The sequence below is a fragment of the Miscanthus floridulus genome, chromosome 19 (assembly GCF_019320115.1).
Source record: "Miscanthus floridulus cultivar M001 chromosome 19, ASM1932011v1, whole genome shotgun sequence".
In the NCBI taxonomy this organism is placed as follows: domain Eukaryota; kingdom Viridiplantae; phylum Streptophyta; class Magnoliopsida; order Poales; family Poaceae; genus Miscanthus; species Miscanthus floridulus.
The window spans coordinates 40,045,551-40,189,729 of record NC_089598.1 but is presented as its reverse complement, the minus strand read 5'-3'; the positions used below and the strand labels follow the sequence as shown (position 1 = coordinate 40,189,729).

General features: G+C 46.1%; 3 protein-coding genes, 2 long non-coding RNA genes and 2 pseudogenes across 5 annotated transcripts; 2 read left to right on the top strand and 5 right to left on the bottom strand.

Moving 5' to 3' along the window:
* Positions 1–6,500: 6,500 nt before the first annotated feature.
* Positions 6,501–7,887, bottom strand: LOC136527330 (metacaspase-9-like). Its single transcript, XM_066520020.1, has 2 exons — positions 7,432–7,887; positions 6,501–7,334 (listed from the first exon to the last, which is right to left on the bottom strand). The coding sequence occupies exons 1-2, from the start codon at positions 7,808–7,810 to the stop codon at positions 6,712–6,714; spliced, it is 1,002 nt and encodes a 333-aa protein (XP_066376117.1). The 5' UTR covers positions 7,811–7,887; the 3' UTR covers positions 6,501–6,711.
* A 1,032-nt stretch (positions 7,888–8,919) lies between these two features.
* On the bottom strand, positions 8,920–12,766 carry LOC136527332 (uncharacterized). The gene is made up of 6 exons (XR_010776744.1): positions 12,291–12,766; positions 10,825–10,922; positions 10,546–10,719; positions 10,063–10,143; positions 9,618–9,687; positions 8,920–9,198 (listed from the first exon to the last, which is right to left on the bottom strand). It is a non-coding gene; the product is annotated as an uncharacterized lncRNA (long non-coding RNA).
* A 249-nt stretch (positions 12,767–13,015) lies between these two features.
* LOC136527329 (protein ZINC INDUCED FACILITATOR-LIKE 1-like) lies at positions 13,016–27,725 on the bottom strand (annotated as a pseudogene).
* A 432-nt stretch (positions 27,726–28,157) lies between these two features.
* On the bottom strand, positions 28,158–31,597 carry LOC136527331 (protein Rf1, mitochondrial-like; annotated as a pseudogene).
* Positions 31,598–35,559: 3,962 nt separating this feature from the next.
* On the bottom strand, positions 35,560–38,316 carry LOC136525922 (uncharacterized). The gene is made up of 3 exons (XM_066518748.1): positions 36,768–38,316; positions 35,639–36,686; positions 35,560–35,597 (listed from the first exon to the last, which is right to left on the bottom strand). The coding sequence occupies exons 1-3, from the start codon at positions 38,289–38,291 to the stop codon at positions 35,560–35,562; spliced, it is 2,610 nt and encodes an 869-aa protein (XP_066374845.1). The 5' UTR covers positions 38,292–38,316.
* A 39,409-nt stretch (positions 38,317–77,725) lies between these two features.
* On the top strand, positions 77,726–82,899 carry LOC136529049 (uncharacterized). Its single transcript, XM_066522104.1, has 16 exons — positions 77,726–77,979; positions 78,083–78,158; positions 78,660–78,791; positions 78,909–79,275; positions 79,346–79,441; positions 79,533–79,612; positions 79,708–79,783; positions 79,854–80,027; positions 80,395–80,499; positions 80,585–80,680; positions 80,768–80,860; positions 81,118–81,159; positions 81,248–81,285; positions 81,791–81,925; positions 82,012–82,138; positions 82,306–82,899. Exons 1-16 carry the CDS (start codon positions 77,889–77,891, stop codon positions 82,456–82,458), a joined length of 1,881 nt encoding a protein of 626 aa, XP_066378201.1. The 5' UTR covers positions 77,726–77,888; the 3' UTR covers positions 82,459–82,899.
* A 25,119-nt stretch (positions 82,900–108,018) lies between these two features.
* LOC136526820 (uncharacterized) lies at positions 108,019–130,069 on the top strand. The gene is made up of 4 exons (XR_010776598.1): positions 108,019–108,433; positions 108,541–108,652; positions 108,938–109,000; positions 129,939–130,069. It is a non-coding gene; the product is annotated as an uncharacterized lncRNA (long non-coding RNA).
* Positions 130,070–144,179: the final 14,110 nt, after the last annotated feature.

Here is a 144,179-nt window from a genome sequence, read left to right as displayed (position 1 = left end):
AAGCAGGACTAACCCACCACTCTCATATCCCGGGTGTCTAGGTCCCCGTCCAAACTTGGACTCCAAGCCCCCACTCCTGAGTCCTGGACTTAGTGTGATGCAAGGACCTCCACCACCTCCTCTTCCCATCAGTCAGTCTAGAAAGAGCTGGATCTATGACAAGAGAGCAGCAAGCCTTCCCTGCGCCCATACCCAAGTATGCGCTCGGGACAATAATCTGTGACTTGCCTAGAGTCATATGCAACGACCGGTCCTTAATCGACACGGACAGGGAAAAAATATAACCAAGTCATGCCCTGTTGGCCGTAGGACACAACCCCTTACACCCACCAGTACCCAATCCATATCCCTGCCTGGTCACCATTTTCCTTTCCACCATTATACCATGATTGTTCATATTTTATTACCTATTTGTGAGTAACGGCAGGTTACTCATGCTACCGATATCCTGATCATAGCAGCTACTCGACCTGTACTAGTATGACTCATGGGTAGGTATGTTTATGCATGTAGTTTCCATAAAATGCCTATAACTTAAATGCACATTTTATATATATATATATATATATATATTCAGTGATCATAAAATATGGGTTATGCACCGGGGCTTTCCTTAGGCAGGCACCGGGTCAGCACCAACAGGCTCCTGGGCTTCCTCCTGTGTGAAGATCTCCTCCTCGTACTCCTCGATCACCTCGTTGTACTCCGGCTCGCCGATGGGCACGAAGTCTACCAGTTCATGATCTACATGAAATGATGATGCAATGGCGGTGGCCGCGACCAGCGCGTGGTGGTAGGCGGTCATGGCCCGTAGCATAGGTGCCGTGCGCGCGCGTACACGCCCCGGCGCATTAGTGGAGCGTGGCCGGCGTGGCAGTGGGACGCGGCCGGCGTGACAGTGCGCTGGCAAGCCAGCAGCATGCCCGGCCAAGTGGTGACCATGCCCACAGCTTAGGCCATGTGCCTTGCATGTTTTTTAAAGCAGTTAGAACACTAGTACACAGTGCTCCAAACACCAAACTAATTGTTTGATGCGCAAGAGGGTACATCAAGCTATCACTCAAAGTCATGACATCGCGCTACTGCCTAAGCCGATCGTTCTACAAAACTTGCCAATGGTAGCTTCGTTGACCTTCTTTCAAACCCACGCGAACTGACGTCGTTTCGAACGATTTTGCATCGAACCCCAATTCTGACCTACTTGATGTACTAACTAGCTATCCTTGTCCTCGACCGCACATATTTCATCGTCGTTCGCAAAAACATTCTATAGCATTTTCGTTCGACAAAATTTCGATTAAGTGACACGAAACATAACATTGATTCATGTTTCATATAAAAGTTTCAAGGACCAAACATTGCCTTATAGTTCATGTTATACACATATGCACATAACCATGATGCTCATGCGATGCTTTAGCAAAACAGTGCAATGTAACACCGAGGGTGTTACAGAAGCCGCCCCTTCTCAGGCAAAGAGGGCCAGCACCGCCTCGAGCAGCCTCTAGCTCGACATCGTGCCTCGGATTCACAAAAGGATCTGTAAGTCCCCCCCTCGCTTACCCTCTCTCTCACTTAGGAACCGTCGCGACATACAGGCACTCTCGGTAAGGGGAAAGAAGGAGGAGAGGCAATAATTGGAGAACAGGCAAAGGACTATGACGAAAAGCCCTCTCCCCCCTATTTAAAGAGGAAACGTGATAGCTAAACAAGGGCAAAGGATCAGAGCAAAAAACTCTCTCCCTTCCCCCATTCAATGTGGATGGGAAACGATGGGACGCACCCTGACTGATGGGATGCATACTGACTGACAGAACGACACCTGGTCAGACAGGACATGGCCTGGGTATGGCCCACCACTACTGCACGCCGGGCACAAACACCAAAGCGCCACCACTCACAGGCGGCCCTCCGCCTTCCCAGGCTGTACTTGAAAAAACCCAAACAATGGGATCTCTGCTAGGAGAGACCATCTCACTTCCTAAGTCGATCGAATGGCTTAGGAAAACACCGAGAGACAGGTAAGGAGCAAAAGGACGCCCCATGAAGGTCATGCTGGCTCCGTCATGAATGATGAGCACAGGTCCTGATCGGACATCTTCGATTGGAGCTCTTCAAACCCCGTCACTCGAGTCATAAAGGTAACCTTACCAAACCCCACTATTTCTTTATAATCATTCATACATCCATACATGCATTCATTCCATACGCCCGTGCCCCCCGGACGATTCGGGCCCTGAATCGCCCAGGGGCTCAGGAACTAAGGCATTGCACATGCGGCGAAATGCATCACAATGCTCCATGTTGCATCACGAAGTGGCAGTTGCCTCATTCAAACATGAGCAACGACCGACCGATGTTCGAAGGCTAGCCCACAAAGGGCTCGAGGCCGCCTCGCATTAAACAGAGCCAGGGGAGAAAATGCAGATGAGCCCCGTGCGGCCCTAGCCCAGTCTGCCCCAAAGCGGACAGGGTCATCTCAACCTTCTTGTTCGATCTTAAACCTCTGCCAAACCCATAGAATCTCCATCGAAGGGGAGGCCAGCGGGCCACCCGGGTCGGTCTCCGAAACGACCCAGGCATCTGTCGGGTTGCAGGTAAAGGGGCAGTGGAATGTCACAAGAGGGCTATGCCGACCCCATCACGAATGATGCACCCAGACTCCACTCGATCATACCCGTTAGCGAGCTCACCAAGCGCGTCACTCGAGCCCGAGCGATCGAGGCAAGCGACAAAGCTTAGCCCCTTCGGTTGTGAGAAACCAAGGACGGGGTAACGCACAAAACTCAAACCAACCCCTACCAAGGCCCACCAGGGCTCAGGGGCTCAAGACACCAAAACACCTAGGTCTGCGACCCCGAACTTGCCCCATCCCTCGGCTATGCTTCGACTACACACCAAACGCCTGGGTCTGTGACCCCAAACTCTCCCCATCCCTCTGCTACGCTTTGACTGCACACCAAACGCCTGGGTCTGTAACCCCAAACTCGCCCCAGCCCTCGGCTATGCCTCGACTACACACCAAAACGGCTAGGTCTGCGACCCCGAACTCGCCCCATCAGGATCCACGAGCTCTATCTCGCCCGATCCCTAAACTAATTGCCTCGATCCCACGGCGTGCACCGATGTAGGGATCCATGACTCCAACTCGCTCGATCCCACGGCGCGCACCGACTCTAGGATCCATGACTCCAACTCACCCGATCCCACGGCACACACCAACGCCGGGATCCATGACTCCAACTCGTCCGATCCCACGGCGCGCACCGACACCTTGGTTGATGACTTCGTATTAACTAAAAAACACGCACACACACGCCCGCTGACAAAACCCCCTAGACGATTCTTCTCGAATCGCCTGGGGGCTCGGGGGCTACACCCGCGGGTACGCTCGCGCACACCCACTGATAAAACAAAAAACTTTCCCCACTGGCAACACAAAAAATCCCCCAGACGATTCTGCCCGAATCGCCCGGGGGCTCGGGGGCTACACCCGTTGTCAAGACAAAAATCTCCCAGACGATTCTATCCGAATCACCCAGGGGCTCGGGGACTCCTGTCGGGTTCATAAACCCAGGGTCCCTCTCGGATCGGCTTCCCAACAAAGGCTCAACCCAAGCAGACAACGCACAACTCATGGGCCAGCACAAGTACCTAAACGACAGGCCAGAGGGGCGATGCAATCTCCGACTGAAAGGCCTGGCTGAGGAGGAATGGCATCCGCTTCCGACTTTGACCTGCCTCTCTGATCGGAGTGCTCGCTTTGGTCTCCAGCCCACATCTGGATGGCCTCTCCGACCGAAAGGCCTGGCCAGACACCGCTTCCAACTCCGACCCATGTCACCGACCGAGGATACGCCGAACCCCTACTCATTGCTCTTCTTCGACTAGTGCGATCAAAGCCGATTGGGACCAACCGACCAGGGACGCTCGCTCGGTAAGGACCAGGAAACAGACGGAGAAAGTAAGGCAGCGTGCCCAAAGTCAAACCAAAATATCAGGGACCGTACCTTGTACACCTGTAGAAACAGTACTCTGCGACCTACCTGGAACGACAGAACCCAAGCAGCGTTGTAGGCGCCGATATTTTTCCCTACAGTATTGTGGGCACCATTAACTCCCATACGGTAAGTCTCCCCCACATGCCTCTGGGCATCGACAGTGTTGTGGGCGCCGGTATTTACCGTACCAGACGAACATGGTAAAACCCCTTGCATACCTCTAGGTATCAACGGTATGGCAGGCACCGACGTCTGCCATACCCGAAGAAGACAACACAACCTCCCATGTGCATCTGACATTCAACAGTATTGTGGGCAACAAGGCTCGGTAGCATACGTACTCTCTCTCTCTCACTTGTAAAAGCCATCCCCTTCATCTATAAAAGGAGATGCGCTCTCTCCCAATAGGTAGATTCATTAGATCGATCAAGTTCACTAGTCCACAACAACAACAGAACCTCCAGGTTCAAACCATAAGTACACGCTCAAACGCTTAGCGCATAGTGGGGCTCCCGTCACTCTCGGCTCCTCTGACCAGAGTTCGACCGGACCTCTTGTACCCCCCATCTTTCTCCTACTCATTTATAACCCCACTGCAAACTTCGAACACATGGGCTCAGGAATAAAGTCATCGACCGACTCAAACTGGACATAGGGCACGTTGCCTGAACCAGTATAAACCCTGTGTCATTGAGTGCTAAGTCACCTCCGATCACAACGTACGGCAAAACTATAAATATTTACGTGTTGGTCACTTTCTGCACCGACATGTATACTGCGTGAATACCACAAAACACATTATAGAACATCACATGTATACTACGTGAACATCACATGTATATTACATGAACATCACAAAATAAATCAAAGAACATTACAAGTATACTACGTGAACATCTCAACATAGAACATCACATGTATATACTACGCGAGCATCACAAAATACATTATAGAACATCATTGTATACTACGTGAACATAAAAAATACATCATAGAACATTATTATATACTATGTAAACATCATAGTATCTTATATAGTACTAAGATTTAAAAAGTAAGCATGAATAATAAAATAATTAATTAGAGTAAAAGAGAAAATAAAAAACCTATAGAGAACATAAAGACAAAAGGAAAAAGAAAAAAGGAAAAAGAAACAAAACAAAAAAGAGTAAAAACATTAAACAAAAAATAAAATAAAAAACAAATTAATCAATTGCAACAAAAATAAAAAATACATAAAAGAAAGGTAAAAAAATAAAAAAATAATAACAATTCACATAAAACAAAAATAAAAGATAAATTGATGCACGGAAAATACAAAGGATAGGAAAAAAAAGAAAGAAAAATAACAAGAAAAAGAAATAAGGATAAAAAAGAAAAAAAAAGAAAGATTAAAAATGAAAAACATGAATCAAAAGAAAAACATAATTAGAAAATAAACAAGAAGTAAAAAAATAGAAAAAATGAAAAAGTGAAAGTAAAACCACATGAACAAAAAAGAAAAAAAAAAGGAAACACGTACTGCCTACCTGCTCGCATCAGAGAATCCTGCATCTAGCCAGTTTGCGTGCAGTCAGTTTGCGTCCAGCAGAATCATTCGATCTGGGCCGCATGCTAATGGGCCGTCGCGTTCGAGCGAGCGGCGGAAGCGCGGACGAAGCGGGATCGGCGCAGGAATCCTCTGCGCGGGCCATTGGCACGCGGTTCCGGACCGGAAGAGTTCCGGCGTCGTGGGGGCGCACTGGGCGCTCGGGCTCTGTTTCATTTTTTTCCCCCATCACATTCACATGACACGTACGGAGAACGTGCTCATGTTTTAATCAATGTAAATGGATTTTAAAAACTTTTTCTGAGAAGCAAGTTCAAAAGCTAGGTAGCATTTGCTTAAAAAGCAAACATTTTTTTGAAAAAATAGTTTCTTAAAAACGAACCTATTTTTGTTTAAGCTTCTCACTAAACTCAAACAAACACAGCCAAAATGAAGAAATGTTATTTCTTTGCATGCAGATAGATGTACTGCTCCCTTTCAAATTCGCGAAATATTTGGGAACCGATAACGCTAGCGCACCACCGGTCGACGCCACTAAAATTAGGGACGGAGGTCGCCGCCGGCCGGGGTGGTAGCGGAGGGGTTAGGAATTTAGGGTGGGGGCAGGCCTGGGATTCAGGGTTCTTAGGGTACCTCCATTGCCAGCAGCCTTAGAAGGCAAAGGGGGCCTCGGGAAGATGGTGGCAAGTTGAGGGGCGACGAGTGAGGCGGCAAGGGCACTGCCGAGCAGGCGGTGGAAGAAAACTGGTTATGGAGAGCTCGCGACGAGGGTGACAGGCCGTTTCTTCCTCCTTCAATTGAGATTAGTGGGGGGCAGGGATGGGTGGTGGGCGGTGGGCGGCGTGGCTGACGACGACAGGGGCAGAGCTGGCTAGGACGGTGAGCGAGGAAGGCGGGGTTAAGGTGGGCAGGCGCAACGAAAACGACGGGGTCACACGCTTATGTAAGTTGCGACTCATCGCACATTAACCTCCTCCTTATTTCAAATTGTAAGATCGAGTTACAGGCAGAATTGCGGATAGACAATATAATTAAGGAGTTATGATCATGCTTGCTGGTATGATCATGCTAGTGCACGCACACGCGTAATTATTTACTATGAAATAATAATAAACACACGAACAAATCACAGTGGCTGCCTCCTTCTCCAGTTCCCCTTGCTCAGTTGCTCTTGGCCTTGGTGTCCTGCTGCCCCAGGAAGGCCGCGTCAGCGTTGGCGTCGCTGCAGTAGAGGCAGGGGTGCTGCTGGAACCCCTGCTCACCGAGCACCTCCCTGGCGCGGCGCACCACCTCCCGGTTGCTCATCGGCGCCGGGTGTGCCGCCAGCACGGCCTGCAGCGCGGCGCTGAACGCCCCGCACGCCCTGCTGTCGATCGCTGCGTCGTCGTCCCCCGCCACGTCCACCGACGTCTCGTCCGTCTGGCACCCGCTCAGCAGGATCCCGGCGTCGTCAGGGCGCGCGGCGCCGCTGCTGTTGCCGTCGTGGTTGCGGCGGTGGAGGAACTTGGCGCTTGCGTCGGCGCCGAAGAGCGCGAGCAGGTGGTCGGCGACGTGGTGCGACGCGCCCACACCAGACGCGCCGGACAGGTGGCCGAGCACCGCGGCGTACGGGAGGAACCGGCCGGCGTGGATGGCGTGGCCGTGGAGGTCGGGGTCAGCGGAGGCGGTGGGGCCGATCTGCTCCTTCTCCAGGTCGATGAGGCCGCCGCTGTGGCACGAGTCGGACACCATGGTGAAGGTGGCGCCCCGCGGCACGCGGTCCACCAGCTCCCGGAAGTCCACGTCTGCGTGGCGTGCGTGTGCATGCAAGCATGTCAGTCAGCTCAGAGGTCAGGTCAACGACGACGTACGCGCCATGCGAGTGGCCTCGTAGACACGGACCTGTGATGAGGTTGAAGTCGCAGGGCACGATGGCCTCGTCGTCGCGGCCACCATGGCCGCTGCGTGGCCTGCCGCTGACCGGCGGGACGAGCGTGCCGTGGCCGCTGAAGTGGAAGAAGAGCACGTCCCCGGGCGCCGCGCGCGCCACCATGTCTGACAGCGCGCGCCTGACGCCGGCGCCGGTCGGGAGCACGCCGCCGCCGCGGTCGTCGTCGGTGAGCACGGTGACGTCGCCCGGCGCGAAGCCGAAGCGGTCGAGGAGGACGGCGCGCATGGCTTGGACGTCGTTGATGCAGCCCTGCAGCTCGTACTCTGTGCCGGCGTAGTTGCAGCCCACCAGGGTGGCCAGCATCTTCTTCTTCGCCCCGGCTGCCTCCATTGTTGCCCTCTTCTTCTAGCTCTAGCTAGCTCTAGCTCGACCTCTGGTGTGTTTCAGTTCAGTGAGAGACCGATGTCTGCCTCCATGCATTATATATAAATAGGCTTGGTGATCACCGGTGTTGAGTAGTTGTAGTTGAGTGCCCGCGTTGTCTTCGTTCGTTCATCTGTTGCTTGCCTTGTGGATGCAAGCTAATAAGGAAGATTTGCCTTTGGACTTTGGAGTAAAGCAAGCAGCTGGACTGGACTGAGGCTGGCTTGCTTTCATGCACGCACTTGCAGGGAGATGAGATGGATGACCCATCACGCACAAATTCATCTGAACAAGGCAAAGACGTACCGACGTACGTAGCTAGGTGTGTGATGTATGTCTCTCTGATCTCATATATATATATATATATATATATATATATATATATATATATATATATATATATATATATATATATATATATATATATATATATATATATATATATATATATATATATATATATAGAGAGAGAGAGAGAGAGAGAACTACTACTCTGTAGCTGGCTACAAAATAATTTATTCTGTAGCCACTTTGAGTTACGATAATTACTATGTTAATTTATGAGATTATAATAACTCCTTAATAAGTGGTTTACTATAACGTTATGGTAAATATTCCTATATGTTATAGTAACCCAACTATCGTAAATATATCGTAAATAGAGGTGACTACAGAATAACTTATTTTGTAGCTGGCTACTAAATATACTTATTTTGTAGCTAACTATATATAGCACGAATGGTTAGGCGAGAAAGATTTCATAAGGACGATCGACGACTCGTCGTAACGATCGAGAATGTACGGGCAGAAGATAACGAACGAACATCTGTCGTCCATTCATCATCTTGCTGAGACGTCCACAGTTTAGGTCTGTCGATCGGTCGTCAAGAACAATCCTTTGAAAGCCGGGACCTTGCGTGCAAGAAATGAATTTGCAGTCCCGGCCGGCCCCTTCAAGTGTACTATATACATCTGTCTTATTAATTAGTATAACCTTATTATTACGTATAGATCAATAAATTAATAAATATGATTCAACAGTAGCCAGTTTACATTGACTTCCGAATTAAGATCACTAAGACATTGCTTTTTTTTTGGTCTGTCTAGACAACTGTTGATAGTTTTTCAACCTCAAATCTGTCAGATTTTGGCCCAATAAAAAATAGATAGCTCAGCAGAAAAAAAACTGACAGATACTAGACAAATAAATCTGTCAAATTCAATATAAACAGAAAAACAACCCATAACGGGTTTTCCAAACCCAAGATCCACTAACAGAACATAAACCTACATGTAATTTCCAATTCATGATGGCAGCTGCAAAGTCATTCTAGGTAATTCCCAAGGCCTTCAACCTGTAACATTTGCTGAGAATTAACAAACCAAGGCACGAGAACGATCACATAAATACAACTGTATGACTTGTCATATGAAATGGACAGATCTACATGTATATATGGGCAAGCCTTTGTCATACTGAGCATTATGGTTTCTTCCAAGTAGGAAGAACTACTAAACATTATGTCCATACAACTTGAGAAACAACTACAGAACTACATGTGACAAGTTTAGAGGTGATCAAATAAAAGGGTTGCAGTCTGAAATGAGGGGAGTAACACTTGATCAAATAAAAATCTCTAAGTAGCATACAAGCTACGATATAGCTCAAGCAACTAAGTAGGATGGCAAATATTAAACAAAGCCAATTAATGTAGCATGAAAGGGGCACTTAACAAATGAGATAGCAGTGCAAATCACTGTTGTCTCTGCTCACCTGACAAACTGAAACCGACTTGATCAGTACATGATGTTGAACAGGCGGAATAGGAGCAGCAGGAACACACCTGCATGCATCGACATAACACATCATGTGATTCTCAATATATACTCTAGAGGACATAAGGAAAAATTAAAACTTGGTTCCAGTAAAAATCTTGTTAATCTATAGAGCACATGTAAGTTACAGTTCTACTTAGAAATATATATATTGTTCGATTGTGACTTGACAGGACTGAAGCAATTCTTTAATACTCCGTTATGTATCCTCTAAGATAATAGTGCTGCCATCAGAGTAACTTATCTAGCTAACTGGACAAAATCTGCTCTCACTTTGTGAAAGTGCTACTCTAACCGATTACTACAGCAGTGAAGTAATGTCAAAGGCAAGACGAACCAAATAACATTCAATCAATTCCAATACTCATAAAATATTGATATACCAATAACTAGAGTCTGAAATTTTCCTTTCTGCTCAAGTCCCAAATCCCAGGTGGGCGACTTCATCTGGAGCAAGCAGCACTCTGCACGCAGGAACACATGTGACAGGTCAAAAACAGAAACCAAAGCCGTGGATGGCCGGACACGAAGACGACGGCACCTATAGTAAAATCAACCTTTTCCTCAAGTACTTGGCAATCATAAGGTAACAAAGCTAACTACGCACATAAAGATTAATAACAACCATAAGATAACAAAGTTAAACCAGCAATCAGTAATGGCAGCGTCCCCCAATCAGTAATGGAAACAAAAAATAATAGCTTTATCCCCCAATCACACAATCAGTAATGGCAACCATAAAGAAAACAACTTTACTATTTACTTCAAAATAAATAAACTGAACAACGCCTTTTGAACTGTACAAAGAACTCAAACAGAGGCCTTGACAAATGAAGATAAGTTACTGAGGAACTAGAAGTACTCACGAAGTTCTGCTTCATTGTTGTAACGGCCAGCAATGATGATGGAAATGGTGGGCGCGACGATGCTGTAGGATCCACCCATCACTGCAGGGGGATGAGTCCCAAAAGAATGACTGGCACAGGTTCTTGATGCCCGGCAATGAACAGCAACATCTGAATCACCCGGGCCGTATCTTCCTAAACAGTCAGACAGAAACAGAAAGTTTGAGCCCTTTTGACATTACAATTCACAAACTAGTTGGCTCCCAAAATCTTGGATTCAGAACAGATTGGTTTACTCACGTTTCCACCTCCCATCTGGGGAACAAGAGCACTTGGTATGATGACAGACGTGCTCAGCGTCACAATGTAGTGCTGGAATCCAAGGATGACGGCATCAGCTGCATGTTTCAGATTATAGGTCAGGTGACAGGCAACAAGTCAAAATCAGGACCACTACCGGTATGAACAACATCAACATCAGTACACAAAATACATAACAAAAAACCCACAGAGAGAGAAAAGACAGAAAAATCTGACAATAATAGCTAAAAAAACTAAACTCAACTACACCTTCTAATGCTCCCTCACAAATCAAATAATCGCCACATCTAAAACTGAACAAATCAATTGTAAACATCACAAATATAAATAAGAAACATCAGTTTGGGTCCCTAAAAAGGAAAAAAAACACCTACAACTTAATCAGCAGCAGGAGCAAGCAACTGCAAAAACAGCAATACCAACTCAATCAGCAGGCTTTGGGGCCCTCAAAGTAGCAGTAGACGCCCACATGCACAGAAAAAAAAACAAACACACACACACACAAAGAGAGAGAGAGAGAGTAACAAACACACACCAGCAGCAAAAAAAAAAAAAAAAAAAGACATCAATACAAATCTGAACAAAGTCAACTCTAAACATAAGTGGAGATAAAAAAAACAAATTTGGTTTGGGACACTCAAAAGGCCAAAAAAAGAAGCTTAATCAGCATTGAGCAGCAAAAAGAATCAACTGCAACAACAACAGTAGCACATCAAATTAGGTAGTGTTTAGTTTCCAAAATTTTGCAAAATTTTTCAAGATTTCCCGTCACATCGAATCTTTGAAGGCATGCATGAAGCATTAAATATAAATAAAAAATAAAACTAATTACACAGTTTAGACGAAATTCGCAAGACGAATCTTTTAAGCCTAATTAGACTATGATTAGACACTAATTATCAAATAACAACGAAAGTGCTACGGTACCATTTTCTAAAAAAAATCGCCAACTAAGCAAGGCCTAGCAGGCTTTGAGGCCTTCAAAAGGCAAAAAGACAAATAACAAGGCCAAAAAGCTTATTCAGTAGCAGCAGGCATCAACAGCTGTCAGAGAAAGACAGAGAGACATACAAGAGAGATAGACATAACTCAACTCCGAAAATACAACTAATGCCAAAAGAAAAATAAAAATAAAAAAGTAAAAAAAACAAAGCAAAAACACACGCGCACACAAACAGAGGGAGAGAGAGGCACACGGAAAGACACACATGCATCCACACACACACAGAACATAGACATACTCAGAAGGCAAAGGACAAAAACGAACTACAGCTAAAAAAAAACCACCTTCAAAGACACACATGCACCCAAACACACAAAGAAAACCCAAACACCCAAAAACACCTTCAGCAGCAACAATAAAATTGAAGCAAAAAAAAAGCACAAAAAAAAGTCCACACAAAAAAAAAACAGCAGCAACTACAAAAGCAGAAAAAAAAACCTACAAGAGCAGAAATGCAGATCTCCTATCCTAAATCCGGGCGAGAGGGCGCCCCGCTGAGGAAGGGAGCCGCCAAGGAGGAGGGCCAGATCACCAAATCCCAAATCCGGGCGAGGGCGCCACGCTGGGGAAGGTAGCTATCGTGAAGGACAGCTAGATCTAGGCGAGCCGTGGAGGAGGGAGGCGTCGCCGCGTGAGGAAGCCGTCACCGAGGAAGGGAGCCACCGAAGAGGGCAGCCAGATTGGGTGAGGGAAACGCCACCGGGAAGGGAGCTGCCGAAGAGGGCGGCCAGACGAGCCAGGGGCACGCTGGCAGGGGAGAAGCTGCTAGGAGGAGAGAGCATGCCGAAGGAGCTGCACTGGCGAAGGGTCTTGCCGGAGACCTGTTGGAGTTTGATTTTTTTTTCTCTGACCTTTATATTTGGTTTTTGAGGGCTCAAATAGAGACATACTTGAGATGCTCTAACAGCCAACGACAGAGTGAAATCAAAGCAGTAATCCATTTACCGAACGAGTCAAATAACTTTTTTTTTGTCGGCTACAGTCAACAAACGGCATGAAAACGTTAGACTCCACACAGTTTCGTTGCACGCCTGGCTCTGTTTTTTCAGTCTTGATGCACTGACAACATGCAATGCACGCATGCTACGGCATACTTCTACTTCATGTTCATCACCCTCGTCTCGCCGACACACTAGCGCTATACCTCTATATGCATGCATCATGCTTTCATTGTTTGTACTGCTGGGGAACCGCAAGGAAAGGCTTGAAGGTGAGCACGAGCCCCATGACCTCTGTCAGATTCAGGAGCAGAAACACCATCCGGTGGCCTGCATGCATATATATGAAAAATGTGTGCATTAATCGAAATCCCTTTCTAACATTTCATTCAAATCTGCATCCTCTATATGGTTTTATTGCAGTAACTACTTATAAGATCATATTGAAACATTTGGGAAGGTATTTAGTAGTGCAAAACTGCATATATATACAAATTTACCTGGAAAGAACGCGGCATGCTGGCGCTTCTGTGCCCATGAGAACCTACACAACCAAGAGGCGTTCCAGCAGTGAGCCTCTTGTTGAAAAAACATGTACATACACATTCTCTAAGCTAGTCCTGCCTGGCTTATGCTTTCATGCTTATCACACAACAAGCAACTACTAATAATAAGCTACGAATGATCAGGCTGAACTAAACTTGAAACGTTTTCAAGGCCGTGATGAACATCGTATGAATAACAGGACGGTCAGGCAGCACTGCTAGCTTGTACATACAAGATGCCTGCTCCAGCTGGAGCAAAAGCCTTGGACAGAGACATTGCCGTTGTAGCTATTCCGTTTGCAGCGCCCCTTTGTTCTTGTGGCTGCAGATAACATCCAGTTCAGATGTTAGGTTTATCTGACATATTGACATCAATACCGATAACAATTGATCACTTCTTGGCAGGGAGTCGGATGATAATTGATAGAACTGGCATAAGTTGGGCATGTACCACAGCATTGTTTTGCAGGAGCGAAGTGACGTAGATAAGGTCTGATCTTCCGAAAGGTATGATAGCGTCGATCGGTGGAAACTCGACGTTCATGATCTAGGCTTCGAACCAAGACTGATTCGGACCCCCGCAACCGTTACACCATTGCTCCGTTGGTTATCAACCACGCGAACGCGATTGACCTCGCCGAGAAGGCTTTCCTGCAAGCGAATCGAGAACACAAGCAAGAATGGGATGAACACAATCTGAAATTGCAAATAAATATGAGGCTTATGATAACGAGAAGGAGTTCAAATCTTTATTCGAAAGGACTAATCGTCACAGGCGAACAAGATCAAGAACCGGGGCCCTGGTTCACAGCAAGCAGCCTTGGCGGCAAAGTTGCAGCAAAACGACGTCTTTTTCACGAGGAAATCAAGAACTAAACAAAACTCCAAACCCTAAGGAGAACGACGGCTGCTAATTATAGAGTCTTGGGCGTCACCCCCTGGACGCGCCCCTAATGGGTCCAAACACGATACACAGTCCAACGGACCAAAAGACGGTATCGCAGCATCCTGGCAGATTCTGGACGCTAACTTGTTTCGACGATTCCCATTGATTCTAAAGGGATTTTGACGTGAGACCACTTGCATTGACTTCCTTATCTAATTAGATTTCCATCCATATATGGATCGTCGAAAACAGAGCCCGAACGCGCCCGTGTGACCAGTTTTATGACAGACTGGTCCTGGAACTCGAGATGGCTCCAACTTCAGTTGGACTACCTCCACCATGAGAAAGATGAATTGGACGCCCATGCTGGACCTCCTCCTCTTTTTGGCTTGTATGTGACGGAGTGATGTCCTCATCATCCTCCCTTTCTTGAATTGAAGTCGTCCTCGACTGAAGTAGATCGTCTCCTCCATTGGATGACAGCAACGATGGCTCCGGAAGAAGACGTTCATCTTGGTGCCCAATCCTTCGCAAAGGCGGCTACCATGGTGGCCTCCCTGGTGGGAATTCATTCTCCTCCACAAAAGGTTAGTACCAACAAGAGGCAAAGCACTAGAAGCAGGACCAAGTGGACATATAGGCGATGTACAAGTTAAACCATAACATGACTCATCATGATCAGCAAGAGCAGATTTAAGAGCAAATAAAATTTCTTTCTTGTTACTTGATGGTTCATTTGCTAGTTTGCTAGAGTCTTTATCATGGCCTATCTTTTTCTTTTCAACAAGTTTCTTTTCATATTGCACAATTTCAGCAGGAGTTAAAGGAAGTAAAGCAATGGTCTTTTCTTTAAACATAAAAGTATATCTATTTTTCCTACCATGATATACAACATTATTATCATATTGTCAAGGGCGGCCTAACAAAAGTGAACAAGCTTGCATAGGCACAACATCAAAATCAGCACAATCATGGTATGATCCGATAGAAAAATGCACACGAGCAGATTGTGTTACCTTTGCCTTACCACTATTGTTGAACCACTAAATATGGTATGAATGTGGAAGAGCACGTGTAGATAAACCAAGGGTCTTGACAAGCTCAGAACTTACCGAGTTATTGCTGCTCCCTCCATCAATTATAGCACAAACACGGAAATTATTGACAATAAGAAACATTTGAAACAAATTATGGCGTTGTAGCTTATCTACTGGCTCAACTTGTGTACTCAAAACATGCTGAATAAGTATTGATTTGTAGTTTGCAGTGTATGCCACACTATCAATTACCTCATCAGGATCTTTAGCACTATCCACAAATTTATCTGTATAAAGATCAGTTGCAAGTGCAAATCATTTTCTTCTTCACTAGCACTAACATACCCACCATCATCAGTAGCAATATATGCGCATTTGCTAGGGCATTCTTTAGCTACATGTCCTATGTCCTTGCAGCGGTGGCAAACAACTTTAGAAGAGCTGCTAGAGGAAGGTGTAGCAGATCCACTAGAAGAAGGTGTGATAGGAGAACTCTTCTTTGCAGGCGTTGGTGGTGTCTGCACATTAGAAAATTTACTCACCTCGTTTGGACGTGAAGGAGTGGATGGAGTCATGGAACGCATAGGTTGCCGTCCCTGTACTTCCCTTTCAGCTTTCAGAGCATAATGATATAATTGAGAAAATCTAGTCCATTCTTTATAGTTAAGAACATTCTGTATTTCATGACGTAAACCTCCAAAAAATCTAGAACACTTATCTATTTCATCCTCTTGTATGTTACTACGTGCTAGACCAATTAAAAGCTCCTGATAATATTCCTCAACACTCTTACTACCTTGATTTAAACGTTGCAGTTTTAATCGCAGATCACGCTGATAGTATGGAGGAACAAATCTCAATTTCATTCGTCGTTTAAGTACAGTCCAAGTTTGAGGTATTTGAGCATTAGCATTAACATTATTGCAAATATCATTCCACCAAAAAAGAGCAAAACTAGTTGAAGGGGATCGTGACGCCTAAGAGGGAGGAGGGTGAATTAGGCAACTTAAAATTCTAACTCTAAACTATGGTCTCCTTTTCTAACCTTAGCAAAACCTATGCAAAAGACAAACTGTATAAATGTGCAACTATGGTTTTACTAATGTGTTGCTATCTCTGCTGCAAAAGGAATAATGCAATTAATGTAAATACGGAAGCTAAAGAGCAAGGTAGAGATATACAAACTCCTGTCGATGACTCCGGTATTTTTACCGAGGTATCGGGAAGCGAGCAAGCTTCTCCCTAGTCCTCGTTGGAGCCCCTCGCAAGGAATCCCTCGCAAGGGCCAAGCTCCCAGTCGGGTAACTCCGTGGATAGCCTCGGGCCTTCCCCACGCGCAAGTGGGTCTCCGACGTGCCTTCCAGCAAGCCTCTCCCGGATGCTCCCCGCCGTCTTCACTATCAAGCTTCTGGCCAAAACGCTGCGGGCCTTGTTCCCTCCGGAACATAGTGGCGGCCACACCATAAACGCGGTTGGTGTGATCTCGCAAGACTACAAGCCCTCTGATGTACAACAATGATGCGCGCAAGCACCGAGTGATAAAGAGGTATGCAAACCTCACTAAACACTAGGCCTAAACCTAGAGCAAGCGCATAAGTGGTGGTCTAATCAACCTAAGCACTTCACAAAAGCACCTACGCTAATCACCTAATAAAACACTAAGCACTATACAAGTGAAGATCACTAAATGGTGTATCAACACCCTTGGTATGTTTCCTCAGCTCCACACTTCTCATTTGGCTGGTTGGGGGTTGTATTTATAAGCCCCACTGAGAAAGTAGCCATTGGGGATGAAATCCCGCTTTTCACGTCCTGACCGGACGCTGATCACGTCCTGACAGGACGCGTCCGATCATCTCGACCGTTGGAGCCGCGATCAAGTGATCGGATGCTGCCAGCGTCCGGTCACATGCCACCGGACGCGTCCGGTCGTATTTTCACTGCTCTGGAATCTCTCTGTACTCAATCGAACTCTACTATCCTACGTCCGGTTGATCTGCCGCCAGCGTCCGGTCCAGCGTCCGGTCACTGCTGCTGCTGGGCCTCTTGATTGGGCGTCCGGTCACTGAGCTACCAACGTCCGGTCCAGCATCCGGTCACTTCTATGAGCTCGTTTCTTCGCGATCTTGCGTACGGCTTGGTTACTATCTTCATGCTTGGACTTTGCTTGATATCTTGAGTCTTCTCTTGTGCTTCTAAGGTCTTGCTTATGGTGTTGATCATCGGATCATCACGTTGCCTTCGTCCAAGTCACGTCTTGCATCCTATTGAACTACAAAACAATCACTTGCAAATTCATTAGTCCAATTTGGTTGTGTTGATCATCAAACACCAAAATCCAAAGTAAATGGGCCAAGTGTCCATTTTCCTTACAATCTCCCCCTTTTTAGTGATTGATGACAACACGACCAAAGCAAGCAAATAATAAAAATTTTAAAATTTGAAAACTACCTACTTGCTAAGATGCAATGCAAGGGGCAAGATTATATGATGCTAAAAGATACTACTTGTAAAACTAAAGGATACCACATAAAAACTTATCTTGCCCTTGCAAATGTCCCCATGTGGCATTATGGATTTAAGTCTTGCTTCCTACAAATTCTCTCCATTACATAGGCAATCCATAATCCACTATCCTCCCTTTCTCAGACTATTACCACTTGTAAATTATTAATGCTTGCTTTTGGTCCTCTAAATTCTCCCCCTTTGGAATCAAACGCCGAAAATGAAGACATTAGTAGCACAAGGAAGAGTCAAACTTTGTGTGTAGAGTGGAATATGTCACAAAATTTGACTCTCACATTATATAGATTAAGCTCCTCCTAAATATATGCATACATATGGTAGAAGGCAAAGCATATGCATAATTGGGAAAATTTTGCTCAAGGGAATTTAATCTATATAATGCATGGAGAAAGCATATAAATATCAAAATAAAATCAACATGATGATATCGATTTAGAAATACCACATGTGGAAACCAATTTGATTTCTACCACTTGCAATAGGTGGTGGATAGTTGAAATATGGTGCTTAACTCCTGGAGACTCCATTTTCCTTGCAATGAGACTACTACACACATGATAAGCTTAAAAAGGTGTTAGTCTTCCTAAATTTGTAGAGTATCCTCTCCCTAAATTTGTGCACACAAGTGTGGAATACTTGTAGAAGTCATGCACATTGATTTTAGAATTAATAATACCACTTGAAAGATGACATCTCATGAAGGTAAGAATCATTTTCGAAGATGATATTCAGGAGAAATTATCTATAATTTGGACTTTGGCACATATTAGATGAACAATCAAAAGACAAGCTATGTGCCGTGCTCGTAAACAATTTTAAACCATGTAGGTTTGCTCCAAAGGTTAAGAATGAAACCGAGCAAATCTACCATAAGATATGCCTAATGTATGCATGACAAAAGATATAAGCATGCAAATGCAAACATAGGCATAAAAAGTGACTAGATGCTATAAGATGCCAATTTGTAAGAAATACCACTTGAAGAAAGTACCAATTGAAAGTAATAACATCTAGTTACCTAACATGGGAAGGAGATTTTGAGTCCATAGTATTGACTAACCCACTTGGCAATAATTTTGTCCATCATGATGCACCCCATGAAATGCACCCATACTTTGCCAAGTCTCTAAATTCCCCAAAGTCCATTGGACTTCTCACTTCCCTTTCAGGATCTAAACCTTCTTGGTGCTCTTCATGTTGGAAATAATTTCCTTTGGCACCCAAAAGCGTTTGACCCCATTGTTGGCTTGCTTGTTCACCTTGATGGCCACCACCTTGTCATTTTTCTTCTTCTTCAAAAGATAAGGTGTGGAGGCCTTCTTGTCCACCTTATTGGTGTAGGTGTTGGAGAGCTTGCTTGTTTGCTTCTTCTCTTTCTTATTTGCTCCTCCCCCATTCTTCACCTTGCACTCATAGGACTTGTGACCTTCCTTGTGGCACACGTAGCAAACCACGATTTGTCCTTTATCAAGCTTCTTCACTCCCTTGATGGTGTTATCTTGATGAAGTTGGACTTGTTTCGCCTTGCCTTTCACTTGAGTCAAGTCCTTGGTGAGGCGAGCTACTTCTTGCTTGAGTTGCTCATTCTCCTTTGCAACCTCTTGTGTGCATGTATCTACAACAACTTTCTCAACACAAACTTGGTTGCACAAAGATGAGTCTAAACATAAATCATTACAAGAAGTAAAGACATCCTTTTTAGACATGTTAAAGATAGAGCTTTTCTTTTTAGATGCCTTGATGGGTGTTCTACTGACGGCTTCAAGCTTAGCAACTTTATTAGTTAGCTCATCACAATGTTTGCACATGGTTTTCACTTTAGCAAGCAAACTTTTATAAGCATCTTGTGAGCTAGCTAACTTTTCTTTTAATCTTTTATTTTTCTTTATAAGTTGCTCATCATTGATTGTGCATGCATTTGTTGTTGCACTAGCCTTAAGTTGCTTAATTTTAGTAGATAGTTCAACATTGAGATTAGCAAAGTTCTCATATTGTTCAAGCAAAGTTTTGTATGCTTCTTGTGAACTATCTAGCTTCCCTTTTAATTTTTCGAGCTTCTTTTGTTGACTAGTGCAAACTTTAGCATAATTAAGATTTTGTTGCACAATTTCATCATAAGAAGGCATTTCATCATCACTATCACTCTCACTAGAGGATGAGCTTTCGTTACCTCATTTCATAAGGCACATACGAGAAGAGCTTGATGATGAGTGCTTGCGGCCTCGCCTCTTGTGATGGTGTTCTTCTTCACTTAAAGAATCATCCCATGACTTTATTGATGTGAGGGCTTGGTTCTTGCATGCCTTCTTCTTTGTCTTGGGTGTGGGCTTATTTGGACAAACTTCCACAAAGTGCCCCAACTCGCCGCATCCATAGCATTCTCTCTTTCTTTGCTTATTTCTTTGATTGGTGAAAATGAGATCTTGAATTTGGATGGGCACACCCTTGACATTGAGCCTTTGGATCATCTTCTCCACCTTGTTGATAAGTTTGATTGATTCTTCATCAAGGTTGGAGGTGGAGGAGGAAGATTGATCATCATCACTTGAATCTTCATCATCATCATTATCATCCTCATCTTCTTCTTCATCTTCACTTGAGGAGCTTGAGCTTGAGCTTGTCTCAACTTGCTTGCCCTTTATCTTCGCTACATGCGAGAGCTTTGCCTTTGCTTGATGAAGAGGCTTCTTCTTGACCCATCTTGCATGACATTTCAAATGCCACTATTTTGCCAATGACTATTCCCGGGGTCATGGTGCTCAAGTCCTCCATATTATGAAGGATGGTGATGATGCTTGCATATTTCTTTTGTGGTAACACGGAGATGATCTTCCTCACGATGTCCGCATCATCTAGCTTTGTTTATCCTATTGAATGGAGCTCATTGATAATTAGATTCAAACGAGAATACATATCACGAACAAGCTCATTATCATTCATTGTAAAGGAATCATAATTTTATTTAGCTAGATAATGTTTTTGCTCATGGACATTAGATGTGCCGTCATGGAGCTCTTGAAGTTTTAACCAAATTTCATGTGCCGTATTTAAAGTGAATACTTGGTTAAACACATCCATGCTAAATGATTCAAATAAACAATTCTTAGCTCTAGCATTGAAATGCATTTCTTTTTTATCACTCTTTGTGGGTTTTTTGGAATTCTTAATGGGTTTCATCCCATCACGAGCGACTCTCCAAACTCCCAAATCAACCGCCTCAAGATAGCAAGCCATTCTAGCTTTATAATAGAGGAAGTTAGTGCCGTCAAAGTGTGAAGGCCTAAAGGTATTTATCCCAACCACTCTAAATAGCGTCGGCTCAACGGCAGTTAAGCCAAAGGTCTAATTTGAGCCAACCCGCTCTGATACCAATTGAAGGGGATCGTGACGCCTAAGAGGGGGGGGGTGAATTAGTCAACTTAAAATTCTAACTCTAAACTATGGCCTCTTTTTCTAACCTTAGCAAAACCTATATAAAAGACAAACTATCTAAATGTGCAACTACGGTTTTGCTAATATGTTGTTATCTCTACCGTAAAAGGAGTAATGTAATTAATGTAAATACGGAAGTTAAAGAGCAAGGTAGAGATATGCAAACTCCCGTCGATGACTCTGGTATTTTTACCGATGTATCGGGAAACGAGCAAGATTCTCCCTAGTCCTCGTTGGAGCCCCTCGCAAGGAATCTCTCGCAAGGGCCAAACTCCCGGTCGGGTAATTCCGTGGATAGCCTCGGGCCTTCCCCATGCGCAAGTGGGTCTCCGACGTGCCTTCCAGCAAGCCTCTCCCGGATGCTCCCCGCCGTCTTCACTATCAAGCTTCCGACCGAAATGGCACGGGCCTTGTTTCCTCCGGAACACGGTGGCGGTCACACCACAAACGTGGTTGGTGTGATCTCGCAAGACTACAAGCCCCTCTAATGTACAACAATGGTGCGCTCAAACACCGAGTGGTAAGAGGTATGCAAACCTCACTAAACATTAGGCCTCAACCTAGAGCAAGCACATAAGTAGTGGTCTAATCAACCTAAGCACTTCGTAAAGCACCTACGCTAATCACCTAATAAAACACTAAGCACTATACAAGTGGAGATCACTAAAATGATGTATCAACACCCTTGGTATGTTTCTTCAGCTCCACACTTCTCATTTGACTGGTTGGGGGTTGTATTTATAAGCCCCACTGAAAAAGTAGCCATTGGGGACGAAATCCCGCTTTTTTGCTACTGATCGAACACTGATCACGTCCTGACCGGACGTGTCCGGTCATCCTGACTGTTGGAGCCGCGATCAAGTGATCAGACGCTACCAGCGTCCGGTCACATACCACCGAACACGTCTGGTCGTATTTTCACCGCTCTGAAACCTCTCTATACTCGACCGAACTCTACTGTCCTACGTCCAGTCGATCTGCCGCCAGCGTCCGGTCCAGCGTCCGGTCACTTCTGTGAGCTCATTTCTTCGCAATCTTACGTACGGCTTGGTTCCTATCTTCATGCTTGGACTTTGCTTGATATTTTGAGTCTTCTCTTGTGCTTTTAAGGTCTTGCTTATGATGTTGATCATCGAATCATCATGTTGCCTTCGTCCAAGTCACGTCTTGCATCCTATTGAACTACAAAACAATCACTTATAAATTTATTAGTCCAATTTGGTTGTGTTGATCATCAAACACCAAAATCCAAAGTAAATGGGCCAAGGGTCCATTTTCCTTACACTAGTAAGCTCACTAGTAACAAGTCTAACTCTATATTCTTCAGGTACTTGATAGGAGCTAAATTTTTTATCTACAACCATCTCCCAATTTAAATATGCTTTAGGATCAGCAGAACCAGAAAAAGGAGGTATCTTAAACTTGGTTTTAGAGAAATGATCATTGTTACCTTGGTTATTACCTCCCATACCGCGTCGGTTAAAGTTCAACCGATTACGGTTACGTGCATCCCCAGCACGTCGTCGAGCTTCGGCTTCAGCTTTAGCCTCCGTGTCGCCATCCTCCTCCTCAACATCCTCGCCTTCGAGATCATCATCATCAGCATCTTCAGGACGTGGTTCAGGATGTCGTTGTTCAACATCTTCAATTCTCTTGGCCAAGTTGGTGATTTGTTGAAGGATCTCATTAAATTTGTCATCAAGAACGGCACGAAGCTCATTCTTGAAAACATAGTCATTGAAATATGTAGGTGTGTCCCCGTTTCCTTTGTCGCTGCCTCTGGCTTTTCCTGACATGGTTAGTAGAAAGGAGAAGATAACACAAATAGTATTATCCCTACCAACTACTTAGGCTGTGGACAAGAAAAAACAAGGCACTCAACTCTCAAGCGTCTTACCACGGTCTTACAAATGTTCTTACCAAAGCAACAGGCGGTGCAATCGGTCGGTGACTGTGATACCGTTGTAGCTTGAATGTAACAGTTGCAAGACGAACCTGTACTTGGTTAGAAGAAAGTGGAGCTTGGACAGACACAATATAGTAGCAAGGAATAGCAATATTCAGAACTGAATAGCAAAGCTGAATAACTATCCCGAGTACTTGTCTTAGTTGCTGGTCTATTCACGTTCCAAGTAACAGATGTATCAAGTGATGTGAACAGCAGAAATATAATTAGGAACAAGGCGGAAATCGGCACACGCAAACACAGCTCAAATGACGCTCTATATGCTCCTTTAGATATTGTTCCATTTTTGTCCCTCTTTTTTCTCTATTTTTAGGCTATCGTTGTTTTTTTGGGAAACTTTGACTTTTTTTTATTTTTTTGATATTTTTTCTTCACTAAGGAGCACAAAAGAAGTAACCATAGAAAATATGAGCTTAAACAAGTGAAAGACGTGGCCTGTGGAAAATTCAGAAGACGTGCTCAAAATTGACAAAAAGATTGCGACCACGAAAAGAGAATCTTGTGACCAGTTTTTTGCCAAAATAAAATTTTCTGACCCCGACAGAGCAAGGGACGAGCAGATTCGAATTTTTTTTCTGATCGATTTTGATATATGGAACGTCGAAATTCGAGTTCGTATGTGAAAACTATATCAATTTTGAGAACTGACTCCGAATTAGAGGACAAAACGGGAACAATGCGTGCAAAAGTTGTTGCGGCGGCTATGAATAGATACAAACAGTGAAGATAAGTGTAACAAATTAGATGGCGTGGACTAGGGTTTGATGGATACAAAGGAAACATATCAAGACTTGAAGGTGTTCACGGATTATGATGAAAAACAAAGGAAAAGACACAAACTGGATAAAAAAACGATATAAAACCAGCAACCAGAAGTTGCCCTAGGACACAAACTCAACAACGCGAAACAGAACGACGAAAATGCATGGCACAATGAGGCTATAGGAAAGGGAATATGATGCGATGTATATTTTTTTGGCTTTTTGTGGATTATAGGTAAAACAAAAATAGTAACAATTTAAAGAGAAAAACACAGAGATATACCTAACGGATAACTAGGTCTCTGATACCACTTGATGTACACAAGGCCTAATCTTCCGAAAGGTATGATAACGTCGATTGGTGGAGACTCGACGTTCACGATCTAGGCTTCGAACCAAGACTGATTCAGACCCCCGCAACCGTTACACCACTGCTCCGTTGGTTATCAACCACGCGAACACGATTGACCTCGCCGAGAAGGCTTTCCTACAAGCGAATCGAGAACACAAGTAAGAACGGGATAAACGCAATCTGAAATTGCAAATAAATATGAGGCTTATGATAACGAAAAGGAGTTTAAGTCTTTATTCAAAAGGACTAATCGTCACAGGCGAACAAGATAAGAACCGGAGCCCTGATTCACAGTAAGCAGCCTTGGCGGCAAAGTTGCAGCAAAACAACGTCTGTTTCACGAGAAAATCAAGAACTAAACAAAACCCCAAAACCTAAGGAGAGCGACGGCTGCTAATTATAGAGTCTTGGACGTCACACCCATTAGACGCGCCTCTAATGGGCACAAACACGATACACGGTCCAACGGATCAAAAGACGGTGTCGCAGCACCCTGGCAGATTCTGAACGCTAACTTGTTTCGACGATTCCCGTTGATTCCGAAGGGCTTTTGATGTGAGACCACTTGCATTGGCTTCCTTATCTAATTAACTTTCCATCCATATGTGGATCGTCGAAAACGGAGCCCGGACACGCCTGTGTGACCAGTTTTATGATAGACTGGTCCTAAAACCCAAGATGGGCTCCAACTTCAGTTAGACTGGGCCTCCACCATGAGAAAGATAAATTGGACGCCCATACTGGACCTCCTCCTCTCCTTGGCTTGTATGTGACAGAGTAATGTCCTCATCACGAAGTGCCGGTAACTCTAGTGATCTGATCAACATACTTGACATTAGTATCCCAAAGCTGAACATTTGAATGAAGCACAAAGGCAGCATAGTAATTAAAGCAAAATACATAGCCAGCATCTTTTGTCCTGATTTTCTAATTCTACACAGCAGTGTATGTATTTAACAATTTAGTGGTTGGTAATGTGTTTTATGTGTTGAATCTCAGAGCTTAATCATAGTGAAGTACTTACTGCAAAAACGCTTTTGAGCATTGCTGCGAAGTAGAGAGGCACATCAAGTCTTATTCCTGACAAGTGTGTCATGAAGGGATAAACAGCAATTATTTGGTAGAAATAGTGCCTGCGATGCTTATTGTTTTTTTTTAACTTTAAATGCAGCAGGGGAGACCCCCACTGTAAGGATTTTATTATTAGAAAGAACAACACCACTGTACAAAGGAAACCAGGAAGCTACAACTAAGAGAACTGCACAGGCTGTACAAGCAGAAACAAGACTAACAAAGTTAAGCTAGGTTAGAAAGAAGGGAGAGGAAAATAGGTCTTTTAGAGTGGCAGAAGCGAAAAGACTGCAACTGGGCTTCTTCCAGGAAAAAATGCTTCCAATTGTTAAAGGAAGGACGACCACAATCAAAGATGAAGTTATTCCTTTGCTTCCAAATCTGCCAGGCTCCTATGATGAAAATCTCCATGAAGAAAGGCCTTTGAAATTGTTGTTCAGCATTGACCCATCTGGAAGAATTATAAACAATTTTGAAAATTGGAAGCAATAATAGCGATGCTTACTGGTCAATTGATAAGAATTATAAACAATTTTGAAAAGAAAAAAATAGGGAAACATCAGTATGGATACACTGCAAGACGTCAAACAATAATAGCGAGTGATAACTCACCGATGAAACTCGGGTTGAATTGATTGGATCGAGGATTTTATTGATCCAACGGTAAGCAAAGATATACTAGAAGACTGGCACCTACAGTTGAGCAGAGGATAAGTAATGACGATATATCCAGAAATGCATTTACTACAGTGAACAGACTTTATTATAACCATAAAACACAAAAAACTGATCAAGTGGATGCCTCAGATTTTTTAAATTTTTGGGAAAGTAATTGGTTGGAGTGGAATTACCTGCGACCGTAAGAACTTGGCCCACATCTTTAGCCGCAAAGCTAAGCCCGCCATACTTTCTGTCACTCATGATCCATAGAGAAAATATCTGATGTTGAGTTGCAACATGATCTAACTTTTAGAACGATTCATTTCAATGTAGAAGCTGTTGGAGTCGGCAAGTGGCACCTCAACATATGCGGTGTCATGAAGGGAGAAGGCACAGTATGCTATAATGGAGGACATCAGTGGCCAGTTTCTGAGTAAGCTCTTCTTAGGTGGCTCTGTACTTTCTTGAGTTGTAGTACCTTCTACCATTTCAACTGTTCTCTCAAGGCCTTAGTGCTTATGTAGGGTCTCCTGATTAGTTCCTTGATGAACAACAAAGTATAAAAATAAGCCGACATATAAAGTGCAAAATTATCTAACAGAATTTGTTCTGTGTAATTTAATAAGGTAGGATAGGATATTCACATGGACTTTTATATTTTAGTGTGCCAGCAAGAAGACATATTTATGAGTAAAAAAATCATAAACGCATAAAAAACTCTTCATGACAACAATAAATTTGTAAGCATGCACTAATATAGAGAGGTTGTACATACCGAGAACCACACACAACTTATGAAAACCAAGGTAGCTAAAAATGATATACATAGACATGGCAATAAATGTGGGAACCTGCATGATGTTGGAACAAGAAGATGAAATGAAAAAAAAAATCATTCTATCTTAGTATTAAAAGAAATTAATTTCGGTCGAAAAGAATACTACCTTCCAAACACTGATTTCTCATGAAACAGATGTGGGTACTGTTTGACAAGCTGGTAATAAGGAAAACAGAGAAGGTTAAAAGTAAGTAATCCAAATGGTTGACAAACAGTAATCTTTGTCAGATACCTGTGCTAGGTAGCCCCCAATTGCTGGGCCAGTTATAACACCCATTCGCCATCCTGAGCTGGCCTAAATTAAATTAAATGGATCAAACAGAGTCTATTCTAGTCAGTAAGGAAATGTTATGTGCTTATGTGTAGAGCTGGAGCTTACAACTGATATACCCAAGCTTGATGTTCAGCTTGACAAACTTCAATGGAGTAGGCATGTAGCACAAAGCAATAATAATTACATGACATTATTGACTAGACTTTTGCTGAAATCAGGCCACAGCAACTGACTGACAGTCACATATATAATTCCTTCATCTCCTCTTAGGATTTGCCACTTTGAACATAACAGAGTAAGTACCTTTACTGGTGCAAGGAACCCGTTGCGAGCCCCAAGAAGAAACCTTGTAGCAATAGCAAAAGCCACCCAGTATTTCACGCTCAGCCCAAACAAAGTGTTGAACACAATGCTGAAACATAGGTTTGATTGGAAATAGATCAGGAACAATTATATACAGTAACGGGAACAAATACTAGTTGGGTTGAACAAATACTTACACCAAAAACACTGAGAATGCCATCACAGGCTTCGCCCAATACAATCTGCCACCACACCCCAGAAGACTGACGCAACGCCTCTGCCGATCATATATGACGCGCCTAAAGAAAAAGAAAAAAAAAACAAAGGAGAAGGGATTTCACGTGGAGAAGAAAAAAAAAACAAGTAATATACACACACATGGATTTTTGTTAGCCGTTGACAGTTGGGTTGGGTGTGTGAGTGACAAATAAAACCATACCGAGGAAACCTGCATAGAATCCAATGTCTTCCTCCCTTTGAGCAACATGCAGGTCTCGTATCTGTTTCATCGTCATCATTATGTTCCACTGGGCCTCTAGATTTCATTCTCTTGTTGATGCTGTTACAATAGTGACAGCAGCTGCTCGAATATGATGCAGTGAACCGGGAGTTCTACTAAGCAATGATCTGAGAGTTTGAATATAGCTTGGTATGTTTATATTTGAAGGTAATGGCGTAATGCACAAAAATAATGTTAAACACTCAGGTCTTTGCTAACCCCCCCGCTCCAGCCTCCAGATGCCATTAACAAACCAAACTGCTCCAGTTCAGATAACCAGGATGGTTAGAAGTATTGGCACCACAAATGAAGGCCATAATGGGACTTCCAATGCTCGACCTCTCTTTATAGACATGGAGCTGCAAGGAATCAATGACATGATGTCAGAAGAGTGCAAGCCAAAGGAGGATGATCTAATACAAAAGTTAGGCGGAATTTGAGGTAGTTCAGCAAATGTACCAGCACAACATGCCCAGCAAATGTACCAGCACAACATGCCCAGCAAATGTAGACATTACCACTCAGCTAAGGAGTTATTTTGTTTGTCATGATCTTCATTAGTTGACCTCCTCAGGAAAACGGTACTTTTCAGGTAGGGACATTGCAAGTTTCTTATATTCTTCCATCGAGCAAAGTGATACTAGCAAGGAAGTAGTGGAAGCCTGAAGCGAGAAGTTCATTTCATCAATTTTGGAGAGGTAAGCCCCAGCCCTCATTATCACCTCCACCCAACAGCCTCCTAACGATACCATTTAGCATGTATGAGTTTGGAGTGCATCCAGTCTTTTCCATTGATAAAAACAGATTGTCAAACTCATCTAGCAGCCCTTCTTGTATGAGATTTTCCAGCATTAAGCGATAGGTCACCACATTTGGAACTAAACCATGGGCAGGGATAGCAGCGAACAAATCCATGGCATCTTTCTTACTGCCACTTTTGATCAAAGAATCGATCATAATATTGAAAGTAATAATGTTAGGTCGAAGATCCTTAGAACACAGACTCTGGAACATTATGAATGCTTCATCAACATAATTATTTTTGTAAAGACCATTTAGAATTATGTTATATCTGCAAATGTCCCATTGTTTTCCACTTTTAATCATATTGAGGTAGAGTTCCTTTGCTTCAGAAAATCTCCTAGTCTGGAATAAACCTTGCAGTATAGTACTGTGAGTCACAGCTCCAGGCGTAACCCCCTTCCTCAACATTTATCAGAAAAGACAATATGCATTGTCTATCCTTCCAGCTTTGCAGTAGCCATGAAGCAATGTATCATAGGAATGAATGTTCGGTTTCAAGCCAACTGAGAGCATGACATCAAGTAACTTTGCCGCTTCATTAGTTCTACCAGCTAAGCAGTGGCCACCTATTAATGTAGTATATGAGATAACATCAGGCCTCACGCCTACCCTTTCCATCAACTCAATGAGCCTTTGGGCTTCCATAATCCGTCCTTTTTTGCATAAGTTACACAATATTGTGTTGAAGAACACGATGTTAAGACGGACTCCTTGATCCAACATTTCAATAAACAATTCCTCTGCCTTCTCCCATCTGTCAACAGTACAGAGTCCATAAACCAACAACAACAACAAAGCCTTTTAGTCCCAAGCAAGTTGGGGTAGGCTAGAGTTGAAACCCAACATGAGCCCCTAGTCACGGTTCAGGCACGTCAATAGCTGTTTTCCAAGCACTCCTATCCAAACAAAGATATCTAGGCATATCCCAACCCTTTAAATCTCTTTTTATTGCCTCCCCCCATGCCAGCTTCGGTCTTCCTCTACCTCTCCTCACATTGGTATCTCGACTTAGAACTCCACGATGCACTGGTGCCTCTGAAGGTCTCCTTTGGACATGGCCAAACCACCTCAACCAATGTTGGACAAGCTTTTCTTCAATTGGTGCTACCCCTAGACGGTCACGTATATCATCGTTCCGAACTCGATCCATCTTTGTATGACCACAAATCCAACGCAACATACGCATTTCCGCGACACTCAGTTGTTGGACATGTCGTCTTTTAGTAGGCCAATATTCTGCTCCATTAACCAGTGAGCTAAAAACAACAATGTTTGGAGTCACTCCTTCATTAATCATCTGATTGAATTTAAGCACAGCATCATCCACTCTTCCCAACTTGCAAAGTGCATCTATTAATGTTCCATAAGTGACTACATTAGGACTCAATCCTTGCTGCCTCATTTTGCTAAGAATATGCATTGCCTCATCTATCATTGCCTTTTTAGCATATGCACAGAACACTATGTTGAAGATGTAATGATCAGGTGAAATACCATTTGCTACCATCACATCTAGGAGATCAGGAAAATCAGCTAGGGCTCCTTTAGCAACATACCCGTGAAGAAGAATGCCGTAGATAGTTACATTAGGTTTTATGCCCTTCCTAATCATAGAATCAAAAATCTTCCTAGCTTCTTTGCATTTTCCGTTCTTGCATAGACAGTCCAGCAGCAAACCATAAGTAACAACATTTGGGTGAAGACCACGTGCGTACATTTCTTCGAGCCTTCGAACCACCTCTTTCCACTGTCCTGCTGAGAGGTACCCATGGATCAGACAGGTATATGTCCGCATGTTTGGCTTAACACCTTTATCAATCATCTGTTCAAGGACACCCTCAGCCCTGTCAACCACTTGAGCTTTGCACAGGCCATCCATGATCGTGTTGTATGTCACAACATTCGGTGAAATCCCCTGATCCAGCATTTCAAGAAACTGGTTGTAAGCTTCTTCCACTTGACCCTCTCCAAACAAACCGTTGATAACAGTGTTGTAGGACACCCTATTTGGTGCGCAGCTTCCACCTCCATCATCACCCATCATGCGCAGCAGCTCAAGTGCCTCCTCAGCTCTCTCTACATTGAAGAAACCCTTGAGAAGCATGTTGCAGGAAACTACATCAGGCCTGCAGCCAAACTCAGGCATTCGTCGGAGCAATATGTCCATGGCCTCGCCCACCCTCTTGGCATCACAGAGGCCCTTGAGCAACTGACCGATAACTACTTCATCCACCCTCCAGCCCATCTTAAGGATGAGGCCAAAGGCGGCGAAACCATGCTCCATGCGACCCATGCGACAGAAACAACCAATTAGGATGCTGTATGTGCACAGGTCTGGACGCACCTTGTTGGAGCAGGCACGGGCCATCCGGTTGAAGAGGGAGACGGCGAGCTCGGACGTTGAAGAGCATCGGGCGCGCGCGACAACATTAAGCAGGTGGTTGAAAGCACAAACAGAGGCAGGCCTGGCGTGGGGCAGCAATTCATCGAACAGCTTGAGCGCGTCGTTGAGGCCGAGGCTCCCCGACCTGGCTCGCCCCGCGATGATGCGCTCCAGCTCCAAGCACCGGTCGCGGGCGGCACTGGCGCGGCGCGACATGCCGACAGGGCGCGCGCGGCGCTAATTGCCCGGCGACGAGGGGCACGGACGGCGCTGCGTCCCCCTCCGGGTCGTTGAAGCAGAGCAGCTCGCTTGGTGCGTCGAGGAGCGTGTGAGGGTGGGAGCTGGTGGGCGGCGGCGGCGGCGTGCCGCGTGCGTGCGCGGGCGGGTGGTTGGGCAGGCCGCCCGACGGGCGCAGGTGCCGCTGCCGAGGACTGCGGCTTCAACGGCTCTGCGTCTGTAGTTTTCTTTTTTCTATTTTCTGGACCCCGTGGCCCCATCAGGCTGTCACATGTACAAAGCGTGTCGAGAGAGGGAGAGAGACTGTGCTTCTCCTTCCCCGTCTTAAAATAAATGAATTTTGAGCTGTTCTAAGTTATTTTTTTTCTTAAATTTGATTGAACTTACAGAATAAAGGCGCTAATACTAATGATAATAAATTAGTATCATCAGATGAAAATATATTTTATGCTATATTTATTTGGTAGGCACCATAGATATTCAAATTTAAAACAATTTGACTTAGACAACTATAAAAGTTAATTTGTTTTAGGGCGAAACGAGTATTATGGAGTACAGCCAGGGCAGGCTAACATCAAATAACAGAGTGTCATTCCGACGAGGCAGTAACACATTAACAGAAGTAGCCAAACAGCTTTTTTTTTTTTTTTTTGGAACAGCGGCATCAAAACGTTGTGACGACTCCACACGGAATTCGGTTGCACACCTGACTCTCTGTTTTCAGTCTTGTGATGTATGCACTGACAGCATGCATGATGACGCTTTCATTGCTTGTACTGCTGGGGAACCGCAAGGAAAGGCTTGAATGAGCACGAGCCCGATGACCTCTGTCAGATTCAGGAGAAGAAACAGCGTCTGGTCGCCTGCCTGCATATATGAACAATGTCAAATGTGGGGATTAATCAAAATCCCTTTCTAACCTTTCATTCGAATCTGCAACCTCTATATGGTTTTATTGTAGTAACTACTTGTAAGACTGTAACGATTGGGATGCTAGTACTGCAAAACTGCGTGTGAAAGAACGCGGCATGCTGGCGCTTTTGTGCCCAGAAGAACCAACAGAGTGTTTCAGCCGTGAGCTTCTTGTTCAAAAAAACATACACAGCTCATTAGAAGGTTACTTTACAGAAATCCAAATAGAGTGAAACAAATTGTTGGTATGTTTTAGCAAAAATGGAGGCTGCTGTATTTACAAGTTATTGCATGCAGGAACTCAAGAGAGGAAATGAATATTGCTGTTTACTTCTTTAAGTGTAACAAATGGGGGAAAAACAAGTTTCATGTAAAACTAAAGCTCTTCCAGTGAGCTATTAGTATAAATTCTGAGGACAGGTAATGCCACTAAGTAAAAGATAGCACGTAACATGACCACAGAAACAAGCATGATACCTTGATAACACTAATAGAAAACAAGTCAGTATCAATCTGTCCATTCCTAGGACAAGGTTTAGCCATGCCGCTCTCCTCCACCGCTCCCTCCTCCCCGCCCACCCGCCCCACCCCCGCCGCCGGTGACCATGGCCTCTCCTGGTGATCCACGCCTCCATGGATCTACCGGGGCTTGATCGTCGCCCTGGGAAAGTGGTGGAAGCTGAAATTCTCCGTCGCTACAACTCTCCGGTCAATTTCGATCCCTCCCGTTCGTCTCGGGAGTTCTTCCTTGTCGCTTCCTTTGGACGCTGTAAATTTCGTTTGTCGGAACATTCTGTTGCCTTTATTCTCCAATCTGTCATTGGTGGTTCTCCTCCTGCTTTTCGTATCTGTTTTCTCAGCGATCGTGTCTTCCGCTTCTCTGTTCATTCCCAAGATGTTGGTTTTCATATTTATCGGTTACGTTCTTACGAATGTGTGAACTTCAAAGTTTTCTTTCATCTCTGGAATCGGGGAGGGCCAAATTATGCTTTGGGATACAAACTCTGGCTTGATGAACAAGCTTCAGAATGGTCTCAAGTGCTTAAGCGCAATCCTGCGCCCAATCCTCTGTCTGGGGCCAATCTTGTTCATCTTGGTTCTGGCCGTGTTCATCAGATTCGTCCCGCGTTTAATTCGAACATTCAAAGGCCTGCTCGGCCTGCTCATAATACTCGTCAATCGGCCTTTACTCGCCTTCCATGGCCAGCCGTTTCTAAGGGCCTTAATTTGAATTGGAAAAAGTCTACTTTTGCTCCCTCATCTTTTGCGCTAGTTTACATTTGCTCTCTCATCTCTAAAACCAGGCACGGGACCTCCCACATCTCTCTAAACCACGCACCTGAACTTCCTCGGTGGTTTGGCCTCCGGTATTTGCTGAGCCAGGCTAAAAATAGAAGACGCGAGCGCCCGCTGGTCACGCTCCTCTTTTTCCCCGAGTCCATGCGCGCCGCCGCCACTCCATGCGCGCCGCCGCCACCGTCTTGCCACGCCGCCATTAGGTTCGTCGTCATTGCTAGCCTGAAATCCTCCATGGCCCCTGGCACATCTCGCGTCCTCCTGCCGCAGCCTCCGTCCACAGAAGCGCCGCCGCTAGGAGGGAGCGGGCTGCCGCTAATCTGGTGCCCATACTGCGGGAAGGGGCGGATTTTGGAGCTGATGTCGAATACAGATGAGCACCCAATGGAAAGGTTCTTCAAATGCCCGAGGAAGTATAGACAGGTTAGATTTTTGAAATTTGTGGTGTTAATTGAAAGCTAGGGTTTGTACAGTGCAAACTGATTTTCCTTTTTTTTAGTTTCCTCGCTGTGATTTCTACATGTTCGAAGAAGAATATGCCAACTTTCTTGTTCATTATGGGATGCTTCAAGAATCCGAGATGTGCCATTACCGTCCACTGGAGACGACAGATTGTGTGGAAGCTGAGGTGTATGAACATGCGCTACCACTGATGAAGAAAGAACTTGTTGGGGTGTATGATCCTCGGAGGACTGTGGCTTCGGCCAAGAAGGGAGGCACGAAGAAGCAAAAACATTGGAATTGGATGATGTGTGTTGGCGTTGCTGTCCTAGTGTTGTTAGGTTTCAATTCGGCCATTCTCCTTGTGTTGGTTGTCATGCAAATGTATAAATGACAACTGCTTATGTTTAATTTTCCATTGTAAAATGGTTCCAGTGACTTGTTCCTCAGTTATCAATGCATATGACTATGGAGCTCTTTGCTAGAGAATGACCTATGGTCCAGCACATGATATTGCATCTACTAGCCAAAATGACTAGTGAAACTAATTTTTAGCATATTCATCAGGACAATATGACGACATCAGAATGAAGGAGACAACCAAACAAACTTATTTATCAGATTATACAGATTTTCACCTAGTAACGAAACGTCCTTGTCAGTCGGAACCAGTAACGAAACGTCGACGACAGCAGAGTATCACGAGCAACCTAACTTGCCCTTCTCCGCCTAGAGTAGTGCAGGTAAGCTGAATCCAGGCCCTGATTATGACATTGTCACGCGTCTCCGCCCAGATGGGTATTGCACCTTTCAGAACTCACCAGCTACCAACTAAGAAAGATTGTGGCACATGTTCTGCGGAAGAGAACATGCCCTGGTTGCTGCTGGGTTCGTGGTGCATATATCACTTCTTCACCTCACTGGACTCATCTGCATACATGGAATAGGCTTGCAGGTTCACTGGACTCACTGGACATATATCACTACAGGTAAGCAAGAGAACATGCCCAGATGGTTCACATAACTTAAGATAAATTGTCATACATGGCAGTTCTAGTTTACTGCGTACATAAGAGGAAATAGATAACAACAGTCTTATCAGGTAGCATACATAATTGTCATACATCATAAAGGGCATATTTATTCAAGTTTGGCATACAACCAGACACACAAACACATCACAACTTATCAGATTTCTATGGAGGAAGAATCTGGAGTGGATTAGTTCCATATTTGTTTGGAATAGGCTTCTTCTTTGCTGGCTCTTGAGCAGACACATGAGCAGATGCAGTCCCACCAGTTAGCTGTACATTAACACTGCAGTTAACATTGGAAGTGGGCACTCTAGCTTGCAGGTTAATTGTAGCTGACCCAGAAGGAATTGTTGAAACCCTTGCACGTGCACTTGATTTGATGACGTTTTGTGAGTTTGTTGCCTTTGCCTACAACAATCAGAAGAAGCTAGAATTAATTTTAAATACAACTTGCATAACATAAAACTTGGAGATGTTGGTAAACATACCTTTTTCATGCTCTGTGCACTAGATACATTAGATGTAGCAGTCCTTTTTGTACCACTTGCCGTGCTCTTTTGTGTATTGGAAAGCACAACCATAGCATTTGGGTTACCTCCTGCAGCTGACTGAGATCCTGTTGGCTGTGATACTGGAACTGACTTATATCCTGTTGGCTGTGATACTGGAATTGACTGAGAGCTACCTCCTGCTCTCTGAGAACCTCCTGCATGTGAAGGTCCTGCTCCACTTATGTTCGTACATGTTGACTTATTGTGTCCAGGCAAGCGGCATTTGCTGCATCTGATAATTGTTCCAGTTTTTGACATTTTAGTGGCCTTTCTCACTTCTGTTGGTTCCCTTCTCCTCTCAGTCTTTGGCCTGCCAGGCATTTTCACATAACCAGGAGCTCTAAGGGGTTCCCTATCAGATGCAGGCCAGCTATTCATACCCTCAACTGGGTTTAAGCAATGACTATATGTTTGGTTGAAGTGGTGTACAAAGTAGCAGTCAGCCACATATTCATCTAGGCAGTTGGTCTTGAATAATATACATGAAATGGCATGGCAACAAGGAAGTCCAGACAATTGCCAATACCTACAGGAACATTTCTTTGACACCAAATCAACTGTGAATCTATTGTCAAAATGCTGAACTTCAAATTTGTCGTTCCCATTGCAGATGGCATGGCAGTGTGCAGACATAGAAATGTAGACATTAAATTTTTTATTGATGTTTGGGCAGATAACCATTGTCCACTTCTGTGATTTAGTTCTTTGTTCTTGGATCCTGACCATTACTTTCCTTCTAATAGTTTCAAGCATGGTGATTATAGGAAAGAACCTAGCCTCGATGATCCATTTGTTGAATGACTCACAAATATTATTATCTACGGAGTCACAATTAGAACCCAACCTGAACCAAGCTCGGCTCCAATGCTGAGGATGTGTGTTCATTATAGCTTGTGCACCTGCTCTAGTGTGTTGTGCTAGCTTTGCTCTTGCCAAGTTGAAAAGCATCAAACAAGGTGCTTTGGCACACCTCCAAAATTTTTTCTGGTAGTCCTTCTTCGTAAACTCCTTCTTCCAGTTTGTATAAATGTGCCTAGCACAGTTCCTGTGTTCAGCTTCAGGTGCCCATTTGCTGACAGCATTAAGAATTCCCTGAACAAGTTGGAAATATTATAAATCATCTACCTTCATAGTTACAAATTTTAACATAACAAATGTTTTACAGCAGCATACCTTTTGCTGGTCTGAGATGAAAACCCATCCATGTCCTCCCTGCACACCAACATCCCTAAAGAGCATATCACAGAACCAATCCCAATTGTCGTTGTTCTCCTTGTCCACAACTGCCCAGGCAATAGGGTACATCTGGTTGTTGGCATCCCTCCCAATAGCACAAAGAAGTTCACCGTTAGTTGCTCCTTTGAAAAAGCATCCATCTAACCCAACAACTTTCCTACAGCCAGCTTTGAACCCTTCTTTGCAAGCATGCAGACATATGTACATTCTTCTAAAAATAGGAGGCTCTACATTATCTTCCTTGTTCACAATAACGTTGCTTCCTGGGTTGCTTCTGAGAAGCTCCATTTGGTAGTCATACAGCCTAGAGTACTGCTTTTTAGTTGCATCCAAAGCTTTTTGCATCACTAGTGATTTTGCTCTCTTTAGCTTCGACTTAGAAACGGTTGCAAACATTTCTTCTTGAACTGTCTGCTGCATGTGAGGTATTTTCCAGCATGGGTTGGCAAAAATAAACTTTTCATATTTCCTAGCAATTACAGCTGAGGTCACTAGTTTATTGTCTCTTTTAGGTGGACACATGTGATTATTTGTAAATGTAGATATTTGCCAACTATCAGACCTAGAAGTATTTGACAATAGACATACCCATGGACAACCTTCCCAGTCACATATTGCCCTCACCCTCTTTGGGTCATTCTTAATAAACCGAATAACCTTTCTCTCATCCAAGCCATGCTTAAGTGCAGCCTTCTTGAATTGCTTCTTGGAACTAAATTTCATTCCCAACTTAAACTTGACAACAGGCTTCTTCTTGTTAAATCTTGGATATAGGCTACCTTGCCCTGTACCTCCTAACTCATCAATATATTCTGCATCACTACTATCTAAATATGGAGTGTTGTTGCCATCATCCTCATCCTCTTGTTCATTTTGAGGCCTAGAATCAACACCTTCATATATCACATCATCTAAGCTTGCTGCCTCACCCTTCTTTATCTTCTTCTTGAAATCCTTAAATTTCTTATGAATTTGGGTTGCTTCTTCATCATCACCAGAACTACATGAGTCTCCAGGCATGTACTCACCGTCAGTGTTAGACATCTCATCTCCATTTGTGTCTCCTGGCATGTTATTTGGAGTACAGTAAAATTGACTGACAAGGTCAACTTGCTTGTCTATTTCTTTGCTTTCACCTTTCCAAATAGTCAAAGGTTGCAGATCTTCATCTTCTATCTCATTATCCTTGGAATTTTCTTCCATCTCTTCCTCATAGACACTTGCTTCAATAGCTGCATCATACTCATGATTTTCAGCATACACATCTGCAACATCACCTTCAACAATGCAGTCAGACATGATCTGGCACACTTTGTCATCAACTAAAGCTCTCAGGCCTGTGCTCATGTCTCTCCCTGGAAATAGCCAATGCAAAATTGTGCCTTCTTTGACATTGCAATGGTCACGGAGATGGCCAACAACTTCAGGCAGCGACAACTTGTCTCGGTCGATGTAAGACATAGCTTGAGTACCTCCAACATAAAACACTCCATTGCTATTCCTTAAGAACTCCCCATTAAAATGAAACCGAACAGGGAGGAAGTCGCAACCATCCATGCCTAATCACGTGACACCTACATGCAGAAGATACAGGCTACGAGGTTCAGTACTAATAAAATAGGTGCGGTAAGAACATTAGTGCTTAAAATAGGACTACAAGTGCTTAAAATAGGACTACTGATGTACCCATTACTTGTTAAATTACACAATCACCAAGAAAAACAAGGAATTCCGAAAAACAACTCAAAAATACAGGATCCATTTGCGGCTTAGCGCTCACCGTGGTCAGCGGCACCGTGCTCGCGAGTTGGCGTGATGCGCTCGCCGAGGCCCAGTAGCACCGCTCCTGCATGCACGCTGCGCCTGGCGCCCGCCCAGGCCCAGCGGCACCGCTTGCTGCGCCCAACGCCCACTGCCCCGCCGCCTCTCGCAACTCGAATGCCGGAGCTAGGGTTCGTCAGTTTGGGGGATTTTTTTTGAACGAACAGAGTCGATCAGATCTTGGGCACGGGCACTTCTACTTGATTTAGTGCTGACTCAGCGAATACCGGAGGCCAAACCACCGAGGGAGGTCAGGTGCGTGGTTTGGAGAGATGAGGGAGGTCTTGTGCCTGGTTTTAGAGATGAGGGAGCAAAAGTGAACTAGCGCAAAAGATGAGGGAGCAAAAGTAGACTTTTTCCATTTGAATTTAAAGGGTATCTTGGGCCTGTGCCTTCATTACTAAAATTTTCGAACTGGAGCAATTACGGCCCAGCCCATCGGAGTAACTCACAGCGCACAAGCCCCACAAGTCAGTCTACCCAGAGCAATGGCCGTAATCTCCCAAGCTACAGTTTCGCGCCTCGATCGTCGCACCTCCTTCGTACACCCGCCGGTGACGCCGCTAAGCTTTCCGGTGAGCCGGCTCTTAATGTGTCTCTGCCCGGTGGGCCTGTTACCGGCTACAAAGGCGCCTACTACTCCTCCTCCTCTGATTATTCTAAATACTCCCTTGGCCTCTCGCCCCCTCCGCTTCTCATCGTTCCCTGGAAAGAGAGCCGCACCTGGAAAATCACGGCGCCGGATTTCGACGCCGACGATCCTCCATCACCGTCGCGCACCCCTGTTCAGCATCTCCAGTGCCGCGTTTTTGCTTCCTTTGGTGAGTTTGCCCGTGTTTCCCTTGGCATTGCTTGGGTTCAGAAAACCCCATTTACTGTAGTTCCATCGTCTTCCTCTTCACATGATGCTATGGCCTTTCGGTTCGTTGATCCTCAACCCTTCATTCCTCATGGAGCACAGCGTGTCATGGTGCCTGGTAGGCCTCTGATGAAAAGGGTTGTCACTGGCAGAGTGCATAAGCAGAACAATGACCTGGCGATTGCAACCTTCAACCCTCTGCCTCAGCACCAACTTGATTTCAACACAATCAGTGCATCCTTGGCCGACTTTTTGAATCAGAATGGTATTGCATATGAAACTATCTAGCCCTGTCCTTTTGGCCAAGCGTATGTTCGTTTTACCTATCTGCATCAGAGAAACCTGCTGATTCACAACAGTCCTCTCCCCTATGCTAATGGAACAATTTCTTTTGTTCCCCATGATAGAGCTTGGAATAACAGGACAGCAGTCATGACCCATGAAGTGTGGATGTCTTTGATTGGGCTCAATGTTGATCTCTGGTCTCATGCTTTAGTGGACAAAGCTGTCTCTGAATTTGGTAAGCTTATTGCCTGGGAAGACGATTTTAACAACATGGCTAGAGTCTTGGTCAGAGATAGAGTCAGTGGGCTTGATTCTATTCCCTGGTTCTTCACTTTCACAGAAGGTTTGGACCCAACTTCAGATGGTTGGACTGTCTTCCAAGCAACACTCATTGGTGGGCTGCCCCAAGATGAAGACTTTCAGCCTAGGCTTGATGATGATGACTTCCAACCAGGCCACTTCTCATATTTTGGATATGGACAGCCAGGTCATGGGCCTCCAGTGCCCCCACCACCACCTCAGTCTTTTAACCCTTTTGCTGCTCATGAACCCAACCAGCAAAACCAGGAGGCTCTCGGTTGGGATATGTGGCCCAGCCCTTGTTTAGTTCCATGAATTTGGATTTTGGGGTTACTGTAGCACGTTCGTTTTTATTTGGCAAATAGTGTTCAAACATGGACTAATTTGGAAGTTGGGGTGGAACTAAACAAGGGCCCAATCAAGTTGCTGCTGCTGAAAATGAAGTATGGCCTGCTGCTGTTGAAGACAATGGTGCTCATGTTGATCAGCAATTGCCTGCAATACAAGAGGAGCAGGAACCTGAAGAGGTTATCTTTGAGCCAGACAATCCTGAGGGTCACATTCAGCCTGCTCAGGAAGAAATTGAGATATCAAATTCTGGGGTTTTAGCTAAGGATGATGACACTGGTGCTTCTGATGGTGAACAACAGCAAGTTCATCCCCCTCTGCTACCCATTGAAGAAGTACAGATAGTGCCTTTCCCAGACTTTAACAATCTGCAACCTCTCATCCCAGAAGAGATACCTTTTCAGGATCTGCTTGGTTTTGTGAATGCTCCCCAAAATGAACAAGAGAATTTTGAACAGTTACATGTGGGTTTGGTACAGATGCCTGACACTGCTGTTGATCCTCTTTTCTATGAAAGATTTCAGTCAGCTCCTCTTCCAAAGCCTTCTTCTGAAGCTTTCAGACTCTAGGTAAAATACTTCTCCTTTTCAAATTCTTCTTCTCCCATTACTATCCCTGATCATTGGATGTCTTTCTTTTTTTTCCTCCTCCTGAGAGTCCAACTTTTAGCTGTGCCAAAGAGTTTCTTCAGTCTGATGCCTGGGATTTCTTCTCCAATAGTCTGCAGGGTAATTCCAGTATTTTCTATCTGCCATCCTTTTGTCCTTCTGTCAATTTGCATACATGTGATCTTTTCCAACCCTCTTCTTTTGTCATCTTAGATGATCTGGATGATTTGGACACTGAACAAGTTGCTGCTCCCACACCTGCTACACCTGCAAAGAAACAGAAGATCAATAAGCAAAAGCAGCTCATCCTTTCTGAAGCTGATATGAGAAGAAGTGTGAGGCTCAAGAAAGTGCACAAGGGCTTCAAGTCTTCTGCTTGCAAAGACAAGAATTGTGTGGGCTGCTCCTCTACCCCTCCAGCCATTTCTCTCTCCATCATCAAGGATTTGGGAGCCTCCTTCTGTGATATTAACCCTGAGGATCTCACTGAAGAAAATCTGGGCAAACAGCCTAAAGGAAAAGCTACTACGAAGGCCATCAAGAGGAAAGGCAGTGGCCCCTCCTCCAGCAAAGGAAACAGCAAGGGAGCTGGCACTTCTTCTAGCAAGGATGGTGGCCCTTCCTCTACAAAGGGCACAGCCTCTCAGTAGGCTATTGCTTTGTTCATAGCCTCTCTTTTGCTTAAATAGTTTTACCATGAATAATAGATCTTGGAATGTACTTTGTTGGAATGTCAGAGGTTTTTTTTTGAACGCAATGGCAGGATCTCTGCCTTTCAATTAAGATAGGGAAAGATTGTTTATGTACAAGCAAGGATACTCGAGATGAGGGTTTCAAACCCCCACAAGCATGTAAAGGAGGGAAACGCACGGCCCAAGGGGGGACAATAGCTAAACATAAGCGAGTGCTCTCTTCCTTTGCTCTATGCCTTCCTTTATCCTTGCGGCTACTTGCGGCATCGTTTCTATCTTGTTGTTGAAAATTCTCCTATTTCTCTCTTTCCAAATATTCCAAAAGGTGTAGATTACTACCCCGTTAAGTCGTCTACACTCAGATCTTGGCACTTTCCTTGCCGCCTCTTCCCACCATGACCTGATATGGATGGGGTCTACCTGGGGTTGCTGTTGAAGTTGAGTGAAGTTTTCCCACAAGAGGATTTGATCCTAAATCGCCTTAGCAAAAAGGCAACATAGGCATAGGTGGAGGTCGGTTTCTAAGGGACTGTTGCACAGCACACATTGTTGTTGGTGTGGCCACCCTCTCTTTTGTAGGTTTTGCGCTGTTAGAATTTTATCTTGCACTAAAATCCAGGCGAAGATCTTGCATTTGTTCTCCACATGCGCTTTCCAAATCAATTCCATACGGAAGAGGATGAGCGAGCCTTTGAATTGAATTCTGTAGGCTGAGCGGGTGGAGTAAATCCCATCCTTGGTCCATCGCCAGATGATGGTGTCCTGGACGCCCTGTTGTAGGTGCACATCCTGTATTCGTATCCAAAGGGACACAAACTCCTCTATGTGGACAGTCGAGGTGATTTTTCTTCCTAGCTTGTGCATCCAATTGTTGTTCCGGAGCTCTTGTTGCACCGTTCGGTTTCTCCTTGAAACAAGGCGAAACAAGTTCGGGGCTAGGTACCTAGGAGCTTGTCCATCAAGCCAATTATGGTGCCAAAACTTAGTCTTTGCACCATCCCCCAAAGTTATAATGATTGAGGAGTTGAAGAGGAGACGATCATCATCAGAACATGGAAGCTCTGAGCCGCTCCAAGACTTGGAGTCGTCCACCCATTCTTGCCAAAGCCAGCGCAACCGGAGGGCTCTCCCAAATCTATCAAGGTCAGGAACGCCTAAACCACCAAGGTCTTTTGGTCTGGTAACTGTTGGCCAGTTAACCAGGCAGTGTCCGCCATTAGCATTCTCCTCCCCCTTCCACAAGAAAGATCTCCTGATTTTGTCGATCTTTTTCTTAGCCCATGCCGCCAAAGGAAACACTGTTAGGTGGTAGGTTGGCATGGAGGAGAGGACAGAGGTTACTAGAGTGAGGCGTCCCGCTTGGGTAACATTTGTCCAATACGGTCAATGAGAGGTTGCACATGGACCTTTTGTAGTGATCCGATGTGGAGTTGCAGCCCCAAATATTTGCATGGGAAGCCCCCTCTACTACTGGTGAAAGGTGATAGGACTTGGTCTAGGTCGACGTTTGCACAACTGATTGGATGCACTGAGCTCTTTTGTAGATTAATATGGAGTCCCAAGAATGTGCCAAAAGCCTGTAGGATGATTTTGACGGCTTCTACATCATCTTTTGTTGGGCTGATGAAAATAGCCGCATCGTCTGCATACATAGAGGTTCTCCATTTTGCCGCCGTGATAGGTAAGGGGGTGAGTATTCCATGTTGGGTTACTTGGTCAAGCAAACGTTGCGGCGGGTCCATAGCTAGGATGAATAGCATGGGTGAAAGCGGATCTCCCTGTCGGACGCCTCTGGCATGGCTAAAATTGGCCCCCTGCCGCCCATTAAGCAAGGGTGTCGAGGTGGATGTACGTAGGAGGATAGAGATCCATTCACGTCATCGCGGTCCGAAGCCCAGAGCCTGTAGGATCTCAAGCAAGTACCCCCAATGTACCGTATCAAAAGCTTTGTGGATGTCTAGTTTCATGAACAAAGCCAGTATGTTTTGCTTGTGTAGCCTTTGTACCGCTCCCTGGACGTAGAGAAAATTATCATGGATGCTTCTCTTTTTTATAAATGCGCTCTGGCAGTTGGAGACGAGGGAGTTCAGTCGAGGGGCAAGTCTGTTAGCTAACACTTTGGAGAAGATCTTTGCAATGCTATGGACGAGGCTGATGGGTCTAAAATCTGTAACTCTTGTTGCCTCCGTTTTTTTGGGTAGAAGGATGATGCAAGCCGAGTTTAGCCATTCAAAACCCTGGGCATTCAATGTGAATAGGCTGTTTATGGCTGCCATAACATCATCTTTAATGATTTCCCAGCAAGCTTTGAAGAAGGCACTCGTGAAGCCATCCGGGCCTGGCGCTTTGTTAGAAGGCATGGAATATATAGTATTTTTTACCTCATCATGGGAGAAAGGCACCTCCAAATCGGAGAGATCATGTTGATTGTAGCCAAGGGATTGCCAATTGACTGTCGAAGTTCTCGGAACCGCAGAGCCAATGTGATTTTTAAAATAATCTCGTATCACCTTTTCTTTCTCTTGATGAGCCACCGCAATCCCCCCATCCGTATGCAGACAATGTATGTAATTCTTTCTCCGGCGTGCATTGGCTCTACTGTGGAACAATTTGGTGTTAGCATCTCCACACCGGATGTATGTGAGCCTCGATCTCTGTCTGATTCTTGATTTTTCAATGGCTGCGAGCCCAGTGCTACGGGCTTTGAGGCGTCGACATAGGTGAAACTCCATGCTAGTGAGCAACCTATGCTCTTGGGCTACTTCTAACTGTAACAATACTTCTTTCACTATGGCGAGTTGCAGCCTCGTATCCCCTATCTTGTCTTTCTTCCAACGCTTAATTCCTTTTGCCACACGCGCCATTTTGATATGCAATCGTTTCATAGGAAGAGCAGAGGCGACCGGCCTATTCCAAATGTTTTGGACAAGATCTTGAAAGCCTTCCATCTTAGTCCAGTAATTTTCGAAGCGGAAGGACGTGCTCTGATGGTGGTCAAGCTCTCCCTGGAGTAGCAGCGGGGTATGGTCCAACATGAGCGATGGAAGGGAGTGTAAGAAACACGCGGGGAAGAACAGTTCCCACTCGGGGGTACATAGTAGTCTATCAATTCTAGTGAGCGTCGGGTTCTCCTGTTGATTGCTCCAAGTGAAGCGGCGTCCATTTAGCTTGATTTCTTTGAGCCTCAAATGATCGATCGTCGCTCTAAATGCCCCCATGAGGCGTCGGTTTAGATTGGAGTTGTTCTTGTCTTCTGCCTGGTAGATGAGATTGAAATCTTCCAGGATGAGCCATCTATTGTGTTCTAGCGGCAGAATGTTCTTCAATTCTTGGAGGAATTGAAGTTTGGCTGCCTCTCCTTGCGGGCCGTATACCACTATAATTTGCCACCTTGTTCCATCCGCCCTCATGTTGATTTGTGCGGTTATAACGTTCGAGGTAAGTACAATGTCGGAGAGGTCGAAGAAGTCTTCATTGACAGCAAGGAAAACGCCTCCTCGAGTCTGTTCCGCCGGGAGCACAATATAGGAGTTTACAAATTTCGCTCCTACTGTTCGGTGCACCACATTATGATCCATAACTTGCATCTTCATTTCTTGTAGACATACAATGGTGGCACCAGTGGTTCTCACTAACTCGCTCACCGAGTCTTGGCGGGTGCCATCATTCAAGCCCCTGACGTTCCAGTTAAGTATTTGGCAATTCAGTTGTGCCATAAGGAAACCAATGGACCCCTATTTAAGATTAATCTATGGAGGGAGGCAAGCAGGAAGCCATCTGGGGTTGTGGTACTGGCAATAAGAACAAAGATAATCACACAGAGACACATGGTCATGAAAGCAGCAAATTAGAGTCGTCAATACATTTGAATGCCAGTGGCTATTGGCGCAATGATACAAGGCAAGAGTATCTTGCACACAGAGCTGATGCTACAGCGAACTACAAGATGGAGGGTCCTTGCAGTGTGGTGGGGAGGCGACTGTAGGCCCCTGGCTGTCGCCCCACCCAAGCACCATGACTGGACGCTCACAAAAGATGTGGAACTCCTGGAGCTCCTGGAGTGGTGATCGGTTACTAACATTAGTACATTGATCTACCCATCGGCGTCAGCAGCTATCTAAGCGTGCGGAGTGGGAAGCGTTGCCGCAGCGTTGAGGCCACACAATGCCGTCCGAGCCTTCACGACGTCGTCGGTGAGTGGTCCCTTGAACAGGCTGAAGTAGCGCAGCAACGCCTCGTCGTGGCTGAGTCCTTCCACGTCGAGGATTCCAAGCCTTTTCATGAGCACCTGCCTGGCCTTCGCCTGAGTATCACCTCTGGGCCAGTTCATGGCTGCAATGCGCACGCTCCTGCGTGCCAGGACTAGAGGCCTCTTGCGTCGCTGTGGCGGGCTGGCTTGGCGCAATAGAACCTGCAAGATGGGTTGAGGCAGAGGCTGTGAGATCCCCTCTAGAAATTCTGACACCGCCGCTGCAGTGACAGGCGTGCTGTGGCTAGGGTCCTGTACCTCCAGAGTGGCGCTGGCCTGCTCCGGCTGTTGCCGCTAGAGGATGTGCCATGCGTTGACGGCGCGAGCAGATGTTGGCCGGTCCGCGGGCGCAGCGTCTGGAGTAGACGAGCCCAGGGTGGAACCGCACCACCTGGGCGCTTCCTGCTGGTTGTGCCTGCTTCCGGTGTGGGGGGGGGAACACTTGGCCGCCTGGAGTAGACACGTCTCGTGCGGAAGCGGCATTCTGCAGCGAGGTGTGAGCGCTGCTGTGTCGCGATGTCGGGGTCGCTGACAGGGGGAACCTGCAATTCAGTCAGGCAAGAGAGAGGTACAGTGGCCGTCAGCGGCTCCGAAGAAGAGTTGCTCAGTGCTGCGGCATTAGGTGGGGCGTTCGGCTTCCAGGTTGGAGAAGCTGAGGTCGATGGAATCATAGCCTGATCATCGCATTGACTTTGGTTAGCACGCACCTTGGGAGACTTGGTGATGGGTGATGGGTGTCGCCGTTGCCACCACTGAAGTCAGGCGACTTGCAGCGCAGGCGTGGTGACGGGGACTTTGAGCGCGCCGTTGTGGTCCTCGGCTCCGAACGCGCGTGTCTGTGCGGCCTCCGGTGGGGCGTCCGTTCCCTGCTCCGACCCCGGGTTCGGCGATGGACATCCACCGGGCGGCCGGGGTCAGCGGGCTTGGCGAGCTGCTGCCGAGTCCTTGTGTTGTCACCTGCAACGTTGCTTGGGGCAGATAGGCGGGCGCCATGGCCAGCAGCGACGTTGTCCAGTGGGCGTCGACGACCTCCGTGCTCGGGGCTCCGGTGTCGACAGACATCGTGCCTCGACTCCAAACGCTCCCGCTCGCGGTCCTTGGGCGCCCGCGAAAGGCTGCGGGTGAGACACGAGTACCAGTTGTCGCCCTGGCGTTCACGGCGTCCACGACGGTCGTCGTCGTCGTCGCGATGGCTGCTATGGATGTCAGCAGGCGGAGGGTCGTTGCGGTCGCGCGGCGTCCTCTCTCCATCAACGACACCGTAGTCCCACGTGTATACACGGGGAGCAGCAGCACGTCCATCTCTGCCCGGTGGGTCCTCCACCAGGTCAAGGTGCACCAGCACCCTGAAGGTGAGTCCCCGGCGGCCGCGAGCAGGTTGCGAACTGTGAAACTCTGCTTTCCTGCACGACAAGGTCAGCCAGGTTACCTTTGGAATGTCGGACGGGTTGTGCGTCCAGGCCCAGACACAGAGTGCCCTGGTGTCGGCACGGTCCAACGAAGACTTCTCGACGTAGTCAAGGTCGCAAGCTCTGGCGACTGCCCTCTTGGCGATGCTCTCGTTCCAGGCGTGAAGGGGAATGCCCTCCAGGCATAGGCGAACGCGGTACTTGAGGTCGCAGATGTCGCCGTGCGTGACCAGCTGCCACGCCCTTGTGTGGATGTCGAGGTTGCGATAGGGGAAGGTCCCCTATGCCACAGCCTCATCGCGGTGGTGCCAGTGCTTGAAGTCGATGAAGAAGTCTTGGGGGGCGTGCCTGACGACGGTGACATCCTCCAGACGAACCGAAAAATGGTGGCAGATGGCCCTCTTGATGACCTCTGGCTCCACCACCGGCCGGTTCCCCCCCAGCCAGACCACCATGCCATGCATGGAGAGGCGGTCGAGCTCTTGGTCCATGTTGTCGACGGAGAAGGCCACGACACAGGTGTCCAGAGGACGGACAGAGGGGTCCCCGGGCCTGGCCATCGCGCCCGTTCCTAGAGGTGGGAAGTTGCTGTCGTCGAATGGTGGAGGAGCAGTCTTGGGCGGGGGAGCTTGCTGCCGGGAGGACGAAGGTCTGCCTTTGCACACACTGCTTTTATGCCCCCAGCGGCCACAAGAGAAGCACCGCACCGGGTCTCTACAGTCCGCCGCAGCGTGGCCAGGGGAGAGACATCGGAAACATTTACCTCTCATGCGCCGCTGCAGTTCATCGCTGTGGAGGTAGCGCGCCGATTTGACCTGGGTGGTTGAGGGAGTTGAATGTGCTGTGCCTTTGAACTCAGGGAGACGCCAGCAGCGCCTCGGGCGCACCATTGACCATCCGCCTTCATCTTCTGACGCGAGGTGTGCGCGTGAATGCGCCCCATCAGCCTGCTGCCACGCCCCGGTGACAGCCCTGAGCCACCCCCCTCGGGAAGGGAAAATCCCCATCAAAGCAGGGCGTTGCAGCCTGGAGGGGGGGAGTTGAATGCCCGGCGGATTGAGCGCCAGCGGCATGCTTCATTGCAGCGGATCTGAGGCAAGATTTCGTTGGCGTAGCGCCGTAGGAGTAGTAACATCTCACAGGGTGGTTGCAGAGGGGGGAGGCGAACTTGACGCGCTTGCCCGACGTGCTTCCTGTCTTGTCCGACCGCCGGCAGTAGCAGCGGACGTAGCAGCGGTTGCGCCGAGGCGGAGCTCCGGACCCATGGCGGCCGAGATGGGGACTGGGGACGCGCCGTAAGCAGCAGCGGGCGCACCGAGCCAGAATCTCGGCCCCACGGCGACTGATTCGGGGACTGGGCGATGGGGAGGCGACGCACGGGGTATGAAGCGGCGGGAGACGGGCTCGATCTGTGGCTGTGGGCCACTGCAAGCTTTGCGAGTGGGATGAGAGGACGACTGCGGGGTGGGGAGCGCGCTGTAGCACACGACGACAAGGGGCCGCGGCCGGCGGCGGTGGATTTGGGCTGGGGGGCGGCGTGCGGGGGCGGGGGCGGGGGCGGAGCAGGAGCGGGGGAGCGTAACGGTTCCATTGTCTGAATCCCCTTTACTTCATTATCGATGTCCTATGTCAGAGGTTTAAACTCTGACAAGAAATGGAATGCAATTAGACATAGGGTCAATGAAAGCTACTCTGATGTAATTTGCCTACAAGAAACAAAGAAGGAGCATTTTGATGCTATGTTTCTCAGAAATTTCTATCCACCATCTTTTGATAAGTTTGAGTTCATTCCTTCTGTTGGTGCCTCTGGTGGAATTATTGTTGTTTGGAAATCTTCTGTTTTTCAGGGCTAACTTGTGTTTCAAAATGATTATGCTCTCTCTATTCAATTTTCATCTTTACATAATGGTGCTATGTGGGTACTAACAAATGTTTATGCTCCCTGTACCCAAGAAGGAAAAAGAGATTTTTTTTGGATTGGTTCAAAAATATCCAAATGCCTGATCATGTTGACTGGCTCATTTTGGGTGACTTCAATCTCTGTAGGAGTCCAGCAGATAGAAATCAACCTGGAGGTAATCATTTGGATATGTACATGTTTAATGATGATATCAGCTATCTGGGGTTAGTTGAGCTGCCACTCAAGGGTAGGCGTTTTACCTGGACTAATAAACAACTTTCACCTCTTCTTGAACGTTTGGATTGGTTTTTTACCTCAGTGTCTTGGACCATTTCCTATCCTAACTCTTATGCTTCACCTTTCTCAATGGAAACTTCAGATCATGTTCCTTGTGTCATTTCAGTTTCCACCAAAATTTCTAGAAAGTCTATTTTTCGGTCTGAAAATTATTGGTTGGAGCATGAGAAAATTTTCCAGGTTGTCCAGCAGAATTGGGTTGCACCAGCTCATTTGACTGATCCTGCTCTGATTTTAACTGCAAAGTTCAAGAACTTAAGGAGGGCTCTTAAGAATTGGAAGCATTCTTTATCCAATTTAAAAGCCTCCATTTCAAAGGTTAAGCTTGTTCTCTCCTCATTAACCCTAATTGAGGAATTTAGAGATCTCACAATCTATGAATGGAATTTCAAAGATCTCTTGCAGCAAAAAATTCAAAGCTTGTTAAGACAACAGAAAACTTATTGGTGACAGAGAGGACAAATTAAATGGGTCACTTTGGGGAATGCTAGCACCAAATTTTTTCATGCACATGCAACAATTCGTTATAGAAAGAATCTAATTACTCATTTGGAGAATGGTTTAGGTGTTTTGATCACTGGTCATCAGCAGAAGGAGCTTCTAATTTGGGAATCCTTCAAGGAAAGATTGGGAGTTAATGGCTTTACTGGTGTTCTTTTCAACCTTGGTAATCTCTTGCATACTGGCATTGATCTTTCTGCTCTTGTTGCTCCCTTTACTCATCAAGAAGTGGATCAGGTTGTAAAATCTTTACCCTCAGACAAAGCACCAGGGCCTGATGGCTTTAACACTGATTTTGTAAAAAAGTGTTGGTCTTTAATCTGTCATGACTTTGATAATTTGTGCTCCTCTTTTCATGATGGCAATATCTGTTTGAGAAGCATCAATGGCTCCAATATCACCTTAGTTCCAAAACATGATAATGCTCTCAAGGTGTCTGATTATAGACCTATATCTCTGCTCAATACTTCAGTCAAGATTTTAACAAAGATCTTAGCAAACAGGTTGCAGTTGGTTTTGCCATCTTTGATTCATAAAAATCAGTATGGGTTCATTAAAGCAAGGGCTATTCAAGATTGCTTGGCCTGGGCTTTGGAATATGTTCATCTCTGTCACCAATCAAGAAAAGAAATTATTATCCTCAAATTAGAGTTTGAAAAAGCATTTGACAAGGTGGAGCATCAGCTTATGATAGAGATTATGCAGCATAAGGGTTTCCCAAGCAAGTGGACTCAGTGGATGAATCTAATTTTTAACTCTGGCACCTCCTCAGTTCTTCTGAATGGGATACCTGGCAAAGTTTTTCACTGTAAAAGAGGTGTATGGCAAGGTGATCCTTTATCCCCTTTGCCTTTTGTTTTGGCTGCTGATTTTTTACAGACATTGTTGAACTCTGCAAAGCAACAAGGCCTCCTTTCTCTGCCTATCAATTTGGCTCATAATCAAGATTTTCCTATACTTCAGTATGCTGATGACACTTTGATTTTTATGGAGGGAAATGGCAGGCAGTTTTTTTTCCTTAAGGCTCTGCTCAACTCTTTTGCTGAAAGCACTGGTTTGAAGGTCAACTATAGTAAGTCCTTTATGGTCCCAATCAACATTACCTCAGAAAGATTTGAAATCCTAGCCAACACTTTTGGATGCTCTAAAGGCTCTTTGCCCTTCACTTATCTTGGCTTGCCACTCAGTTTGACTAGGCCAATAGTTGCAGATTATTGGCCACTGGTTTCAAGATGTGAAAGAAGATTGAGCAGTATCTCTAACACCCCATTTGGATGTTGGCATTTAGCAAGGAATTGAGGAATTGGAATCGTATATCTTCAATACCACAGGTTTGGATGTTTTGGAATTGGATCTTGGAATTTGACTCCCAATTCCAAACGGTATTCTCGGCACACAAAACAAGCAGCCACTAATACGGACCTGTGAGGCTTGGTTTTGGCTAGAATTGTTGAGCGGCGGCTTCTTGCGCGCGAGGCGGCAGGCGCAGGACCGGCAGCTTCTCCCGCTCTCGCTCCGGCACTGGCTCCTTCTCCCTCTCCGGCAGCTCGTGCCCCGTCTCCGCGCACCGCCACCGCCCGCCACTGGTGTCCTCCCAGGTTGGTTCCCCCAGAAGGAAGGCGAGCGCCTCCCCTCCGCCCTCGCTGCCGTGGAGGTCACCAGTGCGGAGCAGGGCGGGGTCGCTGTCGCTCGCCGTGGGTGGAGGACCGACGCGTGGAGGAGTCGGGGTCACCTGCGCATGCAGCGGGTGGCCGGTGCGCAGAACAGGGGCGGGGTCGCCAGAGCAGAATAGGGTGGGGTTGCTGGTGCATGGAGCGGGCGGGGTCGCCGGGGTGTGGAGGGCCTCGCCAACCAAGGGGAAGAAGAGGGACGGATGTGGGTTCTGATTTCCAAGGAACAATTTACAGACACCAAAACGCGTGGAAACGGAACCACAGTCCAATACCATTTCAGCGTCTCATTGATTTGGAAACTCAATTCCGTTGACCCAATTCCATTGCCAACATCCAAACGGAGCCTAATTTTCTAAGCCAAGCAGGGAGATTAGAATTGACAAATGCAGTGTTTACAGCTTTGCCTACCTTCACAATGTGCACTTTCCTTTTGCCAAAAACAGTGGTCAAACAAATAGACAAGTTTAGAAAACATTGTCTATGGAGGGGATGTGATATTAATAATAAAGCACCCCCAAAAGCTGCATGGAAAAAACTTGTCTGCATTCCAAAGGAAAGTGGAGGTTTGGGGGTACTCAACTTGTCCATACAAAATGAGGGGCTCCTCCTAAAGCATCTTCATAAATTTTTTAACAAAATTTATATCCCTTGGGTGCATTTGCTTTGGGAAAAGTACAATAGTAATGGCAAATTACCTGGAACAGCTAGAGCAGGATCTTTCTGGTGAAGAGACATTGTCAAATTGTTGAGCAGGTTTAAAGGAATGGCTAGAGTATCAGTCAAAAATGGAGCTACATGTTTTCTTTGGCAGGATTTATGGACTGATCAATTACTGGAACAGGCATATCCAGAGTTGCATTCTTATGCTAGAAACAAATCTTTAACAGTCAGAGATGCATGTCAAATCCCAGAGTTCCATGATCTTTTTTATCTACCCCTATCTGTGGAAGCTTTTCAGCAATTCCAGGAGTTCACTGAACTTTTAGACAGCCTACATCTTTTGGACAACAATGATACCTGGTCATACATCTGGAATTCTCCAACTTTCTCTTCTCAGAAAGCCTATGCACATCTAATTGGAAGAAAGCATGTTCATCCAGCTTACTCATGGCTCTGGAAAAGCTGCAGTCAGAATAAAAGGAAAGTTTTCTTTTGGCTACTAATGAAGGACAGGAGTAGTACTAGAAATTTGTTGACGAGAAAACATATGGCTATCTGCAGCCTTGGCATAGAGGAAACTCTTCTGCGTCTTTTCTTGGATTGCCCATTTGCAGTAAGCTGCTGGGCAACTTTGGGATTGGTCAATCAGAATTCAAATGATCCCTTTCAGACAATTACTTCATTCAGAAGTCAGCTTAACCTCTCTTTCTCCATGGAAGTCATTATCTCCATGTGTTGGGCAATATGGTCAGTCAGGAATGATGCTATTTTCAGAAACATTCAGCCTTCTATACCAAATGCGAAGAGGCACTTCAAGACGGATTTTGCTCAAGTTATCCTTCGAGCAAAGAAAACTTATTTACCTAGAATTAGTCAATGGCTAGATGCTTATGTGTAATTGTTTTAATTTTCTTTGTATCCTTCTTTGTCTCGTGAAGACTGTTGTAAGAACTTTTAAATTTTAATAAAAGCACAGTAGGGGCTTGCACCCTCCTGTTTACCTCAAAAAAAAAATTGTCCATTCCTGTGGCCTTGCGTGCTTTATCCTAGAATGAAGAGACCCATATGTCAGCATAAATCTCAAATCAGCATCATATTGCAAAAATTGTATATGTATTTCATAATACCTTTGCCCGACGCTTTGACAAACGCTTTTTCTCTCTCTTTTTCTTTCTATCAATGACACTGGTCAATTCTTCCATTTCCTGTAGAAGTACATCATCATCTGTGACCTTTGCGTTCTCCACAGCATCATTGACCTTTGGGGTGACTTCTGAAGACGCTGGCAGTGCTTTTTGTAAGCGCTATCTTTCGCCATCTAACATGGTCATGCAGTAGATATAAGATCTATATCCTCTGCACACCTCTACTTATAAACTTGTTTGGGTTATCATAACTATTTAAATCAACAGTAAACCATATGGGAAAATAGAATGGCAGATAAGGTACTCACTTCAAGATATGCTTGATACTCTTCTTATCCAACGGAAGTAAGTCCTCACAGAAATTTTTTTATCTGGCACAAACCAAATAATCAGCCGTAAGTATCTATACCAGAATAGATGGAAAGATAAGCTGTGCAGTATGCTTAGCAAAGGCATCAGTTCCTTACATCATCTGTTGTAAGCTCATGATTCTTTATGGGTAGGGATTCTGGATTATTAAATGAAATTGCATTGTAAGAGCCCAAAAACTCCAGTGCTGCCTGGGTGTCAGACCATATAAAATCTGATGCCAAACTGACTTCCCGCAATGTCGTATTCCCTTCTTCATACCTACATACAAGTTATTGATATCAGTGTATTACAATCTATTGTGCCATATTGTTCACCAAAGAGGGCTTTGAGTATAAAAACTTAAAGCTACAACTTCTACAGGTAGATTCCACCAAAGTTTCCTCTGAGACTTTGCTATTGGAAAATGATAAATCCTTTGCTTGTGGTGATGAAGATAGTTGGCCAATTCTTGAGGATCCAGCATTGCTTCTTGGCATATTCTCACGCAGGAGCATGCGCATAGCAGCCAGGAACTGGCCCAGGGGTGACACTCAAGCGAAGGCCCGACAGGTGCTCATGAAAAGGCTGGGCATCCTCGACAATGAAGGACTCAGCCACGACGATCTGCTTCCGCGCTACTTCAGCCTGTTCAAGGGGCCACTCACCGACGTCGTTGTGAAGGCTCTGACAGCACTATGCGGCCTCGAAGCAGCAGCTGTAGCATCCACTCCGCAGGTTTAGAAACCTGCTGACTGCCAAGGGTCAGTTAATGTATTAATGTTAGAAAACCATCAGCACTCTAGGAGCTTCACAGCTAGAGTCGGCCTTCATTTTGTGCGCTTCCAGTTATGTTGGTTGGGTGGGGCGACAGCCAGAGGCCTACAGTCGCCTCCCCATCTAACTAAGAAGCTCCTCCACCTAGCAGTTCATCGTAGCAACATCTCTGTATGCAAGAATTTCCTGCATTGTATCACTCTGGCCTTCGGATTAATCGGCATCTCCAATTTGCTGCTTTCATGTGCATGTGTCTCAGATTCATTGACTGTGTCCTTCCTTCTGCAAACCACAGCCCCAGCAGGCCTGTTTTTTGCCTCCCTCCATATGTTCTGCTCAAACAGGGGTCCTTTGCTTGCTTTTATGGCACAACAAAATTGTCAAATTCTTAATTGGAACGTCAGGGGCCTGAATGACGGGATTGACGGCGCCCGGCAAGACTCGGTGAGTGAGTTAGTGAGAAGCACTGGTGCCACCATTGTATGTCTACAAGAAACAAAGATGCAACTCCTGGATCAAAATGTGGTGAGCCGCACAGTAGGAGCAAAATTTGTTAATTCCTATACTGTGCTCCCGGCTGAATAGACTCAGGGAGGCATTCTCCTTGCTGTGAATGAAGACTTCTTCAACCTCTCTGATGTTGAACTAACCACGAACGCAATAACCGCGCAAATCACCATGAGGGCGGATGGAATAAAGTGGCAAAATACAGTTGTATACGGCCCACAAGGAGATGCAGACAAACTTCAATTCCTCCAAGAATTGAAGAACATTCCTCCGCCGGAACACAACATATGGCTCATCCTAGGTAACTTCAATCTCATCTACCAGGCAAAAGACAAGAACAACTCCAATCTAAACCGGCGGTTCATGAGGGCATTTAGGGTGACGATCGATCACTTGTGGCTCCAAGAATCAAGCTGAATGGACGCCGCTTCACTTGGGGCAATCAACAGGACAACCCGACACTCACCAGAATTGATAGACTCCTATGCACCCCGGAGTGGGAACTGACCTTCCCCGCCTGCTTCTTGCATTCCCTGCCATCGCTCATGCCGGACCATACCCCGCTGCTTCTATACGGAGAGCTTGACCACCATCAGAACACATCCTTCCAGTTCAAAAATTCTGGACTAAGTGAAACATCCTCAATTTTCCTTGAAGGGAAAGTCCACAGAATAAATTTTAATATGATAAAACCAAGAACTGATTCCATCATATTATCATATTTCAGTCAATGTCACAGTCATACATCGTAAGATTACAAGAACACAAGATATTACATCACTAGGGAACACACCTATTACAGAGTTAATCTAGCGGAAGACTATCGAGTGAAGGCTCCTCCTTCACGGGCATCATCAGAGTTGGCGTAGTGCAGCGTAGATTCCATCTCCGAACCAAACTTAAGCGTATGCACGAGACCTCCTAATCCTTCTAAAGTCAGCATCTCTGAGAAGCAGGAAATCTGCACACCGCCAGATGTGTGCAGGCCATGGTCAGCACCGATGAGCTTTAGTGGAAAAGATAAACAAGGGATCTGGCGATCCTAATATTTGGCTGTGGTTTGCATCCTTAGCGCATGAGAAGTAAATAACATTAGTAATATAATAATAATATCCAATTTTTAACACATTCACCACCACACCATCCATATCCATCCACCAACCATCCATCCCAAACCATCTCCACACCACCACACCATATCTCATCTCACACACTCAGGTCGATAGGCCAACTCCCTCTCGGCCTTGTCTCAACGACCCGTAGCCCCCAAAGCTCACGACCGGAAAATACCCCAACCCTGGAGGGAGGAAAGAAGGACTCATCTCCTATCTAGTTTAAGCGAAACCCAGGAAAGGTCCATAGCCGACAAGTCAGCATATGTATCGATCGATCAACCAAACACTCTGCAGAGGTTTTACATACCCACAAGATTAGCCATCCTCGGAGCCATGTATCTCCTAGGCAGAATTCCAGTCGCTTGCTAGCCTAGAATGATGCCACCCTACCTCTCAGCCCTGGAACATCCCAAGTCTAGTCTGGGATGGCTAATACTGTGAGTCGTAGACAGAGCCGGGGCTCTCCGGATGTCAAGAGCCGGGTCCACAAGGCCTCCTGAAGTCTCGGAAGGGTGTGGGGAAAAACCGCGCGCCCCGTACCTCCTTGCACATGTTCGCCTAGCAGTAGTGGCACCGCTCTACCAAGTAGTCCGACCGTCCCGCACCATATAGGGCGAGTGGGATGTAAGGATTCCCGATGAGTCTGAGTACTAGTAAGTCCTTAGGGATTGACCAAGCCAGAATGTCTTCATCAGGGTTTCCATTTTACGTGCCACCACAGCACCTCCACCCTAGGCTCCTCCCATCACAGGTTCACACCCAAGGCCACCTCCAATTACCATTTACCCACCACAGGTATTCCATATCCAAGTGCCCAGGTAGCACCACATGGCAAGACTCGCCCTAGGCTCATCGTTATTCCAGCTCGGTCGACACAACCCTCACTCTCCAAGCACCCAAGACACACGCAGCACGCTCACACACCACCAAGTCCGGCACCCATAGCCAAACCATTCCTAGGGGGTTCACCACCAGCATCACATCCCCGATATAATGCGAAGTGGAGTTAATAATAAGTATAGTGGTGTAATATGCAAGCAAGCAGGCAAGTAAGCATATATAAGCGAGCGAATGCGCAAAGCAGGGTGACGTGGTAGAGTGGGTTGCATCAGGGTAATAATGGCTCAGGTAGTAGCATGCATCAAAGTACTAGCAAAGGAATAATTATAAAGCGCTAGCAGTTCTAGATATTATGCAATGTCTAATAGGATTCTCTAAAAGAGGGTGCTGCCATGACACCTGCGATGTAGAGGTAGTAGTGGTTCAATTATCCGATCAGCGGGGTCTCCTCCTCCTAGGTTGACTCTATCCACAGTCCTTGTCGTCGTTCACGTTCTCTTGGTCCGATCGCCAGCTACTCCGCTAAGCGTCACGCAAGGCAAGAGAACACTCGACACCCGAAAAGACGACAAGGCGTAGGAAGATCCAATAGCACCAACGAGACAATAAAAGATACACGGCTTAGCCCTCTCGGCGGTTGTCCGATTTCCTCGGGCCAAAGAAACACGAGTGGTGGTATGCTGAGCACAAGCTTAAGTCATGGCCAAGCCAGTATGGCTTTACAATAAACGGTTTAAGCCAGAGCTTATCCAGAGCAAACACCACGGCTCACGATCTTTCGATCTGGTGTCATTGAATTGACGGGGATTGGAAGTCGGGCCCCAAGAAAGAAGAACGACGGGGTTCGGCTCTTATAGCCTTATCCCGCAAGTCACAATTGGACACGAGTAGCAAACAAGAACGATTAACACTATTGTAACTTGGCTCCAACATACTTCGGCTCGCCCGCTATGGTAGAAAGCGGTAGCGCAAAGAGATTGGACATCAACGGTTCCCCTCGATCCACACGACACAATAACGTCGGGAGCCAAGAAGAGAGTCGCTCAACACGACAAAAGATGCGGGGGTTAGCTAGGCACATCCATGTCATGTTCTCAGACACATCTTTGGGAAAGATGGTTTTAGACGGTCGATCGGGTCGACATGCATGGGTCCAAGGTACGACATAGACCATAGCTTCGCTAACCCAAAAGGAATAGTTTGGTCTTTGATCCAATCGTCATGGGCAAGACGGAATCGAACAAAGCGGGCTAATGGTGCAACAAGAGCAAGAACAACAAGGGACAAGGTCTACTTCTTCCAACACTCGCGCCACGATGAAAGACGGGGCATTGGAAGGAAGCGACAAACACCAAGTGCGCAAACCACTCGTAGGGTACCCGACTTAGGTGCACTGGCACTAAGACATCTCTCTAATTCATAGCGGTGCGGTTGTCACCGCGGGAATCAAAGAAATGCGATGGTCATACAAGGTACAAGCATACGGGGGTTTGAGCACGAAGAGGCAAGTAAAAGCAAAAGAGTGGCGTAGCTCCATGGTCATGGCGAGGCGAACTCGCGGCCACAAGCTACACCAATGAGTTGGCATCCATCGTTCCATGATTATTATCTCCCAAGTCATCTCCCACAGGACTTGGTCATGGAGGGCTCAAAGCGTGCGGGTGATATCCACATCGATGTTAGTATCGACATCGAATCCATCACGACCATGTTTTAGGGCCGAAGACAGGAGCTAACACTCGTGGTACTATGAAGTCAACTAAAAAGCGAGGGGTTGAGTTACACTCGGCATCATGGTCATGGCGAGACGGATCCCACGATCATAACGTCCGAATGAGGTATGATCCCTCAGCCGGCTCGAAGGCTTGGCACATAGGCAACAACACCAACAACCAGCGATAAGAACCAAACATGACCGAAAGACACAACAACTCAACACGACTGCGGAGTAGCACATTCCATAGCTGGGTGATAGGTGAATTCCTATATGGCAGACATATAGACGGGTTGTAAGGACGGAGCATATCGAAGATAACATATGTATACAGAAAGATAGAAGACGGGGGCTTTCTATGGTCACGGTAAGATATCGACTATGGCTTGATTGTGTAGCAAGGGCATGGATGTCCAAGGGATATCATGGCTTGTCCTAGAAGGTCACGACTTGCATTTGGCCAGTAATGGCCAACAATGGCTTACCATAGATTCGATTGGCCAGTCTTGCGCGGCTACGGTTGGCCATGGTTGGCCGAGCATGGCTAAGAGCGTCGAGTCAGTGGCTTGGTCATAGATCATGGCCGAGGGGTGCTTGGAACCATATGGTGGCATTCTAGGGCATCATATGTGACTTGCGCAAACGGTGTGAGCACAAGCAAAGAGTGGGCTCTTCAATTTCGAGGGGTCAAAAGTACTTAAGGGTTGGTCCACAACGTAGGGCTCGATTTTAGAAAGATTACAAAACTAGTTTCACAATTTTCCGATGCCATTTGAATTTAATATGAATTTTCAAAGCTTGGATTGATTCCTAAAAAGAAAAGGGACCGCCTGTTCCAATTGGGCTGCTACTGTGCTGGCTTAGAGACGCAGTGGGCCTAGTGTCTTACTCGAGGCCGAATTGGGCTTGGTGTAGCTAGCCAGCCCTCGAGCAAGAAGATGGATGGGAGGCCACGGGCCAGTGCTGGGCTAGTGCTTTTATCCGGTTAGCAAGCCGTCCAGTTGGGCTTTTGCTTGGGCTGCTATTGCTGCCGTAACAGCCCAACAGCAAGAATGGGGAAGCCAGCGTTGGGCTTCTTGCCTTTGGAGGGGGCTACGCCGGCCAGGCCAAATCGGCGGCAGCTGGCGACGTCGTGGGTCTATGCCGGTGTCTGTGCACGTGCAGGCACCATGGTCCACGTGCGAGGGCACGTGCGGGCGTGGCGGGGCGGTCACACCGCTGTCGTGACGCGCTTGCAGGGCGACGGCAAGGCCAGGGCAGCCCGGCAGTAGTCTAGAGCCGCTTGCCAGGGGCGTTTTGCTCTCGCGTGAGCACGGCGTTCGTGTGTGGGAGCCGAGTGCGAGTGTGTGCATGCGTTCTATGCTATCCGTGCAGTGCAGGCTCAAGCTGAGGGCATCGATCGGCAGGTCTGTGTAGGAGCTCGTGGGTGGTGCTCGCCGGCGTCATGCACGCGACGGCGATGAGACCGCATGGCAGCGAGGCCGTGACGAGGCTTCAGTTGGGCTGCTCGCACTGCTGTGCTCCACACGATCCAGGAACAGGAGACACGGCTCAACTGTGCTCCACGTGGCCTGCTGAGAGGCTGGCCCAGAAGTGAATGAATCAAGCCAACAGGGTCATCCCGGCGGCCAGGAGCCCAACGCGGTCCACGCCGGCGAGGCATGTGCTAGGCAGGAAGGGCGTGACGGCGAGGCTAGTAGGTGAAGTCTACGGCTTCCTTGGATGCCAACGTGCGCATAGAGAATACTACAACGTGGCGTCTATGGTTCATTGGAGCGCATGGCATCGAGGGGCCCTCGCAGCGCCAGGACGGCGGCTCACCGCGGGCGGGCTCGGCCGTGGCGGTGTCATGGCGATGTTCGGCGCCAGGGTTCGTGGTTCCGTTGGGATGGGGCCGGTCCGGTGCTTGTGCGGTGCGCGTGTCTGTGAGCCGGTGGTGGCTCAGGCCTCCGTGTTCCATGGTACAGAACGCCATGGCCGGCGAGATCGAGCGGGGCTGGTAAAGAGGCATGGCGACGCTCACCGGTGGATGTGGTCGAGGACGTAGTCGTGGACGCGTTGTCGTCGCGGTGGAGCGGAGACGTCGCGTGGCGAGGCCATGTTAGAGCGGCGACGTCGTGGAACAAGCTCGTGGTTCAAGGCTTCGAGCGTCGCGGCTCCAGTGGTGTGGCGCTAGGTGGAAGAAGGTGTTGGTGCAGCTCCGCTGTTCCGGTAGACGAGGACGACGGCAAGGCGAAGGCAGGGCGAACACAGCGGCGTGGCTTGGAGTCGTGGTAGTCACGATGAGGACGAAGTGGTGGACGTCGAGAAGGCGGAGGCGCGGCACGAACGCAGAGCGTGGATCTTCGGCTCGGCGGCGTTCGTTGGCGAGGAGGCAGCAGGGCTCGTGGTTCTGGGCATCGAGGATTCCCGCTGTCGATGCGGTTGGCGTGCCCCCGGGTGGCGAGGCTGGTGCACGAGGGAAGCAGTGCGCCGGGGTCACGGTTGCACGCCACGACGTCGGTGGGGTCGTGTGGTTGGCGAGGAGAGAGGCACGGCGAGACGCCGACGGCGTGGCTGTCCTCGCGGCAAACTGGAAGGGAGGAATAGGAGGCTAGGTGGCGGCGCGGATGGATGATGGAGTTGGAAGCGGCGGTGGCTGCTGGTACTTTTAGGCGCTATGCCTAGGGTTCCAGGGCAAGGCCCTGGCGTCCATGCTGTTGATGTGACGGGCGCGCGACGTGGCATGCATCCGATGCTGGGAGCAGGTGGGCATCCATCGGTGTTGGCTGCTGTTGACAGAAAGCAGCAGAGCGTCTCGATACGGAGAGGACGAAGGAAACGGCCGGGCGACGGGAAAGCTAACAGCGTCCGTGGCTCCTTCACGTTGAGCGTACGCGAGTTGGTCCGTGCGGCTGGCTGGTGGGGCTACTAGCGGCGACGTCAGCTATTCTCGCATAAGGAGCACGCGGTGCTTGCTTCCTGCTCGCTCTGGACGCCAGCGAAAAAGTAGAAAAGCAGTCTCGGGCGGTTGGGGAAGACGACGACGGGGGTCTTCGGATTCCCATTATTCTGTAGCTGACATGTGGTTCCCGCTGGGTGATGCACATGCAGAGCGCAGCGACTTCGTATGCGTGGAGCGAGTGGCTGTTCTTGGCTCTCGCAGCTGACGATCGGGTCCTAGGGATGTACAGAGGCATGCAACGACGGCGGCGGCTTCACGTGCGTGAGCGCTTGAGGACAGGCGGCTCTGCGGCGTGCTGCCTTGGGCTGGGCCAGAAGAGTGCTGTCGTGCTGTTTCGGCTTGGGCCTGCCAAGCAAGGCAGTGACCAGGCTTCGTCTTGTTTTGTGACGTGCCTGCTCCAATTGCAACTGGGGATGCAGAGAGCTCACATATTTAATTAAGGCAGCCAAGCGTGCATTGCGTGATAAGTGCTGCTGCCTGATTAGCCTCCATGAGCTTCACATAACTAGTTAACGGGACATGGAAGTATACACATCTTGGTGCATCCCGCTGGCCAGGGATTAAGGAGATAGGTTTTTCCTAAACTGGTTCTAGGGTTCGTGATGAGTGCACCGGTGTCCGTGACTGATGTGACAGCCGGTATGACGTGGCGATCATTTGGAGGCATGGGCAGGTGAGCGTTCTAGGAAGGTTCCAGAAGGGAAACGTCGGGGCTTGGTCTCGTTGGTCCAGGTTTTAATAGAATGAGAGAGGATCACGGGAGAGTCGGAATAATCCCGCGAGGAATCCAAGGGAGTTGCTATAGATTGTGCTTCTCCAAAATGAAACCAAGACTCAAACACGAGGCAACAAAAGAGCTCTGGCAAATCTCTACAAACAATTCTATATGCATGCAATGTTTCGTTAGCGGGTTTGACTCGTGTTTGACCTAACGTTTACATGCTTCACATGATTACAGGAAAATTTTAAAAAGTTCGTATTTTTGACTTCTCCAAAAACCCGGTTTGTTACACTAAGATCGAAGGCTTCCAAGATCTTGTCCAAAACATTTGGAATAGGCCAGTCACCTCTGCTCTTCCTATGAAATGCTTGCATATCAAAATGGCGCGTGTGGCAAAAGAAATCAAGCGTTGGAAGAAGGAAAAAATTGGGGACCCAAACTGCAGCTTGCCATTGTGAAAGAAGTCTTGTTACAATTAGAAGCAGCTCAAGAGCATAGGTTGCTCACTGACATGGAGCTTGACCTATGCCGGCACCTCAAGATCCGTAGCACAGGGCTCGCAGCCATTGAAAAATCAAGAATCAGACAGAGATCGAGGCTCACATACATCCGTTGTGGAGATGCCAACACCAAATTTTTCCACATTAGAGCCAGTGCACGTCGGAGAAAGAATTACATACATTGTCTGCATTCGGATGAAGGGATTGCGATTGCTCATGAAGAAAAAGAAAAAGTGACAGGGGATTATTTTAAAAACCACATTGGCTCCACAGTTCCTAGAACCACAACCATCAATTGGCAATCTCTCAGTTACACTCAACATGATCTCTCGGACATGGAAGTGCCTTTCTCCCAGGATGAGGTTAAAAATTCTATAAATTCCATGCCTTCCGACAAGGCGCCAGGCCCGAATGGCTTCACTTGTGCCTTCTTCAAAGCTTGTTGGGAAATTATTAAAGATGATGTTATGGCTGCCATAAACAGCCTATTCACAATGAACGCCCAGGGTTTTGAATGGCTAAACTCAGCAAGCATCGTCCTTCTACCCACAAAAGCGGATGCAACAAGAGTCACCGATTTTAGACCTATCAACCTCATCCATAGCATTACAAAGATCTTCTCCAAATTGCTAGCTAATAGACTTGCCCCTCGACTGAACTCCTTCGTCTCCAATTGCCAGAGCGCGTTCATAAAAAAGAGAAGCATCCATGATAATTTTCTTTATGTTCAGGGAGCAGTACGAAAGCTTCACAGTCAGAAGATATCGACTTTGTTCATGAAATTGGACATCCACAAAGCTTTTGACACGGTAAATTAGGGGTACTTGCTAGAGATTCTACAGGCTCTGGGTTTTGGACCACGCTGGCATGAATGGATCTCTATTCTATTTCGTACATCCACCTCGACAGCTGTAACACCCTCGGTGTTACCCCATTAATCATCTACTAAAACATGTCATGAGCATCATGTTTTTGTGATAATGCATGTGAGAATGTGTAAAAATAAATTTCTTGGCACGAAAAATGATTAACACAAATGATACATAAAAATGATTCAATAGTCATGTTATCTCACTTAAGGTTGAAAACCAATTTTTATTAAGCAAAAATACTATAGAACATGTGTGTGATACTTAAATAAAGTTTGAATTACAAACTTTGTAGATGACGATGAAATATTTGCTTTTGAAAAATAATATTTCTTGTAATATTTTCAATAGCCTAGAAATCGCAAATTGAAATCAATTTCAGTTCAAAACTTAGAAAATTTCCAAGTTTGTCAACAGCTAGACGCGGCTATGTTTAGCAATTTATTTGGAGAGATTGGGTTAAGGAGTGGTGTAGTACTATGATTCGATTTAGTAGTTCCATATGCCATCTTGAGTGTAGTGAAGCCGGTTTAGGTTTAGGAGTAACGGTTTGGTCGTGATCAGCACTTTAAAATTCATGCGCGTACTTGTCTCGGGTTGGTTGGCGTCGGGTGCGTGGTCACCGCGTGGCCTCCCCACGCCGCGCACATGGTCGCATCTCGCGTGGTCACCCTGCGTTGCCATGCTGGGTCGGTCGGGCCGCCTGGGCTTGGCCAAAGCCGACGGCAGCAAGTCGTTGGCCACGCGCCCTGCTACCCTGCCTCGCGCCGCCGCCATTGGTGCCGTCGCAGCTGTCGCGTCCGCCCACTGCTGCCTCACGTCATGATGCTACTGCTACCATCATGTCACTCCCATACTCGCATATACTCGCTGCATCGCGCTGCCCCCTCCCTGGCCCGGTTGGGTGCCTTTCGCACATGGCCGTGCACGCCGTCGTCACGCTATTAATGGCGCTGCGGCGCGTGGGCCATGGCCGGTCACAGACGCTCGCGCTCATCCCCTCATGCTTGGACACAGGTCCCTCAGCCACAACCGCTCGTGTCCCACCAAGGCAAGGACGAACCGAGCCCACCTATCGCGCCCCGTTTCTCTCTTTCTCCCTCTGCTTTCCGCTGCTGTCGAGTCGTAGTCACGGTGAGCTAGAGAGCGAGCACCTATCATCAATTCCTCGTGCCCGCGTCTTCGCCTTTACGTCCTCTTGCCGTCCGCCCCCATCCCACCTTGATTATGGCTAGGTTGAGCTCCAATTTTGGAGCTTTGCTCCCGCCGCCACGCCATTAAAGCCCAGCCCACCTCATCGTGGTCGGCTCCAACCTTGCCATCTCGCGTTGAATTGACCGTACCACTAGCCCCGCCTAGAACCCCTCTTTGTCGTGCGCACACTAGTCATAGCTCTAGTGTCACCTCCTACTCGCTGACGCGGCCGTGCCTTTGTGGTCCGTTGTTCACCTCGTAGCGCGCACGTGGCCAGCCTCGCTTGGGTCATCTCCGGCCGAGCCAGCACCTCGGTTAGGTCACTGGTGAGTCGTCGTTGCTCACCCACTACCCCCTGCTACCTTGTTGTTGTTGTGGCTCACCTGAACATCAGCGCCATTGCTGTAGGGTGCCCGCCATCATGGAGAGGTCCTTCTACGGCGTCTCAGCTCGTGGAGCCGTCGCCCATCGCCTCACGTCGACCCCTTGGTGAGATTCGACCTCTTAGCTAGGTTAGCATGGGTCCCGGGTGACCGGTGCTATCGTCAGTGCCACCGCTCACCGCGTTGCGCGCGGGGGAGGGCAGGGACCATGCCATTGTAAAGAGGAGAGAGTACAAGGGTCTTTTTGCATAAGTGCTATCTCTAGGAATAGTAGCTTGGACCGTGAGTTGTTTGTCCAAAAGCCAAGGGCTTTTCTGCAAGAGCATCAGCGTGCCTGCGGGCTCCCCGCATAGGTCGTCTTTGCGCGTGGGCCAAGCCCGAGTTGGGCCGCGCTGGGCCGTTTTGGTCTTTTTCTTTTTCTAGTTGAATTAGTAAAGCTTTTCTATTTCAATTCTGAGTTAGATTTGTATATTTAATATAAATTCGTACGAATGTCCAAAAATCGTGAAACCAATTTTGTTAGGTTCCTAAAAACATGATCTATATGTTGGTGTGATTAGTTTATGCCTATCTGTGATGATGCTGAGATATATTAAATCAATTGAAAGCATTTAAAATTATTATGATAATATTTGTAGTAATTGTTGTGGCAAATCCGTGATAGCTTTAACTCTGAAATTTTTGTAGTAGCTTCATGGCATTATTAGGGGCTTGCTGTAATTTTGTAGCCCTAAATAGACTATTTAATATGGTAGCTAAATACCCATTAAGGTTAAATAAATAATGGCATGATATTGATTTATAAAAATTAAGCACTTGTAGGGTGAGCTTGAAATCTATTTGGTAGAGATAATGATTAGCTTAGTATCTTAGTCATTAGAGATAGCTTAGTAGCTTAGCATGTGTATTCTTATTTTAAGAGTTGTTGTTACCAAAATACTAAGTGTTGCATCATCATTGCATGCATGTAGAGAATGAGTTGGAGTTCATGACCGCCGGAGAGCAGGAGTACGAAGAGGTGATCGAGGAGTACAAGGAGGAGGTCCTCATGTAGGAGGAGGTCTTGGAGCTGTCACTGACTGACTCAACTAACACCCCGCCTGCCCAAGGCAAGCCCTGATGCATAACCCTTATTTTGAACGATCACTGGATATATATGTGATGTGCATTTATGTTACATTATTTATATTGAAACTACATGCATATATAACCTAGCTATGAGTCCTACTAGCATAGGTCGAGTAGCTGCTATACTTGGGCTATTAGTAGCGTGAGTACCTACCGTTACTCATAATAGGTGATTATTATTATTACTCTCATGAAAAATGGTGAAAGGAAATGGAGACCGGACAGGGATATGGTACGGGTATTGGTGGGTGTAATAGGTTGTGTCCCACGGCCAATGGGTATATCTTGGTTACACTGTTTTCCCTATCCATGTTGGTTAAGGACCGTCCGTTGCTGTGGATTCTAGTTAGGTCACAGACTTATTATCCTGAGCACATACTTGCTTATGGGAGCGAGAAGGCTCATTGCTCTCTTGTCGTGGGTTCCGGCACTTTTCGAACTGACTGATTGGAGGCGGGGATGGTGGAGGTCTAAGCACCACACTGAGTCCTAGACTCAGGAGTGGGGGCTTGGAGTCCAAGTTTCGATGGAGACCTGGACCCCTTAACAGGAGAGTGGTGGGTTGGTCTTGCTTGTGCCTGGGGTATAAGCGGGGCATGTGTTTTGAGGTACTCAACTGGGATACATTGGTTCACGAATTGCCGTGTGATACGGTACGACTTGGCTATGATCTAGCACCGTTGTAAGAACTAGAAGATGAAAGGGGATGAATGGATCTGATTGCTCAACTCTTGCTTGAAAGTAGAATATGTGCTTACATAGAATGGTTAGCTAATGAACTAAACATGACTGCTAATAAAATTCATACATAAGGATTCACTACTAGTAATTCTTTTCGCAAAAAGGAAACCCAACAAACCATAAAGCTTATCATATCCTTTGGAGTCGAAAAATTATTCCCACTAGTCGGTTAAGTCTTGCGAGTACATTGTGTACTCAGGGTTTATTTACCCCTGTTGTAGATGCAGCTTGAGGAGTGGCTGTTGTGTGGAGGATTCTTCTGGTGGGCAGAGATAGATCCTTGTATCTTATCGTTAGATGTTTATTTCAATTCCGTTGTTTAAATTCCACACTCTGAACTTGGTATTGTAATAATATATTTCCGAGAACTCTTGTTGTATGAAATAGACTAAGTATTGTAAGCTCGTACTCATTATTGGATCCTAGGTGAAAAATGTGGATTATTCGAGTTCTCCCTTGGGGTGTGCTTGACGAAACTGTCCGGTGTAGCTAATTTTTGGGGTGCTTAGTGTCTAGTGGAAGACGAGCGCCTCCGAAAGCACGTTATTTCGGGCGGTTCTGCCACAATAGCCTTGCTTAATGGATGGCAAGGACCCACTTTTAGCCATGCCAAAGGCGTCCGGCAGGAAGATCCACTCTCACCCATGCTCTTCATTTTGGCCATGGACCCGCTTGAACGCTTGCTTGACCAAGCAACCCAACATAGGATACACACATTGTTGACGGTCACTAACGCCAATTATAAACCATCAACATAACCTGCATTTATACTTAATTCCATCACCAAACATAGGTATATGGGTTTAAACTAATAAATTCCATGAGTGTTGGTGAATCTGTGTTTTCAGCAGGGTTTATCCAGAAAACCGTCAAGGGAGACCTATTCATCACGGGAAATTACGGAATTCCATTGCGTAAATAGCGTGGGAAGATTCTAGAAGACTCTAGGAGGCTCTCCACAAAAGCAGACCCTGAGGGGCTGCCATGTGGGGCTGGCTGGCCCAACCTATAGGCCACTCTACCCCTAGGCCTATCGTCAGCCTCCACGTTGTAATGTCGGTTCTCCACCGCTTCCTAGGTTGCATCTATGTCGTCCTTTAAGTTGGTTTGATCCAAGGGCTCACGTTGGACACTTCAACCTATATATACCAGCCCCTACCATCCTCGTTGGAGCCATCCTGAAACCCTCATTCATATTCTCCTCGTCAGGATCAGAGCCACCTATCAAGAGAAGATTAGTCCACCATAGGATCTAGTCTTGTAAATAATAGTGAGATGGAGAGTTTGGAGGAGATGCCGGCCTGTCGGTGCTCTCTCTACGGCTTGTACCTTGGCGGATCCAAGTTCTATCTGAGCTTGCCTCTGAGATTTCTCTGGTAATCAACTTCTGATTCAAGTAAGCTTCTTGTTTAAATTATTCATCAGGTTCACAACTCGTTTGAGTACTTTCTTTTTTATCTGGGAAGAGTAAAGTAGTAATTGTAGTGTAAGCATGGTGCTTAGACTCTGGTTACTTATGGATGCATCCTGCATTTCAGATCGTAGTTAGTCTCACATGTTTCCCTGTGGATACGATACTTGGAATACTTCTAGGTGAAAGCTACAGCTGTATCCGTGCGCTTGCGGATTTATCTGTGTGCGTTAAATATACCAACAAACTTTCTGGCGCTATTGTTGGGGAAACAGTTGCTGAATGAACTACGAGCCTAGCTTAATCTCTTATCTCTTATCTTCTTTCTTTTATTCTTTTCCTTTTTATCATGAATTCCACTCGTATCTACCTATACGTTGCACCTATGAGCGCGCGCCTAGAGTCACTTAATCTAGAGAGCCTATCCTTACACCAGGTTATGAGCTACACCCGTGTTTTATAATACTGATTTAGGATCAATCCTTCTCGGGAGACGGCAACGAAAACCTATATTCACACCTACAAGAGTTTGAACAGACCTGTGCATGCTTGCGTATCGCTGGCATGTCTGACGAAACCTTAAGATGGAAGTTGTTTCTGTTCTCTTTGATGGGAGGAGCTAAACAATGGTATAGTCAAATCATAGGAAGTATGCAAGGAGATTGAGAAATGTTGTGCTCTAAATTTTGTTTATGTTTCTTTCCCATTTCTAAAGTGGTTAGCCTTCGAAAAGATGTTCTAAATTTTAGACAACTAGAAGAAGAATCTCTTGGTACATCATGGGATCATTATAATGACCTCATCATCACTGGCCTGAACCTTGCTATTCCAGACTCAATGCTCCTTCAACATTTTTATATGGGTCTTAGCAAGGATTCTATAGAATCCCTTGATGCAGCCTCTAGAGAAGCTTTCCTTCATCCGTCTGCTAGTGAAGTAAGGTCTATGCTTGATAAGATTAGTGGAAAAACTCCCTGCACTAGCAATCATAATAAACTCCTCGAGGAAGAGAAGGAATCATCTCCTAAACAAGAAGAGGAAGTTTTGATAGCCAAATCACAACCACTTCAATCCTAAGGTTTAGCTATGAATCCCGAACCATCTATACCCCAAAATCCAAATCCTCCAAAGAAAAAATAAATTCAACCTTTAGAAATTTCTTGTGAGGATGATCTTTTTTATGATTTTGGAAAAATCTTAAACTTTTGGTTTTACAAGAGACCATCGAGTGAATATAATTCAAATCCTTTCAAGAAGGGATCTCTTAGGAAGCGTCCTTATTCCCATATAGAACATTGGGAAGAATTCAAGGGTGGCATGTCAACTGGTGCTATAGAAGGAGAGCTGAACCATTTAGCCAATCCTATCTTCTCCCCTTCTATGACCACATTAGATGTCTTAATTGAATCCATTTCTCAACCCATCCTTGACCCCGATGATCCCTTTTATGCTCTTTCTCCTAAGTCTCATGAAGACCCTAGAAATCCACTAAGACAACCAAAGCATAGGAGTCATGAAGAGCACAAGGATGACCAAGAAGAGCAACGACAATGGCTGGAATGTATTAAGAACTTATATGTCGTTGCTAAAGAATGGATGGACAAGGACGAAGCCTTATGGGTAGAATCCAAACTTGGCTTAAGATCCAAACAGTGAGCTTAAATCAATCTCTTTAATAAACATGACTCGTCCAAGTTTGGAGGAGGCCTTAGACGAGATCAACCCGAGAGCCACCAATCCATGGGAAATCTTGAACAATAAAATATCCAATGAATGTCATAGGCATGGAATGATGGAGGCAATGTTTCCGCCTATAGACATTCAGGAAGAAACACTCCTGGAGCTTGAAAAGGAAGACGACATCGATGAGCATGAAAGTTACTTCATGAACACCACATCAAGTCCATGCTCACATGAGATATCTCCTGAATCAATCGGTCTTTCCAACATTGCCACACACGAGATCTTCAACCCCTTCATACTTTCTATTCATAAAGACTTTGAAAGGGTGGTTGTAGATGCATATGTTTATCATAAAATATTACAAATCTCATTGGCATGAATCTTGAAATAGACACCCAAAGGTTGGTGTTGGAGGAGAAACCACTTCACCAATTAGAAACGCAATTTGAAGGTTTTCCAAGGACGAGCTTCTGTCCTAAATCAAGCACTTTCGAAAGATAATATGATTTCCACCTTCTGTTGTGATATCCTTGTGAAATGAGCATAGAAACATAATTGTGAAATATTTCTTTGGGTATTATTGTCACTAACCATTCTAGGTTTGAAGCAAAAAGGACGAACGATGATGACTCAAGGTATGTCCAACCAATCATCATGCAACATTGAATCACATCCATCCAAACTTGATTTTGCCTTGCAAAATTCAAGTGTGGGGGATGAACTTCTCTGAAAAATCTTATGCCATGTTGCTAATTCATCTTGGTTGTCTCTACCTTTAAGCCATGCTCAATTTGCTAAATAACAATCATTCTCTTTCATCTCTATTTAAATAAATCTCTATAATGCTTTTATGCTACCTTTGTTTACTATAGTATGCTTAAGGTTTGTAGTATGATCTTACATCTTCTAAATTAGGCATGGTGCTTAGTTTAAACTATTTTCCTGAATTAAATTAGACACGATGTATAGTTTGATTCTTGAACCAAAAGGTGTGCTGATTTTACTTCTAAAGGCTTTTAAATTAAGCGTGGTGCTTTGGTTAAAATGCCTTCCTAATTCAAATTAGATGTGGTGTCTAGGTTGATTTTTGAGCCAATAGTATGCTTTAGTAGGCACTGGATATTACCCCTATAGGAAACTCTCACATCAATATTGGTAAGTCACGAGATGAATTCAAATCAGAGATGAAGCCAGGCACATGATGAACAACAATAACATTATGCAAAGAAGACATGGCTCATTCATGATGGATGGAAGAACTGGATGAATGAATATGAGCTACGCCTATTCATGGTTTGGCATGAATCTACAAACCCAACCACCACTATAGCTACGGAACAAAGAGGAAGAAGACGAGTGCATAAAACAAAGGGTGAGGCAGAAGGACCAATGAAGTGGCAAGATCAAAGAAGAAAAAAGATGACATGACAAAATGATGAGAAAGAAAAGGTGCGATCTAGGAAACAAGAAGCTCATAAATAGCTCAAGATGTGAGACTAGTCGATCAAGGAAAACTTCAAGCAAAAGGGAAGAATCATCATGAGTCATCTACCCTTCGTCATATGGTGTCTTCACGCTCTAATGACAAAGGTAACATCCTAAGGTAAATGGCCATTATTTAAAAAGCTTTTCTTGATTATGGTAGGCACACAAATAAGAAACAAACATATTTGGATTACAACTCCATTACTTGATTCAACCTGATTAACTCAACATGTTAAGCTTGTTCCTAGCACCACTTTCTTGGTCTCATAGTCTTAACCAAATGAGTTAAAAGTGCACATCTTATCTCTAGAAGATGATAGTCATAATCATATAAAGATTGATACATTATGTAGAAAAAGACAATCCTTCAGTAGGTTAAGCAATTTAACCCTTTTGGCCAAATATACTAAAATGCTATATTCATGCTCAATCTTCTGATTTACCACCCATGTTAAATTAAACAAAGCGCATAATATCAACTTCATCTTGTCCCATACGCCTAAGGTTAGAGAAGAATAAATAAAGTTTTTGGTTCTATTGGTGTTTTCCCGCCAACAGAGCCCATGCACTTGATCTCTACCTTGTCTTATGAGCAGGGCACACTTCAAGCAAAGTGTAAGAGAAAGATAGTCGACTCCCTAATTTCTACAAGTGAAGATCCTAAACCTGTCAAACTAAAATAAAAACTCAAAACCAAGACATGTTTGACGGAAGAAGGTGACATCACCATTAGAGGTGCCACATCAAGAATTCTCATCTTCAGAGCAAACCAAGGTACTTGATCAATGAACTTCGCAAGGATAAGTCTGGTTTAAAGGACTTACAATACCGAACCCTCACTGAAAGAGCTAGCTTGGGGGAGAAGCACTCCCGTGTATCCAGGTAAGTATTCTTTCCCCTTTTTATTTTAATTTTAGTTTCTTTTTAATAGTTAAAAAATGATGAATGAAAAATAAAATAAAAATTTATCTTTACATTAGTCATCTATAGTAATAATGTGTGATCTAGTAAAATTGAAAGCAAAATAAAAAAGTGTGTCTAGTTTGCTTTAATTTATTTTTAATAGTTGAATAAAATAAAGAGAACTCAGAATAATCTCTTAAAATAGAAATGATGAATGATTGCTCTATTGTAATTCCTTTTAAGTACCTAGTTTTTAGCCTTGAATTCTTCTGAGTTTTGGATAAGATTATTTTGATATAAGGATTTACTCTAAACTTGAAACTCGTGGGTATCATATGCTTGATCTAAGTCTAGGTAGTTGATGGATATGATATGAGATGGTCTGAACTATTGTTTATCTTGTTCCAAGTGATACTAAAGTTCCAGAGATTTATCTTTTAAAAAACACAAAAATGCTATATGATGAGTTCCTGTATGACAAAGCTTGAATTCCCACCAGAGCCATATATATTATTTAGGCTAGAAAAACTTTCACATATATGTTGCTTGCTTTTGCATTGAGTTTTGTCAAGTTTTGTTGACCCTTGTGAGAGATTTGTCATGCTCTTAAAATCAAGATCACGTACACACCACCCACATATGCACCACTCCTACACTGGGGATAGGCGCAAAAACATGCCTTCCATCTAGATCTACGCAAAAATATTCTACTCCTACACTAGGAGTAAACCCAAAAACATGCTTGTTAGGTTTTTCATCCATCAAATAAATGCTCTAGGTTCTTATTGATATCTCTCTCAAAGTTTTATTGCAGAAAAGAGACATGGAGCTATGCAAAAGTTATTCAAAAGTAAAAAAAGAAAGAAAAGAAAAGAAAAAAGAGGTTGAGAAAAAAATGGACAAGTGTCCAAGATATCTAAAACAATGGGTTAGCCATCATTTATATCCACCATATATCCACACATGCACATCTTGATTTGATTGTATGACTCAACTCTCTTAGGATCCGTTGTTTGACTTTACAATATATGCATTGCAAGTATGCTCTAGCTTTCTCCCTACCTATGAACTCCACATAAGCCTTAGTAGTAGAAAGAGAAAAGGCATAACATCTTTATTGCCTTGGTGAGGATCCGCAAATACCACATATATTGAGAGACTTGAGAGTGTCATACAATGGAATCTCTGGGTTTTATTTTGAAAACTTATAAAAACTCTGGAACAATGGTGAAACAAAGAACTTGAGACATAGTACTTGACTTAATCGTTATCTTTCAATTGCTCAAGACCCAAGTGAAGGTTAAGAATCCCCATGGTTGAAGGTAATACGGGTAAGTTTGAAAGTTAGATCAATTTATTCTATTCTACAGGATAATTTTTTATTGAACACATGTGTACTTTTGAAGCGTGAAAACATAGTAGCAACTCCTCATCCATTGCCGAGTTTAGCTTTGCTTAGGGACTAGCAAAGGTTAAGCTGGGAGAAGCTTACTGACAGTCACTAACACCAATTATAAACCGTCAACATAACCTCCATTTATACTTAATTCCATCACCAAATATATGTATAGGGGTTTAAACTAATAAATTCCATGAGCTTTGGTGAATCTGTGTTTTTAGCAGGGTTTATCTAGAAAACCGTCAAGGGGGACCTATTCGTAAAGGAAATTATGGAATTTCACCGCATAAACAGCATGGGAAGATTCTAGAAGACTCTAGGAGGCTCTCCACAGAAGTAGACCCCGAGGGGCTGCCATGCGGGGCCGATCAGCCCCACCCGTAGGCCGCCCATGCCCCTAGGCCCACCTAGTAGCCTCCGCATTGTAATGTCGGTTCTCCACCACCTCCTAGGTTGTATCTATACCGTCCTTTAAGTTGTTTTGATTCCAAGGGCTCATGTTGGACGCTTCGGCCTATATATACTAGCCCCTGCCATCTTGCTTGGAGCCATCCTAAACCCTCAATTCATATTCTCCTCGTTAGGATCAGAGCAAGCTATCAAGAGAAGATTAGTCCTCCATAGGATCTAGTCTTTTAAATAATAGTAAGATGGCGAGTGAGGGAAGAGTTTGGAGGAGATGGCAGCCTGTCGGTGCTCTCTCTACAGCTTGTACCTTGGTGGATCTAAGTTCTATCTGAGCTTGCCTCTGAGATTTCTCTAGTAATCAACTTCTGATTCAAGTAAGCTTCTTGTTTATGTTAGTTAGGTTCACAACTCGTTTGAGTGGTTTATTCTTGATCCGAGAAGAGTAAAGTAGTAATTGTAGTGTAAGCATGGTGCTTATACTCTGGTTACTTGTGGAAGCATCATGCATTCCGGATCAGTGGTAGCTCGTGAGGGTGACTCTTATAGCCTTGTTGAATCCTCTGTAGTCCACCTCCCGTTTGTAGGGCAAGTAGGACGCGGTTACTATGGAATGCATCATCTGCTGGTGTCTTTTCTTAAGTAATGTCCTAGTTGAATAGTAGAAGACATAGCTTACCCAAGTCAGAACTAGAGAACCTTAGTTTTCCTCTCTACACTCCTATTTATCTTAACCTTGTTGCTATCCCTAGTTAAGTTAGATCGTAGTTAGTCTCACACAGTTTTTCCGGTGGATACGATACTTGGAATACTTCTAGGTGAAAGCTACAAGCGGTATCTGTGCGCTTGCAAATTTATCTGTTTGTGTTAAATATACCAACAACCCTCTTACCCCTCATGGCAGGCAAAATGGAGAACCTCTATGTATGCAGACGATGCGGCTATTTTCATCAACCCAATAAAAGAAGATGTAGAAGCTGTCAAAATTATTCTCCAAGCATTCGACACCTTCTCAGGACTCCACATTAATCTAGAAAAAGCTCTGTGCATCCAATCAGATGTGAAAATGTCGATCTAGACCAAGTCCTATCACCCTTCACCAGAAGTAGAGGTAACTTCCCATGCAAATATTTAGGGGCTGCAACTCCACACAAGATCACTACAAAAGGTCCATGTGCAACCTCTCATTGAGCGTATTGGACAAACGTTACCCAAATGGAAAGGAAGATGGCTAAACAAAGCGGGATGCCTCACTCTAACTTTCGTTCTCTCCTCCATACCAACCTACCACCTCACAGTGTTTCCCTTGGCAGCATGGGCTAGGAGGAAGATTGACAAAATTAGGAAATCGTTCTTATGGAAGGGGGAGGAGAATGCTAGTGGTGGACACTGTCTGGTTAACTAGCCAACAATTACTAAACCCAAAGACTTTGGTGGCCTAGGCGTGTCTGACCTTGATAGATTTGGGAGAGCCCTCCGGTTGCGCTGGCTATGGCAAGAATGGGTGGAGGACTCCAAGCCATGGATTGGCTCAGAGCTTCCATATAGTGATGTTGATTGTCTCCTCTTCAACTCCTCAATCAAAATAACCTTGGGTGATGGCGCAAAGACTCAGTTCTGGCACCATAATTGGCTTGAAGGAGAAGCTCCAAGGTACCTAGCCTCGAATTTGTTTCAGCTTGTTTCGAGGAAAAACCGAACAGTGCAACAATAACTCTAGGAACAACAATTGGATGCGCTCGCTAAGGGGGGAAATCACCTCGGCTATCCACATAGAGGAATTTGTATCCCTTTGGATACGAATTCAGGACGTGCACCTACAAGCAGGGCGTTCAGGACTCCATCACCTGGCATGGACCCAGGATGGGACTTACTTCCACCCGCTCGGCTTACATGAATTCAATTCAAAGGCTCCCTCATCTTGTTCCGTACTGAACTCATTTGGAAAGCTCAAGTGGAGAACAAATGCAAAATCTTTGCCGTGGATTTTGGTGCAAGATAAAAATTTACGGCGCACAACCTACAAAAGAGAGAGTGGCCACACCAAGAACACTGCATGTTGTGCAACGGTCTATTGGAAACCGGCCTCCACCTATGTCTATGTTGCCCTTTTTCTAAGGTGGTTTGTGATCAAATCCTCTCTTGGGAAAATTTCACTCAGCTGCAACAACAGCCCCAGGCTGAACCCATCCACATCAGAGCATGGTGGGAAGAGGCGACAAAGAAAGTGCCCAAATCTGAACGTAGACGACTAAACGGGGTAGTAATCTACACCTTTTGGAATATTTGGAAAGAGAGAAACAGGAGAATTTTGAACAACGCCATAGAAACGGCGCCAGAAGTGGCTACAAGAATAAAGGAAGACAGAGAGCAAAGGAAGAGAGCTTTTGCTTATGTTTAGCCGCTATTTCCCCTTGGGCTTGGGGGCTTTAAACCCTCATTTGGAGTTTCTTTGTTCGTACATAAACTCTCTTTCCCTATCTTAATTGAAAGACAGGACTCCTGCTATTGTGTTAAAAAAAATTCCACCAAAGTTTTTCAACATAGAAAGAACAGTATATGCCTCTTTAACAATGGCAGCTTCCGGACTGACAAGGAAAAGGGCTGTGATAGGCTCGGTGAGCCAACATAAACACCTACCCACTCTTATGAAAATAAAAATAAAAACAGAGAAAAAAATTTACAGCCTTAAGTGCAGTGAGACAGCATATAACACCCACCCACTCTTATGAACACTCTTAGCGATGCACAATACATGAACCCGAGTACTGATGTTTTTGTTGAACAAATTCTACAAACTGTTAATTCTTGTTCATTGCTTACACAAAGGGCAGAAAAGCACAAAGTTTTTTCTGGCTCAAACAAGAAATGCCTAACTGATTATTATGTGACTTATTCCGAATTGAGTCAGAACAAACATCTCAATTGCTTATATACGAAATAACAGAGCAACTGGTAAACTTCCACAATACCAATTCTACAGGTTGGATACGGCCCAACCAGCCCAACAAGGTGCAGGCGGCAGCTCGACCTGACCGGCTGACCCTAGCCACTCCGCCCCCGCTAATGTTTCCCGCCATTTCGTCCCTCCATTTCCCGCCACGGCGCCACCCCGCCTCGCTCTGCTCCCCAGATCCCTCGCCCCCTTTCCCTCTCCGCTCCCCCAGGCCACCTGGTCGCCGGCTCGCCGCCCCCCGCTCACCGATTGCCCTCGGCTGTGCAGCGAGCAAGCAGCGGCGAAGCGATGGAGGAGGAGATCCGAGCGGAGTTCCAGAAGAGCGGCTTCTCCATCGGGGGAGCCAGCCCCGAGGACGCCGCCCAGATCCTCTCCACGCGTAAGCACAAGCGTCCCCACCTTCCCCCTTGCCCTTACCTGGTTCTGAGTTGGTGTTGATTTATGTTTATATATATGGGTGTGGTGTGTGGTTCTTCTTGCAGTGCTGACCTACTGCATCAACTACAAGATGAGCCCCGCGGACCTCGTCTCCAACTGGGAGGTCTATTACCTCAACAGGTCAGCTCATCCCTGATAAGAATGTTGCCAATAACAATACTGTAACATCATCTTAGATTAGGCTAGTCTTCGTGACTGTAGGTTACTAGGTCGTTTGAGTGCTCTGCAGGAAGGGCGTCTGCTTTCTATGAAATTTGATGATAAACATCTCAACACCAATGGTAGCATCTTTTGCTGTTGAATTAAGCATGCCATCTGTATGGCTGTGCTGATTATTATGGATAAGATGCTCTTGGCTCAATGTTTATTTTTTTGGCTGGAGCATAAACAACCACTTTCTATTAACTGTGATCAAACTTTGTTTGATGTCTTGATGAGTCATTAAATCCCATCAACATTTAGGTATGACTAAAATCTTGCAGCTCATGTTCAATATTCTCCTGTCTGTATTAAGAGATGCCTCCCCGATGATTATGATTCCAGGGTCCATATATTTCTTTTTTGTTCTTTTACATGATGCAGCATTGCAGCTAAGGAAACTGAAAGAACTAATTTATGCAGGCAATTGGATGGCTTAAAGCTTGAAAGCTCGTATCTTGATGGTTTTCTGTCACATCTTCAGAATGAAGTTAAAGACAGGATAATAAAAGAAGAAGCCAACCTTCACATTTACTCCAGTAACGATGTCGACATGTTAGTTCCACATATCAGATTCATTTACGTGCATGCTTGTCACAGAAGTACCTTTGTTTCTTATTTCACTGTCAAGAAAAAAAATATATAAGTATAATGTAGAAGTAACTGTTGCAGGCTCTTGAGCAATTCACATGCAGATGAAGTGGCATTTCATGACACGCCAGGCTCTAAACAGGAAAAGCCACCTGAAGAGTCATCTAACTCTGAGTTAACTCCTCTGACAAGTGACAGACCATCATCCAGCAGAGTGGCCAAAACAAATGCTGATCGTATTACCCCTTTTGCAACACGAGTAAATAAATTTACCCAACAGTATGTTCTTAATGCTGACAATGCAGTTAGTATGCCAAGTAAAAATGCTGAAATCACAGAAGATGAAGTAATTAGAAGAATTCAGCCCAGTCAAAGATGTTCCTTACAAGTTCAGCGTTCACAGCCTGAACCAGGTTGCAGATTCATGTATGACAGAATGGAAGACAGAGTAAGGGTATTGCTAATTTGTTTTATTAATTGTCATAAGCATCTGCTCTTTGACTGCATCCCTTTTCCAGTTTAATTATTTGGAAGATCGGATACGAAAATCGGCAAGCTTGTTTTCTGCATCTGGGTTTTGTGGAGAACCGGCAGATGCTACCCTTGCTTCAGAGGTAATTGCACCGCCTAGTTTTGTTCTTTTAACTACTTAACTCATCATCACCCCTTTTCTTGATAGGATATCCAATTATTTGCCCACTGCAGGAGAAAATGTTTGCAGTCGGTACAGTAGCTTGTGATGGTGAAGGTCATTTGAATGAAAAGTCTATCTTGCTACAGGGCAGGTGAGTGTGCTTCTTGGACTCATTCATGTGATGATCTTTGTTTAGTCACCATTTTGTTATTTCTTTTGGCTAACTACAGAAACATCTTTTTCTAGTGTTCAACACTCCAGGGGACAGCGTGTGCGCCTTGACTTGAAGGATCTTGATCACTTCTCTTTGTTTCCTGGGCAGGTAAGCACAGCCAGTTCTAATGCCATATACATTATCTACTGAGTTAAATTAACACAAATTTAAATAACAGGTGGTGGGTATCGAAGGCCACAATCCCAGTGGACACTGTTTCGTTGCATCGAAATTAATTGATTCCATACCGGTCTCTGTGGATGCTCAACTTCCTAGTGCTAAGAAACAAGCTATTGATAATGAAAGCAACCAAAATTCTGACGCTGGCACTCTGTCAAGAGCATTGTCATCGGTTAGTTCCTGTCTGTTTTTTGTTTGAAATAATGCTGCATCAAACATATCTGTTTAACAAAGAATTAGTATATTTCGTCCAAGCTTAAACTGATATCAGTTCATTGTTCTTCTATTTTAATTATGAATCGCATGTTTATACTTTCTTCATTTATTGCATGGACATGCTCAATCAAAGGAGAGTAGGCCAATCATTAATGATTTAAATAATTTCCATTTTGTTGTTCGGCTGGTATTAAAGCCGGCTGATAAGCCGGTTGAAGCTATTTTGTTGGGAGAGAAAAATACTGTAGATTCTAGCTGATAAGCCGGCTGTTCAAGCGAACAGCCCTGTCTTGAGAAAAAAAATTACCTCATGTCTTTTACAGGTCATCGCAGCAGGCCCCTATACAACAACCGATAATCTGTTGTTTGAACCACTGCAAGAACTTCTTTCATATGCTTGTCGTAAGCAGCCTCAGCTGCTCATATTGGTGAGTCCTCTCAATTCTGTACATGGGACAATATATTGATGTTTGAAATGTTCTGCTACTGTACACATCAATTGTTCTTTCGCAGATGGGACCCTTCATTGACTCTGATCATCCTGACATAAAAAAAGGAACTGTTGACCAGAGCTTTCATGACATTTTCCATTTTGAAATTCTGAGAAAGGTAGGTAAATGCTGATTTCTGAAGGTGTAATGCTGGCACATTGCCAAATGCAATAGTTATTCATGCGTGTTATATTTTTTTGTTCAGATTCAAGACTTTACCCAGTATCTGGGGAACACTGTCCGTGTAATTCTCATTCCATCAGTGCGTGATGCTCACCATGACTTTGTTTTCCCTCAGGTTTGTAATTTTCCTTATTGAGATTTAGATCTGATTTAATAATTCTAAACATGTTGCTGTATCATTACTATCAATTAATGTCTGCAAAGTTAGATGTAAATTTTGCTGAGATAGTGCAACAAGTTTACTTCCAACGTACTAGGCTATATAGTCTGGTAGTATGTGCAGATCAATTGTGTTATTGTTATTTAAGCCTTTTTTTAATGTTCTCAGCACAAGCATCTCTAATGATATATCTGTACTGTCGCTACTTGCAGCCTGCATTTGATTTGAATTTTCCAGAAGATATCACACATCAGGTATATGTGTTACTCTGTAAGATTGCTCTTGTGAGGTATTTGGTAATAATATTCCTTTGTTTTTAAAAGGTTTACATACATTATGCAGATTACTTGTCTGGCAAATCCATGTCTCTTCAGTTCTAACTGAGGTACGCTATGTTAATAGTTGTAATGAATAATGTAATGGTTGGAGCATGCAAAATATATATGGTTTTCCTTGTCTATTATCAAATAGGTATGCCTTTATTTTGGTTAGTTATTTTTGTTATTGTCCTGCAAAATAAAATTGAGACATGGTCATTGAACTCAAAAGAATCTTTTTCTCCATATTGTGATCTTAATATGCTCCTCATCTCTGCATTTTCTCTCATGTTGCATTGTCTAGAAGAATCCATTCAATGCTTAGAGATTACCAGGCCTACTGCCACACTGTTCCTGTGTTTGCTCATGAGATATTCTCCAAATTTGTAACTTATTGGGAAATGTTTTTTTTCTCGAACACGAAGGAGAGCTGCGTGCCATTATATTAAGAATGGAAATGGTTTTCTTAATACTTCTCATGCATATTTTGAGCAAAATTCATCTTATATGTTGTTAGAAATGTGTTGATAAGTGTAGTCTTACCCGAAAATGTTTGCTTTCCTTCTTTCCAGATACATTTTGGCTGTTGTACAGTGGACATTCTGAAACAGCTCAGTGGTGAGGAAATTTCTCGCAAGCCACCTGTCGGAAAGCCTGGAGACAGGATTGGTAGACTTGCCTCACACATATTAAAGCAACAAAGGTGATTCCATTTGGCTTTTTCATGTTGTATCAGTTGGGACGGATTGTGTGCAGTTTATGAGTTCTGATGTAGCACTCTTCCTACAGTTACTATCCTCTATATCCTCCTGCTGCTGGTGTGCCATTAGACTTCTCACTTGCTAAGGAAGCACTGGAGATCTCATCAGCACCAGATGTTCTCCTTCTTCCTTCTGATCTTGCACCATTTGTGAAGGTAATAACAAGTTTTTAGTACAGGCAGCACATTTATTGTAAACTTCTAATTGATATTCATATATTCGAATTCTGCCCATCCGCGAGCTCATTGTTCAAAAGTCAACTGTATATTCACATGTCTGTTTCCTTCTGAATGGAATGATACTGAACAGCTATTATGTCCAGGTGTTTTCAATTGGAGAAGGTAGCGACGACCAAAAACGGTTTATCTGTGTGAACCCTGGGAGGTTGGCAAAGGGTATTGGTGGGGGAACATTTGTGGAGCTTTACTACAATGAGGGCATCGACAAGACCAACGCCTCCATCATCCGCATGTAGGATTACTTTTGGGGCATATCACCTAACATGAAAAGAGGCTCTGATTCATCCGCTGCAGAAAATTACCCAAGGCTTCTCTTGTTTGCCACACCAGAAGCCCACCAAAAGGAAGGATTGAAGCGGCAAGATTTATTTTTGTGGCAAGCTTTCTTGGGGACACGTAAATTGAGCTCTGAAAGCCATCTCAACGTTTGTTATCCCAGAAAGTTTTGCTTAACATATGGCATTCCGTTGTAACCAAGTACTTAAAGTCCCTAGTTTGTTTTTGGTAATTGAGTGATAACTAGTGGACTAATTCTTTACTTGAGTTGATAAGTGTAACACCTCAGGTGTTATGTTGTCGGGTGTGCTGCCCATGTCTAGAGTACGCTGCCCATGCCTGGTACAAATTTAGCATGCGCCCCATTAACACCCTTTGAAAGAATATAGCAAGAATCTAAACGAATACAGGAAACGTTTTCTTGTTCTTGCACTCTTTTTTCATGTATCCCGTATGCTTGCACTTGTAGCAATAGTTGCCATTGCTCTTCACAAATTGAGTCTTGTGAGAGACAAGCATTCTTGTCTTAGGGACATAACAAGACCTTCCTTGTTAATGGAAAATCTTTGGCTCCCTAGGCACTTAAGCAAGAGTGCCTCACCGCCATAGACCTTGCCTAATGTGCAGGTGAGGCGGTGAGCTCATCAACCTCCTTATTGTCTCATTCTCAACATCAATTTTCATGCTGATTTGGATTTTGGGCGCTACGTGCACGCTATTTTTGTAATTTCAACAATTTTCCGCAGTTGCAACGCCAGAACTGAGTAATGAAAGCGCATTTGAAGACTTTTGTGTTATCGTTATTCACCGCTAGCGCGCATTGGTTAGCGCCGCGAATATATCGGAACGGCACCAGCGGCATTTAAACTGGGCATGGGTGTCATCTAAGTCCACAAACTCCCAAAACACACGCTCAGGTCATTAAACTTGGCACATGGTACGTCACAGGTCCTAACAGGTCAAGATTACACCCGTTGGCTGACGTCTGGCACAAGCGATGCCAGACCAACTCCTTAACTTGACATAGTGTGTCATCTAGGTCCCTAAATTTTTAAAATGCACATCCATATACATAATTTAAAATATATAAAAAGTTACATATATAATAAAAATTTCAATAACTAAATATATCAAAAATCAGTAAAACTCTAAATAATATTTATCAATAAATAGTTATATATATATATATATATATATATATATATATATATATATATATATATATATATATTCACCAATATATGAATAATTGAAGTACCTAAAATTATTATGATTAGAAATGTTAAAACTAACCTTTATATATCATTAATAATATTATTATTATATAGTGCTATTAGCCATAGAGATAAGTTTTAAATAGTTGAAATGATGTATATTTTTATATATTAAAGTTGATATTATTTACATTACTAATTAGTAATAGAGATACATTATTTCTCGGTTATCCACAAATAAAAAAAGTACCTTGTAAAGTCATCTAAAACTTATATGTATGACTAATTAGTAATGTAAAAAAAACAACTTTAATTTAACAAAAAATATGCATCATTTAAACTATTTAAAACTTATCTCTATGGCTAATAGCATTATATAATAATAATATTATTATGTATATAAAGGTTAGTTTTAATATGAATAATTCATATTAATTTTGTGTACTTTAATTATTCAATATATTGGTGAAATTATTTTATGTATTTTATTGAAAAATATTATTTATAGTTTTATTGATTTTTGATATATTTAGTACTAAAATGTTTATTATAATGTTATTTTTTCATAGATTTTAAATTATATATGTGGATGTGCATTTTAAAAGTTTAGGAAGATGACACACTCAGCTAAGTTTAGGGGCTGGTCTTGCATCGCTGGTGCTAGCGTGAACCGCCATGTCAACAAACAGGTCTACCTGTGACGTACCATGTGTCAGTTTAAGGATCTGAATATACATTTTAGGAGTTTGGGACCTAAATAACACCCTCTGTCAAATTTAAGGGCCGTCGGTGCACTTTACTCCTCTTGTTTCGATTCGAAGGTTTCCGCCACTCGTGTCTCGGTGGTTTGTGGTTACCCAAACGCCCGCAGCGCATTCTAGTTTCTAGCTCGCCACGCCACCCGAGCGCCATCTCGCATGCAATTCACGAAAACGCCGGTGATGGGCGAGCCACCGAGGTGCGGCTTCACATTCTGATTGGTAGCGATCTACACGGTTGGTGGTGGTTCCGTTTAGTCACGACTTGCATTGGCCAGAAACAGATAGCGCCCAAGCGCGCGAACACTAGGCACGCGGCGCGGCACTGACGCTATCAATCCCAAGGTGGCTCTTCTTGTTACCGATCGCTGCGCCGCGCACCACCAGAAAACCAGAGCAAACAGAGTTCCAGACGAAGCAGACAACTCCAGTACTCCCTTCTGTAGATGCTAGCGCAGCAGTTTCTTAATTTCATCGACGTATAATAACTTATTTATCTTGCAGCAAAGCAATTCGGAGGTTCACGGCCAGGCACGCAATTCTTATGCGACTGGAGAAATCAGAACACAATCAGAGACCCAAAAAAAAAAGCTCCTAGTTTTACACGCCGAATCCTAAACCGCCTGTCAGTCGGCTCCCCCAACCACGCGCGCACGACGAGAAGTGCTACACCTTTTCCACCTCCCGGTAGCCCCCGCGCGGCCGCCTCCTGCCGTCGACGCCCACGGCAACGCAGCCCACGGGAGCGGTGGTGGTGCCGCTGCATATCAACATGGCGCGCCGCCCTCTGCCGCTTACGGGAGCGGCGGCGGCCAAGGGCACGGTGCCGCCGCAGATCGCGACGGCGTGCCGCCCCAGCAGCCGCACCCCGTGGCGGCGGTCCTTCTTGGGCGGCGGCGGCGGCGGCGGCGGCGGCGGCGACGGCGACGGGCTGACTCTGTTGGCGCTCGTCGCCTCCTTCACGCTGCTCACGCGATGGTGGTGGAGGTGGCCGCCGACGTTGTTGTGGCGGTGGCCGTGTTGGAGAACCGCCGGTGAGAAGCAGCCGGCGATCCTTGGAAGAGGCACTCAGAAAACACAGTCGGTTTTTTTTTCCCGTGCTGTCAACTGGCAGCGTTTTTCATATATAATTGCAGTACTTAAAGAAAAATTACATGCATAAGTGGGGAGGTATTCTCCTAGGAATGCGCAGCACCTAGCGCACTACTTGTCGTGCCATCCCACGACTCACCAGTTGCCGCAAGCTTAACTAAATTTAGCTACTGACTAATAAAAGCAAATGCTATTTACAGACTCCGACTCAGACTAGAACAAATGATCGATGATGGCTGGACTGCATAACATTTCTCCCCGCTAGTTCATGCCTTCTCCACCGATCGCAGTGACGCCGATCAGCTCACGCAGCTCCAAGAACCGCACTCGCCCCAGCGCCTTGGTCAGGATGTCTGCCAATTGCTTCTCCGTCGAGATGTGTCCCAAGACAATCCTGTTCCCCTCAGTGCATTCACAGATGTAGTGGAATTTAGTGTCAATATGCTTACTCCGATCATGATGCACGGGATTCTTACTGAGAGCTATGGCAGACTGATTGTCCACCTTAAGCTCCGGTGCTCCAGGCTCGACGTGGCCATGTCAGTGACAAGTCGAGTGAGCCACACTCCCTGGCAGGCCGCCGTTGCTGCTGCTATATACTCCGCCTCGCACGAGGATAGAGCGACAACCTTTTGCTTCGACGATTGCCAGGCGATGATGTTCCCGCCAAGGAAGAAGACGATGCCGGTGGTGCTCTTCCGGGTATCGATATCCCCGGCCATGTCAGCATCACTGAACCCGGTCAGTCGTGCCCGTCCTTCTTCATGACGCGTGTAGTAGAGGCCATGGGTGCGTGTCCCTGCCACATAGCGAAGAACCCGCTTCACAGCCACCATATGCTCTTCATGCGGCGCCTCCATAAACCGGCTAAGGTAGCCCACCGCGAAAGCCAAATCAGGCCGCGTGTGAACTAGGTACCTCAGGCCACCAATTATGCGCCGGTACGCCATAGCATCCACTGTGGGAGCGGTGCTTGATTTGCTCAGTTTCAGGCGGGGCTCCATTGGCAGCGCACTTGGGTTGCAGGTGCCCAGACCGCCGCGTTCCAGAAGCTTCCCTGTATAGGCAGATTGGCAAAGGGTGATGCCAGCTTTGGTTTGTGTCACCTCGACGCCCAAGTAGTATGAGAGCAACCCAAGGTCACTCATGGAGAATAGCCGCATCATGTCGCGCTTGAAGTCGGCGATCGCGTCGCCGCTGGTGCCGGTGATGATCAGATCGTCTACATAGACGCCGATCACCAGCCGCGACGTACTAGTGCTGCGGGTGTAGATGCCGTGCTCTGAGCTGCTCCTCTGGAAACCAAGCGAAATCATTGATTCGTCGAGCTTGGCATTCCAGGCCCTCGGCGCCTGACGTAGTCCGTATAACGCCTTGCGAAGGCATAGCACCTTGCCATCGTCGTTGCCAACGATGAAGCCCGGTGGATGTGACACGTACACTTCCTCCCTGAGATCGCCGTTCAGGAACGCGCTCTTCACGTCCATATGGTGGACCTTCCAGCCTTCGTGCGCCGCTAGGGCCAGCAGCATGCAGATCGACTCCATGCGGGCCACCGGGGCGAACACTTCGTCGAAGTCCACCCCGGCGCGCTGGACATAACCCTTCGCCACCAGCCGGGCCTTGTGGCGGATGATGTTCCCGAGCTCGTCTCGTTTGACTTTGAAGACCCACTTGAGCCCGATGGCACGGTGCCCAGCAGGTAGTGGGACAGGCTCCCTGGTCGCGTTCTCTTCAATGGAACGCAGCTCGTCGCGCATTGATTGACGCCAGCACGCCACGCGCTCGGCTTCGCCAAAGGAAGCTGGCTCATCGGCAGAGGTGAACATGAGCTCCTCGTTCAGTACTCTAGCCGCGAGGCCAGGTGGAGATGCTGGCCCGACGATGGTGTCGATGGCATGGAACCGCAGCGGGGCGTCGTCGTCATGGTCCGCGTCCAGGGCGTCATGGTCCACGTCCGCCGGTGGCGTGGCGAAGTATGGCGGTGAGGCCCCGCCTGGTGGTCCTTGTGGTGTGGCTGCTGCAGCAGATCCGGGAGACGGTGACTGTGCTGGAGGTGGGGATGCTGACGGCATCGCCCCGGGGACCTGCACCGCCTCGGTGACGTACTGGACGGTGAACGGCTCGTCGTCGCCAGGGTGCAAGTTGGGGCTCGACGACTAGTCCCAGCGCGCCGCCTCATCGAAGACGACGTTGCGGGAGATCACCACGCGCTTGGTCGAAGGATCATAGCACATGTACGCCTTGGAGCCGCTCTCGTAGCCGACGAAGATCGTGGGCGTGCTCCGATCATCCAGCTTCTGCAGCCCAGGCTTCGTCGTCTTGACGTGCGCGACGCACCCAAAAGTGCGCAGGTAGTGGACCGCCGGACGCTCTCCATACCAAGCTTCAAACGGGGTTTTACCATCGAGTGCCCGCATCGGGGCCCGGTTTAGGAGATGCACCGCGGTGTGGACGGCCTCACCCTAGAAGAAGCTCGGGAGTGCCTTCGCCTTCAGGATCGAACGCGCCATGCCAACGACTATTTGGTTACGGCGCTCCACCACCCCGTTTTGTTGCGGAGTGTACGGGGCAGTGAGCTGCCGCTGCACGCCACGGCGCGCACAGTGTTCGCCGAACTCGACGGAGGTGAACTCTCCCCCACGATCAGTTCGGAGCACCTTGAGTTTCTTGCCCGACTCCACTTCCACCGCGGCCTGGAAGTTCTTGATGGCCGTTGCCGCCTGATCCTTGCTTGACAGAAGATGGAGCCACATATAGCGACTCATGTCATCAACGAGCAGCAGAAAATACTTGTTACCGCTTGGAGTCGGTGGGGACACTGGACCGCACAGGTCGCCGTGGACAAGGTCCAGGGCGTGCTCCGCCGCCGCTTTGCCTGGCTGGGGAAGGGGGTCCTGCGTTGCTTGCCGGCGAGACAACTGTCGCAGACCTGATCGATGTGATCTAGGTGCGGCAGTCCACGGACCATCTGCTTGGTGGCGAGGGAGCGGAGCGACTTGAAGCTTATGTAGCCGAAACGTAGCGACTTGAAGCTTATGTGGCCGAAACGTTCGTGCCACCGCCAGGCTGCCTCCGAGCTGCGCGCCGCGAGGCACACGGGACGCCCGATCACCAGCTTGAGGATGTACAGGCGAGTGTTCCCACGTGGTACCTTGGTGAGCAGAAGGCGCACGTCGCGGAAGGAGAAGAGCAACATGCGCTCATGATGGCTTCGGCAACCGCCACGACCATCAACGACGCGCCGTCTTCTTCCTCATCGCGGCCCGCCACCTGCGTCGAGATCCACGAAGCGGAAGTCGTCCAGCCATCACCGATCATTTGTTCTACGGAGTCTGTAAATATGCTATTTACAGACTCCGACTCAGACTAAACAAATGATCGGTGATGGCTGGACTGCATAATAGGCCGTGCGCGTGCGCGCCCGGCGCGGTGCCGGTGTCGCCCCCGGCGGCGCTCTGGTTGTGCTTCAGGACGAGCCGCTGCAGCTCCCGGCGGATGCACTCCACCTCGTACGCGTCGAGGAGCGTCGTCGGCTTCTTCTTTGCCGCTGCCGCCTCTGCCGCTGCGGCTTGCCGGGGAGGTGCAGCTGCGGATTGCTCCATGAAGACGATTGAGCGAGATAGAATAGAAACCGGGTGCGCTCTGCTCTCGTGGGTGCGTACTGCCGCCACGGACGATGGACGGCGCCACGTATAAAAAGGAGGCGGCCTGACAGGGTGCGCAGGCGTAATCTTGGCATTGCCTTTTTTTTTACTCCTATATACTTCCTCTATTCCAAATTATAATTCGTTTGATTTTTTATTTTAAATTTGACCGTTCGTTTTATTCAAAAAAAAAGTTATACAAACATAGCCAAATTTAAGTTATTTTTGAAAAACTTTTATTAACAAAGCAAGTCATAACAAAAGAAGTGATATTTAACATAAATTTTTGAATAAGACGAGTGATCAAATTTGTAATAAAAAAGTCAAACAAACTATAATTTAGAATGGATTTAGTACTATACTAGCAGTGGAGTGGTTCGTAAATCTGGCAGACCAGCGCCAGCTCGATTAGTCCTGTCTCATTATCTGTTTGCAAGCTAAAGCACTTAGGAAAGTACACAAAAGCATGCATAGATATATTATTGCATTGGCTAGTCAAAACCATGCAAAGCTAACCAGGGGGCGCACCCTCCGATGATCGTTGATCGATCGATGGTACGCATCATCGAGGTCACGTAATTCCCTTCCAAGCTTCTGGGTAACATTTTTGAAAATGTCAGTGAACAGTTTTTTTTTAAAAATATCAGAAATAGATTGGATGTCCACAAATTAATTAATATATACACGACATAAACAGATTTGGAAACAATCATGTGACAATGTCAATGACGTTATGAGCCAATAATAGGTGCTAAGAAGGTGACAACTCATTTATAAATTATAGACCTGTTTGACACAACTCACAACAAGCTACTGTGAGCTGTTTTATTTATCAAACACTCATTTCCAAAATAGCTTGATATATGAAGTTGTTCCCCCCCCCCCCCTCTCACAAAGACATGAGTTGGGATGAAGCTGAAAAAAGTAGCTTTTCCTAACTCTCTCCCTCATTTCTCTCTCCAATCCATGCATAAAGCTGTTGGTGAAGCTGTTTTGTAAACCAATTTTTCTAAAACAGCTCAGTTTCACCTAAAAAGTTGCTTATGAAGCTATTAAAAAAAAATAACTTTACTAGTGAAGTTGAGCTATGTCAAACAAGCCCTATACATGTCTACCTCAGCTAACTTATTATAGGAAACCTATCTACAAATTAAATGTTCAAGTTCTACGTACTTAACCTGTGTGTTTGTATTTTTTTATATTTATTTTAGCAATTCATGTGCTATTTTTAGTTAGATTTATTTTAGCAAATTAATAGTTTTATTTTTTTAGTGATAAACATCAGTCGATGATGAGAGCATTAGCATGTATATGTCAATTCATTCCCTCGTAGATGCTTGTAGTAGTAAAGTTGAACACTCATTTTTTTTCTTTTTAAATTTGGAGGGGAGAATGTGTCATATTGTACGGCCATTTTTATATATCGAAATGAAAAAAAAAATCATCTATAATTATTCGCACGCACAGTCTCGATCAATTGAGGTAGAATTTGTCACCGACTCACCGTAGAAGTAAACCACGAATCAGCTAGCGAGCATATTATTGATTCAAATATTTACGCAAGTGGCATTATCTACGACAGAAGGAAGCATCACGCAGAGAGTGCCTTGGAAGCATCACGGCACGACACCACCGCGGTCGTGCCTAGAAGAACCGAGCAGATCGCCCTGGCGCCCATAGAAAAGAGAGGCATCACGCGAGCCCGTTGTTTTCGCAGCCGAGAAACCGTGGGTGGATTATTATCGAGACAGGGCATCTGCAACTTCGGCTGTGTAACATGCATGGTATGCACATAGGTGGTCAGAGTGTTGCATCCCGAGTGGCGAAATACATTAGGAAAAGGCGGTCAAATCAAGAGCCCTAGATGTGAAAATATATTGGGTGTCAAAACAAAATATGCTTTACGGCACTCCGTCCACTCCGGTGTTTTCTTTTCCCCTCACATCCAAATAGACATAGTACTTTCCTGAATTAAATTAAAGATGTGCAAGTCTATATAGTACGTAGCATATATTAGATATATGCTCATGTGTTGCACCGGGGCCATGAACCTCAATAATCGGATATGAATGCGTGAGCTCCGAGGGCTTTATATCGAACGCGGATACGTGATCCGGTTTTCGTATCGAAACCGGGTAGGACATGAACGCGTGAGCTCCAAGTAGAAGATGATTTGTATCGAATGCGAATGCTTGAGCAAGGATCGATTGATATCACCGGGTAGATAATAACGTTAGAGTCTTTTTAGGTGTAAATATTAGTTGATCGCGGAACCGCCTACTACACCGCATGATCCACGTTTACCAGACCAAAGCCCCTAACTCTTTGGGCCTCATTGTTGCCCACCCCACCAAGGATTTGGCTCATGTCGTTCCATGTGTAAAACCTTATAGGTGTGTAAGTTTTAGTTAAATTATTCGTGACCTTCTCTTGCCCGGCGATTCCATGTTTTATAGAGACGATAAATAGCTTCTCGCATGACATGTACAGGATATGTGAAACTCGGATATCATACAGTATTAGAAATGTCTATTATTTTACTTCACGCATACTAACTATAGCCTGATTATATAACTTATCTAACAAACCCTCCCCACCTCATTGATAATCGTACAAGATTAAGATTATGTTTGAAATTTTCCAATAGTCTCACCGTCAATGCTTTAGACTGTCTCCAACAAGTGACCTATATGGGCACTGAAAGGATCAAGATGCCCAAGAGAGATGTGAATTGGGCTAATTCTAAATTCTCTTGCAATAATAAAATCCTACGGATAGCCCAATTAACCCCTTGTGCCTAGAAAAGTGTTTCTATCAAACTAATGCACAACGGACTTGCAACCTATGTTCCAAACTTACTCTAGCATGCAATTCTATGGATGTAAAAACAAGTATTGAATTGCTCAAAGTAAATACTTAAAGTAAATGCTCAAAGTAAATAGAGAGAGAGGGACGCGGCGATGTTTTGCCGAGGTATCGGAGAGTCGCCACTCCCCACTAGTCCTCGTTGGAGCACCCGTGCAAGGGTGTAGCTCCCCCTTGATCCGCGCAAGGATCAAGTGCTCTCTACGGGTTGATTCTTCGACACTCCGTCGCGGCGAATCACCCAAAGCCGCTCACAACTTGAGTTGGGTCACCCACAAGCTCCGCCGGGTGATCACCAAGCTCCCAATCACCACCAAGCCATCTAGGTGATGGCGATCACCAAGAGTAACAAGCACGAACTCTCACTTGACCACGCGAAGCCTAATGAGAAGATGGATGCACACTTTGCTACTCTTGATTCACTAATGAGGCTACTCTCTTGGATTCTCAAATCTCAATCACCTCACTAGGACCTTGCTCTTCTTGGCACTCACAAACGTGTTTCTCAGCTGTTGGAATGAGCAAAAGTAACTCCACACACGAGTGGAGCTTCTATTTATAAGGCAGCCTGAAAAACGAACCGTTATGAGCTTCTGCGGGGTGACCGGACGCTCCGGTCATGTTGACCGGACGCTCCGGTCAGTTCAACCCGCGAAGCCAGTGGAAAATGTGTTGACCGGACGCTGGCAGGGTCCGGTCACCACTGACCGGACGTGTCCGGTCGCATGAAACCCTCACTGGATGCTTACTGGACTCGACCGGACGCTGAACCCTCAGGGTCCGGTCAGTACTGACCGGACGCGTCCGGTCACAGATTCCCTTCTCTAGAACCTTACTGGAGTCGACCGGACACTGCCTCTCAGCGTTCGGTCACTTAACCGATCCAGCGTCCGGTCACACCGAACGCTGTCTGCTTAATCAAATGAACTGACCGGACCCTGCGGCCAGCGTCCGGTCGCATCGGGGCCAGCGTCCGGTCAGCATTTGACCCTCCATTCACTTCCAACTCTCGATCATATGTGAATAAAGTTTGCTCCAAAGGATCTTAGGCATTCATAGGAGCTACCTAGAGCTAGTTTTAACAAGTGTGCACCACACCTAACTCACTAGACTCAACTAGGTCAAGCTACCCGTCCATACCCCTCTTAATAGTACGGCCAAAGGAAAAACAAAGTCCTAAACTACTCTAAGTGTCTCTCCAACTCCAATCGACACTTAGAACTAGTCATCCTTAACCTTGTCGTCAATCCTTTGAAAATCGAAACGATTTCCATCATAGGGGCATGACCATCTCGATTGCCCAATCGATCTCCATTACCATGACCTAACTTAATTGCCTCTGCAAAACACACGTTAGTCATAGTAATCTTGTATTGACATTAATCACCGAAATCCAACTAGGGGCCTAGATGCTTTCAATCTCCCCCTTTTTGGTGATTGATGACAATACCTACCTCGAGTATGTTAAAGAGTGAGGTTTTTGACGGGCTTGGTTCATATAAGCTTTTGTCGATAAGAACAAAAGTGTTAGTCAAGCTTATATGATCCCAAGCCAACACAATGTACTCAAAGGATATGAATTAAGCATGAGTACAAATAACAAAGCTCATTTGCATCGGAGTATAACGCGGAAGCAAAAGTCAAATGAGCATACACAAGTGATATGACATATAAATAATGCAAAGTAGAAAGCACACATGTCATATATCACAATCACGTAGATAGCACTATCACATAGATAGATATAAAGTATGCATGAAAGTAAACACACGAATGCATAAGTAATAGTGTATCACACAAATAAAACTCCAAATGTATATAATAAGCTAATACTATAAAACTAGCTCCCCCTAAATCTCGCTCCCCCTGAGTCTACATACTCGAACCCTCTCCCCCTTTGGCGTCAAACACCAAAACCTAGGGGTCGGTCGGCGGGGCTGCAGCGGACGAGCCAAGTGCTGAAGTACGTGGAGCAAGATGAAACTGGGCGCCATCATCATCTGACCCTGAGCTCTGAACTGACTGACCCTCTGAAGCAGGAAGTGTTGCTGAAGCGGTCTGGGTCTAAGCTGGGGCAGGTGCTGCCTAGGAAGCTGCTAGTACATCTGTCGTAGGATCTGAAGAGGCGACAGACGAGGGGAGCCTATGAGTAGTCATGATAGCTGGAGCTGCTGTAGAGGGACCGGCAGTATGCATGTGAGGAGGTGTAGGCATGCCGGTCAACTCGCTGAAGGATGCTCCAAGACTCCTGGAGACTGATGTGTCAGGCACAAATAGCGAGGATGACTGCTCTGGTGTGAAGCCCGTCTGAAAAGGCGTGAACTGCGGGGCTACCACTGGTGAGGACAACCACTAGGACACCTGAACTGTAGGTGAAGCAAATGGAGCTAGGAGGCTGTCCCTGACTCTGAAGCCCACTGGGCTGTACTGCTGGAGTCAGTCGAAGTGGTGGCAGGCGGAGCAAGCTGGGGCGAAGGCTGTGGCTGTGGGGCCCCAAGTGCTGTGACGACATGCTGCATAAATCCCATGAGCTGCTGCTGCATAAGTAACTGCTGGTGCTGAAGGAGCTGCTGCTGCCGCTGGAACTCGTCCTGACGAGCCTGAAACTGTGCGAAGTTGGCAGCTGTCTCCTGAGCCTATCGTGCCTGCTCCCGCTGCATCCGCTCAAGAATGGCAATCAATGCGGGGTCCGTCTGCGGTGCGGGTGGTGCTGAGCTAGAACTGCCGGCCTCTGCATCATGTCTGCGTGGAGGCATCTGAGGTATCGGCTGATAGTCATCATCTGAGCTATCACTGGACTCGGTCATCCCCTGCTATGCCTCAAGCTGCTCCTCCTCTGTAGCGGCTATGCCTCTAATGATCTCGTCCTGCTGAGCTGCTGACTCTGGAATATCTAGGACGACTGGCTGGGCTGATGCGGGTGCCTGTGGAGTGCTATGCCTGATCCTCTGTGCCATGTTATATGCTGGAAACTCTGTGGTGGCAGCCCTGTACTCGGCAACTATCTCTGGGTCCTGAACTTGCACACACTTAAGCATCAGGAAAGTGATCCAATGAGCATACGGAAGCTGCCTGCGACCCTTGAAGCCCTCAGCAATAGTATCCTCCATCTCTGATAGAAGGAGGTCCCAAATGTCGAACACGGTCTGCTGCATCAGGGCAGTTGAGGAGCCAGAGCTGTAAGCGAGTCAGACCCTCCCTGTATCCCAACCTAGGAAGCAGTGTCCTCCTGATAATGGCCTCTAGCACTCTGCCTGTAGGAGTCAAGTCACTGGGGTTCCTGCTCGACCCCTCACCAAATGGCTCCTTGAAGCAATGTCGCACCTAGATCTGTAGGGGGCACCATCCCTCCATGAGGACGCCTGGGAGGCTCCTGCTATCCATAGCATACCTCATGCAACTTGACAGGCTGATCCTGTAGCCTCAGTATCTCCCGGGCCTTGAAACTCATCACCCTGTAATCTCTGCCGTTTAATGCAAAGTGAATGAAGTTGTGATGCGGATCAACATAGAGTGAAGCATAAAACTGTCGGACCCAAGATGGTACATATACTCCTGTCCGGCCAATCAGGATCTGCTAGCCCCGACAAATATGACAAGTAGGGGTGGATGTGCTCTCCGGCTGCTGCCACAATAGACTCCAAACTGCAGACCCTCTGAGATCTGAACACTAGCCCCACTGTTGAGATAGGCATTATAGAAATCCTCCTGGAGCAACGTGTAGAACCCCTCAGGCTGCTCTCTCATCCCTCCTCGGAGGGAACCACATGTCAAACTCAACAAATCTCAGCTGGCGAACCTGTCTGGCTGTGGCGGCCCTCAAGTCAAGGTGTACCACTGGAGGTGGACCCTGTGGTCTGGGCGGTGGGCGAGAACCCCTGCACTGTGTAGCTGGCCTCGGTGGAACTATAGCACTAGTCCGACCAGAGCGGCGTAGCTAGGGTGCCGGCTCGGTCTCCTCGGCCTGCTGGCCCTCCTGAGTCTCCTGAGCTGGCTGAGGCTCTACTGGTGGGGGCTGCTGTTGTGCCTCCTGCTGGGACTCCCCCTGAGGTCGAGCCTCCTCAATAGCCAGGCGACGACCTACCATCATGACAGTCCCATGTGGACCACCATGACGACGCTTAGCCTCCTCAACTGCTGCCCTCTGTGCTGGTGTGAGCTGTGGATCTGCTATGACAACACCACTATGAGCGCCTCCTCTCTCGGCACGCTCTGTGGCCTCTGCAACAGCTGCTGCTCTCGCTGTCTCTGCGTCAGGGTACTTGCGCTTCTTGGATGTCAACTGCTTTGTTGCCTTTCCCTTCGGTCCTGCAGGCTAGCGAGGCGGGGGCCTCCGATCGTCATCTCCCGGACCTCCACCAACATTCTTGGTGCGAGCCATCTGATCTGACAAGAGGGTGAACTGCCGCTGATGAAGATCAACTGTCAAACTGACACTCCCGAGGCTTGGCCTTGATCCTTACTCGCGAGCTTGGCTCCGAGTTGACTGCCAACTGCCACAAGAACCTCAACAGCACCGACTCGCTGCACGATAGAATAGATGGATATACGAATAAATGCAATATATATAATAGATGCGAAAACCTAGGAAGCAAGCAATGTAGGTGCGAAATTGAGACGATGGGCAAACTACCTGATGATCAGCGATCCAGGAAAAGAAAAGACGTCGCGCGGGGGAACCTCGGAACCGACTAGGGTAGATTGAAAGCCCTGAATGCGATTGGAAATCAGTGCATTGCAATTGATCTATCACACAGGCAAATCAAATTTGGATCAAAGGTCGGGCCTTACCAACGATGGAGGAGGCAAGGGTTAGGGCTTGGATCAACAGCCTTGAGAGACCCTCGGTGCCTGAGAAGCCGACGGCAGCGCTGAGTCGCGGGAGGGTGCACGGTGGCTTGGATGCGTAGAGAGGCTTGGCAGCGGGCTCCTGCGGCGGCGCAGTGGCGAGCGAGGTAGGGGCAAGCGCAGGCAGGGGAGGCGCGGTGGCTGCGTGGCTGGCGCAAGGTGCTCGGCACGGGGCTGCGGCGGCGCGGTGAGCTGTGGGGCGCGCGAAGGCTTGGGCGCGGGAGCGGCGGTGCTAGCTAGGGCTCGTCTTGGTCACGGCGGGATGCGGAGAAAAGGGTATGGCGGTTCGGTTAAATAGATTCCCCAAACGTGACAAAAAGGAAACGAAAAAGAGTCCTGAAGCCGCGCGGATCCACTGACCGGACGCTCCGTGGTAGCGACCGGACGCTACCACCCAGCGTCCGGTCGATTCCAGAGAGGTCCAATTCCTCTGGAATCGGACCGGACGCGTCCGGTGGTCCATGACCGGACGCAGGCAGGGTCCGGTCAGTACAACCTGTTCTTCCTTCAATCGACCGGACACTGGATCCCTTCCTGATCCGGACGCACAAACGCAGCGTCCGATCACTCCTTCAGCCAGCAGTTCACCTCCTGTGAACTGATCGGACGCTGGACAGCAGCGTCCGGTGCAGCATCCGGTGCACCTTTTCCAGCAAATCTTCAAAGTTCCTTCGTGCTGCCTGTTCCCAATCAAGTCCCAACTTGAATAAGATCCAAATAAACACCAATTGGGACTGATGTGAGTGACCTCTCTCAAACCCTCATATTTTTCAAAATATTTTGCCTTAGGCTATAATTCTTTTTAAGAAAATAGGCAATAAGAGGGCAAATGGAACAAAACGACAAAAACAACATTCATGCATATGCAATACTTGTAAGTAAATCTAGTTGCTTGTCAAGTTTGATCCAAGGATTAAGCTTCTTCACACGCTATTTCGGCGGTTATCTTAACCATGTTAGACAAGCCCTATATGCATTGCCAAAAATTGAACATGTTGTATATTACAATGAATGCAAGGGACAACACAAGCTCAATTTTTAGTGAAGTTGCTAAAGTCAAGTACATTGAGCTCATTCCGCAATCTACAAAATGTAGCCTCATCTAGCGGTTTAGTGAAGATATCCGCTAATTGATCTTCGGTTCTTACACCTTCTAGTGATATATCATTTTTAGCAACATGATCTCTTAGAAAGTGATGGCGGATATCTATGTGCTTGGTGCGAGAGTGTTGAACCGGATTATTTGCAAGTTTTACCGCACTTTCATTGTCGCACAAAAGAGGTACCTTTTCTAGAACTACACCATAGTCTAGCAAAGTTTGTTTCATGTATAAAATTTGTGCACAACAAGCACCCGCGGCAATGTATTCCGCTTCGGCGGTGGACAAAGCCACACTATTTTGTTTCTTGGAGGACCAAGACACAAGTGATCTACCAAGCAAATGGCACCCTCCTGGATGTGCTCTTTTCTATCAACTTTGCATCCGGCGTAATCCGAATCGGAATAGCCAATTAATTCAAATAAAGCTCCTTTGGGATACCAAAGGCCAATGCTTGGTGTGTGCTTAAGATACCTAAGGATTCTTTTTACGGCAATTAAATGTGTTTCCTTAGGACTAGCTTGAAATCTAGCACACATACACACACTAAACATGATGTCGGGCCTAGATGCGGTTCAAATATAACAAGCTACCAATCATTAGAACGGTAGAGAGTTTGATCAATCGGGTTACCTCCCTCATCTAGGTCGAGATGTCCATTGGTAGGCATTGGTGTCTTGATTGGCTTACATTCATCCATCTTGAATCTCTTGAGAAGATCTTTTGTGTATTTCTCTTGAGAGATGAAGATGCCTTCTTTCATTTGCTTGACTTGAAAACCAAGAAAGAATGTAAGCTCACCAATCATTGACATCTCGAACTCCTTCGACATCAATTCACCAAATTCTTTGCATGAGTCTTCATTTGATGATCCAAAGATGATATCATCAACATATACTTGACAAATGAAGATATGCCCATCAAGCTTCTTGGTGAATAGTGTGGTGTCGACCTTCCCAATGGTGAAGCCCTTCTCAATGAGGAAGTCCCGAAGGCGCTCATACCAAGCTCTTGGGGCTTGCTTAAGCCCATATAGTGCCTTGGACAACCTATAAACATGATTAGGATATCTAGGGTCTTCAAACCCGAGAGGTTGATCAACATAGACTAGTTCATTAATAAAGCCATTTAAAAATGCACTTTTCACTATCCATTTGATATAGTTTCATTTCATGATGTGATGCATATGCAAGAAGGATACGGATGGCTTCTAATCTTGCAACCGGTGCAAAGGTCTCTCCAAAATCCAAACCTTCAACTTGAGAGAACCCCTTTGCAACTAGTCTTGCCTTGTTCCTCACAACAACACCTTGATCATCTTGCTTGTTGCGGAACACCCACTTTGTTCCAATGACTCTTGCACCTTTTGGTCGCTCTTCAAGAGTCCAAACTTCATTGCGAGTGAAGTTGTTCAACTCTTCATGCATGGCATTGATCCAATCTGGATCTTTAAGAGCTTCTTCTACCTTGGTAGGCTCATAGCAAGAGACAAAAGAGTGATGAGCAATAAATGAAGTAAGTTTTTGAGATCGAGTCATTACACCCTTTGATGGACTCCCTATGATGAGATCTTGTGGATGATCTTGTAGGAGAGGTGTATTTCTTCTATTGACCACTTGAGGAGGAGGTTGTGGAGCATCAACATCTTGTGCTTGTACCACCATTTGCTCATGGGAGATATGAGTATCTTCATTTTCTACTCTCCCATCTTTTTCACCATCTTGTGGTACACTTGATGAAGAAGGTTGGTTAATGACTTTGTACATCATCTTCATCATCTTTTGGCTTGATGTCTCCCACCGGAATATTCTTCATAGCCTCCCTCAATGGTTCATCACCTACATCATCAAGATTCTCATGTGCTCCTTGGGAGCCGTTAGATTCATCAAATTCCACATCATATGTTTCTTCAACCAAGCCGGTGGCATGATTAAATACTCTATATGCTTTGGACTTCAATGAGTAACCAACAAGAAAACCTATATCACAACATCTTTGGAACTTCCCTAGGTGTTGCCGCTTCTTGTAGATGTAGCATTTGCAACCAAACACCCTAAAGAATGAGACGTCCGGCTTCTTCCCATTGAGCAACTCATAAGGTGTCTTGCCAAGGAACTTTTGAAGGAATAGGCTGGTTGGATGCATAACATGCGGTGTTGATTGCTTCCGCCCATAGAGCTTCGGGGGTGTTGTACTCATCTAGCATTGTCCTTGCAAGAGTGATCAAAGTCCGGTTCTTCCTCTCAACTACACCATTTTGTTGAGGAGTATAAGTTGCGGAGACTTCATGTTTGATTCCAACTTCATCACAATAGGCTTCAATGTTTGTGTTGTCAAATTCTTTGCCATTGTCACTTCTAATCTTCTTGAGCTTACTTCAAATTCATTTTGAGCTCTCTTGGCAAACTTCTTGAAGCAAGATGCAACTTTGGATTTGTCATGAAGGAAGAACACCCATGTATACCTTGAATAGTCATCCACAATCACAAGACAATAGAGATTTCCTCCCAAACTCTTGTATGTTGTTGGTCCAAATAAATCCATGTGTAGGAGTTCTAGCACTCTTGTGGTTGACATGAAAGCTTTGGTTGGATGAGTGTTTGCAACTTGCTTGCCGGCTTGACATGCACTACAAAGCTTAGTCCTTCTCAAACTTCACATCCTTCAACCCTCTCACCAAATCATTCTTCATAAGCTTCTTGAGTGAGCTCATCCCAACATGAGCAAGTCTTCTATGCCATAGCCACCCAAGTGTTGTTTTGGTGAATAGGACAAGTCTTCAAATTTGCATCTTCAGGAGGTGAAGTCAACTAGATATAAGTTGTTGTATCTAAATCCATTGAATATCACTTGATTGTCATCTACCTTGGATACAACAACCTCCTTCTCGGTGAACAAGCATTGAAAGCCAAGATCACACAATTGCCCAATGGATAGCAAGTTGAAGCTCAATGAAGCAACATAGAGCACATTGGAGATGGAATGATCATTTGATATTGCCACTTTGCCCTAGTCCTTTAACCTTGCCCTTTGAATTATCTCCAAAGTTATTTTCTCTTGTCCATCTACCTCTTCATCTAGTGAGGTGAACATACGAGGATCACCGGTCATATGTTGAGTGCAACCACTATCAATAACCCTAATGACTTCCACCGGTCTTGTAGTTCACCTACACACAAGAGATTCAAGCTTTAGGGATCCAAACTTGTTGAGAGCCCTTCACCTTCTCAACAAGTGACTTAGCCACCCAAATCTTCTTAGGCCTATTCTTGTTAGGGGGTCCTAAGAACATGACTTTCATCTTTCCACTAGAATCTTTTCTAAGCATGTAGTGAGCATTGAAAGCAAATGGTCTAGCATGCTTGGGCAATGGGTTGTGGCGGTGGAGTTTGACACTCATGAGCAAAGTGGCCTTCTTGTCCACACTCAAAACATCTCTTTGGCTTTGGCTTTGGCTTTGATTGTTGTTGTTGAGCTTGAGCCTTCTTCTTCTCTACACTTGCTACATATCCAATGCCACTTCTATCCATCTTCATGACGGTGTTCATGAGTAGCTCACTTTGGAGATGCTTGCCTCTAGCAAACTTGCTCAATCCCACCTTGAGATGCTCTTTCTCCATCTTGAGCTTCTTGTTCTCTTCCTTGAGAACATCATTGTTCTTCTCTTCCTTGAGTTTCTTATTTTCTTCTTTGAGCTTCTCATTCTCAAGGATCAACTCTTTGTCATGATCAAGAGTTTCTAGCACAATGGTGTTGTGACTTTTCATCTCTTCAAGATCTTTCATGAGCTTCTCATTGTCACTCTTGAGCTTGACATACTCATCATAGTCATTGCACTCAACCACTTGCTTGCCTTTGCTACTAGATCCATGCTCAATGCTCTCATCAATCAAATCATCACATGATGTGGCTATATCAATCTTAACAACATGGTTAGTAGCATCATGTGGCTCATTTGGTAAGAATTCTTGAAGCAATAACAAGTGTATCATAATTGATCTTAAGAGTAGTGTATTAATCTTTTAGCTTGTTGTGACTAGTGATGAGCTCATTGTGCATCCCACTCAAGTTTATCATGTTTATCTTTAAGCTCTTTCTTAGAAGATTTGAGCTCCTTGAGTTTGGATGATGTAGTATCATTAGTTTCTCTAAGCTCATCATTAGCCTTTTCCAATGTATCACACTTAGCTAAGAGTGAATCATTTTTAGCATCAAGTTTTTCATTTATAGCTCTACTCTTTCTAATGATCTTAGTATATTTTCTTAGTATTTTGACAAGATCATCATATGTAGGTGAATCATCATCGCTATCGCTATCATCATCACTAGCTTGCTCATCATCACTACTATCATCACTCTTAGTTACCTTGCGTTCACCCTTGGCCATAAGGCATAGGTGTGTAGAGGATGATGGCGATGGTGGCGGTGAAGATGCAAGATCAATAGCAATGGCGGCCACCTTCTCATTGTCACTATCATCATCGGATGATCCACTTGATGAATCAATGTCCGTGAGCCAATCACCGATGATGTAGGCCTTTCCACTCTTCTTCTTCTTGTAGAAGTCCCTCTTTTTGCCATCTCTCTTCTTGTATGGCTTGTTCTTTTTCTTCTCATCTTCATCTTCGTTGCTTGAGTCATCTTTCTTGCCCTTGTTCTTGAACTTGTCTTTCTTGGGCTTTGTGCATTGATGAGCTAGATGACCAAGTTCGCCACAATTGTAGCAATACATCTCGGAGATTGGCTTTCTTCTTGAGCTAGTGAAGAACTTCTTCTTCTTGCCGTCAAACTTGATGCCACTCTTGTTTAGCCGTTTTAGCATCTTGGCGGTCTTCTTCACCATGAGAGCAAGACTTTCTTCATCATCTTCATCACTTGAGCTCTCATACTCAAGTCTTGCTTTGCCCTTATCTTGGCTAGCTCTGAATGCTAAGTCCTTTTCTTTCTTCTTTGTAGAGGATGAGCCATCTTGTGGCGTGATGTGCATGTACATCTCATGAGCATTGATCTTTTCCAAGATTTGTGTCGGTGTAGCGGCGGAAAGATCATCTTGATGTAGCACGGTCACAATGTGCCCATATTTGTCAATGGGGAGGACACTCAAGATCTTTCTCACAACGTCGGATGGTGACATTTGAGTAAGTCCAAGCCCATTGACTTCCTCTACAAGAACATTTAAACGAGAATACATCCCATTAGCACTTTCTTTGGGAAGCATCTCAAAAGAATTTAGCTTTTTAATCACAAGATGATAGCGTTCCTCATGCTCACTCTTGGTTCCCTCATGGAGCGCACAAACGTCCGACCATAGTGCATGGGCATCTTTGTGGTTCCTTACACGGTTAAACACATCTTTACAAAGGCCTCTAAAGATGGTGTTTCGAGCCTTTGCATTCCATTTTTCATAGTTAACCTCATCGCCTTGTAGGTTAGTAGCATCCCGAGGTTTTGGGAAGCCTTAAGAGACGGCTCTAAGAATGCCAACGTCTAGAGCTTCTAAGTACGCCTCCATGTGGATTTTCCAATATGGAAAGTCATCTCCCTCAAAGATAGGAGGAGGTCCATCCCCATGAGACATCTTGCTCAAAGCGATTAAGCTTAAAACGTGAGCACGAGGCTCTGATACCAATTGAAAGGATCAAGATGCCCAAGAGGGGGGGTGAATTGGGCTAATTCTAAATTCTCTTGCAATAATCAAATCCTACGGATAGCCCAATTAACCCCTTGTGCCTAGAAAAGTGTTTCTATCAAACTAATGCACAACGGACTTGCAACCTATGTTCCAAACTTACTCTAGCATGCAATTCTATGGATGTAAAAACAAGTATTGAATTGCTCAAAGTAAATACTTAAAGTAAATGCTCAAAGTAAATAGAGAGAGAGGGACGCAGCGATGTTTTGCCGAGGTATCGGAGAGTCGCCACTCCCCAGTAGTCCTCGTTGGAGCACCCGCGCAAGGGTGTAGCTCCCCCTTGATCCACGCAAGGATCAAGTGCTCTCTACGGGTTGATTCTTCGACACTCCGTCGTGGCGAATCACCCAAAGCCGCTCACAACTTGAGTTGGGTCACCCACAAGCTCTGCCGGGTGATCACCAAGCTCCCAATCACCACCAAGCTATCTAGGTGATGGCGATCACCAAGAGTAACAAGCACGAACTCTCACTTGACCACGTGAAGCCTAATGAGAAGATGGATGCACACTTTGCTACTCTTGATTTACTAATGAGGCTACTCTCTTGGATTCTCAAATCTCAATCACCTCGCTAGGACCTTGCTCTTCTTGGCACTCACAAACGTATTTCTCAGCTGTTGGAATGAGCAAAAGTAACTCCACACACGAGTGGAGCTTCTATTTATAAGGCAGCCTAAAAAACAAACCGTTATGAGCTTCTGCGGGGTGACCGGACGCTCCGGTCGTATTGACCGGACGCTCTGGTCAGTTCAACCCATGAGCCAGTGAAAATGTATTGACGAGATGCTAGTAGGGTCCGGTCACCACTGACCGGACGCGTCCGGTCGCATGAAACCCTCACTGGATGCTTACTGGAGTCGACCGGACGCTGAACCCTTAGGGTCCGGTCAGTACTGACTGGATGTGTCTGGTCATAGATTCCCTTCTCTGGAACCTTACTGGAGTCGACCGGACGCTGCCTCTCAGCGTCCGATCACTTAACCGATCCAGCGTTCGGTCACACCGAACGCTGTCTGCTTAATCAAATGAACTGACCGGACCCTGCGGCCAGCGTCCGGTCGCACCGGGGCCAGCGTCCGGTCAGCATTTGACCCTCCATTCACTTCCAACTCTCGATCATATGTGAATGAAGTTTGCTCCAAAGGATCTTAGGCATTCATATGAGCTACCTAGAGCTAGTTTTAACAAGTGTGCACCACACCTAACTCACTAGACTCAACTAGGTCAAGCTACCTGTCCATACCCCCCTTAATAGTACGGCCAAAGGAAAAACAAAGTCCTAAACTACTCTAAGTGTCTCTCCAACTCCAATCGACACTTAGAACTAGTCATCCTTAACCTTGTCGTCAATCCTTTGAAAACCAAAACGATTTCCATCGTAGGGGCATGACCATCTCGATTGCCCAATCGATCTCCATTACCATGACCTAACTTAATTGCCTCTACAAAACACACGTTAGTCATAGTAATCTTGTATTGACATTAATCACCGAAATCCAACTAGGGGCCTAGATGCTTTCAATCATGACCCTGGAGGGAGGCAAACAGGGTAGCACTCTTCGTTCTCTGGTCCCACTTTCTTCCATTTTTATTCCTACACATGTGAAATTTTAAGACAAGTGGAAATTTGTTATTTGAATAAAATATGCTCCTGCCATGCTCATTTTCTTTTATTCCGAGGTATGTTCACCATGTTCTCAAGATGTAAAACCATGTCATTTTTAACGTCAACACATGAAGCCTTCACCTTCGAGCACACTTGTGCCTACAACCCCGGTTTCCTCAGTGGGGCGAGCATGGAAGGTGAGTTCGACATTGTCTTTCGTGCAATTGGATGTGGTTACTTTGGCAAATCCACGAGCAAGATTTCTCAAACCATGGCACCGACGATAGTCCGGGTGCTACCGATGGGAAGAAGCAATGAGGGAGAAGAAAAGAGAGCACACTATTCAGAGATTGTGACAGAGAATGGATGGGAATTCCAATTTCGCCCTTCAAGACTATACTGAAATAACAACATTACTCTTATTTGAAAAAAATAATTAAAAAAATCCATAACATCTATTTTTGTACTCTTCCCACCTATACGTTAGTAGGGTCTCCACCTATTTTATACTTATAAGTACTTTTACATTGTTGGTATTTGTTAACGTAAATAGAGAAATCCGCAAGCGCATGGAAACCGTTGTAGCTTTCACTCATAAGTATTTTAGGGTATCGTATTTATCCTCAGGGAAGCAATGGTTAAAGAAGCTGATAAATAACCATCATGTATCTACTAACTAGTATACTGACTAGACTAATATGGGGGTAAGTGATAAAGATTGGGTTTTTGTATAATGACACACACAGGGAAACTCCATGGTAAGATAAAAGAGTAGACAAGCTAATCTAGGAGGACAACGGGTGAGCTCAAGGTTCCTTTATACTTCTCTAATACTGTGGTTCTATTCTAGAGCAGACCAAAGGGATTAACTAAACAAAGGATAAAGCATAGCGATCACACCATAGCACTTTGGAGCAGCAGTACCTTTCCGACCCTCGAGGGAGGTGAGAAAACGTGGTTGGGGAAGGCTGCCAAAAGCTCTATGAAAACACCAACCCGAACGTGGTGGATTACAAAGGCCTGGTCAGAGCTGTCACCTCCGGGGCTACCACAACTATCCGTGGGGTTGGGCGCAAACTAAGGTAACCTATAGTTTAGACACCATGTCTACACTATCGATTACTACTATAGTCAAATACTATAACTAGAGCACTCGATCGAGCGGAGATCCCATACTAAGATGTAGAACCACTATACTAACTATGCCTAGCTAAACCACTAAGGCGTGAACTAGATAACCAAGAAAGATATTTTAGTAAATAGAGAAGGTAAATATATTGATACTTGAGTCTTACAAAGGAGCGATACAAAATTATACCAAACCTCTGAGGACTCCTTCAGAACTTGAGCATCTTTCCCTAACTCCTAACTAGGCTAATCTACTTTTACATCTTTGGATTCAGAACTTGAGCATCTTTCCCTAACTCCTAACTAGGCTAATCTACTTTTACATCTTTGGAAAATAATAGAGAGAAGAGCCCTTGTGATGTGTTGAATGAGAGGAAGTGAGGGGGTATTTATAGTTGAGAGGAGGAATAAGGGCCACTCCTTATGCCATGTCATCAATCTATGTGACATTGTTTATTAGCCCTTGGATCAAACGGTCCTTGAATTGATGGTGGAGATGAAGTATAATTGTGCTTCTTTGCATGAGAACATGCATAAGGTCGGTGGTTCCTGTGTGTGTGGGTTGGGGGGGTTCAAAGTGTAGGCCGCCCCTGCCTCCTTGCTGGGCTGGCTATTCTGTGGATGCATGCTACTGCTGGTAAACAAATTGCTGCATTTGCTTGTAATGTAAAAAGCTAGGATCTGGTACATGGATGCATGCTGTGGTCGATATTGATTGCTTTTTCTTTGGGAGCATGGTGTACGGCTCTTGGATGACTTGCAAAATATACATTTGATTATTTCCTCACGTTACCAGACTTGCATATATTCCCAAATAATATTATTTCTTGTATATTTGAGTATATCTGCAAAATAACTCCGAGCACCAAAACTTAAGGAATTTGTTAAATAAAATAATATTTTGCTATGATGTAGCATTGAATGTTGTTATTTTAGATTAATTTGGTGGTTAATTTATATGAGTTAAGTACCGCCAACATACATATCTCCTATTTTAGCACCATTCGATCTTGCCATGTGGACGATCCATATTTTTCCACCTCAAAGTCAAAGACGTGAATTCGGCAAACAAGTTCCACCAATTCAATCAACTGAGTTAGGTCCCATTCATATAAAAAAATATTACCTTGGGATGGATTTATATTAGCCTTGGGTAGTGAGAATTTCAATTCTCGTACAAATGATATCTCTACTATAATGAATCAATCCAAATCCAAACTATTTTAGGTACACAAAACAATACGTCCTCACTGAGAGAGTCCAACCACCGTGCATGCAGAAAATTATACACATAATTTCAACATTATTAAAATGTATGACTCGTAATTCTCCCTCGTAGGCTTCAACTCGATGTTATTTGGATCCCCAGGCTTCAACGCACCCTCACCGTCCCCACCACTCCCTCCGCGGCGAGGGATTGAATCCCACGAGATCCTGGGTTCGAACCCCACGCCCTCCAATCGATTTTCCTGAAAAAAAAAAACTGGCAGATGAGATCACGCCCGCTCTATCCAGGGTCATCCATAAATTTGCTTTTTTGCTTTCAAAATTGTTTCCAGCTCAATCAGGTCCACGTCGTATCTATGGCAAAGCAGGCGCCGCTGCCGGTGTAGGTGCGACGGGCCCGGGAACGGCGATCGAGGCGCGCTCGCCGATTGGGGTGAGGCGCGCCGCTGCTAGGCGAGGCCGCCGTCGGGCGAGGACGTGTCGAGGCGGGAGGCCGCGGCGGCAAGGGCGACCAAGAGCGGTGAGCTCCCCAAGTCAGTCGCCGCCATCTCCTGAAGGACGTCGCGGCCACCGCCAGGAGCAGCGAGCTGTCCAAGGCGGTGGCTGGCGCCGAGCTCTCCATGGCCGCCATGCACTCATGAAGGATGGATGGTGCGCTACGGTCACCGGAAGATCGGCAGGTTCTTCTTCCACACGTGCTACTTCGTGCATCGTGGTCGAGAGCAGGCTGCTCGCCTACTACAAACCCATGGACATGGTACGACTCGATTGTTTCAACATCGCCTGATTACTCGACATTAAGTTTTTTATTGTTTTTCCTTATTGTTATTATTTTGTCTTAATAATACGTGAGTATGATTTCAGGGAGTTCAAGATTCCAAATCTGTTGGAATTCAATAGCAAAAGTATACGAATGCTTGTAATTCTGCAGGATGAAGATAGTCAAATTCTTCTTTTTTGCAAAAGGAGCAGACAGGTAGGATTTGTACCATATTTTTAAATTCGGTGATGCTCTTTGAATTTATTTTTGGCTAAGCCTTTACATCAAGCCATCTGCATTCAGATTTTGATATTTTGTTATTAGCTTAAAAATGTTGAGAAGCAAATTTTACATCTGATTACTTGGTGCTGTCAACATGCTTGGCCTGTTTGTTCTATCCTTTTCAATGCCACCATTTTTTTGGGCTCCAGCTTGACTATCCTTTTTTGAAGTGAAAGCTTGACTATCCTTGATTGTTCTTTGTTCCCCGGTGCACTCAAGTCGCTGCTGATAGATGGGAATTGCAGGATGGAGGATACGGGGCTCAAAAATCATCATGTGCAAGTGAGTTTGCCCTCCAGTTTTGTTTACTAACTTCAATGTGAATGTTATGTGGTCAGTGATTTTCATGTGCACGGTGCAAATGGTACTGCATCTAGATGCAGGTTGCAGCTCTTCCAGTTGCCTGTCGAGTGCCCTCGTTGATGCCTCCTCTGTACATCCTGTATTTTGTTCCTCCCAGTGATACTTGAATATACAGTTCATGCTTTCTGGTCAGCATTTCACTACTACACTCACACCTTTCACAGCCACGTCGTAACCCCCTATCACAGTCCAATTTCGGCCTCGGTAGTAAGCTGTCGGCAGTGATAGTCGTAGTCATCACTGTCCCTACTTAGACCGTCTGCGGTGTACACTCACACCGTCATATTATCTTATGATCCGTCCGTGATAAGGTCCTTACTGCCGTCGCATTGGAGCACGACCCAGCTGTGTTGGTATACACTAACACCGCTGTGTTGGCTTATGATCCGTCCGTGATCAGGTCGTTGTTTCCGTCGCATTGGAGCACGACCCTGCCTGTGTTGGTATACACTAACACCGCCGTGTTGGCTTATGATCCATCTGTGATCAGGTCGTTGTGTCCGTCGTGTTGTACCACGACCCGCCTATGTGGGTGTACACTAACACCGCCGTTTTGATCATTGATCAGGATCACGGTCGCCTTGCACAACGACCCGATTGTGTGAAGTGCGTGTTCACCATCGCTTTGGCGCTCGACGCGTCTGTGTCGAGGTGGACATCACCATCATTTTAGCGTATGAACCGTCTGGTCATCGGTAATGGTCACCGTCGCATTGCAGTACCATTCGACGGCGATACACTATTCACCCCTGCCGCATGAGACGAATAGCGGCGGTGTTGGCTGTTTGCTTCACCAACGGCGAGTGTTATGGCGGTGATGACAAAACAGACAATGGCCCTTACATCCGACGGTGACATAATTGTATAAGGTTTTCACAATTTATTTACTAATTCAGATGGGCTTAATAACTTACTGAACAAACACCATACAAATATAATCATTACACACCATTTATCATGTCCACAACGAAGAGTACTTTTTATAATAAGAAGCGACACTAACATAACAACTGTGTCAACTCAAAAATTAACACAAGCGGTACATAGATAGGAGAATAAAGGTTCTGCTCCCTATAGACTTACATAATGAAAACGATGTAGATGTGCTCCGCTCCTTCAGATTGGCACTCCCGCTTGCAAGGCAAAGCTTCCTTCAGCTTGGTAGCTCCTTCAGACCGGGAGGCCAGAGCCGACTAGGGAACGACTGACCGGGGACGCCCGCTCGATAAAGACCTAGGAAACGGACAGAGCAAGTAAGGCGGGGCGCTCCAGTCAAACGCAATACCAAGGACCGTACCCTGCACACCTACAGGACAGTACTGTCAGGTCATGTCAGAAGGGTACTTTATAACCTTCCAGACATGTCAGAGCACCAACAGTGTTGTGGGCGTCGACATTTTACCTACAGTATGGTAGGCGCCAACATTTGCCATACTAGAAGAACACGGTGGAACCAACCGCATACATCCAGCCATCAACAGTATTATGGGCGCCGACAAACCACCTTGTACCCGATGACATGGGCAGCAAGACTAGGTAGCACACACACTCCCTTTCTCTCACACTCTCTCTCTCTCTTGTAAAGCCGTCCCCTTCATCTATAAAAGGGGATGCGCTCTCTCCAAAAAAAGGACGATCGATTCGGACGATTCGAACAACCAACAACGAACAATAGACAGATCATTCCGATACTCTCTGCTAGCTTTGGACACTTCAAAGCCAAACAGAGCATATGTTCGAACACTTAGTGCACGTCGGAGCTCACATCACTCTCGGCCCTACGGTCCGGAGTCCGACCGGACCTCTGATACCCCCATCTTACTCCCACTCATTTGTAACCCCACAACAAACTTCGAGCACCTAGGCTTAGGAATAAAGTCACCGACCGACTCAAACTGGACGTAGGGCACGTTGCGTGAACCAGTATAAACCCTGTGTCATTGAGTTCTAGGCCACATCCGATCACAATGTACGGTAAAACTACAAATATTTATGTGTTGGTCACTTTTTGCACCGATAGTTGGCGCCGTCCGTGGGGAAGATGCCGTACGTTCACACCTTTGGTCATCGGATGGCCCACTTTTTCGCCATCTTCGACATGGCAGGCTCAAGTGATATGACTCGCCTTGGCTCGCTAGAGTTTCCCGCGCTCCCACCTGTTGGGATGTGGGTTCCTCTTGTCTTTGAACCATCTTAGGCCTTCCTCTTCGGAAGCCTAGACTTCGTCGCTGACCGGCTCGGTGTGCTTCACCTCCGCGAGGAGGCACTTGTCCCGGCGCTCGTCGAAGGAGGAGCGCCTTCCGACGGCTCTGGACCACCCGTCAACTTCAACGACGAGGCGCCTCCACTTCGCTCCGAGCCTACGCTAGGCTCAAACCCCATTGTGAGTAACGTACATACTATTATTTACTCGCTATTTTATATTTTCTGCCGACTCTCCGGAGGGACCCCATTGTCCCTACCGTGACTGCCATGCGACCGGTTCCCCTACGGCATAGTGTCCCCTATGGACGTGTACGCGCGGGGGCTCCGAAGGATGCTGGCGCTGCCCCCTCACATCCAAATTCATGGGGATGGCGAGCTATGCTCCTGCCTCTTTCCACGACCTCATGGATGATGAGGTTGAGAGCAACGGCTCCAGCATTGGCGATGTCGTGGCACCCAGCCACCCTCTGTCCTAGGAGTGCGCTATGACGGACGTCCCAGGACAGCTGCCAGTGGTAGAGGAGTCTCTACAGACCCACACCCCTCTGGACCCTCATGCGAAGGCCCTCGTGTGTGCACAGGAGCACGACAAGGAGCTACGACAAAGGCGACAGAACCAGCCGCCACCTGCGCCGGCGTGCTTGGCACACCACATTGCGCCCCTTGCGCGTAACCCAGCGAGTGGCGCCCGGGGTCACGCCCGCCAGGTTCAGCACAACATCATCAACGGGGGGAACGATCCCCCACAATTCGCTCAGGCTAGCCAGAACATCGACGCGGCGGCGATGCTTTTGCAGGGCGGTCCACTAGAACCTCCAGGCGCTGGTGGAGACCGCTACCGTTCAATAGGAGGAAAGCTCCGCATCATGACACCAACTCGTGGCCTCTCTCCCCACTAGGGGAGTAGGGACGCACCAGACGAATCGCTCCATCTGCTCACCACTATAGTCGCTGAGCATGGAACAGGAGGGCATAGCTACGCTACGGCCTGGCCCGGCGCCCGCTCCGCACCAGCCGCCTATGTGCGAACGCCTCGGGCCAAACTGAGATGCTCGCAGCGTCATCAGCAACCGACGTCGGGCCCAACATGATGATGACATCCATCGGGCGGTGGTAAGAGCAGGCGACATGGGCCCCGGCCGGACCATCAAGGGGAGCGGTGAAACGCACCCCAGGTGTGGTCACTAACCCAATGACTAGAGTCCTAGCCCAGATGGCTCGGGACCATGGGCCTTTGGCCAACACATTTAGAGAGCACCGTTCCCACAGCGCTTCTGACCGCCTACCAACATCACCAAATATACTGAGGAGACGAATCCCGGTATATGGCTCGAAGACTTTCGGCTTGCCTGCTGAGCTAGAGGACTGGATGATGACCACTTCATCATTCAATACCTCTCCATCTACGTGGGGGAACATGTTCGAGCATGGCTCGAATTCCTCCCACATGACAGCATTCGCGACTAGGCAGACCTCAAGATGATCTTCGTCGAGAATTTCCAGGGGACGTATGTCCGACCTGGGAACTCCTGGGACCTCAAGAGCTACCAACAGGAGCCCAACGAGCCCCTATGGGATTACATTCGTAGGTTCTCAAAGCTATGCAACTCCTTTCCTGATGTCGTCGATGTGGATGTCATCAGTGCATTCCTCTCCGGGACAACCTATGAGTCCCTGATCCATAAGCTTGGCTGCCTGAAGCCTCGTATCACCCGTGACCTGCTCGACATCACCACAAACTATGCCTCCGACGAGGAGGCGGTCGGAGCGGTCTTCAATAGAGGCCGGGACAAGGGCAAGGCCAAGCGTGAGGACCAAGACGAGGGCCAATCCACGCAAAGGGGCAAGAAGAACAAGAAGGATCGGCACCGACCGACCAACTCCGCGTTGGTCGTAGCAGCTGATCGCGTGGGCAAGCAGCCCCAACAAGGCAACCCTAACCACTTTGACAAGCTCATGGATAGCCCATGCACCAACCACGCTTACCCCGTCAAGCACCTCTACAAGGAATGCGATCTCCTAAAGCGCTTTCTACGATAGGCTGGCGGGCCAAAAGAAGGAAAGGGCAAGGAGGCAGCAGCCAAGAAAGGAGGCGCAGCGGGAAAGGATGGGGACAACTTTCCTAACCCTAAGGAATGCATCATGATCTTCGAGGGGTCCCATGCCATCTACTCCAAGTGCTAGCACAAAGTGTGCTATAGAGAGGCATGCGTCACCAAAACGACCGTCCCCTCCTTCCTTCGCTGGTCAGAATCTCTGATCACTTTTGATCAGAGGGACCATCCTTCCCACGTCGCCAAACCAGGTTGCTACCCGCTCGTCGTCGACCCCATCGTTCGCAAGAAGCACCTCACCAAGGTGCTAATGGATGGAGGCAGCGGCCTCAACATCCTCTATGTCGACACCCTCGACGCCATGCGCATCCCTTGGTCAGAGCTCCGCCCGACGAGCTCTTCCTTCCACAGCATGATCCTGGGAGCATAGGCGTACCCGCTAGGGCAGATCGATCTAACCGTCATGTTTGGCGACCGAGCGAACTTCCGCTCGGAGGTGCTTACCTTCGAGGTGGTGGGCTTCTCGGGGTCTTACCATGCCATCTTGGGGTGTCCATGCTACGCCAAGTTCATGGCAATCCCCAACTACACCTACCTGAAGTTGAAGATGTCGGGACCGAGCGGCGTCATCACTGTGGGTAGCACCTTCTCGCACGCCTACATGTGTGACCACGAGCATTACGAGCTCGCCACTGCCGTCATCAACTCATCCAAACTCCCACAAGCCAACCTCATCGACTGCCTTCCACCCACTCAAGGAAACTAAGGCGGTGGGGATCGACCCCACTGACCCAACCAAGATAGTGCGGATCGAGACCCAGCTCTCGGCCAAATAGGAATGTGAGCTCACTAACTTTCTACGCACCAATCATGATGTCTTCACATAGAAACCTTCTGACATGCCGGGCATACCACGAGAGATCGCCAAGCACGCATTATGCCTCATCCTAGGCTGGAAGCCCGCCAAGCAATGCCTACGTTGCTTTGATGATGAGAGGCATAGGGCCATAGGCGAGGAGGTCACCAAACTCCTAGCAGCCGGATTCATCAAAGAGGTGTACCACTCCGAATGGCTTGCAAATCCTGTTCTTGTAAAAAAGAAGACCGGGAAATGGAGAATGTGCGTTGATTATACTGGCCTCAACAAGGCATGTCCGAAGGACCATTTTCCTTTACCACGCATAGACCAGATAGTCGACTCCACCTTAGGATGCGAAATCCTCTCTTTTCTGGACGCCTACTTAGGCTATCACTAGATCACGATGAAAGAGTCCGACCAGCTCGCAACTTTGTTCATCACTCCATATGTTTCATAATGTTATGCAACCATGCCTTTCGGTCTAAAGAATGCTGGCGCCACCTATCAACGGTGCATGCAGCAATGCTTCACCGACCAAATCGACCCGCTCGACTAGCCTGACCAAGTTGAGCGGCCAAAACCAACAATCACCATCTATGTTGATGACATAGTGGTCAAAATGGCTCAAACTTGCGACCTGATCGCAAACTTGGCTGCAACGTTCACGAACCTCCGAAGGTTCAACATCAAATTGAATCCCAAAAAATGTGTTTTTGGGGTGCCGAAGGGGAAGCTACTTGGATACATCATGTCTAAACGTGGCATTGAGACCAACCCCGAAAAAATTATGGCCATCTCCAACATGGGCCCTATATGCAACGTCAAGGGCATATAGAGTCTCACCGGCTGTTTGGTCGCCCTGAGCTGATTCATCTCCTAGCTCGACGAATGGGGGATACCTCTCTACAAGCTTCTCAAAAAGATGGACGCTTTTGTCTGGACTAAGGAAGCACAGTAGGCTTTGGAGAGCCTCAAAGCGTCACTGACATTGGCCCTAATCCTCGTCGCTCCCAAACGGGGAGAACCCCTCCTCCTCTATGTCGCGGCAAGCAACCACGTGGTGAGCGCCACCCTAGTCGTTGAAATGGAGGAGCCAGGACACCACCTTAAGGTCCAACGACCCGTATACTTCATCGGGGAGGTACTCACTGACCCCAAGGTCCGGTACCCCTAGGTGCAAAAACTCCTATACGCCATGCTGATGGCGACCCAAAAGCTCCTACACTACTTCACCGACCACGAAGTCTCGATCGTCACTTCATACCCGCACAGAGACATCATCCACAACCGCGACACCATGGGACGAATCTCCAAGTGGGCACTCGAGCTAATGGGCCACGACATCAGGTATATCCCCTATACCGCTGTTAAGTCTCAAACTCTCGCAGACCCCAGACGTCACCCACGAGTACTGGACGATGTACTTCGATGAGTCCGTAATGGCGCCCGGCTTGGGGGCCAATGTGGTTCTGATCTCCCTGGATGGGAGTAGGCTCTGCTACTCAATCCACCTCCACTTTTCAGCCTCAAACAATGCCACGGAATACGAGGCCCTCATCAACAGACTGTGCATCACCATTGAGCTCGGCGCTACATAGCTCTACGTCCATGGTGACTCAGAGCTGGTCGTCGACCAGGTCATGAAGGAGTCCTCTTGCAAAAGCCCCCTCATGACAGCGTACTGCTAGGAGGTGCACAAGCTGGAGGATAAATTCCAGGGGATCGAGCTACACCATGTCCCCTGAAAGGACAACAATGCCGCCGATTTTCTTGCAAAATTGGCTACCACATCGGCCGCGTCCTTTCCGCCAGCGGGGCAACCCAACGATGGAAGAAGGTGTGGAACACCCGCACCCCATCAAGGCCATGCTGCAATAGCTTCTGGAGCTTTGCCCTGATGATCTCTAGCTTGTTCTGCCGGCTAGAGGGGCCCCACAACCAGCTCTCCTACCTCTCCAGTCTCCTTCCAGTGAACGGCGGGAACAGCACCTCCACTGGGTTCCTTATGTAGAACCACTCCCCATGCCACCCCCGATTGGAGTCGCAGGGGGTGTATGCGGGGTAGGAGCTCGACAAACTCAGCTTCTTCTATAGGGCAAAGCCACTAACTGGCGCGGTCCTGGTCGACTTCCCCTCTGACAAAGCCCGCCCGATGAAGATCCACTGGAAGAAATCCACGTGTGGCTCCATCCTGAGGAAGGCCTCGTAGACCATGACGAAGCCGGCGACGTGCAGCACCCTAGTCGGATTGAGGTGCTATAGCTCCAGGCCCCACTCATTGAGGAGCCCACGTAGAAACCAGTGCGTGGGGTATCCTAGCCCATGCTCATGGAAGGCGAGGAAGGAGACGACCTTACTGGACCAAGATCACAGAAAAGCCTCCCCTGTGGGAGCCCTCTAGTGCACCACCTCCTTCAGTAGAAGCAGCCCCTTCTCGATGAAGGCAGCCAGCACCGTCTCATCCACGTTTGATGGTCTACAGCTCGACATTGTGCTCTAGATTCATGAACGGATCTATGAGTTTCTCCTCTCCCTCACTTTACCCTCTCTCTCGCTTAGGAACCGCCATGGCACACGAACACACTGGGTGAGGAGGAAGAAGGAGGAGAGGCGGCGGTTGGAGAATAGGCGAAGGAACAAGACAAAAGCCCTCTCCCTTCCCCTATTTAAGGAGGAGGCACAACAGTTGGGGAAAGGCGAAGGATTGGGGTGAAAAACCCCTCTCCCTTCCCCCATTCAATGTTGATGGGATGTGGTGGGACGTGTCCTGACCGATAGGATGCGCCCTACCCGACGAGATGGCATCTGGTTAGATGAGACGTGGCCTTGGCATGGCCCACCACTACCACATGCTGAGTGTAGGAAACAAGGTGCAACCGCACGTAGGCAGGCCCTCCACCTTCCCAGATAGGAACTAAATGGGCCCAACAATAGGATCTCCGCCCTAGGAGGGACCAACGAGTTTCCTAAGTCGATCCGATAGCTTAGGCGAAACACCAAGAGATAGGTAAGGAGTAGAGGGATGCCCCATGTGGGCCATACCGACTCCGTCATGAACGATGAACTGTGGATCCCATTCGAACATATTCGATAAGAACTCCTCAAACCTGTCACTCGAGTCATCAAGGTAACTCTACCGATCCCTCTTTCTTTATTTTTTCTGATGCATGATCATTCATTCATCCATTCTCATACATGCATTCACACATTCATTCATACAATCATTCATTCATCCCATACATTCAAAGCATCGCATATGCAATTGATGCATCACAACGCTCCTGTGTTGAGTCACGAAGCGATAGTTGCCTCATTCAACATGAGCAACGACTAACCAGGGGTTCGAAGGCTGGACCTACGAAGGGCTTGAGGCCACCTCACGTCAAACAGAGCCAGGGGAGAAAACGCAGATGAGCCCTAGCGGCCCTAGCCCAATTTGTTCCAATATAGACAGGGTCATCTCAACCTTCTCGTTCGATCCTAACCTCAAGCCATGCCCACAAAATCTCCATCGAGGGGAGGCCAATGGGCCCTTGATTCAGTCTCTAAAATGACCCGGGCATCTACCAGGATGTGGGTTAAGGAGCAGTGGAATGACACATGAGGGCTATGCCAACCCCGTCACAAACGATGGACCTGGATTCCACTCGAACGTACCCGTTAGCGAGTTCACCAAGCGCATCTCTCGAGCCATCAAGGCAAGCAATGTTAGCTCAGCCCCTCTGGTTGCAAAAACTACGGACAGGGTAACACACAGAACTAGACCAACCCCTACCAAGCCCAATGAGGCTCAGGGGCTCAGGTCGCCCGACACCGACACGAGAAATCAACCGACCGCACAGGTTGTGAGCGGGACAAACATGGGCGAACACCCTAAACAACAGTCTGTGGCCCTAGGAAAGAGTACCAAGATGCTTAGCCTCCAACCGACTCATCAGTCGAACATAGGCTTGGGGGCTACACTCGCACACACCCGATGTCAAAACAAAAATTCCCCCGCTGGCAAAACGAAACCCCCCAAACGATTCTACCCGAATCGCCCGAGGGATCGGGGGCTACACCCGCGGGTGCGCTCATGCGCACCCGCCGTCAAGATGAAAAATCCCCTAGATGATTCTACCCGAATCGCTCGGGGGCTCGGGGGCTCCTATCGGGTTCATAAACCTAGGGTCCCTTGTGGACCTGCTTCCTAGCAAAAGCTCGGGTGAGCAGACGATGTTGTTGAAAGCTCTAGTTTGGTTTTGGTGAATTGATGAAACCCTAAGTGCTAACCTAGTTTATCAAGTGATTATGAGATAGGTAGCACATTCCAAGTGGTGAAGCAAATGAAGATCATGACATGATGATGGTGATTCCATGGTGATGATCAAGTGCTCGGACGATCAACGTTTGTAGCAGGGACCACATGGCACACATCGTGCGACATTGAGCGGAGGTTGGTGATTGTCTCTGGCTCTGATCGTGGTGATTGTGAGGGGTCTTGTGCCTTCCTCGGCGAAGCACCGAAAGGTAACTCTAGTGGATTGCTCATGTCATTGAGTTACCTCACTTGTGGGTAGGTTCTTGTGGTGTTCAATTGTGTGGACGAGGTTCGTGCAACACCTCTTAGCCGCCGAACCGCCAAGTGTTGGTCGACACAATAGGGACTAGCGTGCTGGCAAGCATGTGAACCTTGGGAGAAAAATTGGTTGTCTCTTGCCCTTTAGTATTCTCCCGGTGATTGATTTAGTATTCATCTTGTGATTGGTTCACTCCTCTACACGGCGGTATAATCATCCTACTCACTCATTTATATTCTTGCAAACTATTTGTAGCAAGCTCTTTAGTGTAATTAGAATTGAGAGCTTGCTTTGTTGTTTTAAGTTCATCTAGTGGAGCTCTTTAGTGTAGCAAGTGTGAGAGCCCTTAGTGAGTAGTGACATAGCAAATTATGTGTCTAGAGATTATAGCAACTAGAATTGTTGGATAGGTGGACTTGCAACCCTTGTAGAGCTAGAGCAAGTTTATATTTCGCTATTTGTTATACTAATCAAATTGCTCTAGTTGATTTGTAGATTTTTAAATAGGCTATTCACCCCCCCTCTAGCCATATTAGGACCTTTCTAGTTGTGAACGACGCATAACTCCTGGGCCAGCCCAGAAGGGCAATCTAGTCTAGCCAAGGTGGACTGGCGCTTGCCTTCGACTCTGACCCGTGTCTCTGACTAGAAGGCCTGGCCAAGGAGGACCGGCGCTCGCCTCTGACTTCTGACCCTACCTCTCCTGACCAGGAAGGCCTAGGCCGAGAAGGGATGACGCTCGCCTTCTGACTCCGGCCCTACCTCTTCCGACTGAAGGCCTAGGCGAAGGAGAGGACGATGCTCGCTTCTAACTCTAGCCCTACCTCTTCGATCGGAAGGCCTAGCCAAAGAGGAACAACGCTCGCTTCTGGCTCCAGCCCACCTCTCCGACTGGAAGGCCTAGCAAAGGAGAGGACAACACTTGCTTCTGACTTCGACCTGCTTCTTCGACTAGGAATACATCGAAAACCTCTACTTATAGCTCTTCTCTGACTAGGAGACCGGAGCTGACTAGGGAATGACCGGCCAAGGATGCCCTCTCAGTGAAGACCTAGGAAACAGACAGAGCAAGTATGGTAGGGCGCTCTAGTCAACCACAATATCAAGGACCATACCCTGCACACCTATAGGATAGTACTGTCAGGCCATGTCAGAAGGATGCACCACAACCTTCCAAACATGTCAGAACATAAACAGTGTTGTGGGCGCTGACATTTATCCTACAGTATGGTAGGCGCCGACATTGGCCATACCAGAAGAACACAGTGGAACCGACCACATGCATCTAGCCATCAATAGTATTGTGGGTGCCAACAAACCCACAATACTGTATGGGAGGTGACCGAGAATGACTATGCTATCATTGATCCCGACAATCCCACCAACCAAGACAAGACCAACAAGCAATGCAATACAATGGCTCTCAACACCATATACAATGCCATTGATTCCCAGGTGTTTGAGCAAATCAAGGATTATGAAAGAGCTAATGAGGTGTCGAGGAGATTGGAGGAAACATATGAGGGCACACCGGCGTTGAAGAGTGCCAAGTTGTACATTCTCAAGGATAAGTTGACAAGCTTCAAGATGAAGGATGATGAGAGCATTCTAGAGATGTTCCATCAGTTGCAAGTAATTGTCAATGACTTGAAGGCTTTGGGAGAGAAGATCAAGGATGATGATGTCTCCCATCAGTTCTTAATGTGCCTACCTCCAAGATTTGAGATGTTGAGATTGCTTATCATAAGAGGAGGATTGAAGGAGATTACCCCTAACCAAGTACTAGGTGATGTCATGACATAAGAGACATACCGCATGGAAAGAGAGGGGGATGACAAGGATGACAAGAAGGAAGAAGAAGAAGAGTATAGCATTCAAGGCTAGCTCATCATCATCCAAGAACAAGGGAAAGTCCAAGAAAGAATCAAGTGATGATGATGATCTTAGTGATATTGATGATGAAGCTATGTCCCTCTTTATACGCAAGATGGGAAAATTCATGAAGAAGAAGGGCTATGGTGCAAGAAAGAGAAGAGATCACACCAAAAATAAAGAATATGTGAGAAGATGCTACAATTGCAGGAGCCCCGATCACGTTGTAGCGAATTGTCCCTACAATAGTGACAATGATGAGGATGAAAAGAAGAAGCACAAGAAGGACAAGAAAGAAAAGGAGAAGAGAATGACCTTCCAAAAGAAGAAGAAAGGTGGAGGCTATGTGGTCACATGGGATAGTGATGGCTCTTCGGATAGTGATAGCTCTAGTGATGAAGATAAGAAATCTATCAAGAGAGCACTAGCAAGCATCGCCATCAACAACAAGCCCTCCATCTTTGACACTCCATCGACATGCCTCATGGCAAAGCCTACCAAGGTAAAATATGATGTGAGTGATGATGATGAATGTGAAAGTGATGCTTGTAGGAGTGATAATGATGATGATGATGAGGAGGAGGAGTACACCAAGGAGGAGCTCTTGGACATGTGTGAGCAAGTGCACACTTGTGTTAAAATGAAGAGAAAGGAGTGCAAAGAATTATGCAAGAAAGTCAAATTTCTTGAGCAATCCTTTGATGAGCTCAATGCCACTCATGAGAGGCTAATGGAAGCCCATGAGAAGCTTGGCAAAGCTCACTCTAAGCTTGAAAAGGCTCACTCCTCTCTCATCGAGCAAGTCAAAATAGAGGAAGCCAAGAAGGAGCAAGTGATTATGTCTTATGATGTGGGACTACCATGTGATCTTATTGATGAATCTTTTTATAAGCCCATTGTAGTTGCTCCCACTAACACTTCTTGTAGCACTACTACGTCTACCTCACCTTTGAGTGATGGTCTCACTTGTGATGCCTCACTAATGGTGGAAAATGAGACCCTCAAGAAGGAGGTGAATGAGCACCTAGAGCAAAATTACAAGATTAACAAGAACAAGCTACCTAATGTATCCTCAATTAAATTTGATTCTTGTTACATGCTTGTTAAGGGTGCCAATGGTGTGAAGGCTAAGTTCATTGGTACACCAATTGTGGACCCAAAGAAGAAGGCTATTTAGGGTACCAAAGACCTTGGTAACTAACCTTCAAGGACCCAAGCAAGTTTGGTTAACTAAAAAGAATTGATCTTCTTTTGTAGGTCAATCATAAAGCCAGAGGAAGGCATTGGGTGCTTGATAGTGGGTGCACACAACACATGACCGATGATCCAAGAATGTTCAATTCAATCAATGAAAACAAGAGCAATGGGATTGATAGTATCACGTTTGGTGACAATGGTAAAGGCAAGGTCAAAGGGCTTGGTAAGATTGCAATATCCAATGACTTGAGTATCTCCAATGTGTTACTAGTAGAGAGCTTGAACTTCAATCTATTATCGGTAGCTCAATTGTGTGATCTTGGTTTCAAGTGCATATTTGGTGTGGATGACGTAGAGATCATAAGTGTAGATGGCTCTAACTTGATTTTCAAAGGATTTAGATATGGGAATCTATACTTGGTTGATTTCAATGCTAGAGAAGCTCAATTGACAACATGTTTGATCACTAAGTCTAGCATGGGTTGGTTATGGCATAGAAGGCTTGGTCATATTGGAATAAAACAATTGAACAAGTTGATCAAGCATGACTTAGTTAGAGGCTTGAAAGATGTCACATTTAAAAGGATAAGCTATGTAGTGCATGTCAAGCCGAAAAGCAAGTTGGTAACACACATCCTAAGAAGAGCATGATGAGCACATCTAAGGCATTTGAGTTGATAAACATGGACTTGTTTGGACCAACCACATACACTAGCATTGGTGGAAACAAATATAGATTTGTGATTGTGGATGATTTCACTAGATACACGTGGGTGTTCTTTCTTGTTGACAAGAGTGATGTGTTTGCAACATTCAAATCATTTGTCAAGGAATTCATAATGAGTTTGAAACAACTATCAAGAAAGTTAGAAGTGACAATGGTAGTGAATTCAAGAACACTAGAATTGATGAGTTGTGTGATGAATTTGGAATTAGACATCAATTCTTGGCCAAGTACACTCCACAATCAAATGGCCTAGTTGAAAGAAAGAATAGAACTTTGATTGATATGGCAAGATCAATGTTGAGTGAGTACAATTGTGAGTCATTCATTTTGGGCCAAAGCAATCAACACGGCTTGCTATTATAGCAACCGACTCTATTGTCACCCCATGATGGAGAAGACACCTTATGAGCTATTGAATGGAAGAAAGCCCAACATAGCATACTTTTGGGTTTTTGGTTGTAAATGCTACATATTGAAGAAAGGCACTAGATTGAGCAAGTTTGAAAAGAAATGTGATGAAGGCTTCTTGCTTGGTTACTCCACTACTAGCAAGACATATAGAGTTTGGAATTTGGCTAGTGGTACTCTTGAGGAGGTTCATGATGTGGAATTTGATGAAACAAATGGTTCCCAAAAGGAAGATGAGAATCTAGATGATGTAAGAGGCACTCAATTAGTCAATGCAATGAAGAACATGGACATTGGTGATATAAGGCCTAGAGAAGTGATTGATGTTGAAGATGACAAGAATCAAATGCACTCTAACTCAAATGTGCAAGCTAGTGGTTCTCATGATCAAGTTAAAGCAAGTACTAATGATGACAAAGTGCAAGATCAACAACAAGTGGCTAGTTCATTATCTCAACCAAGTGATCAATCAAATGCAAGCAATCAAGGGCAAGTGCTTCAACCAACCATTGTTGTAAGAGATCATCCATTGGACACTATCATTGGTGATATTTCAAGAGGTGTGCAAACTAGATCAAGATTGGCTTCATTTTGTGAGCATTTCTCATTTGTATCATCCATTGAACCTAAGAAGATAGATAAAGCTTTGAAGGATGTTGATTGGGTCAATGCTATGCATAAGAGCTAAACAACTTCACAAGAAACCAAGTATGGGAGTTAGTTGAGAGACCTATGGATCATAATGTAATTGGAACCAAGTGGGTCTTTCGGAACAAGCAAGATCAAGATGGGATAGTAATAAGGAACAAAGCAAGATTAGTGGCTCAAGGTTACACTCAAGTTGAAGGTCTTGACTTTGGAGAAACATATGCCCTAGTTGCAAGATTGGAAGCAATTAGGATCTTGTTAGCCTATGCTTGTGCCCACAACATCAAGTTGTACCAAATGGATGTGAAGAGTGCATTTTTCAATGGGTACATCAATGAGCTTGTGTATGTTGAGCAACCTCCTGGTTTTGAAGATGAAAAGAAACCCAACCATGTTTACAAGTTGAGAAAGGCTTTGTATGGATTAAAACAAGCACCTAGAGCATGGTATGAGAGATTGAGGGATTTCCTACTCTCTAAGGGATTTAAGATGGGAAAGGTTGACACCACTCTCTTCACCAAGAAGCTTGGAAATGACTTGTTTGTAATGTAAATCTATGTTGATGATATCATATTTGAGTCAACAAATCAAGATTTTTGTGAGGAGTTTGGCAAGATGATGGCAAGTGAGTTTGAGATGTCCATGATTGGAGAGCTTAGTTACTTCCTTGGTCTTCAAATCAGGCAAATGAAGTATGGCACATTTGTGAGTCAAGGCAAGTATATAAGGACATGCTCAAGAAGTTTGAAATGGATGATGCTAAAGCCATTAGTACACCAATAGGGACAAGTGGAAGCTTGGATAGTGATGCTAGTGGCAACATGGTGGACCAAAAGATGTATCGGTCTATGATTGGAAGCCTACTCTACGTGACCGCATCAAGTCCGGATGTGATGTTTAGTGTATGTATGTGTGCTAGATTTCAAGCCTTGCCAAGAGAAAGTCATTTGAAGGCAACAAAGAGAATATTGAGGAACTTGAAGCATACACAAAATGTTGGATTGTGGTATCCCAAAGGAGCAAGATTTGAGTTGATTGGATATTCGGACTCCGATTATGCGGGATGCAAAGTTGAGAGAAAGAGCACATCGGGCACATGTCAACTATTGGGAAGATCACTTGTGTCTTGGTCATCAAGAAGCAAAATAGTGTGGCACTTTCAACCACCGAAGCAGAGTACATTTTGGCCGGTAGTTGTTGTGCTCAATTACTATGGATGAAGGCTACTTTGGGTGACTTTGGAATCAAATTCAAGCAAGTGCCATTGCTATGTGACAATGAGAGTGCCATAAAGCTCACCAACAACCCGGTTCAACATTCAAGAACAAAGCATATTGATGTCCGCCAACATTTCATAAGAGATCACCAACAAAAAGGGGATATTTGCATTGAGAGTGTGGGCACCGAAGATCAACTTGCCGATATCTTCACCAAGCCACTTGATGAAAAGAGGTTTTGCAAGCTAAGGAATGAATTGAACATACTTGACTTCTCAAATATGTGTTGATGCACCCCCCCCCATTATATGACATGCCTCTCCTTTGAGCAAAGCAAGGTAAAGTTGATTGACATGTCATCCATCCATTGCTAAGGACTTGTTTAGTGCATCTAGTCATTTCTATCATGTCCTAGGCTCATTCATGAAAATCAAATGAATTTGATGCTTGTATGGTACCATTATTGCTTGTATGTTTGAAATGATCTAGTGGTAGCATATGACATGTTTGTGGGCTTGTAAACCTAGTGTTTGATCTATAAAATAAGCTATAAGTGTTTAACTCAACATGGTACAAGATAACCCTTATTTAGATGTGTGAAGAAGCTTGTCCTTGGATCAAACCGAGTTAAATATCTTTTGCAAGTATTCTAGATTGAACCAAATTGAGAAAATGATCATCTTTTCACATGGTTTCACCCCAACCTATCTATAATTTGAGCTCACCTTTTGTGCTAATTGTTGACAAAGAGGGAGAGAAATTCATAAAGATAGTAAGATAGGAGGAGCAAACAAATGAAAACAAATGAAATGACATTGTAAGGAGAAATTCACAAAGATAGTAAGATAGGAGGAGCAAACAAATGAAAACAAATGAAATGACATTGTAAGGGGATCAATCAAAAATGCACACAAGTAGGGGAAGCAAGCTCATAAACTTGTATGTTGTATTTGAATGTGCATTTCATATATTTGCTTGCATGGCACAAGTTTTAAAATTTCAATATCTATGCTTGTGTGGTGTATGCTAGTTATATGCTTGAATGGTAAAATGAAAAACTAGCATGCATAGGCTAAAGTAACTAGACTTATGTTCATCGTATGGAAACTAGACCCTTGCTTGTAATGTTGATCTCATAGGGTATTATAGTTTTTGTGTATGTCTAGTTACTAATGGTGCTAAGGATGGTATATTGGTGCACTCCGATTGGTATCACGCTTCAAAGGTCCATCTCTTATACCTTAGCATCATTTGGTAGACATTGTCTCCTATATTTCCTATCTAAGCATATGTGCAAGCTACCATCCAAACTCTTAGCACACATGTAGGGGGAGCAATTGCTACCATTTGGGGTTCATGAAACTTGTCCATATCCTTTTACACATGGTAAATATGCTTGGGCAAGCAACATGGATTCAATTGAATTTCAATTCATATCTTTGTGAAAGGGTTGTCATCAATTACCAAAAAAGGAGAGATTGGAAGCTCTAGTTTGGTTTTGGTGAATTGATGAAACCCTAAGTGCTAACCTAGTTTATCAAGTGATCATGAGATAGGTAGCACATTCCAAGTGGTGAAGCAAATGAAGATCATGACATGATGATGGTGATTCCATGGTGATGATCAAGTGCTTGGACTGGAAAAGAAGAAAGAGAAAAACAAAATGCTCAAGTGTAACACCCTAGGTGTTTGTCACCAGTTAAGCAATGGGTTTAAACTCAACCATGGCATGTTAAGTGGTGATGGAGATGTTAGGTCAAACATATGAAAATGAGCCACCACTTAAACTTGGACCATGCACCATTGCTTACATGTTGCCCTTTCCAAAAAGCATGCTCGAGTAATGCTGGATGTACTTGTTTCATATGTCTCGCATCAATATCCATCTATATTGATCCATGGAAAAGTTTCATGAAGTTTGGAATCAAGAAGTCACATGAAATGACAAGTTATGTCCTTGCATGAATTGTTTTATAAAGTGAATGGAATTCTAGATCATCAACCAAACCTTGGAACCTTGCCCAAATGACTCTAATTGAACTCTACAACAATAGTCATGAAGGGTTCATGTTGAGCAGAAGACAAGAAAATACCTCAATCGGTCTAAAACTCGGATTTAAGCTTTACCGTGATGCTATTTTGACCTGTGTTGATCAATCACTTACAGTGCTTGCATGGAGTTGCACCTTAAATAAAAGTTGAAGTTTGAGTAGCGTAGAACAAACTTTGGTTTTGGATCAAGAGCCAGATCAACTTGGAACTAAGGCGAATCGATGCTCAGACGTTGAATCGGCAGCTGTTTTCGGTACTTAGAATTTTTCTAAGTCTGGAATTCATCGTCGACTCGTCGTTGACATTGGCATTCTGCGTTCTCCAAATTTTGTTAAGCAACTCAATTTGGTCCAAAGATAAAAGTTGGAGTGTATATGATGGCGAAGAGCATGTATAAAGATGGCACTCGTTGGACCTTGTCTTGACCATCAATTTTTGGAGTTTGCTAATCGCTGTCAATGCGTTGACACTTGCTAATTGGACACTAATTATTCGCTGATCTAGAGCTCTAATGACTTGGCAACTTAAATAAGAAATATAGAGATGCCAAGGTGAACAAACTTTGTTTTTGTCCCAATGTCTGATTCGGCCCGGAAGCGGCCCAAATCGGCTCCCCACCATGTCCACTTCGGCGCCCACCACCTATTCGGAATTTTGCGTCAATGGACGATGCGTGTTGAGGACGTGGCCATCATGCGCCCCTGCTCACTGCTGTGTGGTCTGCCTCCACTACCATGCCCCGGCCTCTCCGTCCTTGTCTGGCTCCGCTCCGTGTCCCTGCGCCCTCCAGAAGCGATGTCGGGCCTCTCTCGCTCTTCCTCCCTTGCTCTCTGGAGTCGCGCGCGCGTGCTAGAGCGTGGCCGCCATGGATGCCGCCGTTGAGCTCATTGCTACCAGCGCTATTGCCCCTTGGCCTCTCCATGCCCAGCTACACGCTTGTTGCCGTCCACCGCCATTGCCTTGTCGCCTCGCCGCTGCAACTGCCGGTCGTGCGCGGACGCCACCATGGCCGAGGTGGGCTGAGTTCGCCGCTGCCATGGCCAGGCCATTCTGGCCCAACTTGGGCCAAGCAAGATAGCCCCATGGGTTCGCTTTGCTCCCTTGGTGCTCCGCCACCCCTCCGCCACCGGTGAGCACCACGGTGGCCGGAAGCGTGAGCGCCGGCGAGCTGCCTTGTTCTGGCCAGGTGAGGAAGAAGAAGGACCACGCACGGAAATAGAAGGTTCTCTAGGGGGTTAAGTGAAGGACATGTGACTCGTTTGAATAGTGCTAAAAAGGACCGGTCCACAAGCGTTTAATTTGTGTTTTCCGCAGGGACCCCGATGCAAGATTTATAATTCCTTTTCTCTGGTTTTTATAGATTTGAATGATCAAATTTGAAAATTCGTAGTAATTAGTAGAAAACTCGTAAAATAACAAATGTGGACTTTTTGGAATCCTTGTGAAATCATATATGCAGTAGATCTATAATATGTCATATTTTAGTTTAAATATTTTGCTGTAAAAAGAGATTTATGCAGTTAGGTTCTTAATACTAGTTGTGTCTTGTCTTTTTTATAACTGCAGTTGTTGTGCTCAAATAATTGTGAACTTTTTGTGGAGTACTACTAAGGTTATTATTGATGTCTGGAAAAAAATTCAATATTTTAGGCTTGATAGTTTAAGATCTATAAAATAACAAATTACCTGTACTGTTTTGCTCCTATTCTGAATAGTTCTGCATGTTTGAATTAATTGGCTTAGTTAAGTTATGAATCATGACTTTATGATAATACATGAGTTGTAGTACTTTTCTTAATCTTTTCAAAAAGCAAAATATCATGATTTTGGTTAAGTAGATCTTGAGTTATACTTGCTTAAATCTCTGTGGTTATTTCTGCCCAAACCCAGAGGGGGTTTCCTTGTTCTTACTATGGGGCCTTCTTAATAATAGAATTAGTTTTAGGTGTTTACAACAAAGTTGTTTAAAATTTGCTAATATTTCTAAAAAGTCTAGAACCACATTTATTGGACATGTATAACTCCATTTATAGCTGTTTAAAGTGGCATGTCAGTTTCTGTCCATGTTTTAGATAGAGATGCAATTATTGGATTAATTGACCTGGTTATCTGTAGAATCATCTTAAGATGATAATAAGAAAGTTGTATATAACTCACTTAACCATCTTGTGTTAACTTTTCATGGCATTTGGCTAAATATTTTGTGAGTTATGACTGTTCTAAGTTGGTCTTTAGAAATTGTAGTTCTCTGGAATTTCTGGACTAGATTTGATAAATGTGACTGTTTGACCCTTTTAACTTGGGAATCATGCTGGGATGATTAAATATGAATTGTAGACAATTTCATAAGATTTTCATATTGTCTTGTTGCATATCTTTTGGATTAGTACAGCTCTAGTTATAAGCTTGTGAAGTTGCATGGCAGAATCTATCCAAGTCTGGACAGAGGCGCTCAATTGTGCTTGATTGACCTTGTTAATGGTGGAATCACCTTGTGATGATCATAAACATGTTTTAGATAATTTAATAAGATTTCTATAAAGCTAAGGTTCATGCTTGTTTGATGTCTGTAACTCCAGTTATGCCATTTTGAAACTACTACTACTTTTCTGTCCTAGTTCTGTGCAGATCTGAAACATTGGCATGTTTGACCTAGTTAGCTTTGGAATAAGCTTTTGGTGATAATAACAATGTTGTAGGAAATTTCATTATCTTTCCAGAAAGTCTAGGATCACCTTCTTTGATTGTTTGGATCTCCAGTTATGGGTGAAACAAGTGTTATCTGTGCTGCTGTCCAAATTATGTGTTGTGCTTTATAAGTTGATTGCTTTCACCTTGCTTTGCCTTATGTGTTGCTAAGTGTAACTTATGCCTTTCATGGTGTTAGATTAAGTTACCTGAGATCTTAAATTGTGATAGATGTTTTCAATAGAATAGCTTAACTCAAGTTATCTGGGTACCATGCTTGATATGCTCACTACCTTTCTATAATAGATTATGTGATGCATCTCGTATTGCTGTTCTTTTATTCATGCACTTGCATCTTGCATCTCATCTAGGTACGCTAGATGAACCACATGAACGACGTGATGTTAGAGCCAAACCCGAAGACGGTGTATGGTGGACCTATCTCGAAGATGGAAGGACTAGACAAGTGCTAGGATGGGAGATGCTCACCGAGCAAGTGTCGTCTAACAAACACTAACCTAGTGTTGGATCTCAGGCAAGCCCCGGAGCATTCTAAGTCTCCCATATTTTTACAAATATCTTGAGTATCTTTTATTGTTGATGATGCATTAAGTATAGGAATTGGTTGGAACCAATTGTTGCATTATATCCTTACCTTGTCCAGATAAAATCCTATGAATCATAATTAAGTGTAGGATCGAATGATGCTTAGCTATCCTTAGACCGGTAGAAGTCGGGTGATTTCCTATCACCTGCGAGATGTAGGATGAGCTCTGGTCACAGATGGCTATATTTGCTATCATGGAAAAGAACCATGTGTTAATAATGAAAAGAGACCGGACGGGATGATGGTAGTGCAGCAACAAGGCATGGAGGTCTTGGGTGTGAATCTATCCCTATCTGTGTCGTTTAAGGACCGATACGTTGTATGTCCTCATGTCATGTTGAACGCAGCCTAACATTTAGTTGGCCGGATAACTCATTCCGACCATGAAGCCTAGTAGCTCGATTCAGACTGGGAGCGCGAGCAGTTGGTTGCAATCTGGATGGCAATAAGGATATGCGGAGAGCCATTGGCGTAAGCCCAAGGGCGGGTTAAGTCATCGAGCACTCATGGCAGAGTGGTTCTCTGATTTTGCGGCACTGATCTGACCCGCGACTCCTGAATTGTACCAAAGGTTACTTGTTTGTGACCCTGACGAGGGAAGCAGGGTTTGTGTTAGGAATTCCCCTCTAGCTAGATAGGAATCAATTCGAATCGCCGTCTCTCCCGGATAGTGAGAACTTGACTGAGCAGCGGCAACGTAGATTCACTAAATTTAAAGATATGGTTAAATGATGATGATGATAATGATAATGAGCCATGAAATACCGATATGGTTATTATTGTTTGCAACTTAATCAAGTGATTGATTAGTACAGGTGCTAATATAGATGGTAGGAAATGGCTAAAAGCCACTGCTAGTATAGGTTAATAATGCTAATGATTACTCAAGCTTTTATGCAAAGAGGTTGTCTAGCAAGATCCACTGATAAAGCCTTGCATGATCCTTGGTGTCACTTTATTTCTGGTTTATGATGGATAAGTCTAGCTGAGTACATTCGAGGACTCAGGGTTTATCCCACCATATTGCAGGTGAAGTTCTCGGCCTACTGAAGATGGTGGCTAACCGCCGGTGGGCTCGATGATTCTATATTTACTTCTCATCTATATGCTTTTGTCTGAGGATGTCACTTATGCTAGCAATGTATTTGGAACTTATATTAATGTAATCATTTGAAAGCTATGTTGTTTTCAATAATCAGTTTTGAAATCCAAACTTTTACTATTATTTGTGAACCCATTTGTAATATTATTTTCGCTGCAACTCTGTGTATGTGATGTGTATTTGCTTAATCACGTGAGCTTGGTTGTGATGTTGATTTACCGAGGTCCTTCATGACACTCGGCAGACTACCGGGTTTATATAAGTGAAAGTATGTGCATGTCAACATGTTAGCATGGATAGCCGTACTTGATCTTGTATAAATTGGGCGGTTCTATTACATCAAGGAAAAGGTATAAGTTGTAGGAGCCATTTTGTTTCGGTGATCAAGATACTTAGCGAGCGTGATCACATTTAGGATCGATAGCCGTACTATTAAGATGGGTGAAACTCATATCTAAATGCGGTTATCAAAGTGTCACTAGATTCTCTAACTCATTGCATATGCATTTAGGATCTAGTGGAGTGCTAACACCCTTGAAAACATTTTTGTGAAAATATGCTAACACACATGCACAAGGTGATACACTTGGTGGTTGGCACATTTGAGCAAGGGTTAGGAACTTCACCGACGGAGTGTCTGCCCGTAGAGTGTGGACAGTCCGACGGTGCCACCGGTGCTCTATACAGAAAAGACGGAGGTCACTATAAGTGACTGGACGCTGGTCTCGGTAGGACCGGCGTGTCCGGTCAGTGGAAGCATGAAGACGCTGGCGTCGGTCTTCGACCAAACGTTGGGTCACTTAGTGACCGGACGCTGATAGGGTGCGTCCAGTCCTACTAACGTGGCAGTGCATAGAGGAGACGCCGAGTGACCGGACGCTGGGTGAGTCCAGTCGGCATGACCGGACGCGTCCGATCATGATTTTTCTTGAATGGAAGCTTATTGGAAACGACCGAACGCTGAGGTCCTGTGTTCAGTCACTTTCAAGCAGCATGTCTGGTCACAACTTAAATGTACTAATGACTATTGAGATTGGGCGATCAGCGTTTGTAGCAGGAGCCATGTGGCACACATCGTGCGACCAGACGCTGGGGTCTAGCGTCCGGTCGATCTGACCGACGCGTCCGGTTGCCCTGTTTTCACTGCAGTGAGGAGCTAAATGGCTCTATTCATGGAGGCTCTCTATTTAAGCCCCATGGCCATCTCAAGCTCATTCTCTTGGCCATTTGTATTGACATAGCAACCTTGTGAGCTTAGCCAAAGCCCTCCCACTCATCTCCATCATTGATTCATCATCTTTGTGAGATTGGGAGAGAATCCAAGTGCATTGCTTGAGTGATTGCATCTAGTGGCACTTGGTATTCATGTTTCGCTATGAGATTCACTTGTTACTCTAAGGGTTGCCACCACCTAGATGGCTTGGAGCAGCGAGGATCGTTGAGCAGAGATTGGTGATTGTCTCTAGCTCCGATCATGGTGATTGTGAGGGGTCTTGTGCCTTCCCCGGGGGAGCGCCGAAAGGTAACTCTAGTGGATTGCTCGTGTCATTGAGTTACCTCACTTGTGGGTAGGTTCTTGCGCTGTCCAATTATGTGGACGAGGTTCATGCAACACCTCTTAGCCGTTGAACCACCAAGTGTTGGTCGACACAATAGGGACTAGCGTATCGGCAAGCACGTGAACCTCAGGAGAAAAATTGGTTGTCTCTTGCCCTTTGGTATTCTTCCGGTGATTGATTTAGTATTCATCTTGTGATTGGTTCACTCCTCTACACAGCAGTATAATCATCCTACTCACTCATTTATATTCTTGCAAATTAGTTGTAGCAAGCTCTTTAGTGTAATTAGAATTGAGAGCTTGCTTTGTTGTTTTAAGTTCATCTAGTGGAGCTCTTTAGTGTAGCAAGTGTGAGAGCCCTTAGTGAGTAGTGACATAGCAAATTGTGTGTCTAGAGATTATAGCAACTAGAATTGTTGGATAGGTGGCTTGCAACCCTTGTAGAGCTAGAGCAAGTTTGTATTTTTTCTATTTGTTATACTAATCAAATTGCTCTAGCTGATTTGTAGATTTTTAAATAGGATATTCACCCCCCTCTAGCCATATTAGGACCTTTCAGTTGTGAACGACGTGTAACTCCTGGGCCGGCCCAAAAACCTAACGACAGGCCAGAAGGGCGATCCAGTCTAGCCAAGGTGGACCGGCACTTGCCTCCGACTCTAACCCACGTCTCTGACTAGAAGACCTGGCCAAGGAGGACCGGTGCTCGCCTCCGACTCCGACCTGCCTCTTCGACTAGAAGGCCTGGCCGAGAAGGGATGACGCTTGCCTCCGACTCTGTCCCACCTCTCCGACTAGAAGGCCTGGCGAAGGAGAGGACGACGCTCGCTTCTGACTCTAGCCTGCCTCTTCGACCGGAAGGCCTGGCCAAAGAGAAACAGCGCTTGCTTCCGACTCTAGCCCACCTCTCTGACCGGAAGGCCTAACAAAGTTGAGGACAATGCTCGCTTCCGACTCCAACCCGCTTCTCCAACCGGGAATACACCGAACCTTTGGTTATAGCTCTTCTCTGACCGGGAGACTGGAGCTGACTGGGGAATGACCGGCTGGGGATGCCCTCTCGGTGAGGACCTCGGAAACAGACAGAGCAAGTAAGGTAGGGCGCTCTAGTCAACCGCAATATCAAGGACCGTACCCTACACACCTGCAGAATAGTACTGTTAGGCCATGTCAAAAGGATGCACCACAACCTTCCAGACATGTCAGAACATGAACAGTGTTGTGGGCGCCAACATTTATCCTACAGTATGGTAGGTGCCGACATTGGCCATACCAAAAGAATGCAGTGGAACCGACCACATGCATCCAACCATCAACAGTATATGGGCGCCGACAAACCACCTTATACCCGACGGCGTGGGCAACAAGACTAGGTAGCACACACACACTCTTTCTCTCATACTCTCTCTAGTAAAGTTGTCCCCTTCATCTATAAAAGGGGATGCGCTCTCTCTAAAAGAAAGACGGTCGATTCGGACGATTCGAACAACCAACAACGAACAATAGATGGATCATTCCGATACTCTACTAGCTTTGGACACTCCAAAGCCAAATAGAGCATACGTTCGAACACTTAGTGCACGTCAGAGCTCCCGTCACTCTCGGCCCTTCGGTCTGAAGTCCGACTAGACCTCTGATACCCCCATCTTACTCCCACTCATTTGTAACCCACAACAAACTTCGAGCACCTGGGCTCAGGAATAAAGTCACCAACCAACTCAAACTGGACATAGGGCACGTTGCCTGAACCAGTATGAACCCTGTGTCATTGAGTGCTAGGCCACATCTGATCACAACATACGGCAAAACTACAAATATTTACGTGTTGGTCACTTTTCGCACCGACAGATATATAGGTGAGCTAGGCGTCCATTGGATTTCCCTATGATTGCACCGAGTGAGAGCAGGAGTTAAGGTGAGGCCATGTCTCCCATGATCGTAGTGGAGCACACTTCTCCCAAAAACGGCGTTGGAAGTTGGATGGAGAAAATTGACTGCACCACACGGCTCGTCTGAAGGGTCTCGTCCACCCGGTCGCCCACCACCGTAGTAGAATTTGAGTACCACAACGACATGAGCCTACATTTTGTTTAAAAAGTAAATCTTTATTCATAAGTCCAGTATGTTACGTACATTTGAAAGGTGTACAATAACAAAGATGTGTATCAAAGACTACTGGGTGTACAATAACAAAGACCTATCGAGTACATAAAACAACCTATACTCGACTGCGATGTCACAAAACTTCTACTAACATCACCCAAGAAGGGGCATGGAGTGGAGTTTAAAACGACAGAGTTGTAGTCGTAGGCTACTCCGATGAAGAGAGTCGATGCGACACCCACCTCACAAAGCTTTGACTTGCATCCCCTGTGTAGGCAAGGGTTGTAGCAGAAAGCATGAGGAGACCTGCCTGCGTGTCCGACTCCTCCACTAAAACAGAAGAGAGGATCACCCCTGAACATACCAAAGGTGGCCATCCTCCCTATATCTTCACAAAACTTCCACTAGCTCCAAGGCCAAACAAGCAGCCATGCATTGCTACACCCCAAATGCAGAAGAAAGCCAATCTTCAAGGCCTTATCCCATCGCCAGTGTTGCCACCAGAGAAGTTGAAGATCAAGCACCATCATTTCACTAAAACTAAAGGTGGATCTTGGAGGAAGAAGGTGTGTGGAATGAGCATAATTGATGGCAAACTACCTTACCTTGGCTTAAATAGCCCCACCACAAGACACGCACAGGGAAGGAAACAGTCAAGGTCCGTGACATCCGTGGCCACCCACGCGATTCATGGGTGATAGAGCTTTGAACACGATGCAATTTAGATTCCCTGGCACATTTGATTTCCTGCCACATTTCATCCTCATCTAAAACTAGACTTAATAATGACGTGGACTCAAGCGTAAGATATGACACGAGCGGGGAAGGCAACAGTTAAGGTGACATCCACGGCCACCCATGCGAGTCACACGGGCTATGGAGTAGGGCAGACAATGTGGACCATTTGATTCCCTACCACATTTGAGGCACATATATAACGCAGGTGCATTGTAGTGCTTTTGTGGGTGTCATTTTTGTGTAGTATTTTGGAGTGCCCTCATCACCATTCCCCATGTACCCATAACATTAGAAATCAATATAAGTATTGTACTACTACATTGATTCTTCCTTCTTCATTGACATGCAGGCCTTCCTCCAGCTAGAGTAGGATGATGTCACACTAACGCTAAATCATAGTATGAAACGACGACGGGAGCTGTAACACCACCATAACGTACTGTTCGTGCCAGAGAAATAAACCAATTTGGAAACACAACAAATTAAGAAGGCACACTAGTTTAGCTTCAATAATGACAACATCCATCCTAGACAAAATTAACATGGCCGTAGACAATCAAACAACATTAGTCTATTTGAACATGTTGTGACACAGAGATACATCAAATGGAGCTTTATTCACTACTCCGCTAATGACTCCAAGAAAAATAACATGGAAACATAAGGAAGAAAGTAAGGCCTGCTCATAAACTGTGGGGGGTACGACCCTGGATACCCACAGCAGACTACATGGGCTGCGCCCCCAGGGGTGGTCTAGCCCACAAGATGAAGCCTTGCGGAGCACGACACTGCTCGGCGCACCCCGCAAGACACCGGGAAGATATCCTGAAGATACTATGAGATCTGTTAGGATACGTTTGATCCCATGATTCTTGTAATCTGTTATTACTTTCTGGTTATCTTCTAGATCTAACCGACTTGTAACCCTGCCCCCCAGACTATATAAGGTGGGCAGGGACCCCCTCAAAACATAGGCAACATCATACGAAGCCAATACAATCCAACATACCACAGGAGTAGGGCATTACGTCACGCTGACGGCCCGAACCTGTCTAACTCTTGTGTCTCTATTGCCTTCTTGTTCTCGATTACACGCATCTCTGCCGATCAATCTACCTTCATGGCATACCCCTTAGAGGACTATCGACGATATTCTATCAATAGTTGGCACGCTAGGTAGGGGTGTGCATGTTGTTTCCATGTCGAACAAGATGGTATATTTTGTAGGCTCTTTGTCCCTCCCACAACCCGGCCAGATCTTCATAGTTTGATCGATCTCCTGGGTCATCAACGCTGACGGAGATGGAGAGCTCATCGAGCCGGTGCAAATCGATTCTATGCCGATCACCCCAACACCTACGACTGCAGATCCGATCTTGGAACCGCTGCTGAGGTCGTCTTCACCAACAATTTGCCACCCACTCCCTCGCTATCCGAGGAGGCAGATCAACAATGATGATCTGATCATATCCATCGATCAGGTTGGCTAGAAGCTCGCCGATTGCCTCTCCATCGCAGAATCAGCTCTGACCACTCTGGTTCAGCACCGACCACCCTTCGATTCAGATCTATCGGAGGCTAATCAGGAAACTCTAGGGGTTACGGCCCTACCCTTTGGGCTCACCAGCATCGCCGCCACCTATCAAGATGCCCTAAGGGGCAAATTCGTTGACCAGGTGGGAGACATCCATCCTCTCATAGACTAGATCACCGACCAGCTCCCGCCAACTGTCAACATGCTGCACATCGACCGATGCCCCGAAGCATCCCTCCAAACCATCCTGGAGGAAAATCTAGACTCCATGTCCTAGGGCTCTACGAAGACTGTCACCGAAACCACCGCCGTACAACCTCCTTTCCCACCCTTTCGTGGAGGCATAATTTTCAACGTTAGTGTGGACAGCCCCCCATGGGATAGGGAAATCGACGAGGACCACGCTGCTCGTATCAACAGGAACGCTAATCATGCGCAGCGCCAAGCAAACGAGGCCACCATTGTGCTAGCCGAGGCTGCTCACAACAAATAGCTTGACTCACAAGGGAGGCCACGCCCACTCCAACGCAACCGCGATGATGAATTTGTCCATGTTAACGGCCACGATGTCTACAAGACCCCAAGCGCCAACTTGGTCATGGCTGCTAATGAGCTTGCCTGGCTCGAGCAAACACCAGAGGTCACCAAGGACACCACAATGCTTAAAGTTGCACACTGTCGGGTCAACAAGATCTGCCAGGATCAGAGACCTTCCTACTCAATGAGCTCGATTCACCGATCCACCGCGCCAAGATCCAATCGTCGCCCCAGCCGAAGTCGTTTCGCTGACCAGCACCGTGATGATGGACAACTCCTCCAGGGGGAGCTAGGGGGAACTGCATCAACTACCCTTGCCAACACGATCAAGAAGTCAACCAAGACGTCTAAGCGCACATCAACAATCTTTGAGACGCGTGACATCATATCGACAGGCGCTGTTTCTCTCGCCATGAAGTTGAAGTACGCTGGCATCAAGAATATGAGCAAGAGTTTGGTAATCCGGACTCAGCCCTCTAGCCACTCAACACCAGCAACACTGTAGATCATGATGGTGATGATCCCGAAGGGCCTCGAGCATTCACAAGGGCACTCTGAACACTCCAGTGGCCCTGTGGTTTCAAAATCACTGGGGTCAAACCCTACAAGGGATGGATGAACCCCACACAGTGGCTACAAGCTTATGCCACTGTTGTGCGAGCCATCGGGGGAGATACCAGCATCATGGCAAACTATTTCCCTGTCATGCTCACACCAACTATGATGAACTGGTTCACAAGCCTCGCCGTGGACTCCATCGGATCCTAGGAAGAGCTGAAGAAGGTCTTCATCGACAACTGCATGGCTATGTGTACTCAGCTGGGCACCAAACATGATCTAAATCACATCTACCAGAAATTGTCTGAGCTCCTCCGTAGCTACATCAGACACTTCTCCGAGATGAGGAATTCTATTCCCAACATCATGGAAGCAGAGGTCATCACCACCTTTGTCAGAGGACTCCATCACCGCAACATCTGGTCCAAATTCAATCGCAAGCCGCCAAAGGGGATTGGCAAGATGATTATGATCGCCAATCAGTATACCAACGCTGAGGAGGCCGAAGTGCGCTTCAACGAGGATGCGGGCACTCACCACCTAGCTCACCATAGCAATGAGCGTCCTGACAACCGATGCCATAGTGACTACCGCTACAACGACCGTAGTCACCATTGGGACAGCGGCCATGATCAGCCAGAATGGTCCAAATCTGGTCAATATCACTACCGCCGACCAGACCACATCATCACCGCCATTGATGAACCTTGCACCAAGTGCAACTATGATGATCACTACAAGAAGATGCTCAAGGGCCCATGCCCTCTCCACAAGAACAGCAAGCACAAGATGAAGGACTGCCTCAGCTTGGCTAAGGAGTTCCAGGCTAAAAAGCCAGACGATGACAATAATGACAGAGCAAGAGGCCGCCGACCACCTGGGGACAACAACAATGCCTTCTAGGATCACGACAAAGTGGTCACCACTATCTCGGGGGCCTTGCCACCACCGAGAGCAGAAGAGATTGGAAGCTCACCTCCCACCGGGTGCTCGCCATCAACGTAGAAGACACCATCGCCAACCCCAGCTATCGCCCCTAGTTTGAGGTCCCTATCACCTTCAATAGGGCCAGCCAGTGGGCAGACATCCCTTACATAGGGTGTTTCCCCCTCGTTCTTGATGCAACCATCAGGAAAGTGCTTTTTAGGAAAGTACTTGTCGACGGCGGAAGTGCTCTGAACCTCCTCTTCGCCGAAGCCCTAAAAGAGCTGGGCCTTGGGATAGGAGACCTCACACACTTTGACTCCTCTTTCTAGGGTGTGGTACCTGGCAGGGCAATAAAACCATTTGGAGAGATCACCCTCCCAGTATAGTTCGGCACAGCTAGCAACTACCACGTCGAGCACATCAACTTCTACGCCGCCGACTTGAACACCGCCTACCATGACATACTTGGTCGGTCAGCTCTGGCCAAGTTCATGGTTGTACCACACTACACCTATCTAGTGTTGAAGATGCTTTTCGCCTATAGGAGTTCTAGCCCTACGGGCCAACCTCTCCATCGCCTACACTTGCGAGATAGTCTCACCCTCACCGAAGCCACCGACCTCTCCATCCAGATGGCTAGCGTGGTCACTGATGCCAAGATGGTGCCAACCGACGACCTAGAGATCCCAGAGCTAGAGCCTCCATGTGCCTCCGCCAAGTCCAAGGAAACGAACGAGGTCGGCCTCGGCCTCGATGAGCCCACCAAGACCGTGAAGATTGGGGATCACCTCGACCCCAAATAGGAAAGTGCACTCATCTCCTTCCTACGTGCCAATGTTGATGTGTGTGCTTGGAAACCTACAGACATGCCGGTGTACCATGGGAGAAGATCGAGCACTCCTTGAATGTCTTGCCGACCGCCAATTCGATCAAGCGGAAACTCCAACAATTCATGCCAGACAAGAAGAAGGCTATTAGGGTAGAAATAAAATGGCTCCTAGCTATCGAATTTATTAAAGAAGTGTATCATCTTGAGTGGTTAGCAAAACCTATTCTTGTTCAAAAAAAGAATAAAGAATGGAGAATGTGTGTTGATTACACCGATCTCAACAAAAACTGCCCTAAAGACCCCTTCGGTCTGCCTCGGATAGACAAGGTTGTAGACTCCACCGCCATCTGTGAACTGCTATCCTTCCTCGACTGTTACTCTGGCTATCACCAAATATCCCTCAAGGAGGACGATCAGATCAAGACATCGTTCATCATGCCTTTCGGTGTGTATTGCTATACCACCATGTCCTTCGGACTCAAGAATGTCGGGGCGACCTACCAAAGGGCCATCTAGATGTGCGTTGACCAATAGATAGGCCACAACGTCGAAGCATACATCGATGATGTGGTCGTCAAGTCCAAGACCGCCGATAATCTCATCACCAATCTCAAAGAAATGTTCACCAACCTAAAAAGATATAGATAGAAGTTGAACCCTTCAAAGTGCATCTTTGGAGTTCCTTTCGGCATACTCCTGGGCTACATTGTCAACACCCGTGGTATCGAACCTAGCCCCAACAAGGTCTCTGCCATCACCAACATGAAACAGCCAACCTACGTAAAGGATATACAGAAGCTTATAGGGTGAAGGCTGCTCTCAGCCACTTTATATCGTGCCTTGGCAAAAAGGATCTACCATTTTTCAAACTCCTCAAGGCTTCCGAGTGCTTCTCCTGGTCAGAGGACGCAGATACAACTTTTGAGCAGCTCAAGTTGTTTCTAACAAAGCCTTCAATCATGACGGCGCCTCGACCAGATGAAACCCTACTGATCTACATCGCCAGCACTTCTTGCGTTGTTAGCACAGCTATCGTCGTTGAGCACGAGGAAGCCAGACACGCCTATAAGGTACAACGTTCGGTCTACTTCATCAATGAGGTCCTTAATGAGTCCAAAACTCGTTATCCTCAAGTTCAGAAACTGTTATACGCCATTCTGATCATGTTGTGCAAGCTCTGCCATTACTTCGAGTATTACAAGATCACCGTGGTCACCGAGTTCCCTCTAGGGGATATCCTCCGCAACAAAAAGGCCAATGGCCACATCATCAAGTAGGCTGTCGAGCTCAGCACTTACTCCAATGAATTCAGAAGCAGGCCTACCATCAAGTCACAGGCGCTCGCTGACTTCGTTGCTGAGTAGACCGAGATCCAAGAGCCCATCCCCGCTGCTTGCCCCAAGCACTAGGTGATGTACTTCAACGGCGCTCTCAACATCAGCGGTGCTGGTGCTGGCATTCTATTCATTATGCCAACCAAGGACAAACTCCGATATGTTCTCCGAATTCATTTTCTAGCCTCCAACAATGCCGCGGTGTGTGAAGTGTGTCTCCATAGACTCCGTGTAGCCATCGAGCTCGGTGTTAAATGCCTCATGGTATACGAAGACTCCACGCTGGTCATCAATCAGCTCAACAAAGATTGGTCCTATTCTAGTGAGAAGATGGATGCACACTATACTGAAATCAGGAAACTCAAAGGAAAGTTCTATGGTATCGAGTACCACCACGTGGTATGAGATCAAAATCAGCTCACCGACCACCTATCTAAGATAGGCTCTTCTCGCGCTGTGATTCAACCTAGGGTCTTTGTTCAAGACCTCTTTATGCCGTCTACTAAGGAAGAGAAGGAAGTTCAAGAAATCCCCCCCCCCGTCGCTGAGCAGCTGGTACTTATAGTACCTTCGCCGGCCGCCGATTAGCGAGAACAGTTCATCAAATACCTCATCAGCGCCGATGTGCCCGCCGACAAGACCAAAACTAAATGCCTAATCCATCGTAGCAAGCATTATGTGTTGGTAGATGGGAACTTGATGAGAAAAGGTGCCAAGGAAGGGAACTGTAGAAATGCATCACCTAAGAAGAGGGAGTGAAACTACTTCTTGAAATTCACTCTGGTTCCTGTGGCAATCACGTGGCCTCGAGAAACTTGGTCGGCAAAGCTTTCTGAGTTGGTTTTTACTGGCCCACGGCCATCGTCGACGCAGAAGACCTCGTCTGACATTGTGAAGAAATTCAATTTTTCGCCAAGCAAATACATGTGCCGACATAGGAATTGCAGACCATCCCAACTTCTTGGCCTTTCACATGATGGGGGCTGGACATGATCGGGCCTTTTAAGCCAGCGCCAGGTGGTTTTTGGTACATGTACGTCACCATTGACAAGTTCTCCAAGTGGATCGAATACAAACCACTCGTTTTGGCTACTGCAAAGAAGGCAGTCGAGCTCTTCGAAGATATCATCCACAGATTTGGTCTCCCAAACAACATTATCACTGACCTCAGAACTACATTCACTAGTCATCATTTTTAAGACTTCTGTGAAGACCGATGCATCTCCATCAAATACGTCTCTGTTGCTCATCCTAGAACCAATGGCCAGGTCGAATGGGCGAACGGCATGATCCTTGATGCCCTCAAAAAGAGGCTATATCAGAAAGAGGAAAAACAATAGGGCAGATGGCTCATAGAGCTCCTAGCCATGGTTTGGGGACTGTGCACTCAAGCTAGTTGCAGCACTGATGTGTCTCCATACTTTTTGGTCTATGGCTTAGAAGCCATACTTCTAGTGGACATTGCCTTTCAAGCACCTAGGGTGGAACATTATAACGAAGAGCAAGCCACAGCTATTCGGACAGAGGACATCGATAGGGCCGAAGAAGAACGCCTGATCACTTGCATCCACACAGCCAAATACCTAGAAGGCTTGCGAAGATACTACAATCACAACATCAAAGGTCATTCATTTGCTGTCGGCGACCTTGTTCTCCGCAGAAAACAGAAAATAGAAGGGATGCATAAGCTCTCCTCCCCCTGGGAAGGGACTTACATGGTCAAAGAGGTTACCCGACCAGGGTCTTACCGGCTATGCGACTTGGATGGAATCAATATCCCTAATTTGTGGCACATCAAGCACCTTATACGTTTCTATCCTTGAAAGGCTCCAGATATGTACTCTCTACTCCATAATGAACGAAGTTTTTGTCACTGTAATTTGTCTCCATTATTTCTCCACTCTGGTTTAATCTCCATTTGCGATTGCTAGCTCTAAGCTACTCCATAACAAACTCCGACAATTATACGGGGTCTCCATAAATGCTCCGCCGCGTTTCTCCACACTAAAATATCTTTAAGATATTTCACCAACCATCGAGCAACACATGTTCCGCTCTGTGTTCTTTGGAGAAAACCTAGTCTCCGATCTCTCCCTACATGTGCTACGGGCTTCGCACTCTGTGTTATGGGTGGTCGGCTGCGGTTCCTTAGTCATGTTTGTTCCTCCGACACATGCACGGGCTCCGTGCTTGATGTTATGGAATACGGGCTAGCCAAGGCCAAGAGCCTAGTAATGAACTAACTGCTCGGATGCTACTTATACCCCGTATAATTGCGTTAGGGTTAACACTACATCTATTTTTCATCGAAATACTGGCAAACTACATAAACATGCACATGTCACTTTACAATATTTATACAGGTACATAAATGTTTGCCTATGCCCTCACGCATCTAACCCTCCTCTCCAGATGTTACATACAGGTCATCTCTGAGCAGGTCATTGTGTTTGGCCCTCTCTGTCCACCTCGCCGAATAGGTCGACATCACTGGCTAGCTTCTTCGCCGTGTCCTCTAGCTCATCTTCCAGCTGCTGCTGCTTTGTCGCACCCATCCCTCTAGTGAATCCGGCCCCTATCGCTTGAAGATCGATGGCAAGGTAGTGGGGCTGGACTACTGCAAGGGCATGTGTCATAGCAGAGACAGTGGCATCTTGGTTGAACCTCTTGAAGTTCTCCCACGCTGCCTTACATCTATCGATGATGGTGTCCGGACATGGCGGCCTATCGTCGGGCTGAGGAGCTACCTCCATGTTGACACAGTCGAGCATAGGCTTGACCCCAG

Excerpts from the sequence above, each read along its gene's own strand:
- LOC136527330 (XM_066520020.1), bottom strand. The coding sequence starts at position 7,810 with ATGGAGGCAGCCGGGGCGAAGAAGAAGATGCTGGCCACCCTGGTGGGC. Across the intron at positions 7,335-7,431 it reads CGACTTCAACCTCATCACAG|ACGTGGACTTCCGGGAGCTG; the intron begins GTCCGTGTCTAC and ends CACGCCACGCAG.
- LOC136525922 (XM_066518748.1), bottom strand. The coding sequence starts at position 38,291 with ATGTCTTACATCGACCGAGACAAGTTGTCGCTGCCTGAAGTTGTTGGC. Across the intron at positions 36,687-36,767 it reads TCATCTCAGACCAGCAAAAG|GGAATTCTTAATGCTGTCAG; the intron begins GTATGCTGCTGT and ends CAACTTGTTCAG. Across the intron at positions 35,598-35,638 it reads ATCTCAGTCAGCTGCAGGAG|AGCACGGCAAGTGGTACAAA; the intron begins GTAACCCAAATG and ends AATACACAAAAG.
- LOC136529049 (XM_066522104.1), top strand. The coding sequence starts at position 77,889 with ATGGAGGAGGAGATCCGAGCGGAGTTCCAGAAGAGCGGCTTCTCCATC. Across the intron at positions 78,159-78,659 it reads GAGGTCTATTACCTCAACAG|GCAATTGGATGGCTTAAAGC; the intron begins GTCAGCTCATCC and ends TAATTTATGCAG. Across the intron at positions 82,139-82,305 it reads ATCTTGCACCATTTGTGAAG|GTGTTTTCAATTGGAGAAGG; the intron begins GTAATAACAAGT and ends TATTATGTCCAG.